The sequence below is a fragment of the Aplidium turbinatum genome, chromosome 15, assembly GCF_918807975.1.
Source record: "Aplidium turbinatum chromosome 15, kaAplTurb1.1, whole genome shotgun sequence".
NCBI classification, from domain to species: domain Eukaryota; kingdom Metazoa; phylum Chordata; class Ascidiacea; order Aplousobranchia; family Polyclinidae; genus Aplidium; species Aplidium turbinatum.
This window is the reverse complement of record NC_137486.1, coordinates 18216958-18360021: the sequence shown is the minus strand read 5'-3', so window position 1 is coordinate 18360021 and position 143064 is coordinate 18216958. Positions and strand designations below refer to the sequence as shown.

Below are 143064 nucleotides of genomic sequence, written 5' to 3'. Positions count from 1 at the left end.
AGAATGTAGCCTAGCCTACTCGACGTCCGTTGTGGTAAATAGAGTTTAAGGTCAATGTACACATTGTAGGCAGCAGCATAGATTTGTTTTAATACATACCGGTACTGTGGCGGTACAGTTTATTCTCGTGGGCTTGAGCTTGACATATTTGCATTTAAAAAGAGAAATGAAAGTAAAAAGATCGCTTTTCATTTTTTTCTTCCAAAAATCATCAAGGTAATCAAGGAACCCCAAATGCTTTGGGGGTCCGCGAACCCCAGGTTGGGAACCACTGCTGTAGAGCATGCTGCATTATTCGGTCAAGACGTTTAATATCAATCATGCCAAAATAATTGTAACAGTAAAACTCGACTATAGGTCCCTTTGTTGTGTGCATTATGTGGTCGCAATGGAAGTAAAAGTTTAATAAAAATGCAATGTATAGGTTGTTTTTAAAATAAAGTGAAAAAATCATTGAAAACACAAAAATTGTTGTCATATTAAGTAGGCTATTGGGCTGGCCCATTGCAGGAATTGATGATAAAAATATCATACCACAAAATCTTCCACTGAATTTCAAAACACACTTTCAATGAGAAAGTTTTGAATTGGTGATGTTTCCCAACAAAAAAATGTTATTTAAAATTTTCTACTTTTTTAGCCAAACTTACTATAGTATATTGGATGCAACCTAGTTCGTACCCTGAATAGTTCGTACCCTGAAAAGATCAAGAGAAGAAATTAAAAAAAGCGGAAGTTGCTGATTGCAGTTTCCGCAAACATTTTTCTGCACTTTTCGCTAATCCTAACCATAGACTAATCTATGCTCTAACCCTAACCCTCGGTGATCGCAGTTTTCACAAACATTTTTCCGTAGTTTCCGCTAACCCTTACCCTAACCTTAGAGTAATCTATGCTCTAACCCTCGCTAATCGCAGTTTCCGCAAACATTTTTCCACAGTTTTCTCTAACCTTTACCCTAACTCTAACCATAGAGTAACCTATGCTCTAACCCTCGCTGATCGCAGTTTCTGCAAACATTTTTCCGCAGTTTCCACTAACCGCAGTTTCCGCTTACCCTAACTCTAACCATCGAGTAATCTATGCTCTCTAACCCTCGCTGATCGCAGTTTCCGCAAATATTTTTCTGCAGTTTCCGCTAACCCTAACCCTCGAGTTGTTTGCGGACACTCCGATCAGCGACTTCGGCTTTGTGCTATTAAACTGCGATCAGCGACTTCAGCTTATTTTAATTTTTTCTCTCGATCTTTTCAGTGTATGAACTGAGGGTACGAACTGTTCAGGGTACCAACTAGGTTGCACCCTAGTATATTTCATATTGTAATACATACATACTTGTCTACTGGCTCGGCCCACCATTAAGTGAGCTTTCTATGTAGAAGTGGTTTAAGTTTACAATGATATAGACATAGATATTTTTTGTTGTTTTAAAAAGGTATGTAGACTAGCGTATACAACTATACATAGGTGTCGAAATAAGGTGGGCCAGGTGATCAGCGCCCATCCTGCCGTGAAACCAGGGTGGGCAAAATATGTTTCACCCACCCTGTTTTCATGACACTTATGAAGAGTTCGTTACGATTATTTCCGTTTTTGTTAAACGCTGAATTATCCAACCAACTGCAGCGCAACTTCTTGTTTTACGCTATGTCTCTCGCTAGGTATTCGACAGAACAAAGCCATTCCGCAACAACACTGTGTTGAAAAAAAGCGGTCAACGCTGCATTGTGTTTCTACGGCAACTGCCACTGCCACCCGCTATCAATTCCTGGTGAGAGAAAGCCACGTTTGATCTTTTCTCTGAATGGTCTCACTTTCGTTACGTCACAATCAAATTTCAGTTCCGGGTTAGCGTAAGGGAATATGAAAATGACATCACAATGAACATGACAATAAAATCGGAATGGCCCGTTTCGGTGAGTCCGATTCGGTGAGTCCGATTCGGTGAGTCCGATTCGGTTAGTCCGATTCGGTGAGTCCGATCCCTTAACGGGGGATTTTTTCAATTTTTTTTTAAAATTATCGGGTACCATAGCCTAATTATCATTGCCGTTTTAGGGTTAGGGGTTAGGGGTTTGGGTTAGGGGTTAGAAGTTAGTAACTCACCGAATCAGACTCACCGAATCGGACTCACCGAATCGGACTCACCGAATAGTAGCAGACCCCAATAAAATAATAGAGCTTCGGTAGAAAGTTTGTCTTGTTGAACCATAGGCATACGAAGCCGAGCAACGTGATCAAGTTTAACATCTTCAAGTTTATTACATTTACATAAACATAAAACTACGCAACAAATTAAGTATCGAACGTTTTCGACATCACAAGATGTCCTCTTTAGGAATAATATACATACAAATTAACTACATCTGAAAAAAATACAATGGTTAACTAAATCTATAAACAGAAAAAGACAAAAACTGCACAGTACTTCTGACTAGCTCAAACTCAACGATATAGGCTCCACGAGAATCAAAGGTAACTGCATCAAAAGGTGTTAAACAGATCACATGATATGGTAGAAAGGCAAGGTGCGAAAAAACTAATTTTAAAATACAGAGAGCAAGAAAAACGAGCCGCAAGCAACAATTGTCTGTTCAAAAGTGGATTGTGACGTTTTATGTACAAGGCTTCCAAGATCTTAGTTTGATACTCAGACCTGCCCTCTAGACATGTAAATGTAATAAACTTGAAGATGTTAAACTTGATCACGTTGCTCGGCTTCGTATGCCTATGGTTCAACAATAAAATAACCGATACAAACTAAACGTACTGAAACAATCGCTTTTTACAAATCTTTCCTTACAAACTTGTTGCTGGGTATAAATTGGGGCACCGCGTGATGTTGTCATTTCATTATTAAAAAGTTAAACATGAAGCAAACTCAAACATCTATTCGCGCATTCTTAAAACCAGTTTCCAAAAGGTGTCGAGATGATAACGCTGAAGAAGCCACGTCTAGCACAAGTCTTTGTGAGAAAGACTAACCATTGTAAATTTGCGAACATACACAATTACACATTCAATGAAATCTGTTTGAAAACTTTCGCCCACCCAGAATTCCTCTCTTCTAAGAAAAAATCGACGCCTATGCAACTATATTATACATGTATTTTGTCGATGTCTATCTTGTCTTTTCAAATTTCAGTAAGACTAAGTCAATATTGCTGGAGCTGGATGATTTTAGAATTGCAGTCTGGGTTTTTTTTCGCTGAGACTTTTCGGTCATTTGTCCGAAATGGCTTGAAAAAATTCGGTCAATTTTGTTTATTTCGGTCATTTTTGGTCATATATATTTTTTTTCAGACATTTTGACCGAATTGACTATATTTTTTTTTGGACATTTTGCTAAAAAATCGGTCAATGACCGAAAAAAAAAACCAGATTGCAGTTAATGATTTCCTGCAATGTGTATTCCACAGCATAAAATTGATCATAAGTTTATTTATAATTATGAATTTTTCTGCTTGATACAACCTGTCAGGGAAACAGGCAGATGTCAAAACTCAAATTACGTACAACTACCGAAGTATGTGCTGACTGCAGTACACCTGGTAAGTTATATACATATTATAGTTTGTGCATTACTTTTTTGAACTGTTATATCTGTGACTACTTTTTAAATTATGGATATATATATAATTATATATGTCAATGTCACACCTGAATTTCTGCTTTTACGGTACATTCCTATATGTGTAGCCTATATATGTGCAATACATTATAGACCCATCATGGACATCTGTGAATCATGGAGTGTACATATGCAATGATTGTGCAGGTGTGCACAGAAACATGGGTCGCCATATATCACAGGTGAGGCAGCAGCGGCCAATAGTTATGTGTTTTCCTATTTATTGGACCATATACATGTTAAAAAAATCTAACTCACTTCAATGTGCCTGAGATAAAGGTATATGTGCCAGCAGCACAAGCTACATGTAATTGGGTATAACAAGATTCCCGATGAAGCGTAACCTTTAATTTGGGTATGTTTTAATAATGCCATGATGCACAGAAGAACTTAACATCTGTCAAATTATTATCACTGCTTAGTGCTTACCTTTAAGAAAGTATTTTTTTTTCGTACTCAGCTTAAAGCTGCTGGTGAATTACAACAAGATTTAAAGCTTAAAATATAAATTAAACCAATCACTTGAGGAAAGGGCAGCTCTGCTCAAATGCAATCATTCAGCACCTGCAAATGAGTTTGGAAAGGTTAAATATATATATTGTTTTTTTTTACTAAATAGATGTGACTTCAAGTATCCAATTGATTTGCATGATCTTTGGTTTATTGTTGTTTATTATATGTGCAAAGGTAGTTTTTGTGCTGTTTGTATGACAGCATGCTTTGATATCCACAGCCAATTTAAAATATTTTACAAAAGAAATAGGCTATTCTTTTGAGTATGTTGCAGAATTGGTGTTGCGCATTTTGCAATAAACATATTAATAATGGGCATTAGTTTTAATATGTTGAAGTTGTTCAGGTCAAGCATTTGCATCGCAGCATGTGGCATCAAAACCAACTGAACATGGTGCATCAGCTTGCTCTGGTTAGTGCTAATTCCATATGGGAGCATTCCCTGCTTGATCCGGCACAAATGAGGGGCGGGAAGAGGAAGCCAAATGCAAGCGATCCAGTCCAGTATGTTTTACATTTCGATTTGTCACCTATTTCAAGTCGCATTGTTAATTGTGTAGATTGTTGCACTCTTATTATTCCTGACATGTTTTTATGATCGTATGTAAGGTTTTAAAAATTGTTTACTATCAATCTTCTCACTAAGACGTAAAACCCAAAATCCCGCTCATCTGTTACATGCAATCAGATATGAAAAAAACACTTTCCTGTACAGAAACTCAACGACTTTGTTCAAGAAATCCAATGTATGCTCTGCACAGGGCTTTTTGGCAGTCTTGGATGGATGTTATAGTAAAGTTCAGTGGTGTCGTGCGGAGAGTATAACTTGTGAGTGCGGTGAGGGCAGATGGCAGGACATCAAAGTTGTTCTCTGTGCAGACCGCCCTATGGTGTGGTCTTCATTGACAATGACTGACACCAGGTAGTAAATAACCGACGATTGCTTTGGTAAGCAACGATACGAGAGAAGAAAAAGAATGTATCAGATTTTTCTGTTCAACTTTCATGTTTGGTCCTGTTGTTCAAACCAAGTGTCCTTCAACTTTTTTCTTATTTTTGCAACACATGTTCTAAAGAGAAAAATTTCCTCTTCAGCCATTTTCGAATAAGAAACTGTGCGTTAATTTGATGATGATACATTGGATTTTTAATATTGCGTTAATTCGGCGTGTAAAAAATTATATTTCCGCCAAAAACCCTGGTTTTAATGAAGCGTATTGCACAGCTCGACGAAGAACGATTTCATTCGCGCGAAGTACGAGCAACTTGTCTTCCTCCATCGTCCTCGTCGTGCTGACGGCGACATCGGCAAGCAGCTTCATTCGAGTGTTCGCACTGCCAACCTTGACACCAGCTTGCGGCTGCTTTCTCTTGGCGCAAATCCAAACTTCTTTCATACGGTAAGAATGTACCTTCTGATTTATGTATGCGTTAAACTATCAACATATTATTACATTTATTTTTACATTTATTCGATCAGTCGTCATTGACTTCGAGGTGTTAGTTCGGGTGATTTACAATACTTCCCATTAGATGCCAGGTGAACGTGGTAATCCCTGAATGGAAAATATTGAGGTTCATCGTGTTGTTATCTAATTACTTCATTATAAAACACCTACATGAAATCACCATAATCACAGTAACTTTATCAGCCTGTTTCTCCTTCAGAAGGCGGAATGGCCCATTTCGGTGAGTCCTATTCGGTGAGTCCGATCCCTTAACGGGGGATTTTTTCAATTTTTTTTTTTAATTATTGAGTACCGTAGCCTAAATATCATTGCCGTTTTAGGGTCAGGGGTTTGGGGTTAGAGGTTAGGAACTCACCGAATCGAACTCACCGAATCGGACTCACCGAATATTAGCAGACCCTTCAGAAGGTGCTTATAAGGTAGGCCATTTTTCTTAAAGGTTTGTCTTTGTGGTCGTGTGTTGGGAGCTTTTGCTTTGAAACGACGACGTGACTACGACGCAATATAGGCAGTAATACAGTCTTTTTTACATTGATTCAACGTCTGCGTACGTTGAATCAATGTAAAAAAGGACTGGTTTGCTGGCTGGGATGTGGCGTCATGAACACGTCAGCAGTTGGTGTTATGACGTCATGTTTGTGTATTGTTCTTACTTCTTTCATTGAAAAGCATAAGGCTCTTCCATGAGTGTTCTGCCCGGCCTCCTTATGTGGTTTCAATATTTCACCGTCATTACTCATAATTTCGATTTCTGACAACGTTTAAATGACATTGAAATGCAACAGTTGCCAACTGTGATGAACGTGATACAAATCGAGATTGTTTGCTTATCATTAAGGTAGCGGTCGGTTGCTACTTTTTGAAGAAAGAAAGAGATACTTTTACGTAGATGCGACGTTGTCAGATGAAACAAACTTGCAAGTTTTTTACAATATTGGACCCGTTTGACTTTCTACTTTGTGCTTGGCAATAAGTCAAACAGATCGTCTCTCTGGAGTTCGCTGTTTCAACAGCGTCTGTGTTTGTTTTCAAGGTGTTAGAAGATCGATCATAGACTTCGACGCCGTCATCTGGGGATGATTCTGGTTTATTGTCTCCAATACTCAAACAGAAAATCATTTATATTTTACATTGATTCAACGTCTGCAGGCGTTGAATCAATGTAAAGCAATGACTGCTTTGCTGTCTAGAAATATGTGCGATTTGTAATGAAAGGGTGCCTACCTGGCCCTTTGGTATGTGATTACAACAAAATTCTTGTTCACCAACAGGAGAAAGGCAACACACCGTTGCATGTCGCTGCCAAGGCTGGTCAGCCACTGCAAGTCGAGCTTCTTGTCACGTACGGGGCCGACCCTGCAGCCCAGGATGCCAACCGGTTAACTCCTGAAGACCTGGCTCGTCGTGAAGGACACAACGATCTTGCAGACAGGCTGGTCGAACTTCAGTACGAGTTGTCGGATAAGCTTTCAAACTTTGTGTGGGGGTTAAAACCAGGTGAAAAGGGTTTGTGCTTTTGATCATTCGAATAATTAGTTACCTTGTAACATATGACATGGACCAAGATTTCGAATGCGAAATGATGCTAGATCAGTAAATTGTTAAGAATTCTTAGAAGCTCGTAAATTGTTGGAAGCACTTTTTTAAAGTATTTCATTATGGTATTTGTCTCGTGGATTTTTGTGCTAATTCACTATTCCTATATCCGCTGTATTGTCCAAGCAGACCATCAATTGTGGTCAAGTTTAGCACAGTCTTCACACTTTCATGACCTATTCGATTTATTTTAAGATCACAAGCAAAACAATCATTACGCGATGCCCAAGTCACGTGACAACGGGGTAGGCTTGGATGGAAGGAAGCGATTGCAGGCGGTGAGTAATAGTACGTATTGTCTAAACTTCCGCAAACAAGCGTTGACTTACCGAAAAATTACGTAGCTAAGATGTAACCTGAACTGATAGAAATAGGGTCTATTTCCAGACAGCAAATCAACCGTTTTTTACATTGATTCAACGTCTGTCAATGTGAAAAACGGTTGATTTGCTGTCTGGGCTGTTGCTATTTTGATTAGACTGACACGGAAGCGTTTTCTTCCAGCTGAGCAACCAGATTTTCGAAGAGTTAGCCATGGACGTTTACGATGAAGTTGATCGACGCGAGAACGAAAAGATTTGGCAGGAGATGAAACACTCGGGGGGCAAGTTACCCCCCACAGCCGATCACGTGGCTGTCCCTTTCCTTACCGTTAACCCTGAATATTCCACCACCAGGTAAGTAAAACGGATGATTTTCATTTTTTAACGTATTTTTAATATGTCTGTTTTGTATATCTGCTTTCAATCCACCACCACCTCCTTAGATACATATGTGTCAAAAAGCAGCAGTAAGTCTGCGTGTCTTGGACGTTGAGATCGAAAAAAACTGCTCTGTCGTAGCCTCCTGGTGTAGTCCGGGAAAATATCGACAACATACGGCAAAAACGTTTTTTCTTATTGTGTGCAATCTCGTTTAAAAATGTATGAGCGTGTTTTACTGTGAGCGAACTTGCACTTTTGTTTAAAACATAACTCACCATTCCAATTTTTCAAAATGAAGCGATGTATGTCTAGTTTTTTTATCATAAATCTGGCCTCCGGTACCAAGGGTGGCCGGATCCACCTCGACATTCCCAAATCGCCTTCCCACCCTGCCTCTTCAGTGAACTGTCCAAAGCGTCTTGTGAGCCGACCTTGCTGCTTTCCTCCTCAACTGACCTTTTCCATGTTTTCTTGGTCTTCCTTGCACCACAATGGCATGTTCACACTGCCAACTTAGTTGATGGATTCTCTTTGTTTTCAACGTCACCAGACATAGAAATGATGCAACTCAACTAGCCGAGAGCTTACTGTTCGACAGCGTTGGCACTTGCAGCGCTTTCGACCATATGGTGACTTCACTAGCATCCATAGACTATTGGAGACTTGGAAAGTCTGTATTTCTCAGACAGCGTTGTTTATTTTTGCAGGAACCAAGGCCGACAGAAGCTAGCGCGGTTCGGCCAGCAGGAGTTCGCCGTCCTCATCACCGATATACTTTACGACATTATAAGAAGGCAAACGCTTGGCAACGGTGCGGTTTGATCAGATGCATCTACTCTGTGTAGCTGTTTACTGTTTCGTTGCATGTAATCCAAGTGCTCCTAAAAATATGATACTGCCTTCTGCAGTTATTTGAACTTGGTGATGTTCTTACTGATTTTACAAGTTACTTTTCACTGATTTTCGAATCACTTTCCGCGGTACGTATGTACGCTACTACAACACAAAATAGTCTATACCTGTCCTGGCTTCTTAGAATACATGAAACAACACAGGCGGTCGCTGTGTTTTGATGATATATGTGCTGTACACTCAATTATTTTGTTTGTTTTCAATACGTTGGTTATGTTTTAATCTTTTGATCAATTTGTAGAAACCCATAAGTTTTCTGTTGTGTCACAGACGAAAGAAACTTCATTTCTTAATGTTATATAGGTTTTACCGGTTTGGTCAATGCTCAGCAAACGAAGGATGAAGAAGATCCTATTTACGACTTGCCGCCAGATGGCAGTCTTGATTATCAATCAATTGAAAATTCTGCAGGTAAGTTAAAGTCTTGTCGAGCTCCAGAAAAGTGTCATCCCCGCATCCTAAACGGTTTTCATTCCTACCTTGTATTGCATCACAGCTCCACCAGTGGCTGCAGGATCCAGCGTCCCTTTTCATGAGTTCATCGCCCTCAAGAAGAAGCTTGTTGAAAGAGACGTAGAGCTGAATAAATTGACCGAAATAAATCGAGATCTTTCCCATAAAGTTAGTCTAGATTCAATTCATTTTCTGTAAGGCGAAATGAACTACAACTAAGTTAATTTGTATACAATTTTGGTAAAAAGAGTTCATAAGGTAATTTAGTTATATCTTTTCTTATTTCAATGCAGTGTAAATTAGCTTTCAGATGGTTGACAAGGGCTAGATTTATAGCCGAAAACGTTTGCAAACATTTTTCTCATGGTGAATGACGTATTGTTGCTGGACTTTGTCTGCGTGTTAGTATAAAAATGTTCCTTCGTTCACACAGTCTAACTACTATAAGCCTGATCTTCAGTTGGAGTTTTAACGACTGTCTCTGTCCCGTCCAGCATGGAGTTACAGCAACGGCATTATTCCAGGTAACGAATCTTGCCAAACACAACCACGAATTGTTGAAGCTGAAACAGCCACCAGCACTTGGGGATCAATCCGCTGTTGGAAGCGCTTCCTCAATACCTCCCCACTCCAACTTGAGCCCCCGCAGCGGCAGCACGAACAGCCTGCTCCAGAACACATCTTCGGTTAACTCAAATAACTCGTGTAAGTCTACGTGCAAATTTTTTCTATCACACGACATTTTGCAAATTTTCTGAGTGTTGGGTGCTGTTTTTTTTTTTCGCTGAGACTTTTCGGTCATTTGTCCAAAATGACTTGAAAAAATTTGGTCATTTTTTATTTATTTCGGTCATTTTTTCTGATGAAAATATTTCCTTTTAAGTAGTTGATACAAACCAAAATTTGCACTTCCTGACTAGCTACAACATTAAGTTTCGCTGAGAAACGTTGACCGAATCGACTATATGTATATTTTTTCGGACATTTTGACCGAATTGACTATATTTTTTTCGGACATTTTGCTAAAAATTCGGTCAATGACCGATAAATGACCAAAAAAAAAACCAGGTTGGGTGGACGTTGTTTTAACATCAGAAAGCGTAAATCGGAATATGAAAACTAACAAAATGCAGTTGAAATATCATGTTCTAAATTTTAGACCAATCAAACTAGAACTGTCTCAATTCGTGTCAGTTTGACTCCGTCTCTTTAATCAGGTGATGCTCCATCTCTCGCATCCGTTGATGTCCAGCTGAGAAGAAGAACAATGCCTGGTGGTGCTGTCCCAAACATTCCCTCCCATGGGTCATTCGGGCACCAGGTAAAGATACGAAGTTGTTTTTAACCCCACGGGATAGGTGTCCATTTCTTCACCTTCACTGGCATGACACCAATTGAATGATGGGCCAGAGATTGGCTTTAGCAGCCTCTCACTGTTGTACGTTAAATATCGACAACCTAAAATGGCAAAACGATAAATTTTCAACTCCACAAGCTTAGACGACGACGAGCGAACACATTGCTCGCAGTTTTACAGTGAGTACTGAGCTTTGTACAGACGCCAGGTCGCCAGGTAGATCGCTTTTTCTCTGCAGCAAACATACCGCTGTTGTCAGTGATGATTGTATTTTTCTCTATATCAAAACTAGTGACGTGTTCATTTCAAAACTAGCGCAAACTTGCTCCTTAGGAGACGAACGCAGTACCGGAAAATTCCCCTCATCCGATCCAGAACGGAAGCTCGCACAACAGCGTGGCGAGTGAGTATGACAACAATGTCGCCTCAGGGCAGGATATTCCACAGAAGCAAAGCTGCGGATCGGTCGATGGTTCAACTGACAAAACGTGAGCATCCTCAATCCTCATAGTTCGTAAGGGTTTGGTTGGTTGTTGTGCGCTTGTGTTCAATGTTTTGGATCCTGTTTTAGATTTGAAACTTGCTGAGGTTCACACCGCGAATCTCCTTATCAAAGTCTGAATGAGGAGATTGATGCTGAATCAGCGGAGGATATTCTCTTTCATTATTTATTGTAAATATTTGATGCAGAGCGCAGAAGTGTATCCATAACATTTCCAACAACAACAATGTAGTGATGGAAAATCTCCAATCTCATCCTTCCTCTCCTCTTCCCCCAACCCTTCCTCCTGATCCCGAAGCTGGTGGGGATGCAGAACATGTCCCAGATAGTACCAAGCAGCTTCCAACAGCAGATGAAGTGATTCGGAAAACGGAAACGGTAAGTTTAAGGATGAATTGCTCTCGAAGACCTAAATTGGGTCACGAAGAACCCAGCCAGCAATTCTGTTCTTTTGAGACGGTTTTATATTCAAAACTCTTCATACGTTGAATCAATGTGAAATAAACTGCTGGATTGCTGTCTGGGAAGTGGTGTAAAGACATCGCGTTTAGTAGAAAATGACTGAAAATGTCATAGACCAGAGATTGTGTGATTAATTTATCGAGCTAGCAAAGCCTTCTATTCCACGTTGGTTCAACGGTTGCAGACGATGAACTTAACGTAAATGTGGGATAGAAAATATAAAAGTTATTGCTCTAGAAACAATCTTTACTATCTTTCATCAAACATAACAAGTTTCGAGTTCTGTAATTTCTTCTTCTTTTTTTTTCAGGTTACAAAAAACATCCAGAATCTCCTTCAAGCTGCTCAAAAAAGTAAAATCGACAGCTATTTAAAGTGCTCGGAGAATATCTTCATCGCTGTGCGGGAAATAGTTGCTCTTTTTCCGGCAGTAAGTTGCTTTTCTTTCCGAAGCTGTTATTTCATGTCGGATTTTAGATTTACATTTGTAGAAGTGACCAATATCGATCTGGTAACTGATCTAAGAACAACTGCATTGCTAAAATCCAATTAATCTTCAGTTGACACTTATAGAAATTGATTTCTTTGCTTGTTGAACCTTGAACTCTTAAAGTGCAAGGTGGGTTTGTTACCTCACAATGCAGCAGGCTTGTTGCAATCCAAGCTCAATAAACTGTCACACTATGGATAGATGTGGAGTTTTTTTGCTTTGAATTGCGAAGAGTGACGCTTTGATTTTCTGCACTGTCTTTAACCGGCGAGCTAGTGACCTGAGGAAACAAATCGATTGAAATCCCGTCGTTCCTCAATCAACAACTGTTTAAGAAAGGCTTGCCTTAAATTCTTGTTTAAGCCTTTCTTTAAGCCTCCTTGTCTTAATGAGCAACACCTAGTCTTGAACCAGAATCAAGATTGTTTTGAAAGCAAAGATAATTTGTTTCTTTCATATCCCGCAGTGCACAAAGGACGAAGAAATGTCAGCAATCATATCCAGGCTAGGTGCCGGCGCCAAACGGCTCCGTGACCGATGCCAGGAAGTTACTGAACTTGGATTGGCTGTCAATTCAAAACAGGTTTGTCTTTTTGTTTATTGCACAAACGCATTTCAAACCTTCTACACTGGTTCCATGAAGCCACTTTAAGACCCTCGTGTAAACTGAATAATGATTAAACTAGCTTAGATGCGTTGTTATGGTATCATAAATAAAATCTCCATACGGTCTGCGACAATTTTGTTTCGTGCCGACATGTTGCATTAATTTACCGCCTGACTTTATAGAAGTTTTTAAGGTGATTTCACGCAGTCACCAAATCTCTCTTTTTTTGCATTAATTCAATGTCAGCAGGCGAAGAATCAATGCAAAGATGGAGTGTTTTGCTGGTAGGCAGTCGTTTGCTACCAAGCAAATCGATTGTGTTTCGTTTGCTATCCAGATGAAAATGGGCCTCTCTGTTATTTCACGTTATAAATTTCCTGTGTACCGGGTCCAGACCTACCACTCCTGGAGCCAAAGACACTTACTACTTGTTCTTTAAGCATCTTATTTAGTGTCGTTTTGCAAAAAGTAATTCTCAGTACGTCGTTTTCAGGTGACGGAAGAAATAATCAAAAATGCCTATGACATTGCCAAAGCTGAGAAAGAGCTGGTTACCTTGACGACAAGGATCCAATCAGAAAACAGAGCGTCGTCTGCAACTTGAACAAGTTGCATGTTTAAAGTTTTATTTCAATCTCTCAACCCTCAAACAGAACTTAAACGGTTTCACGGCGGACCTTTTGCATCACGAATGCCACTCATGAAATGAACAGATCAAACTTTTCATCATTTGCTTTTATTTATTCCTCATCACACAATTCGTCTGTGTCGACAGCACCTCTATGTCTTGTTTTCATAAAACGTATTCTAACTTGCATTCTGCGTCTACAGTCTGACACTGCCCTGCCAAAAAAATCCGTCATTTTTACATTAATTCAGCGTTTGCAGACTTTGAATTAATGTAAAAATGGCGGATTTTGATATCTGGGCACCAACGAATCACTTATAACGTTGTTTGTGGCCTTTACGTTATGGAAAGAGAGGGGAGATTGAATGGGAAGCGAAGCATGTGACATGAAATTATGAAGCTGATTCTTTGCCAAGCCAGAGAAACAGAACACCTTCAAACTTTGTTTAGCAATGCAAGCAACAGATATCATTGGCATCACGCAATACCAGCTTGGAGAGAAGACTTAAACTGGCTCTGAAAACTTTAACAAATCGAAAGATACTGTTTTAAACATAGATCGCGACTGTTTTGCTCAAGCTGAAAATTCTCGACATTTTTATGAATCGATTGAACAAAACTGGCTGTTCACGCAGGGATCTACTCATATCTGCGCTATGGTCGCTTTCAATTGCTTTGCTTTTATGGAAAGGCATCTAGAACTTTACTGCATCAAGTTTCAGTATAATTTAAAATGTACTTAATTCGGTTTCTACTTGGTGTCGGCAGGTGGATTCCGTTTCATTTTTAATCTTTCACTTTCGAATCGTTTTCGATTCAAACTGGAGTTTTCTTTTTACTTGCAATGTTTACGTCTGAGATCTTTGCAATGTTTACGTCTGACGGAACCAATGTTTGTTTTATATAGCGCTGTATCCAGCGCAGGTATAAGTTGCTTCTCAGCGCTTTACAAAGCAGACAGTGTGTAATGCTCAAATTATCGTGATTTTATTTCTTTTGTACGAAACTTTTACTCGAATATGTATTCCGTTACCATTTTGTCATCGCAAGCGTGAATTCACCAACAGCGGGTTTGCTCGCATGACGTAGCAGCGTGACGTCATGGTCTCGCGATGTCGACGTCACAAAGCACTTGTTTTTGTTCGCGAAATTCCCTACCACATTTTATCCAGTTTTTCTAATTGAATGGTTTTCGTTGTGATATCATATTGTTACATCTATCGGTTGATGCCAGATTGATTGAAATTAATCAGAGAAGCTTTATAATATTCCCTTCGCATTCTTTTTTAATCTTTGTTGGGTTAAAATTCAGGGACAAGTTTACCCCAACAGTTTACCCTCGCCAAACGTTTGACTTATACCCGGGGTCACCAAACTATGGCCCTCAGAGAAAATAGTTTGGTGACCCCTGATACGAAGTTAATTCAACATTTTATTACTAAAATTTTTAAATTGTTGGTTTTTTAAAATATCGTCATCTTATCTTCATGGCATGCTGCTCTTTGCGTTGTCACGTGACAGCGTGACGTTGTTGACGTTACGCAAATGACGTTTTTATTTGCTTGGGTTCTCTGTCAGTATTCAGTGACATGATGCTTTTTCTTTTATCACAAACTCGTGAACATTACGTCATGTTATGAAAAGTTTTACACTTTCTTAATCAATGTCGCTTCTTGTGCACTGTCACCTACCTTAGGCAGCAAAATTCGTCGTTTTTACATTGATTCAACATCTGCAGAGATTGAATCAATGTAAAAATGATAGATTTTGCTGTCTGGTACATCACACATTTCAAGATCCACGATCTCTGCTCAGTTGACATCCCCAGTCAGCAAATTAGACTGCAGACGTTGAATTGGCGTAGAAAAGGACTGATTTTCTGACTGGACTAGTGAAAATTATCAAAGTTTACAAGAACAACAAATCAATACAAAGCTTTATGTAATGTTGGCTAGAAGATGAGCGTTGCTTACATCTGCCAACGTTGAGTCAATGTAAAAATGACCACGCTTACCAACTGAGTAAGCATTGCCCATCAACGTTGTTGTGTCTACCACCATCACCTCACAAGCGACATATCGTCTGTTCGTTCGAAGCTGCCAATCACAACTTGCTATGTCCAACAAAGTTGCTATTTTTACATAGTTTCAACATCTAATAATTTTTTAACATTCACGAAGCAGAGTGACAAAAAGCTTTAACTTGAACACTAGTAACCACGTAATGGCATTTCTTTGAATCACTGCAGTCTTTGGTAACGAGGTCGGCCTTAGTTTATGAGCCCAACTGTTTTGAGTGAAAAAGTTTCGCCCTCACTTTGTTTTCGACTATTCCTCAGACAGCAAAACCTTCGTTTTTGCATTCGTCTGCAGACGTTGAATCAATGTAACATAGTCGCTTTAGAATCGGCAGAAAATGGCATTTTTACATCGTTTCAACGTCGCTAGACAATGTAACTTTGTAAAAACGGCTCTTGCTAGCTGGGACGAGGAACCACCCCATACAGTATGAAACGTCAGCGATCTTCAAACTGCTTATCTTTGTTGTTCGAACGAATGTTGCCATTCATTTTCTTATTTGTTTATTATATTTTTTGCAGTAAATTTCGAAATACACATCTTGATTACCAATTGCCTTCTCGGTCTTACACAGCGTTCAAGTGGCTATCCAAAAACCAATCCAATCCTATTTCACGTCCGAACGCGGTCGACTTATATAACTCAGTTTGGTGGTTCTTTCACCTATGACGTAACGTGATATTCAAACATTCTTTCATGTAGAAGGGCAACCCACCACTGCGCTTCCCCAGAGAGCAACGCGGTGGCTGAAACTGATCATATGATATTTAATACGTATCCATAAGAACAATGAGTTCGAAGTGTCAACAATATTTTTAAAACTGATTGATGTATGCAATGCATTGCATATTTTTCAGTGACATAACTGGAAAGAAAATTTTATGGGGAGAAAACAATTGTTTGGGGGGAAAATATTTTAATGTTTGAAAGAGTTTGTTGAAAAATATAGCTGTATGCAGCCAAACATTTGTGAAACGTCATTCAACATGTCAATGCAATGTCTTAAAACGTTGTCATAGTATTAAAATATATTTTTGGGAGGGAGCGCGATTGCCCCTCAACCCCTCTCCCGTGGCTACGTCCTGGTATTTTCTGCCAGGAAATTTAAATCATCGCCAACAAAATTTGAAAATTCTTTTCCGCGTGTGAGATTGTCTCTGCTTTCTTGGCTCTATGAGAGATTGCAGAATCTCCATGACTATTGGAGTCACGTTCCAGTCGTACTTGACTGAGCAGGGAAAATAGTTGCATTTCCAGCACTTTCGAGCAATCTGGGAAGCCTCAGATGCGAGGGTTTCACAATCATAAACTGACTTTTGTAGCTGAATACACGAGTCATGGTTCACTGCCTTTTCACAGCTTGCAGCTTCAGAAAATCCACATAAGTCACATTTATTCCCAACTACGATCATAACAGGTTTCTTGAAAAAGGCTGCCAGGTTCTTGTCAGCCATAACTGGATGTGTTGCAGCTACAGCAGCGGCATGCATGAATGTGGCTGTGCGCAACCCCTGGAGCCCCTTTTTATTTATCGCTGAACTACCTCCTTTGCTTTTACCAAATTTATTGAGGGATGCCAAAGATGTTTCTGCATTGTTTGTCAATCCCAGCGTATTCCTTTCTGAAAAAGTTTTTTTCAAGGAATCTGTACTTGCCATAACTTCAGAAGGTTTCGACTTTGTCCAGGAAAAAGTACATTTTTGACTTGGAGATGCAGTATCACAATGTTGATTGTTGAATGACTGCAAAAAACGAATTATTTAACGCACAAAAAAATCTTTATAGCCTATGCGAGGGGTTCCCAAACTTTCTGTTTATCGGTACCCTTTGGTCAATTTATAGATTCGCTCGTGTACCCCCAAAATTTTTTCATATTTTTGGCTTTAGAAAGTTTAGATATTGCAACAAATTAACAGTAGAGCTGCATTAGAAGACTGCATACATGATATTTTGTACCAATCAAAGCACACGAAGTTATTCATAACAATGTAATCCAAGGTTAAACAAACACTACAATCAATCAAACAAACAACATATCGGCTGAATAAGCCCAGCGATCCTAGCTAATGTGTTGGATGAGCCGGCTTTTTAGCAACAAGCTCATTAATACGAAGTGAAACATTAGCAACAGCACAACGAAGATCATGTTCAGGTGTTTTGAGCTGTGATCTGTTTTTTGATTTGATTCCAAGCAGCACTGAAAATGTTGACTCACACAACCATGTTGATGGAAACAACAACAATGAATAATGAATATCCTTATACTTAATCTAATGTACCCCTTGAAAAGTCTAAATGTACCCCTGGGGGTACATGTACCCCAGTTTGGGAACCCCTGGCCTATGCTGTAGCCTAGTTATAACTTTATGTGATCTGTTAGGGACAAATACAGTAGGTTATTATGTAAAAGCACTGTTTTTCCTAAGCATTTGCTCTTTCAACGTACTAACAACTTTGCCGAATTTCTTTTTATTTCGAAAGAATTTACCTGATAAAAAGTGATAAGTAAGCTTAATTATTCACAGTCAGTAACATGAAATCAAGTGCGTGTCATAATGACAGGGCCACACAAATTATTTCAACTGGGCTTGAGTTTTGCTTACAAATTACTTCAAAGTGTAAATCAAGCATTGGATAGTCCATGTTTTGCTTACCTTCACTATGTCCTGACGAATTTGTTGGACATACTCGAACGACTCTTCACTTGTGACGTCATAGAGAAGGACGAAGGCATCTGCAGATCTTACCCCAATAGCCCCATCTTCTTCCCACTCTTCAAAAGAATTCAGAGGAAATCGAGAAAATGCCGGAACATCCAAAAACGTTATATCAACGAGTTTTTGTTCTGGTCCCCGTTTGCTGGTTGTGGATGGACAAAACATGAAACTGCAGTTTGATGACGGACATAATCTCTTTTGCTTTGACTGCTGACTGCCAATCGAATCGTCATAGAAACCTGACGAATGATGTCGAGGTCTGGAAACTTCGTGTGGTAGTCGACTTGGCTTTTCGTCCTGTCGGCAGGGAAAACGATAGGCCGCAGCACTGCTGACTACTTCGGTCTTAATCGCACTACTTCGCGATTTTTCGGAAACAGTCCTTGTGCTTACGTCTTTGCATTGAAATTGGCTTTTTCTTATGCGGTGAATAAATGACGTCTTTCCAACTCCAGGAGCCCCAATAACTGCTATTTTTACTTGGTACATCTTAGTTTATTTGATAAAATTATATTTGCTTAGTAAAACTGTGTGCTGATGTTAGCTAGTTTAAAAGTTGCCTTTCTAAAATAGACTAGTTTGCAGATGACAAAATGCGAAATACTTGTAAGTTATCACAAGATTTAGCTTACAAATCAACGTGTAATCTATGTTATGGCATACAAAAAAATATTTGTAACCACTCATAAATAGCAAAATTTGCGTTCTTTCCCTTCGAGGCCTGGCTAACTTTTTTAGATCTCTGTCATAGTAGCCTACTGTATGTCACGTAGTGACTTGTTTTTTGGGGGGTAAAAATAACACTCAACAAGTACACTCAACAACCTCACTGGCAGATCACGTGCCTCTCGTCGCCAATGCCCCATTTCAGCAAATGCCATCGCCTCACAACTTGTGAAAAATGGAGTGCACAGAACGAGAGACCGTGAATCAGACAAGTCCGTCCTCAAGGAAATGACGGACCTCTGGAAGGTCCCAACACCTGTCGAGGGCAACATCTCTGGTGAGTTTACCCCAGAAGAATTTGCCTCCGCCCTCCAGCACCTAAAGCCAGGCAAATCCCAGGGCCTTGGCCACCTATGCCCGGAACTAATACTCCAAGCTGCCCCCTCTATGAGGTCCTGGTTAAAAGAATTCCTTTCCTGCTGCTTGCGTCACCTGCGCATCCCAAGAATCTGGAGAAGAGCCCTAGTGGTTGCAGTCCCAAAGCCGAAGAAGCCCCCAGGGGATCCGAAGAGCTATCGTCCCATCTCTCTGCTCTGTATCCCCTTCAAGATACTCGAAAGACTTATCTACGCCCGTGTCGAACCGATAATAGACCCTCAGCTCCCTCGGGAACAAGCCGGCTTTCGCCACGGAAGATCAACTGTAGACCAGGTCACTCTGATGACCCAAGACATCGAGGACAGCTTCTCGGCAAAAAAGAAGGCTGGCGCCGTGTTTGTCGATCTCACGGCTGCCTACGACACTGTATGGCACAGCGGCCTTACCTGCAAACTACTCCGTCTCCTTCCTGACAGGCACATGGTCCATATGATTATGGAACTTGTGCAAAACCGCAGCTTTACCCTTTCCACCGGTAGCGGCCGACGAAGTAGACTACGTCGACTCAGGAACGGCGTCCCACAGGGCTTTGTCCTGGCTCCCCTCCTCTTTAACACTTACATCTATGACCTGCCTGACACCATCTCTAGGAAGTATGCTTATGCAGACGATCTGGCTCTCCTGCATCCAGCCGGAGATTGGCAGTCAATGGAGAGGAACCTAAGCCAGGACATGTCAACTATATCAACATGTCTCCAGAAATGGAAGCTACAGCTCAGCAAGGCAAAGACAGTGTCGGCGGCCTTCCACCTAAACAACAAGGAAGCAAAACGTGAGATCAACATTACCACCGATGACGAACATCTCCCCTACTGCGCCGAACCCACCTACCTCGGCGTAACCCTGGACAGGTCACTCACGTACCGACGACACCTGGAGTCACTGCGCAAAAAACTATCTGCGCGCGTTGCACTTTTGAGGCGGCTGGCGGGTTCCGGTTGGGGAGCTGATGCGAAAACCCTTCGCACAGCTACCTTGGCCCTTGTCCATTCTACCGCTGAGTACTGTGCACCAGTGTAGTGCCGCAGCTCTCACACCCGCCACATTGACACCGCCATCAATGACGCACTACGCACTGTGACTGGATGCCTGCGTCCCACTCCAACGGACTGCCTTCCCATCCTTGCAGGCATCCAACCTGCTGAGCTTCGCCGTAAAGGAGCCATGATTTCCCTTGCTCGTCGCGCACTGGACCCCGACCACCTCCTCCACAGTACATTCCAGCGCCTACCTGGAGGACAGCAGCGACTGAAATCAAGACGCCCATTTGTGCCCGCCGCACGACAGCTTCTGAACAACGTTGAAGATCTTGGAATAAGTGCGGCACACTGGACGAACTACACATGGAACATGGAGTGGCAAAACAACACCTCCCGACTCCGTGATTTCCTACCCGACGTCGATCCCCACCCTCCGGGAATGTCCCTCGCAAGACTTGCGTGGGTCCGGCTTAACCGCCTACGAACCGGCGTCGGTCGCTTTCGTTCAGACATGTGCAAATGGGGCCTGGCTCCCTCACCGGGATGCGAGTGTGGCGCCACAGACCAGACAGTAGATCATGTCGTCCATGACTGCCCAATCCATCAACCACCACATGGAGCGCCTGGACTGAAGGCCCTGGATGACGAGACTGTCGAGTGGCTGATGACATCATGCCCAAACATATAGTCCAGAAGAACAGCTCATACGACGAAGAAGGGGGGTAAAAATAAAACTAAACAAAACCATAAGTTCAAAGCCACATCGATGTAGCCTACATTTCTTCTACAGTAAAATGCTAGTTACAGCATTCTCAGAAATGCACTTTGTAATACCGAGGCCTCCCTGATATCATCCATAGGGTCTTGGAAGTGACTCAAACAATAACGAAAAACTACTAAAGACGTGCAAAGGTCTTTTCTAACATACTGAAAACTTGTTAATTGCTTTTTTTCATTAATCTGCTTTATAGTACCTATAGATGTGGTGTAGCTATTTCATTCACGAAAGAATCGATAAGGAATGGTTACCATTCAGGTATGGGTGTTTGCACTGTCTCACTTTATCCTCTGCAATCACGTGTTTGTTGTTTCACTCAGTAGCGTAGCCAGGAATTTAAAAGGGGGGGGGTTTTGACGACCCAGCGGCGGGGGGTCTGGGGGGCCTCCCCCAGAAAATTTTGAAAAATTACTTTGATTTTGGTGCATTCTGAGAGCATTTTCAACAAAAATGTGGGTATGAATATTCCTGTAAAATGGTGCTGTCCGGTGGCATAGCGAAAGGATAAGATCATGTTTCTTCGGCATTTTTCGCAAATAAAGCTAAGTCTCTATGTTTTTTTGTTGCTAATGCCTGGCTGAGATGTTGGGTATTGGCAAAACTCGCTCTTTTAATGCAGTTTTGTTAAAAATTTGACAATTTTTTTTTAGACTGAAAGCATCATTCTCAAGCATAAAAAGACTGAAAGCATCATTCTCAATATCGTGACGTCACACGTGTGCCAAAGGGGGGGGGTTGTAACCCCCAAACCCCCCCCCCCCCCCTTGGCTACGCCACTGGTTTCACTTTATCTTGAGTAAAATTAGTCATCATTTCTAGTGGGATATCTATTCAAATACAACGATATAACAACTTGGCCTACAACCTTCCACTTTTCCACAATAAATTTCCCTTTACACGACTGTACAGAATTAGTATCATTATTTTCGTTCGGTAATCTAATTGCCATAACCATGGCCGTTGAGAGGATAATTTAATTCCGGTACCAATGAGATTCAAAATCAATCTTAATCAAAACATTTTCCAAAATCAACTATATTCAAATAATATGTTGTGGTTTCTAAGTTCCTGGGCTCCAAATATCATCCCAAGCTTGGTCCTAAAGCACCCACTGTCAACTCTACTGGTCATAACTTTGAGATTTTTATAGCCTACATCTTTCTTTCCTGACGTTGTAGTTTTCGTTATTATTGTAGCCTACTCTTCTTTAACCCAAAAAAGCATATTCGACGTGCTTTTGTACTGAAAATAATGCACGCATCGAAATCTTTGTTTGTAGCCTACTGTCAACGACAGTTGCAACCTCTGTTGGTATTTTTTTCCAATTTTACATCTTACTGTAGGTATTATAATTTTTTTTTATCTCCAACAAGACGCGAGTATCAGGGTTGAAAGTCTATATCCTACATCAAAAAGTTTTTTAAAGCCGTAAGTTTATAGCCGAAGAACAAAATCCATTTACTGATAATAATTTTTACTGTTTTTACTGCCTGTTTCACAAGCAGTTTTATTCTCTCCTCCATTTTCAACTTTATCGTTGATCAAATAAAATTTCACGGTGTGAAGAGAATTTTCCTGCTGACCTTGTTACTGCAAATAATTGAATTATTCAATTTCCATCGCCTTGCACAGTCAAATATTCTTTTTCTGATTTCAAGAAAACCTCCAAAAATCAATTGAGATAAAATCGCTTTGTTTTTAACCGATCATCTGAAAATGTAGAAAATACGTCACATCTTAAATTTTCGTTGTCTTTGTAGAGAAGCTTCCTTTAAAATCCGTTCAATTAGAGCTAGGCTAATTGGTTGCAAAAATCTGCTGCGAAAACCTTCGAGATAAATGTCAAAATCTTTTATCAGTCCTGAAATGATAAAATATACTTGTGGTTTGTAGTTGCGACTAATGCATCTGGCCACTTTGTAATCTCCTTGCTGCTGTATCGTATAAATGTTATTGATTAATTTTTTGAAAGTAGCTAAATGCTTATGTAATGGTTGAGCTTAATACTTCAATCTTTACGGTTTAACCGAGGCGATATTGCAAAGCAGATTCCAAGATGCCTAATGTTTTTGACGAGAGTTTTTCCTTTCACACAGTAGGCTAAGCTTTTCTATTTTTAATTTCCTAAAATAGCTATAATACCTACTGCCGATAGTAAACACTGATATTTAATTGCAGAGTATTTTGCAAAAATTATATGCTTGCAAAGTGCTTGAGACGTGAAATTTTAAAACTATTTTTATGGATTGGATCCGACGAGGCCGGGTGAAAAAATAGTTGCGGACTACTGCTATAGCTTAGGTTAGCCTATTGCTTCATTTTACGTTTTCTCAGGACTTTATCTTTTTATTGCCAACTAGGCTTACACTTCGATTCTTTGCAAATTTTTCTCACGGCACTCATTTTTCATCCGTTTAATCGAAGTCTTCCAACCATCTCAGACGGTCATGGATGCCCAAAGTTTTAATTGCAAATAGCCACCCGATGTTGATATTTGCAAGTCTTTGGTGGGTCACATTAAATTTTTACTCACTTGTCCTTGAAATTCGGTCTAAGCTTTAATTGTTGGCTACATTGTGGCAAAACCAGTTAAGCTATGTGCAACTGCTAACTGCTGAACGAATGATCATGCTCATTACGCAACAGAATGAAAACAAATTATATTCAAGCACGCATGCTTGTCGGCGGTATTTTGACTTGTTGGTCGTGCTGGCTTAAAAAGGCATTGAAAAAAAATTTATATCATAACTTAACTAGCCTAGTTTTAGAATTTATGGTGTTTCAACCAGCTTACGAAAATTCAAAAAAGTTCAGAAAGCCTTATCACAAGTGGACTACCGGTACTATAAGTGTTCTTCATCATAAGCGATACACAAAAACGTTATGAGTCCAGACGGGCAGTAGATATTGCTTTCGCGGCCGCACTTTGGATAAGCTACTCCTGCTTTAGGCTAGGTCAGAGATGTCCAACCTTTTATTATAGTGGGCCGCATTGTCACCAGAAATAAATCAGTGGGCGGCAGGACCTATTAAATTTCAAGAAAAATAGGTAAATAAAGAAACAATTAAAAACCAATGATTTCATCTTTGAAAATAGGAACAAATAACACACACATAGAAAGAAACAAAAATTTATTTCTACAATACAAAGTCAATGAGATTTTTGATATTGTTTTCGGTTTTCCGGCTAAGAGGATATCAACATTTGCATTAAAGGACGTTGTCTTGATTCTTAGGATGTTTGCTAAGTGTTTGTCGGTCAGACTGTTTCTTTCTGCAGTTTTATGTTTTTCATGGATAAAAATAACTGCTCGCAACAATATGTGCTGCCCCACATAAACAATAATTTTCTGGACAAACTAACTAATTTATTAAATTCATTACATGAATGTAATTCTTTATAAAATAAAGGAAGAGTGTGTTCTCTGTGGAAAGTTTGCAAACTTTCTCGACTTTGCAGTTCATGTTGGAATTTGGGTGGCGCTTTATCACACTGAAATGAAAACGGGTCATTGAATAATTTTAATTCAATTTCAATCTTTTTGAAGTCAGAAAATCTGACTGTAAATTCTTCAAGCAAATCTTTACATAACTTAGCATACTTTTCATAGTTTACAGACCTGTCTTGAGCTCTTTCAGATAGACTACAAAAATGTACAATTTCGCCAGCTTTCAATTGTGCTATGAAAAGTTTTAATTTCCTGGTAAAGCTACTTATTCACTCGAACATTGAACTAGGCTACACAACTGGGTAGCCACTTTAACAAGTCGAAATTCTGCCACTAAACTTGACTAGAATGAAACCGCCAACCAATCATAAGCTACGGTTTAAGTGACGTAAAAAATGGCGAAAAGAAGATGATAGAAAGCAAATTAAGTGATGGATTTTTTGTCAGCTGGTTGGCTTAGGGGTTAGAGTTAGGGCTAGAAAGTAGTCATTTCATTGATGCGGGTTCGATTCCCACCACTGCTATTGCTCTTTTTCTTCTGTAATTACTAAATAAAGTTCAAAACAAGCATTAACTCTCTGGATGAGTGCTAGAAGGGTCACAATTGGACAGTAGCCTCTTATAACATGTTCTGATTGGTTGGCGGTTGCATTGTAGTCATTCGCAGTGGCAGAATTTCGACTTGTTAAAGTGGCTACCACACAACTGACCTTTCTCTTGTAAATGCAAATTGAGCTCAGCTAGCACTTCTGTGAGGTCAACTAAGAAAGAAAAATCACTCAACCATTCTTCATTTTCTATAAAGTTCACATTTTGTTTCTTTTTCTCCATAAAGTTCAAAATGCTACTTGGAGTGAAAATGACTAGCGGGCCGCACAAAAATCTCAGGTGGGCCGCAGTGCGGCCCGCGGCCGCAGGTTGGACATCCCTGGGCTAGGTGTTCATCAGTGGACTATTCTCAAAGCCGTTTCATTATCTCAACATAAGCTGTTATTGGATATTTTACAACGAAGAGCAAAATAGTCACAAAATTTGTCTTCCATTGCATTCCATCTTCCATCCCATTCCCTAATCATAAGCGATACAAAAAAACGTTATGAGTCCAGACAGGCAGTAGATATTGCTTTCGCGGCCGCACTTTGGATAAGCCTACCCCTGCTTTAGATGTTCATCAGTGGGCTATTCTCAACGCCGTTCCATTATCTCAACATAAGCTATTATCGGATATTTTACAACGAAGAGCAAAATAGTCACATTTTGTTTATCTTTTTTACGTGTTTGAATTTAAAAAAACGTAGCCTAATTAGCCTACTTTGAAGGTTTTCTCCACAAACTACGTTTTCATTGCCAATGGCGTATAAGCTATAGCAGGGACGTCCACAGTTTTTCTCATGCGGGTCAGATTTGTTAATGTGGAAAAGCTCTCGTGCAAACAGCCTCTAACATCTTGCTTTGCGTAAAGAGAGATGCATATACAGTAATATTGTGTTATTTAATGTCGTTTTCATACAACGAAACAACGTGCATGTTAAACTGTTTTGTTAGATAGGCTAAATAGGCTATCACGGGATATAACAAGTAGGCTAAGGCTTGGTTGGTTGGGTTTGAATCTTTATTCTCGGATTGGCAAAGCCTTGATAGGCTATTCCTGGTTGTTTCGCATACTTGTAGAGACTCTTGACGCAGAGCCGGTTATCGACATTGGCAGAGTGAAGTTTTCCAATTGTTGAAGTGTTCTTGCCAGAGAATTATTCCATTCACTAGGTGCCGCTGAATGGAGAGCAGTCCTGAAATGCGTTGCTCAAGCGCACACCCCGAGAGTCGAACCAGCGCCGCGTGATCTTGAGCCAAGCGCTTAACCACTGAGCTAACGGGGCGGACAAGGCTGTAGGCAAGTTAGGTAGGAGGTTAACAGCGGACAAGCGTGAAATATTACGTAGGTGGTAAGTTAGTCTCCCATCTTTGATCTCCAGCGGTTCTTTGTTCAAGTTCATAACCGAGAACGTTTGCCCACACAAATATATTGAATCGAACAAGCTCAACATTTTCTTTGCAAACGTTTCATTTCCTGAAATTTGTTTATATCCATCTGCTGGTAAAAATGCACGAGAGAAAGATGTTGCTGTCGTCGCAGAGAAGCTCAATTAGCTTCGGGTTAGCTAGAGCCTCATCAGGGTCCAGCAGAAAGGAGGAGTGATCAGCAATATTTTTTTTCAATTGCGGCAAAATTCTGAAAGCGGTTGTTGAATTCACTAGCAAAGGAACCAGGATTGCTGCATATTTTCTGTTTCAATATACCCACAGTGATACAGCCTACCACAAGCTGGAAAATGTGTTGTGCAGGGCTCCGTTTGTGATAAATTTTTCTGCTGTCACTAAGAATGAACCATGGTGCAAAAACAAGCACAGGCCATACAATAATAATAATAAACGTATCGCTGACTGGATTTGGCCCCCTAGCCGGATTTTGGACACCCCTCGCCTATAGCCTAGTCTATATATTGATTACCATGACTATAATTGCAACGAAATATTTATTATAAATTAAAAAGGGATAATTTTTTGCAGAGGAAATTTCATTGATTTTCAATAAACTTTACAACAACAAAAAAAACAATAAATAGTCGTAGCATAAAGATTATTGATTTTTGGGTTCATGTTCTCATATAGCTTACAACTTTGTCAATGTAGCCTACATCTGCGTTAGCAATTGTCCTTGAGTGCGTCACGAGTTTAGAAAAATCTTCCAAATGCGTCGTATCAAAAAAACTTTGAGAACCGCAGACTTATTAAACCATAGATGACTCACTAAGGTTAAACCCTAACATTTATGTGAAATGCTTATAGCCAACAGCTCTACCTTACTGACATCTTTATACAAAGTTTTGTGTCACATGCTGTCGCTCGTGAACTTTAACTCGGCTGTCGCACATCCTTGCAAATTGTGACGTGCATTTTCGCTTTATTTAAATTAAGTTTTTAGTAGAGCAGTTTTTTTGGCTGCGTGTGCAGGTTATATTTTTAGCTTTGTTTGTCGCAATGCTATCTTACAACAGAGTCAGATGTCTTGTGACATGCTACGCTACAAGTCAGCTGTTCTGAACTGAGCTAGCAACATTTCAGCAAGAGGCTAAAGTTGGTAAATGATGAAACTTAGCATGTCACAAGTCAGTAAATTCAGACTCAGTTTAGCAAGCGATGACTAAGCAAGTCCGATGCCACCTGAAAATCTTATTTGCTGACTTGGACAGTAGCTAAAATGTGCCTATTAAATCAAAGCCACCTAGAGGTCATTGATTGAATCCAATTACTACTTCGCCACTACATCAAATGGACAGGTCTTGGTTTGATTCCAAGTGCAGTCGTATTAACAAGTTGTAATAGTGTTCTTTCTAAAAGTATCCTAATCAACATAAGTCAGGGTATTTTGCTATCATGAGAACAATAATAATTTTTTACTAAAATAAAAATTAACAAACACTGCTGGCTTGCTAACTTATGATATCAAGATAAAAACTAACATTGTAGCAACAATAATAGTTACTCTAGACCACAATTTGCATTCTAATGACTTCTGGGCCGGATGTAGCTGGACAATTAGAGTTATCTGGCATACAGTCTTTTAAAAATGGTAGTGTTATTAGCTATTATTTATATGTCTCGTTTAGTAGTATAATACTTACATTATTTTGTAAACCTGATTCCACCAATTACAATGATGGTTTCATGATTTTGTTATAAAGTGTTACTCTGGTCAAAACTTCATCAATTTACACACAAGTATTAACAAGAGATCAAACCTTTAAGGGAATTGTTAGTTGAAAATTACTAAGTCTAAAATTACTAAACCGGCTTAGTGGTTAGTGTGTGGTAACGTTTATATAGGCCTATTTTATTTAGGGTCGAATGTTTGTTTATATTTGAATTGATATTAAGGCTGTCTGACTACCTAATAAATATTCTATCTAACTTATCTAAATATCTAATTTAGCTATCTGACTCCATGAACTAAATTCCACACAATTGTTATTTGAATTGTAATTTCTAGTTATCGGAAGGTGTTTATATTATATTGTAGGTTTATGACAGAAGTTGAAATTAAACATTACGGAATAGTGAAACTTTATAGCGAATTAGTACATTTTAGTTGTCATCCAAATGTTATATAAAAGTACACAGTCGATTTGATATTTTCTAAGTGGAGCTGAACTGGTCTGACTGTGTGTCCAAAAGGCGAGTGTGATGTGTGAACAGTTTTTATTTTCTGTTCTCTTTTTTCTTTTTACAGCAAGTTAGCTTAGATGGAAAAATACAAAATCTTTGGAAGATGACGTGTGAGTTAAAATGGTTCACTTGTTAGGAAGTAAAACTTATCTGACGCAATAATGGATCGCTACAAGTGCGCCCGCCTCTGAATCGGTAGGCATGGGTTCGATACCTTGTCGGCCCTGTCGGGTCATACCAAAGAATTTTTAAAAATAGTATAATACTGAATCTAATTCCTGCTTGGCACTGAGCAATGGAATGGATTCGGGTAATAGTGTAGCCTACTCAGTTGCACCTCGATACAGCTAGAGCTGGGCGATATTACGATATTTCGATACAATACGATATTTTTTCGGCAGCGATATTTATTCACAAAGCTCCGATTTTATCGTTTATAAATGTACTGAAATCATAGCAACATTTTCGCATGCGCAGTGACACAGACATCGCATGCGCAGACAACCCAGTGTGTGTGCATTTAATTATTTACGCATTGCGAGCAGTCTTTGTGATTACGCAATCCTGCTTATTGATTCCCACGTGTTGCGTTGTTGCGAAGGATAAAGTCCGGTAAATACGATAGGAAACTTGCAAGCTGACTGAATTTACGTAGCATAGCGTAGCGGTCGTAGTATAGTGTAGCGGCCGTAGCCTACGGTAGCTACAGCTAGGTAGATACTTTATTTTGTTTTGCTACTCACAGCTGCATCTCTATTTTGCATCAAAAACTATCAACAAGGATAGCTGCATCTGTACATGGTGGCAAACTAATGCACTGACTTTTCCTACACTTGCAAAAGTCGCAAGAAAACTTTTGTGCATTCAAGCCACCAGTATTAGTAGGGAAAGGGTGTTTTCACTTAGTGGCTCAATTGTTTCCAAGAAGAGATTGTGCCTAAAACCTTGCAATGTCAACATGCTGACATTTTTGTCCAAAAATCTTTAGTTTGCGACAGTTAAATCGCAGCATTGTTTGCAATAAATGTTGTTCATTTCAGTACCAGTGCTCAGCATGTTTTTCATGCAGTTATAGAAAGCCGTGCTTTGCGATTCGCCGTAAAATATCGAAACTTAGATAATATCGTTTTATTTTTGGTAATATCGTATCGAAATTATTTTACCAATATCGCCCAGCTCTAGATACAGCTGCATTGACACTGTCTGCTTTGTAAAGCACTGAGGAGCAACACATTCTGCAATCTGCAATGGATACAGCACTATATAAAAACAACCTTTATTACAAGTATGTTGATGTTATGTTGCTGAATATAGTGTTGGCCAGAGGCTGGGAAAAGATTGTCGACCCCTGTTCTAGAGCAACAGCAATAATCATCAGCTATCTTCTACCACAGTGTTGTGTTCTCTTCTGAGGGGTTTATAAATACTGTATATTTAAACATGAAAATCATAGTACATTTTGCAGCATAGGCGCCGACTTTTATTTTTGCACGGGGTGGCGGATAGCACAATATGGCAACCTAAAAACTTTTAAACTGCATGTTTTTGTTTGATTTTTACTAAGCGTGTTTCGTAGATGAAATTGTCTTTTCACAGCTGATTTGTAGCTCGATAATTTACAAAGCAACTTTAAAACAAAGCACAGAAGGTATGTCGTGAATTTTATTGTTACGTTGCTGCTCTGACACTTAACATTTGGACAGAACTGACAGAATCTATCGTTAGTCTGAGCGTAAAATGCGAAAATATGGGGCCGCCTGGAATAAATTGCGACCTTAACAAATTTGGTATCGTTGGAAAGCTTAATTCTTCTAGTTTAGGATTATCACTCTCCTCCAACCAGGGACCCTTGGCAAAAAAAGTTGTGGCTGTTTTTTAAGCAACACCTTGCGCCGCTAGTGGCGCAGCTAATCTATCTATGTTTTCAGCAGAAACAGCAAGCCGTGTAAAATTCTGGCAGTCGAAGTTGCTCCGGTGACCACTGACCAGCTTATTAGCCATGTAGTGGTATCCATCTTGAACTCTGAGCGTTGCGCAAAAAGAAAAAAAAAATAGCCATGAGGTTTGTAAGTAACTAGGCAGTACTGAGTAGGTTTGGGACAGCAAAGATTCTTGATCTACCACTCTGCACTGGCTGCAGTACTAGCCTAAATATCACAGAACTGAGTACCGTACCAGGCAGGCCTACCGTAGTTTAATATGTTTTGGGAACTGTTTGCAAGAACATCATTATCGGTACTGTAAGTTATGTCAGGTTATTCATTTAATTTGGTTTGCAACAGAAGTCAAAACGTTAGATATGGTACCTGGCAGCAGGCGATACACAGATGCACTAGGCCTATAACAGTGTACAGTACGGTATGCTGGGCTATGATGAAAGTTAGAGGAAACAAGTCTAAATGTTCTTTACATGCAGCATGTCTTATCATCTCTAGCTTATGTTAAATTTTTGAGTTTTCTGTTGTTCTTTTAGTTGAGTTCTCTTTCATTTAACATCTTGGATTTTAAATGGCATTGCATGCAGGTGTGAAGTATTTGTACCAATGTATGCAGTATGGTAGTAGTAGTAGTAGGCCACTGTTACCAGTGCACTGGTGCACAAACTGACACAGGAAGGGTGTTTATTGAGACCTGGTAGCTTCTACTGATATCCATGCAACAATACGTTTTCTGGTAATTGCACACACTATCAGTTAAATAAGGAGGCCAGCCTACCAGTAAGAGCTATGGTTCTTGTTACTTCTGAGACCACCTGTAAAGGCTATAACATATTCAGATATAGATTAAGTTTGAAAGAGCAAATGTTCTGTGTGGCCATTTTTTTCCCAGGTCTGATGTTAGTTTTCTCTCTTTACAGCTTTAAAGATTTTTATGAAATACCGGTAATGATTTCTAAGTTGTATAGCTTAGTTTATTAAACAGTTAGAATTGATAGACTAGTTTTCAGATGTTATGGAGATAATTGAATAATGGAAAATCAGAATCAAGCTTTTTATAATGAAAGTTTATGCATCAAATGCCAATCTCATAATTTATCGAAGCTACAAGAAGTGAAACGAGGTGGACTGAAGACATTAATCAGCTATGCACAAAACATTGGTGACAGTCATCTTTATCAATATCTAAAAGAAAAAGAAGAGAGCGAAAGTAGTTGTAAGGTGCATGAGGTGTGTCAAAAATTACTTGATGTTTGCTCATGCTTGGAGTGGATGTGATACAACTTCTGCAATATATCAACAAGGTACCAGTATAATTAATCAGCTTTGGTAGCAGTACATTTTAATCTTGCTTTCAGTGTTTTATATATAGTGTTTGTTACAGTGTTTTATATATTCCTGAACTGCTTACCATGCTTGTCTGAAAGTACATTTTTACCATTTTCTGATCAGCTTTTAAAAGATATGCAAGAATTCAGATGGCAGTCATTACCAAATCCACTCAATATTATTCTAATATTGTAATACTTTTATTTGGAATGCCAATGTATGGAGTGTATGCACACATTATTTGGTGACAATGATTAATTATGTCATCTGTCTTGTTGCTTAGGAAAGCTAAAGATGCTCAATTACCTGAAGAAGGAAGAATTTCAACAATCTGCTGATGTATTTGGGAGATTAGATTCTACACGTGAGCAAATAGCTGATGCTGGAAGAGATTTGTTATTGAAAAGGTTAGTTACTGGGACTGTATTGGTGCACAGTTGATTAAATAAGAAGAAATGAAAATGTTGCTGAGTAGCCTACCAGTCTGAATGAGATTCACCGATAGTAATGCTATATTTTGTTGATCCATCAAGCTTTAGTGCAAAACCTGCCGATTCACTTGGCCAACTACGGTACGTCAATTACATGCATATGGTTGCAACAGCTTCCACTGTTCATCCTGAAAGATTGCCACCCACCGAAGCTGCAATTCGTTTTCATTCCTTCAGAGTACATTTGCAGGTGAAATAATAGTGCGTAGCCTAATGGTATTGTAACACAATACCGGTAATCATTTAGTATAAAAGCGTCTTTGCTCTATAGATTATACTGTACCACTTGAAGATATTTTTCAAGAATTGTTTATTGTCGGTAACTTCAAAATATTACAGCAAATTGCGCTATTAAACTGCTGTAAGGAAAAGATGCAAGTTATAGCAAAACAACTTGCGTTATAATAGGACTAGCATAAACATGTGGTGTACTACAAATCAAAAATTTTATGGCAGCAAGACTTGATTTATCTAAGTTGATATAAAACTGTTGCTTCAGGTATGTCAGTGGAAGCATCTTGACACTGAAATCTTGGATCTCGCACAATGGGGATGGAAAGCTGACGCAGCAGGTGCAGTTATGCCAATAAAGGCCAATTTAGATCCGGCACCAGAATGGCTATTGAACGTTGTACGATGCAAATGCAAAGAAGGAACAAAAAATCAATGTGGTACAATGTCTTGCAGCTGCAGAAAACATGGCTTAAAGTGCGTAACAGCATGTGGAGAGTGTCGTGGGGAAACTTGTTGCAATCTCAGTTGTGTACAAGACGACTGCCCTGAGGATTGCGACATTTTGATCATGTTTCAATAAATGATCTGTTCTGCCAATAAATTAAAATCAAAATTTTACAAGTGCTCCAGTGATATTAAAAATGTTCTATTCCGTTCATATTGTACTCCAATGTATGCATGTCATCTGTGGGAAAATTATCTTCAACGTAACATTAATCGCCTGCGTGTTGCCTTCAATAATGCATTTAGAATTATACACAATTTGCCTAAACATTATAGCGTACGTGAACATCAAGTCTTGTGCAACATTATAACATTTGATGCATTACTTCGGAAATATGTTTTTTCTTTTGTTGGAAGATGCGAAGTATCGTCTAACTCTATTGTTGCCTCCCTGATGAGGTCCGATTGCCATCGTATATCAAATTATCGTCTTCATTATAATAATTCTATGTATGCTGATATCTAGTTTTGATGGCTGCCATGTCATCTGATTATTTTTATCGTTCTGAATACTTTCAGTTCTTCTAACTTGCAACACTACCGTACCATTGTCTGTAAACTTGTAACATTAGATAGCCTATTTAGTGAGATTTTGTGCATTTGCAGTTTGTGTATTATTTCTTTGTTTTGTATATTGACAGCTTTGTCTGATGCAAATAAATATTATTATTTGTGTAGCCTATTGCCCAAATTTGGGCTACCCGAAAGATTCCACTGGATAGTTGAGCTGTAGCCTACTCCTCAGACATGGCATATCCACTAGCAGTGTGAGTCGAATTTTCACCGTCGACAAGAACAATAGTTACACGCCTTGGGCAGTGGCCGAGTGGTTAGCGCGTTGGGCTCGCAGTCGAGAGCCTGCATGTTCGACTCTAGCCACCCGCACTTGCTGTTGTTTCTCTGGGCAAGAAACTTTACGATAATTGCCTCTACCCAGTGATCGATTTCGAGTAATGGGTAGTACCAAATTTAAGTCATAAGTAGAGTAGACAATCGGAAACAGACCTTGCAGCGTGGGTCAGGTGTACGTCGGAAGGCGTACACCGATGCATAGCGCTCAAGTCCGCTTTCCCGCAATGCAGGATAAAGATAATAAAACACTCCACGGCATAATTATTGAAGCAAAGTTTTAAAAAATTTCGCATTTTTTGTATAATGCCCATAATATACTCTCGCCACTTGTAGCGTTTAGTTTCGTCATTAAACCGGACCTGGGGTCAAAATGCCCCCTTGAATCATTATATGAAGCTCCGTTATGTCTAAAAACGATTTTTTAGAACAAATGTATTGGATCTGCAATTATCAATGGGCTGAGAGTAGTAGGTAAGCAATTTTAATTTGATGACGTCAGAGTGACGTCATTTAAATATAAATAATATTTTATCAAATGTGAGTTGTCTCTTTCTTATACACATAGGAAAAAAAGTTAAAAATGAGCCTAAAAACTTGTGTAAAAGGAAAAATACAGTTTCGCCACTAGCGGCGCAAGGTGCTGCTTCAAAAACGGCCATAACTTTTTTTGCCAAGGGTCTCTGATTGGAGGAGAGTGAAAATCTTAATCTAGAGGAGTTAAGCTTTTCAACGATACCTCATTTGTTAGGGTCGCAATTTATTCCAGGTCAATACGTTTTACGCTTAGACTACGTATGCATCTATCGTATTCTAGCCACGGGAATTCGTTCTCCCATGATTTTTGATAGCTTCTCCCTTCAACAGCGATTATCCTGCTCGTGCTGCCTTTTGGCACGGGCACACTTTCGTTTCGTTCAGGCGTTTGGTCACTTTCATGCTGGCTGAAATCCTGACTAGACGCAACAAAAAATTACTCAATGGAGGGCTGCAACTTTGAACGCTTTTTCGGTGGCATCTTTAAGCTGAATAAAACTGGAATGTCGGCAAAAACTGTTACTGGACGACTTTTCGCAATTTTTTCTGTGATGTAACAAGCAACTCCTATGTCAGACCAATAAATTCCCGCCTCAGACTTTTATAGGACGACTTTTCGTAATTTTTTTCTATGATGTAACAAGCAACTCCTACGTAAGACCAATAAATTCCCGCCTCACAGTTTGTCACGCATTGACACGTAATATTACTGCATCATCTGCATGAAGTATATCACAGTACAGTACACTCCAACTGAAATCGGAAAATAATTCAAAATGCAAAATCTTGAGTAATTGAAAAAGGTTGCTTTTATTATTGGGAATTGGCAGGGGGTGTAGCTTTTCTCGAATAGAATCATGTAAACGTGTAGATTTGCAGAACGTTAAAACTGCTACTTTACTAAGTGCACTTTTTAAATAAAACTCAAAAAGTTTCAAAAATTGCATTTTTTTAATGAAACTTGAAAATAGATATTCATTTAGGGGGTGGAGCTATCAATCATCGAGATAATTTTATTTCCAAGTATTTTATAGCTGTCATAATTTATAGCGATATGATGAGCAGTTTAAAATTTTTCAAAAAAGAATTTTGAGGGAGGCAATGGAAAAAGCGTATTTATTCATTAATAAATCCCATTGTAAACCTAACAAATGTAACATGACTTATGACAAGTAACAAATAAAACGATCGCAACAACAACAAGGAAAAAACTCGTAGTCACGTGTTGCGTAATCTTCACGTAGCTTGCTTGATGTTACGCGAGTATCATGCTTGTGACAAAAACAATCATTTTCTTCGCAATGCTGTATTGGTTCACCTCTTGCTTTACGTTGACTTGAAGCGAAAACCAATGACCAAAAAAAGATTTAAACGTCCGTTCAAATTACATTTATTTGCAGTAAGTAATGTAACCTAAACGGGGTGGCTGCCACCCCGCCACAGCCGTTACGGGGTGGCGTGGCCACCCCGTAACCCCGTAAGTCGGCGCCAGTGTTTTGCAGTATATATGTATGATATATATATAGTATATCAACCAACTACAGTTGCCTACTAGGCTATTAGTTATGCTTAATCCATACAAAGTCATTTCACAGACTATCTAAATTTGATCTAACTAGTTGAAACCTGGGTTTTTTTTTTTCGCTGAGACTTTTCGGTCATTTGTCCGAAATGTCTTGAAAAAATTCGGTCAATTTTAATGATTTCGGCCATTTTTAGTCATTTTTGGTCATATATAGTCAATTGACTATATATTTTTTCCGACATTTTGACCGAATTGACTATATTTTTTTTGAACATTTTGCTGAAAAATCGGTCAATGACCGATAAATGACCGAAAAAAAAACCCAGGTTGAAACTGCATTGCTGTAAACTTGAGACATTTTCTTATTTTATATACTTGCTTGCCAGACGCCAGTAAACTGCTGCATATACTGTGCTATGTTGCTAACTATGCCAGGGCATAAAGACCTGAATCATTGATGATTGGTTTAACCTTCATTAACCACTTTTTGTGTAATTTGGATATCACCTATAAAGTTTGAAGAAAAAATTTAATGTATAGATAGTCACACATCCAAAGCTTAAATGGTTTTGAAAGATGAAAATTTTAAAAGTAAAACTCAGGTTTATCATTTGTCATACTTTGGTTATGTAGGAATAAGGCTGTTTTCAAAAACATAAATATATTAGGCTTAGATTAGATATTTTATGGATTCAAAGAAGTGCAAAAAATTATTTGTACATTAAGAGCCTTTTACAGCAAAGACGGCATCTTTTATAATCATTTCACACAATGGCGCAATCCACTGGTTCACTTAATAAAGCATTAACAAGAAATGCATCTTGGCCAGAAAGAGAAGAACTTTTAGATGTTGTTTACTGGAGCCGTCAAGTTTTAGCGGTGTTTTTAGGAGCTTTTTTTGGTACATTTCCATGGTCAGGAGTAATGGCAATTTTTCTGTACTGTTTTGTCACAACTTTTGTTATGAACTACTACGTAAGTGAGTTTCAAAACGAAGATCTTGAAGATTACGGAGGATTTTTTGAAATTGCCAAGGAAGGATTTATGTCTTCTTTTGCTAGTTTTCTTATTGTGTGGATTATGGTTTACTCATCGATGTATGCATCTTAAGTGTAGCACTGATTGCATATCAATGGGGGATTAGCTTTAGAGTAAATGTTTAATGTTATACTGTAAATATTTAGAGAGCAATAAGTATTGTTTCTTATGTGTGGGTGGATAATGGAATCTCTATTTTTATAAGCACGGCATTAACTTATTTATTATAAATATTTCTGTGTTGTCTATAAACTTCTGTGTTATTTTATATGTTATGTGCAATTTTTTAATTTACAAACTTTTTGTTGTGTCTTCTCGCTATTCATGCCCACTAGTGCCAAGTGATGAAAGCAAACCACTTTTACTATGCTTCTGTCGATGTTCATTGTTACTGCTTCCTTGTGTTTGTTTTCACAAAACGTTTGTTGTAGCTGATAGAAAGCAGCCAAAATTTGCCTGCACTTCAAAGAAATATATACTACATATAGTCATATAGATTGAAATATATATAATGCGCACTGCAGTACTTTGTAAAACCAGCAATTCTCTTTATGCAACCAGTAAAATGTAGCATTAGCTGGCAGCATGTTTTCCTTGTAAAAAAATGATAAAATCCCCATGAAATTATTTTTCAAAAAAGTCATACTCCATTTAAAGATACCTTGTTGTTAATTTTGCTTTTTATAGAATGTGCATCTTTTTTCGCCACCTGAAGACTGTTATCTCAGCATTTCAAGTGTATATATGTTTAATTGTAATAGTTTCTGTATAAGACTTTCGCTAACTGTCTTGTGAATTTCAATTTTGACTTTTTGTTTTGCTGCGATATTTATTGCCAACTAATTATATTTACCTCACAATCTAACCTTCAGAACCAAAATGAATTGGTTCAATTAAGCGGGCAGTCTCATTTGCTGCTAAGCTGTGAATCTTTTTCTTGATCAATATGATCACTGCCTTGTTTAGTTTTTTTTTTACAAGTACACTATGTGTTTCAAGTGTGTTGCATTCGTGAGTTATTGATATGTTTGTGTTAAATGTGCATTCTTAAGCACGCAGATTTACTTTTGCTGATTTTTTCATCAGGACAACTAGGAGAATATTAACAATGAAGATTTTTTTGTTGGTATTAAGTTTGTTGGTACAAAATTCTTTTTCACTTTACTTTCATATTGGAGAGAAAGAAAAGAAATGTTTCATTGAAGAGCTTCCGGAAGACACAATGGTTACTGGGAAATACAAGGCTCAACTTTGGGACAAACGATCACATCAATTTTTAGATTCTTCCCCCGGGATGGGAATGCATGTGGAAGTAAAAGAACCAAGGGGTAAAGTTCTGGTGTCAAAAAGTTATGGTGCTGAAGGTACGTTTGCTTTCACTTCCCACTCGCCTGGTGAACACCAGATTTGCATTCTTTCGAACTCAACTAAGTGGACTCTGTTTGCTGGTGGTAAGTTGCGTATTCATCTTGACATCCAGGTAGGTGAGCACGCCAATGACTATAGCGAAATTGCTTCAAAGGAGAAACTGACAGAACTTCAGCTTAGAGTGCGACAGCTCTTGGAACAGGTCCAGCAAATCCAGAAAGATCAAAATTATCAACGATACCGGGAGGAGAAGTTCAGACTGACGAGCGACAACACCAATGCTCGTGTCCTGTGGTGGGCCCTTGCTCAAACGTTTGTTTTTGTGTTAGCTGGAGCTTGGCAAATGCGACATTTAAAGGGATTTTTTGAAGCTAAAAAACTGGTATAAGCGAACCAGCGACCAAACTATTATAGTGCAACAGGTAGGCTTTCGCCGTACTGACTACAGTAGCTACTGTTCGTCTCTCGCTAAATAAATAGAAGCTTTATTGTTTGCAATTTTTTATTTTCCTTATCACGCAATATTACGTTTAAAAACTCTGGGATAAATGACGACTACGTCTTTGGAAATATTTTGATGTACATAGGCTAAATAACAAATGAACAGATTTAACATTTCTGTCATACACCCTCTGCAAATCATATTTTCACACCAACTTGTGGCTTTTCACAACCAAATTGGTACCATAAAATATTTATTAGCAATAGCCTACGGTTTCTCATTTTCAACGCTTAATATTTTATGTTTTGTTCTTGAGTTTTGTGGTTTGACCCTAAACGAAAGATCTTTATCAAATTCGTTGAAAAATTATATCAGTGCTATTGATCCGAGAACTGTTATGATTTTCATTTTGTGCATTATCTCTACTGTAGCTTGTAAAAAGCTGTTGAATTCACTCGCGGAGGTTCGAATCGGATTTCAGTTGATGTTTGAAGAATTCTTAGGTGTGTTTGAGCCTAATTTCTACAAATGTAGATAAGCCAGCTGTCGTGTAGCTTCAGTCGGCGAAATTGCGCAGGTCTCCACAACGTAGTGGTCATTCTGTTGCTACTTGTCAGCATTACAAGAAGCATAACAACAGGAAGTAAAGTTGGTGACTGAATACCAACCAAAACAATAATATTACCACACGCTCTGTCGACTTACGCTGTTCTGTAAGTGATTTACGAAATCAAATCAATTGCATTTTTTAAAAAGAAGTTGCAAGGGCTTAAAAATCCCACAATCAAATCACTTGCTCATGATAAAATAAATATACTTTCCACAAAAATTGCAAGAAGTTTTTACAAACAAGGAAAACATGATGTTTAAAAAAAGGAAAAACTAAATGAAGTAACTAAAAGGCAAAGAAACTATAAGCTACCTATCGCACTGTGTCGACATCAACACTTTCAAAACTATTCCATAAAGTTTGTAGGATTCAATGCAAGAGTAGCCTTCAATCGTGGAATTTTATAAAATAGGTAGGCCTACAATTAAAGAGCTATATCAACCGACGGTCAGGGCCGTTGGGAGGATAATTTGGGCCTGGTACCAATGAGATCCCCAAACCAAGACCCTTCTTAATTGCAGAAGAAGCTGCTTATTTAATTCAACTACAAGATAGCTCACAAAAATTGTGGGACCTTCTCTAAAGTTTAACAACCGAGTTTCTCTTCGAAGATTTATTCTTGCTTGCCGAAACACCTCCTAAGCGTTTTTTCAATTGATTCCAGGTTTTTCCTTTTGGTGATAGCTGCGAAGGTTTAGACAGTCTTTCCAGCCTTTCAGCCAGCTCTGGGTATAGTTTCTCGATATTTCCAAGCAAGGATTCGTACTTGTGTGGCTCCAAATCAACGTTATTTGATTCTGTAAAAAAGATTATTAATTTACAGTATTTTTATGCCAAACTTTACAACAGATCGGCCTGTGCCCAGGGCCACTAAGAGGATAATTTGGGCCCAGTAGGCTGTAGCTAGGCTACCAATGAGACTCTCGGGCTCCACCAGACACTTGTAAGAACAACGAACCATATTCAACGAATAGTCTACGAAGTGTTTTTTTTTTCAAGATGCCAGGTCCTTTGGAATAGTTATATAGCCCCCTGAAATCAAGTATCCTCAATACCTCCCTGTCTGCGCCCAGGGGTGGGTAGCACTGTAGGCTAGGCTATTTGATAAGCGCTTTTGGTAGGCCTATGCTTATTGCGTACGCTACAATTTCAAGTGAGCTTCTGCTGCATAGGCTATTCTATTTACAGTAGACTGCTATATTTTTGTTTTCGTTTTGTTTTTTGTAGTCTAAAAGCGGCTATTTCAGATGAATGTCAATCCATGAAGAAATATTCTCACTATCAAATAAAAATTTGATTAGCCTACTCAACCATTAGTTAAGAGTAACGTGTTTTTAGTTTAAGGGACAAGTAGAGGAGATGGGACAAAAATAATTACTGATAAAATGCTTTTTTAATTCAAATTGTAAAATAAAGGAATTGTGTTGTGAAGTTTAGTCATTGTTTCACAACATGAAGTCAAAACAGTAACAAATTTAAATAGTTTATTGCTTTTTATCTCATTAAAAAATGTCACTCAAGTGTCCCATAGGTTCATCATCATCATGGTTGCATAACTGACCAATGGGACAAGAGGGTAGGCCTATGTCCTTTGGGACACTTAGTTAAATATAACAACGCGGTGTCTGACGTATCGCAAGCCAATGAGAAACAATGTTGTTAAACTTAGTGCTTACGGAATAGCACTACATAAAGGAAGTCACATCACATGTTTATTAGACATTCAAATATTTAGCAAAGCAAAAGATGAAATTTGCTGGACAAACTCTAAAAATTTTACCTCCCGGCTAGCCTACAATAACTTATTATTATTGAAGGTATGGTGGAAAGAAAGAGATGCTTGAGAATTCGGGAAAATAGTGTAAACTGACTCGTCGAGCATAGGATTGGACATGTCCCAAAGGTAATCGACTGTTTGTCCCATTGCTCAACCAACCACCATTTTGTGTTCAACTTGCCTGAAAATCTGTTACAGTTGGACATGTAGTTTTCTGTTGCTATAGTTTTAAATCTAATCATATGACTCAAACTTTATTGCCAGGCCCCAGTTGTTATAACCCTGCTTTAGTATAGAAACGATTAACAACAGTCAACCATTCAAATTTACTCTGACAGCTAAAAAAAACAATTGACTGATCTTGTAGCGATCCATTATTTCAACATATAAGTTTTCCTGCCTTTTACTAAAGTTTCTGTAATTTTCCATGCAACTGCTCCCAAAGAAAATAGAAAAAAGGGCGCACACAATAAAATGGTTTGTTCGTCCTTTGACGAGAGCTCTATCACATCAAACCAGCTCAATTAGACAAAAAGCTCTATCAAATCGGACTAGCTCACATCAAACCAGCTCAATTAGACCAGTTCAGCTCTCAGAAAAACATTAAATTGATTGTTTAATTAAAGTGTAATAACTCGTGATAATGTTTCACTATCCTGTAATTTCATTATTCTGTACTGTTTAAATTCAAATTGATTATTCTGTACTGTTTAAATTCAAATTGTGTTATAGACCTACAACATTATACGAACACCTTCTGATAACTTAAAATTATAATTCGAATAACAATTGTGTGGAAATTATTTCATGGAGTCAGATAGCCAAACTAGATAAATTAGATAGATAGAAATTTCATCAGGCAGTTAGACAGCCTTAATATAAACAAACCATTCTCATACTTAAATAACCTAAATAATATATAACCACAATCTCACCACTTAGGCTAAGTAGCCTACACCAGTAAGTAAACCACGCTGTAGCCCAGGGGTCACCAAATGCTGTATCGCTGCGGCCCGCGGAAGGTATCAGCGTACAAGTATAATCAAAATTACTTTTCTTGAGGAGTTACTTTTCTTAAAGAGCACAAAGGAAAAAATACTTTCCGAGAAGCATATTTTCGCTTTGCATACGATTCCACCGATCGACCAATCAGATTATAGCTCTAGGTGGGGGTTTGTTTGTTTGTTTTATCTTTATCCTGTATTGCGGGAAAGCGGACTTGAGCGCTATGCATCGGTGTACGCCTTCCGACATACACCTGACCCACGCTGCAGCCGACTGCAATGTATGTTTCCGGTTGTCTACTCTACTTATGACTTAAATTTGGTACTACCCATTACTCGAAATCGATCACTATCAATTATCGTAAAGTTTCTTGCCCAGAGAAACAACAGCTAGTGCGGGTGGCTGGAGTCGAACATGCAGGCTCTCGACTGCGAGCCCAACGCGCTAACCACTCGGCCACAGCTGCCGACTCCAGCCACTCCTTGCTTAAAGCTATTCCAATGCGATGTCCAGCCACACTGTTCCAGTGGTTGATTAAAACGTCTGTTTTCGAATTTCGAAAATGTCGAGCATAGGGTTGCTTATTTTAAGTTTGCAAATGTCATGAAAATACTAGTGTGCGTTTCACCGTTATTGTGTTTCACGACCAGTGTTCTCTTTATGCAAGTTTTTGTTGGCAAAATAGGTCTGTGCGCCAACTCAATTGATAATAAATTGGCAAAATATTATATCTAAATTTAAAGACTTTTTCTGATTGTAGCCTATTATGAAAATATTTAGCTTAGAACTGCAAAATGTTTTTTTTTTCTTCTTTTTTTAAAGAAATATGGAACGCTTCACGACTTTGCGTGTCATCCTTGCGCAGGGGCCATGCTAATCTTCTCTGTGTCGTTCCAATTTTAGTATATCTACTGCCGAAGCAAGTTCTGCAAAATGTTTTTAGGCTAACCAACAAATTCTTGCCATGCTGATAGGGTAAGCATCGCAAGTGACAGTTGTCTATAACAAAAGAAAGACGGTTTTATAGACTCTCACAAAAAGGATGAAAAACCTACCTTATTGCTTTTTTAAAGGGAAGACTGTTCATGAACTACGATAGAATTACGATTTTTGAGTGATTTCTACAAGCATTTGTTTCATGGTGCCTGATTTCTTTCTCCTTGTTATTGGAGCCTATTTTTCGCTGATATGTTTGTAGGTCACTATTGTTGCCTGTATTGCGATGTGTCAAACATTTTCTTGTTTACTAAAATTGTTAATTACATGATATCTTTTGTGAAGCGAAGTGACAACACCACTTTTACTTGGCGATGAATATTCTGATGAAACCGCTCGCCTCGCTATAAGTGCGCAAAACAAGTGGCCTCGTTTATTAGGCATTGTTAAAAAAAGTCAAAAGTGTTGTAAAAGGAGCTTGGCCTGGCAGTAGCGTTGTTCGATAATTGTGTTGCTGCGGTATTCTAACATAAATATGAACAACATGTAACGCTGGATACTGGGTACGAAATGCGTTCTTTTTTAGCATAAGAATCAACCTACCTAACATTTTATTAGTGCGGCCGCCACAGCTCTCCTTAGTGCCAAAGTGGCCCGCATGCAAAAAAGGTTGGTGACCCCTGCTGTAGCCTAATGATGTAGTGTTAATCTCGATTCCATGATAAAAATCTCAGTTCTTATGTTCACACATATTCAGAAATAATGAGCTGACCCACAGGTGACAGTGTCCCATCGATAGCACATCTCACCTATTTAAAAATATAACCCCGAAACTCACTGATAACTTTTATAAGGACGTATTTTCTTCTTCCTTCTAAGAACTGGCTTGCATATTCTGATAAATTGCCCTTGTCGGAAATGTTTGAAATTATTCCAGCTTCATCAACTAAGTCCAAAGTAACTAAAAAATAAACAAATGTATTTTTATTCATAATATTTACTCAAATTTAACAGTGCTACTAAATGGCCTATTAGCACCTTGTCAAGGGCCTGCAGTGGGCACAGGGATACCTGGTCACATGTATCTTTTCAAAATAATATTTTTTCTCCGTTTTGGCAAAGTTTTCTTGCTTGCTCATTCCCATTTGATTAACCGGGTGTATCGAACTCGCAAGCTTTTAGCAACAGATTTAAGAGGAAAATTTTTTATGTGCCCCTCACAAACTATTGTGTGCCTTGTAGGCTATTATTAAGTTATGAAAGCTTTGGAAAGAGGGAGACATCAGTGAGAGATTTTTATACTTTGCTGAAAGATTATTTGAGGCCACTATTTTCACAATAGGTGTCACGATTTCTTTCTATCTCTTACCAGGAAAAAGACTTGGAAAGGTTCAATGACGTAGTTTAATGGGTCAAACCGAAAAGCAGTCAATTAAATGTCGAATAATTCTACTAGTGAAATGATAATCTGACTTCTTGAAGAACTTTAACAAACGGCTTCTCAAATAACTCTAATTTCGAACACAATTTATATCAGCACCAATTCTCATCTACTTGTATTCAATTACTTCAAGTCTCAATCACCAATAATTTCTGCATCAACTACCAATCCACAACTCATAGCACAACTCTCATGATCAACTCATAATAATAATAATAATACACAAACTACACCACTATTTATAGTTGGTTGTTCAGTCCAGTAACTTCGAGAAGGCTACGTAAGGTTACATCATAAAGAACCATTGTTCTATCAAGCAGCATTTAAATGTAAACAACAGAAGTCTCTAGAATGTCACGTAGGGAAAATGATTCCAGAAAACACATTTTACATAATACAGATTTCGTAATCAGAGGTTACTTCAGGTCATAACCGATAATAACACATCGCACCAGAATTCTACAACCAAAACAACACGCTCGTTGAAGATACAAAGCAAGCCATCGCGAGGCATTGCACCTTGATTGTGACATACGCCCCCCCTTAGAATATTGTTGCAAACAATATAACAACACAATCAATACAAAGCACACTACAAAACAATTAATTACTCAATAAATCAATTCTCATAAGTCCATCGTTGCATGATCTACCAACGATAGCTTTTCTCAAAACAATAGTCACGTTTTCTGGGAAAGTTTCCATCGACCTCAATGACTTCAGTGCACTGGCGAGCAAGATGACCCATCTTCCTACATCGGAAACACTTCCTCTCCGGACAGTCCTTGGCGAGATGACCTTCTTTATGACAGTTGTAGCAAGCCTTTTCATCAAAAGGGCAGCTCCTGGCTATGTGTCCAATCTCCCCACATCGGTAGCAATGGTTGTTACGGCAACGTCTATTTTCCGAATGTCCGCCGTCAGCAACGCATTCCCTGGCGAAATGTCCGTGTCTACCGCATCTATAGCAAGCTCCAAATGGTCGTCGCTGATTATCTGCAGAACAATCTCGAGCAAAGTGACCATTCTTGCCACAAGAATAACAAGTAACTTCAGAATCTCTCTCAATAACATTTCCGATTATAAGATCAACTAAAGGGTTTTGTAAACATAACGCTTTCACAGTCCCACTACAATACGGAGTTTCGATATATATCCTCGCTAACGGTCCTTGGATTGAAGTGGTATCTATCGACATCACATGGCCAGTTTTTCCCGTTAACTGACTGTCTTTAACCAAATCTCTTCTCACCATTATACCCATAGAACCAGAATCACGTAAAACTTTTACCTTTTTGTTTCCAACTTTTCCATCCACTACTGGCAGGTAATCTTCAGCTATTATTTTTTCGCAAACATCTTCATCCGGCAGTTAACAGCCTTATGACCTAAGCCATTACAATTAAAACAACGTACTTCTCTTGGAACCGCACCTCCTTTAAAATTATTTATTTGCTCCTCGTCGTCATCGCATGACATCATCTCTTCGGTCGACAACTTCTCATCATGGGCAACTAAGTACTGTTCTGCCACACTGGCTATTTCTTCTAGAGTCTTTGGACTTCTCTCCATTAGATAAACAGACAGATCTTTTGAACATGAATCTGTGAATTGTTCCTTAACTATAAGGTTTGCCAATCCGTCCAATGATTGGTCGGCCCCCGAAAGTTCAAACCATTTTAACAAAAGGTTTCTTAAACGTTCAATAAATTGACCTGGGCTTTCGTGTTGTTCAGGCTTTGCCTCACGGAATCTTTGACGGTATCCATGCTCGGTAAAATTGTATCGCTTTAACAGAGCTAACTTCAATCTGTCGTAGTTCATGGCCTCTTCTTCTGAAAGTCTTGAATATACATCAAGAGCTTGTCCCGACAATAGCATGCTTAGCTGGGTAGCTCACGTTGACTTCTCCAATTTGGCTATTGTGGCATATCTTTCAAATCTTAACAAATAGGTCCAACTCATCTTTTTCTTTAACAAATGATGGCAAATCTGGACGTCTAACTTGCGCCACAATAACATCTCGAGCATTATCATTAGTAGAATTAGATCGCTCACCAATGTCCAGCTTTTGTCTTTCTATATCAAGTTTTAACTTTTCCAATTCATATTGCGCTCTTCTTTCTTCTGCTTCGCGTTGCGCCCGATTCTCTTCGGCTTCTGCTTCGCGTTGCGCCCGCTTCTCTTCGGCTTCGCGCTGCGCCCGCTTCTCTTTTGCTTCAGCTTCACGCTGTGCTAGTTTTTCTTCAGCTTCAAGTTGTGCTCGCTTCTCTTCAGCTTCAAGTTGTGCTCGCTTATCTTCAGCTTCAAGTTGTGCTCGCTTTTCTTCAGCTTCAAGTTGTGCTCGCTTTTCTTCAGCTTCAAGTTCTGCTTTCCTTATTTCACGAGCAGCTCTTCTATCTTCTCTTTCGTCAGCTTCTCGCTGAACTTTTTGGGCCAGTATCTTGTGATACTCTTCCATCACAAACTGAGACTTTTCATTGTCACTCAGCCCCATTCGTTCAGCCATGTTCCGTAAGTCTTCAATCATCTCATGTTTGACGGCATCCGCCACTTTGACAGCTTGTTGTTAATTTATTATTCTCTCAATAAATCTTTCGGTATTCTTCGGTTTATTCCTTTTCGGTTATTCCCGGACGAGCCCCCAGAATGTCACGATTTCTTTCTATCTCTTACCAGGAAAAAGACTTGGAAAGGTTCAATGACGTAGTTTAATGGGTCAAACCGAAAAGCAGTCAATTAAATGTCGAATAATTCTACTAGTGAAATGATAATCTGACTTCTTGAAGAACTTTAACAAACGGCTTCTCAAATAACTCTAATTTCGAACACAATTTATATCAGCACCAATTCTCATCTACTTGTATTCAATTACTTCAAGTCTCAATCACCAATAATTTCTGCATCAACTACCAATCCACAACTCATAGCACAACTCTCATGATCAACTCATAATAATAATAATAATACACAAACTACACCACTATTTATAGTTGGTTGTTCAGTCCAGTAACTTTGAGAAGGCTACGTAAGGTTACATCATAAAGAACCATTGTTCTATCAAGCAGCATTTAAATGTAAACAACAGAAGTCTCTAGAATGTCACGTAGGGAAAATGATTCCAGAAAACACATTTTACATAATACAGATTTCGTAATCAGAGGTTACTTCAGGTCATAACCGATAATAACACATCGCACCAGAATTCTACAACCAAAACAACACGCTCGTTGAAGATACAAAGCAAGCCATCGCGAGGCATTGCACCTTGATTGTGACAATAGGCTACATGCAAAAATTTGTCAACAAACGTTTTGTGGTAGTAAAAGCAATATTTGAAACGTAACTTCTATTTTAAAATCAAACCTTCTGGCGCTTTTGTGTGTAGACTAATTAGCCGCAGATTAAAAAGCATTAGACCAACTTAGCGAAATTTCAAAATAAAATCAAAGTTCTAGTTTGCTCACTTTCGTCACTGCACTGACACTTCTCCCGGATACATTCCAGCAATAACAAACTCTTGCAGTGGGGATTAAATATTTCTTCTTTGTTGTCTGTTAAAAACACACTTCATTTACGAATCGTAAGCTAAGCCAGAAGATAGCAAATAGATGCGAACCAACTAATCGGAATAATCATCGTTTTCGGAAAACCATGAAACTCATTGTTGCAGACGGTTAATTGAAATAAATTTGCAGGGTTGCAGAGAAAGTAGCCTCGCTATTTCCTAGGTTATCAGTATTTTTATCACAATTAGGTAGGTTGGTAGGCTGATAGGTCTGCAAATGAATTAACTTTTAATAATAAAATGTATGATGCTATTAACATGAAATAGAGTTTTTTTTTTAAAAAGAACTTCTATCTTAAGTCTCTCAAATATTAATGTAGTCCGAACAAGTTTAAATAAGGGCACACTCACCTCCATATTTGACAGTAATAAATAGTTGATTCGACATTGCTCTGACGTCCGACTTCACAAATTAATTCAAAAAATTAAGCTAATATAGATGTTGACAAAATCTATGTTAATTCAATAAATAGTTTACAATTGTCTAAAAGTTTGACATAAGCCTACTGGTCACGCTGAAGCATAGGCTATACTAGCCTATAGTAAATTAATTAAGGTTAATCAAAATATGCTTTTGCATTGCACCATCTAACTTTTTAGCCTGCATATTTGCGTCCGCCCGATAGCTCAGTTGGTTAGCGTGTAATTTCGTGAAGGAAGAAGCTTCAAGATCAAGCGGCACTGGTTCGACTCTCGGGGTGTGCGCTTGAGCAACGCATTCTAAGGACTGCTCTAAATTCAGCGGCTCCTAATGGATGGAATAATTCCCCGGCAACAAGACTTCAACAATCGGAAACTTCACTCTGTCGATCTCGGTGACCGGGCCTGCGTCAGTGATTCAAAGCCTGTGCAAGTATGCCGTGTGCGAAACTCCCAGAATTGAGTTCTGCAAGAAGCTTTTCCAGTCTGAGGATAAAGGTTCCATCAATAAATCAAATTCCCAAAATCATCTGCCCTGATTTTACCCAACAAGCGCTAATCTTGCTGAACTGCTAACTTGCCTGTTGACAAACCGCCAATTCAATACAGAAAACACTAAACAATTTTTTCAATATTGAAACTTGTTTCCGCCCAAATATTCTTTGCTTTATTTTCAGACTGTTACGAGTGGGTAAGCTACTACACATTCACCTTTTTCATTTCTAATTCCACAGAGTTTTCAGATGATTCAATCAGTAATTAAAGCCAAGACAGAAGGTTTGGCAATTATGCCCAATGGCACGAACCGAGAAATGACTTTTCCATTGAGAAAACAGTGTATTGTCTTACCCCTCGCGGTTATCTTTTTGTTCTTTTGTGACCTCACACGTGATGAGAGACACAAACATAATGTAGAAAGGAAAAGTGATAGCTTTACTTGTTTACAAAATCTCGTTAAATCATGGATAATCGCATTGTTGAAGATAGCTTAAATTACTTCATTGATCTTTCCTGAAACCGAAAGATATTTTTGCAGCCCAGAGATATAATCATTTTAAGGATAGAAATACTTCTCAGTTACCGTACGTAAACAAATGGTTTAAAGAGAAACCTTTAGATTTAAAGCCGGAATGATTTTAGGATCTTAAAATCTATCCAGAAACTGATAAAAACACTGCAGCTACGCTTTGGAGTCAATGGCTACTAAAACATAATTCCTTCTTTTTGATGGAAAATTATCCCTTTTCTTGATGAACTTTCCAGTTATTTCCCCTTCCTTACGTTAATGTTCTGATTTTTAGAAGTGTGTGTTTTGAGGGGGCAAGGCCTCTCGCTGGTAGCGAGCCTAAAGCACTTTCACAACAGCTTTGCTTTTTCTGTTCCTTTTGGATTTATTTTGTGAATCTTTTCATTAAAATCCGTGTCAAGGTGAAAATTTAAAACAAAGAATGTTATAGACTGACTGCAGTTTTTGATTTGTGCTCAAGAGCGAATAAAAATAAATGAAATTATTTTTCTGTCTAGCCATATTTAACAAGAGAATGTCCGCAATTAATCCAAACTTGTAATCTTGTGGCCTAACGTTCTGCTTCTGCATTTGGTAGATCCAGAAGCGAGTAAGTGTTAAAATTTAAAAGGAAAATGATGAGTTTTTTGGAATTTTTTCTATTTTTTTTTGCCCAAAAAGTATCGAAATCGACCAATTGTGAGCGTAATATAAACATGCAAAATGTGTTTTGCGTAGGGTTGCCAGATTTCGTTCGTCTAAATAGTGAACATTTTGAAAGCGCGCGACCGCATCCTCAAAGTTCTCAAAGCAGTGGCGTAGCCAGGAATTGTGAAAGAGGGGGGAAGGGGTTGACGGCCGGTGGGCGAAGCCCGACGGTGTCTTCGCCAAAGACGACACCTAGTGGCGGGGGGTCTGGGGGGCCTCCCCCAAAAAATTTTGAATTTGGTGCATTCTGAGAGCATTTTCAACAAAAATGTGGGTATAAATATTCCTGTAAAATGGTGCTGTCTGGTGGCATAGCAAAAGGATAAGATCATGTTTTCTTGGGCATTTTTCGGTAATAAAGCTATGTTTCTGTGTTTTCTTGTTGCTAATTCCCAGCTGAGATATTTGAATGTTTGGTATTGGTAAAACTCGCTCTTTTAATGCAGTTTTGTTTAAAATAAGGCAAACTTTGTTTTAAAGACATAGAGACTGAAAGCATCATTCTCAATATAGTGACGTCACACGCGTGCCAAAGGGGGGTTGCAACCCCCAAAACCCCCTTCTGGCTAGGCCACTGTCTCAAACACATGCCAAAGCCAAAAATACGCGCAATTGCACCTTCTAACGTATGCCACACGCCTAAATGAGTGCAACCACGCCCAAATATGCAAAGAATTATTGCATAAATAATTTGCAAAAGTTGTTGCAATACAATATGTGATGTTGTCTGACACAACAATTTGGTTCATAATTGATACCACTGATGAAAATTAATAAAATTTTACTTTCTTGATTTTCTTTAGCAAGTATAGTGCTCTACTTATCACAGGTTGAATCCAGGTAATTGGCTAGTTAGTATCTTGCAGTGTACACAGCATACACCTACTGATGCTAAAATGGCAAGAAAAGAGACCCACAATTAGAAGCGCTAATTAGAACACTCCTACTTGCTTATGTAACTTATTTACTTAACATACTTTTCATGCGACTGCTGCCTACAATAAAGGTTTGTTTGCAGAAATTTGTTCTTTAAATTCTAAGCAGCTAAAAGGTATGTTAAAGAATACACACAATTCACTTTTAACAAAATAAACAGCTAAACGGTTTCGCTCAGTGGCGTAGCCAGGAATTTGAAAGGGGAGGGGGGTTTGACGGCTGTCGGGCGAAGGCCGATGGCGTCTTCGCCAAAGGCGACACCGAACGGCGGGGGTCTGGAGGACCTCCCCCAGAAATTTTTGAAAAATCACTTTGAATTTGGTGCATTCTGAGAGCATTTTCAACAAAAAATATGGGTATAAATATTCCTGTAAAATGGTGCTGTCCGGTGGCATATCAAAAAGATAAGATCACGTTTTCTTGGGAATTTTTCGGTAATAAAGCTAAGTCTCTATGTTTTCTTGTTGCTAATTCCCAGCTGAGATATTTGAATGTTTGGTATTGGCAAAACTCGCTCTTTTATTGCAGTTTCGTTAATTAGGTAAACTTTGTTTTGAGGCATAGAGACTGAAAGCATCATTTTCAATATCAGGACGTCACATGCGTGACAAAGGGGGGGGGGTTGTAACCCTCCAAACCCCCCCTTGGCTACGCCACTGCGCTCATCTATCCATATGTTACCCATAACACTGAAAATTCTCTCAACATTGGCATTAGATATAGGGATAGACATTGCATACTGGACAAATTTTAACAATTTAGGTGCAGTTTCTTTCTGAAAGAAGTTAGTCCACTTTTCCAGCGAACATCACACATGATTGAGTAGCTGGCCTACACAGTCTATAAACAAACAGTTAATGGCCAAACTTCTAGGCTGTTAGTTGCTCAGGCTAGTGGCTTTCAGTTTGTCAGCTACCTTGGCTGTACAGTGTACACTCCACTGTTGGACTTCGTGCTGGCCAAGCCTGGCTTTGGCGAAATTACACTGGGGTAGCATATTAGGGGTTTTTACTCAAAGCACCAGACTCATGTGCTTTTACTCTCTAAGCAGCAGAAGTTTATAGTCACTGGTTAATCCATGGCTATTGGCTAAAATATATTGACAGAATTGTAGACAAAAATTAATTGTCAAAATAGTGAACATGTTCACTATCACTATTAGCAAAATAGTTTACAGTGAACATTTTTTTAAAATAGTGATTTGTTCAGTAAAATAGTGAACATCTGGCAACCCTAGTTTTGCGAGATTTATTTCTTCCTTGCAGATACTTTCACAAGCAACAATAGAAACAACTTCACTTCAATTGTGAAACGAATTGTGTCAATGAATATTTGCAAGTAGGCCTACATCGTTTCAAATGGTTTTTATTACGTCCAAGGTTGAATCAAGAAGGTCCGTTTTCACGCTTTTTCCGTATGGTCAGTCGTCATCCAATCAGCCTACAACGTTACCTACAAAGAATGAGTAACTTTATTGTAAGCCGCTGTATGGTCTATCTTTATCTTATTCAAACTTTAGGATTTGAATGTAGAACAAATAACTTAGATCACAAGGTAGATTTAAACGATCTGTCTTAGCCTGATGCTGCGAGTTTGCTGTGGCAATAGTAAGTTGCGCAAGCTTTCGGAACACAGTTCCCTAGTCATGTCATTTTTACATTGATTCAGTTGTAAAAATGTATGATGACTAGTGACCGTATGTATGGGCATGACCGTATGACTAGGGAACTGTGTTCCGAAAGCTTGCGCAACTTACTATTGCCACAGCAAACTCGCAGCATCAGGCTAAGACAGATCGTTTAAATCTACCTTGTGAAGTAAGCTACGATCATGCTGCTAAAAGCGAAACTCAATCAATTAAATAACTTAGAAATTAGCCTAATATCCAGAAAGTTTTTTCTATAGTTTTCTGTGCAGTAATTTTTCCTTTATTTTCCCCGATTTCTGTAAAATAAAGTTTTTGTTATTGTGGAAATTTTTATCATTTTGACACCTGCTTATTAAACTAAAGCATTGTGTTGGATTATTAAAATGAATTGGATATTTTTCATATCAGGTAGGCCAGTGGTTCCCAACTCATGGGTCGCGACCCAAAGTTGGGTCGCCTGATAATTTTTTTGGGTCGCTTGTTTTTCAGGCATATTGTATCCTGGCGAAAAAAATAACAATAAAAAAAATTTAAAACGTGAAGAGATCGATCAGAAAACTGGAAAATATAAACACAAGTCATGAAGCGTTTCATGTCGAGACATCGGAAAGCTTTGTAGCATGATCGTAGTGCAAGAAGTTTTAACAATTTTCGCTTTTATTATTGTTATTATTATTATTAAATGTAAACCCAACAAAAATTTCAGTCTCAAACATAAATTAACTTGACAAAGTTACGGGATATATATTGTAACGTGCACTATATGTCACGAACGCTATGTCAGACAAACCATGACAAAGTTTTCCACACGTTGGACCACGCATAGTCTGGTGCTGTGGTAAAACGCATCAAAGACAAAGCCCCAAGTGCTGTATGGACTTGTTGCTTTCTCCACGGAGAGGCCTTTGCTGCAAAAAAGCTGTCTCAAGAGCTGCACGAAGTGTTGAATGATGTGAAGTGTGTAAACTTCATCAAAACAAGTCCACTAAATCGGCATTTGTTTTCGTCTTTGTGGATTCTGATTATTATCAAGCATCGCTGTTGCACACAGAAGTGCGATAGTTGTCACGAGGTCATGTCCTGAAGCGAGTTTGTAATTTGCGAGAGGAGATTGCTATCTTCCTGAGGCAACAGAACTGTGGGGGATTAGCCGAGGAGATTTTGCAAGAAGCTTTCAAGGCAGAAGTTGCTTACCTTGCCGATATATTTGACTCTCTGAATTCTCTAAATTTATATATGCAAAGCAACGGTTTTACGGTGATTGATCGCGCCGCAAAAGTTTCTGCTTACCACAAAAAACTCATATTCTGGGAAAGTTATGTCACCAGAGATGAGTACGATATATTTCCTCAGCTAACGCAATATATCTGTGGCAATGAAGTTGATATTAAGCAAACGATGATTAGACACCTGGAACAATTTGCCAAAAAGTTTGTGCACTATTATGGAGAATCTCTAACACTAAATAACCAAAATGATTGGATAATTGATCTATTTGTTAGAAAAGATCTGCCTCAACTTTCCATCCATATTGCAGAACAGTTTATGGACATAACGACAGAAGTAGCAAACCGTATTTTTTTGCGTCTTTCAAACACAAATACCCCAAAGATTCTGCAAACATCCACTTTTGGGCTTCCATGTAGGCTACAAAGTGTATCTCACAGTTTCACAATTAGGGATTCAAAAACAGATTCCATTGGCAACAACTTGGCTTTGTAAGATTGGATTTAGCGCCATGTGTGTATTGAAAACTGAACATCGAAACCGGCTGGAAGTTAAAGCCAACATGCGGCTATGCCCAAGCAAAATAGCGCCTCGATTTCAAAAACTCACTGACAGCAAGCCAGCACAGCTATCTCATAAGTGATTTGATAAACATATTATTTTCGCAAAAGTTACTGCTTTTGTAGTGTTGTTCGTTTGCAACGCAATCTTGTATGGCTTTTAAAATATTACGACAATTTGCTTGGGTCGCAAGATTTTACCGAACTGAATTTTTTTTTTAAATGGGTCGCCTTAAAAACGAGTTGGGAACCACTGAGGTAGGCTATGTTGGTAGCCATTGTAGGGTTAATCATAAATAAACAATTTCCGTTACGAAGTTTTCGCTTTGCAGTCTCTTTCTGGCACTGCAACATTTACAAAGCAATGATAAGTTATATACCAGAGCTGGATGAACATACCTTGTTTGTTTGTCATATCTTTATTCTGCATTGCGGGAAAGCGGACTTGAGCGCTATGCATCGGTGTACGCCTTCCGACGTACACCTGACCCACGCTGCAGCCGACGGCAATGTCTGTTTCCGGTTGTCCACTCTGCTTATGACTTAAATTTGGTACTTCCCATTACTCAAAATCGATCACTGGGTAGAAGCAATTATCGTAAAGTTTCTTGCCCAGAGAAACAACAGCAAGTGCGGGTGGCTGGAGTCGAACATGCAGCCTCTCCACTGCGAGCCCACACGCTAACCACTCGGCCGCTGTTGCCGAGTGGTTAGCCACCTTGAAATGGTATAGGCTACCACAACCTGTCTTAAATTTTGAATAATTTGTCTCGTACGAAAAAGGATTTACTCTATCACTTTTGAGGAGCATGCATTATAATCTGGCGTATACCTGATAGAGATTTTGTGCACAATCCATTATTGCAGTTGGGAAATTCACTGCCGCAGTCAGAACAAGGTGCACCTTTTTTGTAAGGCGGAACTCGCACGCGCAATCCACGAGTATTCAGATATCTGAGTAATGCACAATAAACGGTAAAAATAGTAATTAATAACTAAAACTGATTGCGGGTAGCCTTGCCTATATTTATCCTTGGACAGAAAAGCGTTCTTGAAAGGTTAGCGCTGGAAGTCTGTCGTACGTTAGGAAACGTTGAACCACTGACACAGGCCCGGTCACAAATATTGACGGAGTGAAGTTTCTGCTCACATCATGAGTGTTGTTGCGAATGCGACGAATTATACCATACACTCGGTGTCGCTGAATGAACAGCTGTCGAGTTTCTTACGCACACTCGGAGATTTGAACCATCAGTGGGCCTATTAGATCACGCTGTTCGTTCGTTTCCTGGTTTTGGTGTTGGTTTATTTAGTTGCTAAAACGATCAAAAGAACATTTATCTACTGACCGAAAAGGCATTAGGCCATCTAAAGCTTAATTCTAGAAGTTTTTCGATTGTTACAAACCAGGCTGATGTGTCAGACTTCCTTCCACAGACAGATTTGCCATTCATGAAGGTGTTGCCACTTTTGAAAATGGCAGATATCAAAAGTTAAAAGCAAACAAAGAAAAGTTTGCCGGCTACACCCACAGCCAGCTTGCCTATGGGATCTTCGATTTCTCAAAGGTAATCAGGATTTCAAAGCTAGAATTGGACTCATCAGCCATTTAAGAACTCATCATCACGTTTGTGCAAAGACCATCAAGTTCGAGGACGAGGAATGGCCATCTCATTAAATTGTGTGTCTACATAAAATGTAACTTACTGTGTCCTTTGAGTTGGTCCGTAGTTGCACACATACACATACCCAAAATATCCACCTGGGATGATATTTCTGAAAATAATGCGCAAGTTGGTAAAGCAGCGACGCACTTCTTTATAACAGTATCCTAAAGTGTCATTTTAAGGAATTAACCGCGGAACTGTTTGCCTCGCGGAATTAACCGCCATGTGATGTGCCTTTCTCCGCTGGTTTGCCGTTTCATTCTTATGCATTTCGTTTTCAATTTCGTGTGAAGATCAGTTATTTATTTCAATGTAGATGTAAAATCAGTTATTTTTTCGTTGCTTGAAAAGGGCTAACATGTGTATGGCCGAAAACGTTCGTAGATAGTTTATGTTCAGTTTAATATATTATGTTAAATGCCGTGTGGTTGCTTGGTTTCGTCTGTTTATCCTAAAGTAGTTTTCTAGTATTTAAAAAAAAAAAATTGAGACGAGATCAAGACATCTGTAAAATGCAAGACGCTTATTCAAAAGAAAAAAATACAACTTGAAAAACACCACCCAGATGGCAAAATCCGTCATTTACACATTGATTCAACATCTGCCGACGTTGTATCAATGTAAAAATGATGGATATTGCTGTCTGGGCAGTAGCCTAATTGATGAAAAAAAGAAGCAGAAGTAGTCTTGACAAAATATATGCATTGGGTGAAAACACGCTATATCTAGGGAAATGCGTGTTAGTTTATTCAAGTTTCTAGGCCTTCAAGTTTTTGGCCCTTCTGGAAATGTTCATGTTACAGATCGGTCATCACAGTGTCATAATTGTCTGTGCAATCCGCCATCAAATCATTTCACAGCAGACAAAAAAGAATTATAGTTGATGCAGTCACAATTTTGCTTTTAAAAGTATTTTTGTTGATTGATTGATTGATAAAAGTAGGCTATGTTAATTGTGTAGCGATAATTATAATTTCAGTAGTCCTACCTGCAAAAGCTCACTCCGCATCCTATTTTGTACATTTCCCACCATGCAACCTGCGTGTAATGTCCGCATTTTCTTCCTAGTTTACAGGAACCGTCTTGAAAAGTGTAGTCGACATTCTACAAATGAAACCTTGAACTTGATGTTTTAGTTTTTAAATAGCTTAGCAATGCAGTAAAGTTGTTAGACAAATCTTTGTCTTAATTTGTCTTCAAAGTTCAAACGTGAAGTGCTTGCCACAGCATTAGCAATTGTTCACTTTTCGTCTTATCCAGACTTAGGCTATGCGTTTTGGTAAAAAGATTCCATTGAAACGTAAAAAAGGAAACTTATTTTCCTGTTCATTTTAAAACATGCCATTAGAAAGAAAATTTTAGGGAAACAAGACAACTGTTGGAGAGGAAGACATTTTAAAATTTGAAATGAAGAGTTTGTATAAAAATATAGATATGGTCAGAAATAGAAACAAACTGAATTGAATATGTTGGTTTGGTTTTGAATCTTTATCCTTGGACTGGCAAAGCCTTGATAGGTTATTCCTGGTAGTTTAGCATACTTATAGAGGCTTTTGACACAGGGCCGATTACCGAGATTGGCAGAGTGAAGTTTTCCGATTGTTGAAGTGTTGTTGCAGGCGAATTATTCCATTCACTCGGTGCCGCTGAATGGAGAGCAATCCTGAAATGCGTTGCTCAAGCACACACCCCGAGAGTCGAACCAGCGCCGCGTGATCTTGAGCCTAACCCTAACCACAGAGCTATCGGGGCGGACAATGTTGAAGATGACATACTGCATACCTCGTTATACCAAGCGGTAGTGACGTAATGAGCAGCTTTCGAAAGCACAGTTCCTCCAATTGCAATATTTTCTCCAACCTCAGAGAACTGGGTAGTCTTTCGTTGACTTTCGGGCCGATGATGATTAAATATGCACTTTCTAAAAGTAAAAATGTATTGACAATTTAAATTAAGAGTTGCATACAAAATTGTTTTCATTTGATAACTATAAACACAGTTTAATAGTCAATGCAACCATTGCTGCTGCTTTTTCCTCATTTTTATTTCAGCTGTCATTGAAATTGTATTTCAAATGTATTCCAGTTAAAGTATTAAATTTGTAAATCTATGGTACCGGTGCTTTTAATAACACAAACTATAATGTATGACAAACCCAGTGAAAAATGTATTTGCAGTTGACAATTAAGATAAAATTCAACAAAACGATGGATGAAGGCCTGAAATGAAGTAGCCTACTGGCGGTATCATAATTACGTGCAGAAATTAATGTATGAGATTTGTTTACTTGGAATAATCAGTTGCCAGTTTTTCTAGTTCTTTGTCCCATTCAACTTCTCTCATGTTGGCAGCTTGTGGCTGAACTTGTCTTCTATAGAAGTTATGAGCATCGACAAAACTCTGTCTTACATCATCGTTGAGTTTCAACGCAAAGAAGAAATCCGCTGGAGATCGTTTCGATCTTTCAACCAACTGATCTGCAAAACAAAATCGCCATGCTCAAAATTTAGTGTATTTTCAAATGAATCTCCAGTTTTCCCTGTCTATGTAGCACACTTAGGCCAGGATTTAGCGGGGGGGCAGAGGGTGCAGTTGCCCCGGGCCCTCCTTTTGAAGGCTCCCCCCTCTGACGTGGAAAAATGTGATTTTGTGTTATTATTATTTTCTCTCAGCCTTTGCCCCGGCCCCCCATAAGTTAAACTCACCCCTGAGCACGCTTCTCAATAATCGTTTAAATTTTCATGTTCTGAAAAATCTTTTAGGGGACAAGGATAAACTCATGAAAATACTGTTTGCAAAAGGATTATTTTTGCCTGGATGACATGACGCAATGATTTGTTTGTTTTGATGATATAGGTCAAGAGGGCACCAGTCACGGACGACGCAGAAAACTTGTATAATATTTCGTCATTTCGTGTGATGTTTCATATTATCATCATGTAATACGTCATTCAAAATAGAAAAAAACTGTTGATTCTGATTGCGCATATGTTCATGCAGTGTGCAAAGCCGCCACGAAAAACATTGGTATTGTTGTCAATAATAATAATAATACTAGCATGGCCTTCATTTTATACTACAACCGTGAAGAATTTTTCATTGACAGTAGGCCATTTTGTTCAATTTTATTACTATATTTACGATCCGACAACATGAATATCTTTAGGCTACTACCCGAATTTGTGTATTTATACGAGGCTTCATTCCACACTCTACTGTCGCTGTAGTCTATGCGTGATTGACAGCTTCAGAGGTTTCGGCTTGTTCTTTTAGTGAACGATCTACTAAACAAATTGAAGGCTTTGTTTACGTGTCCTTCTCTAAAAAAAAATTAGAAAATATACAAAAAATATGAGAAAGCGCCTCTCCTAAATATTTAAAGCCAGAACTGAACCGCTTTGAAGCGAGATAATTGTCTCTTTGATTTATTCTTGTAATAATTAATTATTAAATAGAAAAAAATTAATTTTAATTATTTTTACAAGAATTTTTTAAAGTAAGCTTACTGCTTTTAACTAATTGTGTCTATGTTTTTAGGATTATTAGATCACAATTACTACTTACCATTCTTCGTTTCAACATTTTTCTTTACATTTTTGCATTCCGTGCAGCTGGCCAAGCAGCAAACAAAAATCAAAAAACAAATCGTAATAGAATTCATTACACAACACTTATAAAGTCCACAAGTGAAAGCATAAAATCTAGCGAAGGTTTTGTTCTGGTACCTTAAGATGTTTTTTTGACTTTCAAAATAGGCTTTTCTTCGGGTCGTAGCCCCTAAACGTCCCAGCAGTGGGACTCCGGATGTTGGTTTCTGAACATCCCACAGTGAAGCAAGTTTGATAAAACACTTAAACCTTTTGTACTTTATGATGTTACAAATACGTTACGGACTATTAGCTTATTCTTGCAGGTTAGGGTTTATGCAAAAAGTCGGTTTCCGATATATAAGATGAGTTATTGTGACAAATACTCACTAAATGTAAAATGTAGGTAGCCTACAACTAAACTTAACTCCTTATTCGCTATGCACATGAACAGCTATTGTGTTGGCATAATGAAACGACCACAGCACACACCATAATCATATTGAGCTCAAATTTGAAATGGCCAAAAGTGATAAAAATTCCTGTTTATATAATGGTAGCAGGAAATGCTAGATGAGTTTAAAAGATGGAAACTTTTTTCGAAGAAGGAGGCAACACCTCATCCGACCTCATAGTGCTGCAAAGTAAGTGCAACCTCACTACTGAAAAGATACTAGCTATTGTGCTGCCTGTTCTGAAACAGACAAAATAGCCTGCTAATTGAGCAAATTGTTCTGATCTTTAAAACGTAATTCAACGTTTGAACTCTTTCAACTGTGAGCAATTTAACGTCTCGCAGTTTTTCTGAACTAGATGAACTCCGTTGATTAGTGATTTATAATAATTAACCAAACATGATAGCAAGCTTGCTATGAAACTTTTTTGTTTTGACAAAAAACGGCACCAACTATGTCAACAAGTTTTTTGCTCTTACTTTGACGAGACCTTTTCTTGCCTTGACATAGAAACGACGTCTTATTTCTTGGTCATGCTTTTCCGTAGCAATAAATTTTAAAGAGTTGCAAGGTATGCTTTGACTATTTGGTTCCATGCAATCTTTGTACAGGTATTGATCATTTAGAAAAGTGGTAACAAAAACGTAACAGACCATGTCCTTCAATGACGGAGCCAGAAGAGAGATTTGCAGTCCTCCACCACCCAGTTTAACCAACGCGTGTGCTCCAGCGATACCGAGAACAACGGGATTGCCGACTTTGCAAATTTCGATAAAGCGATGGACACTAGAAGAGTCAGCGCTGTTAACGCCCGAAAATGAAAAAGGCGAAAGCGCGTGTCAATTACGCTGTTGAGAAGTCGCCTTTTCTAGATATCCCTGCTGTGAAGCTAAAATAAGGTCTTGAAAGTGGGCACTCCTAGGCATCTTCCCTAGCAACGCCCATAGCAACAACTAATGGCTGGCCTTGTCTATAACTTAAGATCATCATTTTAAAGCAAACTTTTGCTGTTAGTCATCCAAGACTATTGAGCATTGAACACAGCTTTAGTTTTCATGTTTAATTGATTATTGCATCACTTTTGGGCAAGTTTTAGTCATCAAAAATAGGAAATAAAAAAAACATGAAAAGAAGTAAGAAAATTCAATTTCGTGGTATCGCTAAACAAAGAAAGTTGGATAAGGTTGGTTGTAAGTCTAAAACAAGAAAAAACAAGAAATGGGTTGTATGTTGAGAAATCCACAGTTTAGTTTGTGCAGTGATGATGCAGTAATGATGCAGTAACCCTCCTATTGTCCACTTCAAAGCAGAGTCAGCAATCCCGTTGTTCTAGATATCCCTGGTGTGATCTCACAATAATTCAATCAAATTATACTATTGATCAATTAATGATAAATCATAATATTATTACAGTATAGCGGATCTAATTGCCATGACGTCACACGCATCTACTTCACAATGTATTTCAGCTTACATTGCTTCAACATTTAAACGTAGAAAAAAGAAGCTGAAAAATCGTCAACACAGGGTGGTAATAAAATAACTCCTCGGCCTCAGAGCCTCCAATAAAGACAACTAGGCGATCATGTTTGGATAATTCCTCTGTTCTTGTGAAAGAACTTTGTTTTCAATTCTTGTGAAGTCTACACTAGTGGAGTTTTAGTGGAATTTGTCATGTAGTGGAATGCGTCATCATATTTCATCTAGATAGACTAGACTACATCAAAGCTAAAGTATTGCGATACAAGAGTTTTCGACTGAAGTTTATCATCGGTTTTACTGCAAGAGTTTATGATCTGGACCAGATTTTCGGCTGTTAATCTAAGGAAGAATAACTAGATTTTTATTCAAGTTGGTCCTTTTCTTAGATTTGGAGGATGATTTTAATTTAGCTTCATCGTAATTTCATGTTTGTTTCAAAGGTGCAAAGGATGAATCAATGAATCCTATTCCTCCCATTCCGGTAAAAATCCATACTTTTGACGCAAAAGAGCTGCAGAATGATGAGGACCTAGTTCTATATTTTCGGCTCTGATAGCTCAATTGGTTAAACTTTGTGCACAAAGAAATTGTAAGATCAAGCAGCATTGGTTTTCCTCTAGGTGTGCCCTTGAGCAATCTACGTAGTCTACTTTACATTTAATCAGCTGAATTGTCATTAGAGCTTGAAATTTTAGGTATGGCAGCCATGTTACGTTTTATTACATTGATTTGTGACATTTAAGCGCATGCTTTGAAAATTAAACTTTTCTTGCATAAATCAATTAAGTTATTATTATTTTTTGGCTTAAGTGTTGTTAGTTGTCACAAAGCAGAATTATTTTACCGATAGGCTTTAACACTAGAAGCCCTGACCGGTCATTTTTGACCGATTTTGAGTTTTGACGATTCATATTTTTGGCGTTCTTGCGATTTGCTTAGTCATACTCCTTGAGTTTTCCTAACTATTGATAAAGTTTTAGTAGCTGTAATAATTTTTCACTAGAACTTTCGCAAACCGAGCATTTCACACATCTACCTATAAGCCCTGACCGGTCAAAAATGACCGGTGCGTGATCTCTAATGTTCGAACCATGTTTGTTTGTATATCTTTGTACAAATATCAATGTTTGAACTAAAATAAAGAAAAAACGGTAAAAAACGCGTTTCATACAACCGGTCAAAAATGACCGCAATCGTCCTTGTACAGTAGGCAGGAAAATATTTTTGGGCTTCTGTAGTGTTAACGCTCAAAGATATAAACGAAAACTTCCATCAGCGATAATATGTGGGATTATTTTTTTTACCAAACACTTTCCATTTGGCCTATTGGACTTTATTCTTGTTAAACTTTTGACTTTATTTTGATCTAAAGGTTTTTCTACAAGGTTTAAACTTTTGATGCACAGAATTCAGTTAAACTGTTCAAGGCAATTTTGAAATTAAAAGAAAATATTTGCACAAGGGATTATTCACCTTAGGTCGTCAGTGATTTTGGCAAATTCTTAATTGGGCGTCATGACGTAAATATGATTGCGTCTATTGCGTAAGTTCACGTTATCATGCACCGCAACACACAATCAATAAAAAATTGTGACATCATGTTTTTAACAAATACGCACTTGCACTTCAGTTGCACATTTTTACTGTGGTAACAATGCAATGTTTTTGCAAAATTTTGATTCAAAAAGTTATCTTGAAAAGCGCATACAAAAAATATTCATAAAATTTGTGATCGCAAATCACATCAATGAATTGGAAAGTGGCTCTTTTGCAAGTAGATTTAACGACACCAAATTTAGACACATTTGATTTCATTATACATTTTGACACTACCTTGACTAAAAGAAATAACTTATTCAAAAGAGTCTTGAGCATTCAAAATAAACTTTTATACTCAGTAAGAAATTTTTGGCATTATAACGGTCACTATAGCAAACAGCTTTGAAAGTCTAGTAGTGTAGCTGCCGGAAAAGAGACACTTTTCTTCACATCGCCAACCATGATAGCCATGATAAATTTCTACCAGTCATTAGAAAACAAGCCAAGAGCACTTAATTAGTTTTCAACAATTCCCACTCGTAGGCTACAACCTTTGAATAGAAACACTTGATCTTGAAGTTGATATTTAGGCTACAAGCTACAAAAAGTGGACTTTGAATAGTAATGTTAAAAATATTTTTGCAGTTGTTTAATAAAAGTTTAGGTAAGGTAAAAGATTTTATAGATAAAGAAAACTCAATCTAAACTAAGTTTAAATTTTGTGGTCGTTTAAATAAGTGCCTAATAAATTATTTAAAAGTGTGCTGGGGCAAACTATGTCAACATTGGATACATCGGCTAAGAGGACAAGCTACATTGTGTAAAAGTGCAAAGCATTTTTCGCTTTGTTTATTCGAGCGTTCGGATAAAGCCCTATTGTGCTGTGCTCTTTTTACAAGTAGGTTAAACATAGAAAGGGAAGTTGCTAATATGGCAACCTTGAAACTTGATATGTTGCAATACCAAGCTATTTAACTTGCTGAGATTGTGTCTCAGACAACACAATGTTTTAAACACAATAGCTGTGAGTATGACTTCTATTCTTTGATTAGTTTTGGCAGCAACACTGAATTAGAATAGTGACAGGTTATAGATCTTATGGAAAAAAAACTGTATTCAGAAGCTTGCTTAGTATAAAAAAAAATCACTGCCGATATTAAATTTAACATCACAAATAAGTTTGTTTTGTTTGGCATGTAAACTATGACCTAAATTTTGGTAAAGAGGTGACTTTCTTCTAAGAGGTGACTTTTATCTGTCTATGACCTAAATTGGCTACTAGGCTAATTATATAAAAATGTAACAGTGATATCCTATGGCGTTAATTAGCAGTAGGGTTACAGCGCAACGTGACAGTAGGTTTGTGACATCAGGCAAGCTAATCTGTGCCCAACAGGTCACCGTTGGTTACCATTTAGAAAGCCTACGTAGGCCTATAGTTATTTTACCAGGGTATTTTGAAGCAAATATTTTCTAAAAGGAGTCCTAGTTTTCATGTTCCATCTTTACCTTCTCCAATTGGCCAAGCTTCTGCTGAATGGAGTGTTTTCCAATTGATTCTGAAGGAATACTGCAGCTCAACAACCAACAGCAATATTTGTTGTTGTCTATGACATTTTACTCTTGTGACGTAGTAGCATGGGTAGTAGCTAAAAAGAACATTTTAGGGAAAAAAACAACTGTTGTTGAGGAGGGGGATAATTGTTACGCTGCCTGTTTCTCCCCAACCCCCCCACAACTATAGTTTTCAACAAAAAGATTGACTATAGGCTACTATGCTGTAGCGTTGGTCATCAAATTTTTTTTTCACAGCAGAGTTATAGCCAAACAACGGAATGGCGTCAGCTTGCTTAGGTACGTTTGGTGACTTTAAATACAGTAGAAAGCCTGCCACCACCGCTCAACCGTCACAAACTGTATGGGTGTCTAGGCCCTACGATCCACTGGACGTAAGAGATTCAGCTCCAGTACCCCGCCACAAGACCATTGACTCGCCAAAGAGTACCAACGAACTTTCGCCAGAATGGGTAAGATAGGAACAAGCAATAGCCTAGGCCTAGCTAAATCGTAGCTGGAATCTAGCCCAGTTAACACTTTGTGTTCACCTCTACTATCTACACATCTACGCAGGCAACGTAGCCTATATCCAATTAATAACATCAAACAAGCTGACACTCTCTGGCAGAAGGGTAAAGCAACAGTTGTCCAAGATCGGCTTAAATTCATACTCACAGACTCAGCGGAAGTGCGCGCTACTTTTGATCCGAGTATGGCGGAGCGTGGCTCATTACTTTTCATCGTCTGGTAGCCAGTAGTGGTGCTCTTTTGGCATTAAGCTTATTGTATAGCGGCAGCGCGCAACTTTCAAACTGGCGGATGTCTATTCCCATCTCTGACAGAAAGTGCTTTGCAATCGAACGTGGGCTAGATTCATGGTTGCTTCGTGACCTAATGCTTGTCCATAAAAGAACTGATTATGTTTGATTCAGCTTCCTCAACGTCAACAATCTCTCCGCGAGATTAATCGAAGAAAGGAGGAACTTCACATCTATCCTTCCATGAGAACGACTCGATGTGAGGAGTGGTCTACTCTTCGGGAAATGCTGCCATCTCGCGGAAGCCCAATGAGATTTGAACATCCAAAATGGGGAACTGGTCTTGGTTCAGGGCCAGAAATGGTGCCCGAAAGACCGAAACGCCATCCCATTATTACCAGCGCCATGTCAAGGTAAGAAGAGCGAATATGTTTTTTTGTCCTAACCAGACTTTGCTTGATGGTGAAAGATGTAAGCGACAGGAAGACAACCTTTGTGGCCACCTTCAGGCATGTTATTATTGTATTGCCAAGACAAAGTCGTGCTTCCAACTAGTCTCAAACTGGCATTCTTCGAGCAGACGCTTTCTCTCTCACGAATCCAAACGAAGCGTCAGCCTATTATAACTAAAGCGCTAGCCTATGTTGATCTATGGAAAACTGGATTTAATTATCACGTTTGGCACTGCACAATTATCATCATTGTAAGGATGTAGGCTACTGAAAACTTTACAAATATGTGTTTACAAGCTCAATTTCATGGTCACAAAAGATTGCCAGTTAGCTAAAATGATCTTGAATTGCGAGTAGAATGTTGCTCATAGCTCGAAGCTGCAAGTTTTCGTCTGACTCTCTTCAGAAGCTATCGCCAGAATAAAACAAACTTAAATGTAAAATTCTGACGGTAGCAGAATAAAATAAACACCACATTTAGGTTATTCTATTCTTACGTTAGCTTCTGAAGACAGTCAGAAGAAAACTTGCAGCTTCGAGCAACATTTTACTGGCAATTTTCAAGTTTTGTACTAATCAACTTTCAAATAGTTGAATGTTATAAATTGTTATTCTTGTCGTTCATGGTCAAAATTGTTTTTCAGATACGTGGATGAAATGAACTCGACTCATCGCCAATTTAAAATGTTTTAAACATGAACTGCAATACTGAACTGCCTGTTTTCAAGCAAGTGGTTGTCTTCTGCTGAGATATACAGTAGAACAATTTCCTCTACTTTGGCATTGATCTTCGCTCATTATTCGAGTGCATTGTTTTCAAACAATCAAATCACCATGTTTCCTCCCCAGTCTACATGCTACAGTATTTCAACAATTCAGTAGCAAAGTTTGGTATATATCCTGGAAACGTTTTGAATTTAGTTGGTTGATTTATTTTGTATCTAATTTAATTGTGTAGCCAAGTTGTTAAAAGTGTATAGAATAAAAAATAGTGAAATTCCCGTTCATTTAAGATACATGATGCAGGTTGAATTTGAGGTGTGGGGGGAAAGGTGTTCTGCAAACTAATGAACTTTCTCTAATAAAACAATAAGATTACTAGAAACAACAATGCATTGTGTTCACAGTATAACATGCACACGAAGATTAAAAACGCTCAGAAATGTATAAGAATTACGAGACAAGAAAAAACTTTAAAACATATCAGGATTTCTGCCCGTTTGCTAACATCCTTTATTACTAAGCTGTAGTCTTCACTCAGATGCTTACAAGTAGATTCACAAATATAACTTTAAAAACCGCAAAAATAAGTTCAGGGTCTTAGGTGCAATTTACAATGAGAAATAAAAAGTTGAAGTGATTGATATTTATATAACAGCAAGAAAATATAGACAAAACTGTTTTACAGTGATCAAATTGGATGTGCTGTTGGTAATAGCTTCTTTGAAGCAAAATGGAGAGAGAAAACGTAGCGACTCAAAACTTATTCATTTGTAGAAGCTGATGTAACCAAACGAAAACGAAATTTGCGAGGTAACAAGAGCACGTAGGAATAAAGTCTTTCGTACAAACAGAACCTTTACTCTAACAGTAGCAAGCACGTAATCCCTGTAAAAGCATCACAACATTTAACAACATTCATAACATGATACAAAAATGGTTTGATTGAAGACTTATAGATATGTTTCACTTCGTGATTGAATTGAGCTTGTTCGGGTTCAGTAACAAAGATACGTCATCGACGATCCTATCAAACTTATTTCGGCCCAGGGCAACTGAAGATAGAAAGTCAACCAATTCATCTTCGTTCGTGTTGTTAAAGATACTTTCCGGTACAAAGAAATGGCCAGATAGCTCACAAGCTCCCACCCCGATGCGAATACCGGTTTTAGGGCTGACATCAACAGTCCGAGGCCACAGAAACAGCTTCACAACACGTCTGTCCGTTTCTTCATTCACTAAAAACAATGTTTTCATCAGGAAATACAAATATCCATTATGAATTTGAACTGTACGAAACGAGTGAAGATCCTCAAATAACTAGTTCAATATCAGGGCCGTAGCCAACACACAATTTCGGGGGGGGGGGGGGAATCAGTATTACTTGCACATGTCAGTGAACCTGGCAATGAATCGGCGAAGGCGAAGCACCCGAAGGGGGTCTGGGGGGCTTCTATCAGAAAATTTTGAAAAAAAAATACACCTCAAAATTGCACAATTCTGGGAGTAGTTTCAGCCTAAATCAATATTAGTAAAACTCTGTCACAAAAGGCTGTAACACAAGTTGAAACGTTTATTTATAATATTTCGAGGAGGCAACTGATTACGTCCATATTGAATATGGTTATGGTACAACAAGACAAAATCTTTATCAAAGCTCGAACTAGTGAAATGTATTCATATATAGCTCATACGTTTCGCCAAGTTTGTCATATTCTCCATCAAAACTGATTGCAAAATATCATATCTGTTTATTATATTAATGATTCCTTGATACTTCTTGATATTTCGTCAAACAACACATTACTAGCAAGTAGCAGCGAATGAATCTAATTACAGCAGTTGTAAGGATACTTGTCGTCCTCAGATAACTTTAAAGGTCGCTTGATGACAACTCGTATTCGAAACCATAAAGTTGGTAACGCAAGCACTGAGCATGTTTGCTGCTGAATTCTGAAATTAGGCTTCAATTTCAAAAATTATATACAAAATAGAGTAATCATAATGCTTAAAAAGTTGAGAGTTCTTGACATGATCAAACTGAGAATGCTGTAATGGCAAAATCGATTTATGATTGAAAAAATGAAGCTTTGGTAAGTGATTAACGAGGCTTATGCTTAAAAAGTAGTTTCAATTCTCACCATGACCGTTGACTTTCACACTAGGACCCCGGACCATGCTGACGTTATGCGCAATGTTGTGTTCAACAAAATAATTAGCTATGACGACCACATCTTCAGCAACAGTTGTTATTTCTGACTGGCTTAGCACCTGAAATAGATCAAATTTAACACATCGGTATAACAAGTAACATGCACATTTCCGAACGAAGACTAACATACTAAGATTATGTAAGGAATTTACTGATTTTCAATAACATGGTTACTAAATACTAATTTATTTCAAGTTTGAGCTTTTCTGAACCAGTTATGAAAAGACGTATGCAGAGCCCGCAGGAACTAAACCTGAAGCAACGTCGGCTATGGATAGAAAAAAAAATTACAAAGACTTGAATGGAGATAAGTATGATGGCACTTGTGACGCTATTTTCAACCAACTGCTCCAAAATAAATTATTGATTTGTTTTAGAATATATATAATTATATACTGTATATATAGTACTTGAAACAGAAAAGCAGGTGCAGGCAACACGTCGCAGACAAAACATTGATCCGACAAGCGCTTGCTAGCAGGAAGATCTTGTTGAATAAGAAGGTTAGAATATCCATCTGAATTTAAAAAAATAAAATCGTATGACAAAAATCTATTGTGATAAAACGAAACGTCTAAATTTACGCTAAACAACCATTTCAATAAGGGATTCACTGGGTTACGGATTCACTTCATTAAATATAATAATAGTCGTATTCAAAGTTGTGATGAACATTGGAGATATTTTTCAGTGAAAATGTGGAGTTCATGGATGTGGAGTTAAAGTATGTAGCCATGCACGCAAATGTAAGATGTACAACATACTGGCCACATACGACACATTCCATCAGAGAAACTAACAAAGAAAGAAAAAATCAATAACAAGAGACGCTCTTCTGGTGTAAATTAAGCTAAACTATGATAATCCGCATTTATGCCGACCTTTCGTCTATCAGACACGACTGACTTTTTCAAGGGGCTACACCTGACATCTAGTGATAGTTTAGCTTGGTTCATACCAGAAAAGCGTCTCACGTTATTGAACTAAACGCTTGATAAACACTAAACAGCCTTACTCAATTTTTAAGAAAGCAAAGATATTACACAACTAAGTACACACATGAAAATTTGACAAATCCATGTGTACAAATTAATAATTTTAACTCAAAGCAAATCGGTGCCAGTCATTTCTAAATACAGTAACACACACCTTTGTAACTTTCATTAACGTTTAGGAAATAAGAATGGAAATGCAGATGATTGACTGATGCACGGGCACACATGCTGTTAAATACAGTGATGAAGTTATGGCTCCAACTGGCATGCTGAACTGCTAATGCAAGTTCCACAGCATCCACAGTTAAAATCTGAGGCCTGAAGAGTGATAAAGAGTTTGCTATGAGTGTAGGGTATGTTTATATAATAGGTGATAAAAAAAAAAAATGTAACAAACTTAGAAAAAAGCAGGTTTATCATAAAATAATTTTAAACAGATAATGATAATTCTTTATATACATTAGTCAAAGTTACTGCAACTTAAAAAAAGTCTGAGCTTGCAAATTAGCAAAGAGATTTTTTATGCATGAAAAACTGCCTTAAATCTGTAATCAAATTCATGTTGTAAATACAATTACTGACCTACAATAGGATAATTCAGGTACTAAAAGTACATGCCCAACTGCAAATGGGGAAACATTTATCACGGCAACATCCTTCCATCCATCATTTTGATTACAATTTACATTTGTAGGTAAAGTTGACAATTTTCCATGGGATTCTTTATGTATCTGTATTTGTCAGAACAATATCATTGAAGCATTCTTCTGTTTATCGAGATGCAAGTGTTAAATAAATTAAAAGATTGATTCATCTTTTTCAAGATTATATATAATTTAATTAGTAATTTCCCAACTGGAGTACCAGATAAAAAATTCTACTTTTTGTGATTCTTTATGTATCTGTATTTGTCAGAACAATATCATTGAAGCATTCTTCTGTTTATCGAGATGCAAGTGTTAAATAAATTAAAAGATTGATCCATCTTTTTCAACATTATATATAATTTAATTAGTAATTTCCCAACTGGAGTACCAGATAAAAAATTCTACTTTTTGTTGCAGTAAAGGACAATGAATTATTTTTTAAATAACAAGATATTGCAAGATGTTAACATGTATGAGCTGGGCTAATACTCAAGCTAAAGTGCTAAGGAGGCACATCTCTTTTACTTAGCTAAGTAAAAACAGAGCCATTGCCACCTATATGTATGTATTTTCAGTTTAAGCACTAAGAAAGGTCATCTGAGAGAACACTAAGTAGTTCCAAACAACACGTGACAGCATATTAATTATTAAGTTCTTTTATTTGCATGTGTCGCTGCATAGTCGAGTGGTGAGAGCAGTGGTTCAGCTTCTGAAAGGGTGCTGGTTTGACACCGCTCAAGAGCATGTGGCTGTGTCTTTGACAAGACACTTAAAGGCATGCCTCTAAAGGTAAACACAAAGATTGGCTTTCTTGCCTTCCAAAATTCCTTTCCTATCTAGATCTTCAGGGTAAGTCTAGAAAAAAAAAATCATTGAACCTCAGTCATCTGGAAGTCAGAAAAACCAATGTATATAATGGATTGTATAGTATAATACATAGCGCATGCCTAGACAGCAAAATTCCACTTGTTTGTAACATTAATTTGATTTCATGTGTGAAGAAATTAATGTTGAGTCAATGTTAAAAGGGGAGATTTGGTTGATTGGGTATAAAACAAGTACCTGAAACAAAACTTCTCGAGAATCCACTTTAGTAAAGTTAAATTTGTTTTTGTCAACTGGCATGCTAACACTTGTAAACTTTTGAGGAGGGCGACGATTTTCTGCACGTTGTGTGTTGCATTGAATGATAAATCCTTTACTGCCAGCAACCAACTTACAGTTTATCTGCAACAATATTTACATTCAATAACTTATAACAAACAACTTATGTTAGAATGCAAAACTTTAAACAATTTTGGAATTGTACTCTGCATTGTGCAATCATGTTAGACATGTATACACTAAAGATAATTTCTAAACGTCATTAAGTACAGTAGGCCTATAGTAGTACCTTTAGTTTGTATTTGCATATCCCTTGTTCTTCAGCTTTTTTCCAAGCACTTAACAAAAGCTCTTCAAATGCTGTTTTAGCTTCTTTTCCCATAAGGAAATTACAGATATCAGATAATTATAAATAATTACAGAAAATTATAGATATCCTGTCAAAATAGGCACAAAGGTTCTAAGTTGAAAAACAAACTAAGTGCAGCACATAGTGAACAGCAACATTCAATCATAACATTGTTACAATCATAGAGATATTATTATTGTGAAAATGCATACGGTAGCTTGCTGGTATGACACAACAAAAATTTACTCAACACTTTTCTTGAGGGTAGTCCAAAACCATTTAACAAACTAAAGTTGACAACAAGGCTACAGTGAAAAGTGCAGCCAAAACCTAGGCTTACAGCGTACAGCACTTACAGCTTCACACATACGTACTAGCACTTACAGCTTACGTTCATCATTTGCCTATGTCATGCCCCGATACCGGTAGTTGGGGGTTGCGGCTCCCAAAATAATTATTTGATTAGAGTAAGAATACGCTGCAATAGTCAGCAAATAATGCAAATGCGATAAATAGAAAAAGCTTTCATTACATTGTGATTTTTTGTGAAGGAAACTTGTTCAAACAGCTGATTTTATGCTTCATTGATTTTTAAAACATTGCGGGCTCTCTTTGAAAAAAGCTCTTGTGAAGTCAGACTTCGATTCCATGAGCCGAGTCGAACAATAGACTGCTATTGTTATTGTACGGTAGGCGTAGTAACAAACAAAAGGCCATCACAAAAGAAGGTCATCGATAAAGCGTGAAGTTTTACTTTTAAATGCCCGAAAGTGCGTAATTGCTCTAAAACTAGCCTATATTGTTGTTACCGTTTATGCATACTGAGTCAACGTTTTTTCGTTTAGGTTGTGCATCAACAGTGTTTTAACTGAAGTGGTGCTCTATTTTTACTGACTTGAGGGTGTGTTGTTGTTGGTAACAGTATCAACCGCTGAGATTTTTAATTTTGATGTGTCATTAGAGCCTTAGAGGTATAGTAGGTGTATTACCAGTGTTACTTAGTGTTGGCTTATGTACCGTATGTAGCCTACCAGTTGTGAGTGCCGTACCTATGTTGGTCTTCAATTATACTGGTTTGGTTTTGAATCTTTATACTCGGACTGACAAAGCCTTGATAGGTTATTCCTGGTAGTTTCGCATAGCCTAGGCTACTTGTAGACTTGTAGAGGCTCCTCACACAGGGCCGGTTACCGAGTGATTGGCAGAGTGAAGTTTTCCAATTTTTTTTTAAGTGTTGTTGCGGGAGAATTATTCCATCCATTAGGTGCCGCTGAATGGAGAGCAGTCCTTAGAATGCGTTGCTCAAGCGCACACCCCAAGAGTCGAACCAGCGCCGCGTGATCTTGAGCCGGGCACTGACATTGTAAACAAACTTTAAAACATACAAAATGTCACACGAAATGCATTAAAGCTGTTAACTTTGTGGCTGACTGAAAGGTTTGCTGAATGATTGAGTGTGCTCTTACTAAACTGCTCAACAATGTATTGTAAATAAGTATGTGCTAATAACAATTAATTGAGATGAATGTTTCATTCTTATCTGAAGAGAAATCATCGTGTGCTTAAGTTGTCCTAAACTAGTATCTATTATATAAAGTCAAATTAGTTTTTCATAAAGTTTTGAGAAAAGGGTTGTAGACTAATAATAACAGTTAAACTGCAATATATTAACAAGTTCAATCAAATTTTTACTACCAATTTTTACTACCTGTTTTTACTACCAAGTTCAATCAAATGTCAGTAATACACAAAATACAGTACGGTATACATATATATGAGATTGTAGCAAAGAGTTTAACTAGGCTACTCTGAGATATTTTTCACGCATGAAAAAGGCACAATTTACTCCATACCTCTATCAAAACCAAAATAGGTTAATTCAATTGTTAACCACTTAAGTGAGTGATGTAATTATTTTGGAATATGGCATTATTTTCTTAGTTTTCAAGACACTCTACACTACATGCAAAAAGGTCTACTTGTTAAATAGTCCTGCTGAAAACATGCATGTCTAATGCTATCATAAGTTATTTTAATGAAATGTGATTGAGCAAGCAAGAAAATTTTGCAAAAACAGAGAAATTTCATGTTTTGTTCTCATTTTTGTTTTTGGGTGGACACGTAGTCTAGTTTTCGAAATATTTTTGCTGACCATGACATTACTTTTTACATTTTGGGCTTTATAGTTTTTTATTAGATTGACTGGGAACCCCAACCATTTTTCTCCTACATAATTATTGTTTTATCTTATTAGTTTTTTTATTGCATGCTTTCCAGATTTATCTTGATCTTATATAGCCTACTTTAAATTAACAGGGTGGCATAACTATTTTAACTAATTTATAAAAATGCCTTCTCATCTTGGTTATGGTATGCATGTTCCATATTTGGATCGAGGTCCGAAAGCTTTATCAGACTATCACACAATAACCAACTTAAAGTTTGAAGTTCAGCCTAAATTAAGTATGAGATATGACCTGATGAAAAGACCTTCAAGTGTCAATCTGCCGTTTTTATCTAAAGGAGAAAAAGAAATCTCTAGTCCCAGAATTTCTATGGTAGACTTTGCAGCTAGTGATGTTCCTCAAGAAGAATTTAAATTGAGTGGCGTTGATTATGCAAAGTTTCTCAGAGAGCATGAGCGGACTCTTGGCCCAGTTGGATTTTTGGATTCCCAAAGGTACACTCATACTTTTAATGTCCGAACACCCAATGCTTCTTCACAATCAGGAACTGGCCATAAAGCTGAAAAAGAACCAACTACAGTTGTTGCTCTTACTAATAGAATTGCAGCAGATCAGAAAGAATTTGACAAAAGGATGAAGATTATTGAAGATCACATGTGGCAGCATAAACAAGAAGAAAGAGAACTAAAAAGGGTCGAAGGTGACGTAAATAAGAAGAAACGAGCAGTGCAGAGGTCCATAAGGGAACTTGAAAACACAATGAGCAAGAAGATGCTTGAGGAAGAAAAATGGCTGAACGACTCGATTAAGAAGACAGAAAAACTTCGTGCTGAAGCGGTCCGAGCAAAGGAAGAACGAACAAAGCAAAGGATCACAAAAGCTCATTCTGATTTGCAACAAAACAAAGACAAAATGCGAAAAAACGTTTTAGTTGTCACTGAAGCGGAACAACAGTATAGGAATAAGTTGACTGAACTTGAGTTACGAAAAAGTCAAATTCAAAATCTTACTGCTCAATTTGAAGACCAACTGAAGCGAAAGGAAACCGAAACCCGCAATTTAGCCGCAGAGCTGTCTAACCTTGCCATAGAAATGAATTTAGAAGCAATGAAGGGTCGTATTGGCGACGCCGAGTTTAAACGCCAAGAGAGGGTCCAAGCAGAGAAATACATCAACGAAAATAAATCACAAAAAACAGATTTAGATAAAAAGTTAAGCAAGTCTGAAGGAATAAATCGGGCATCTGAAAATCGACGGCGTCAGACAAGTGCGACACTATCCAACGCTAAAGCTCATATGTCTGAACGAAGCAGAGAAGGCGACAGACGAATTACTGACAACAGAAACTTAGTGGAAGGTAACATTGCTGCTCAGAAAAAGCTTCAGGAAGCGGCTGAAGCTGCCGAGCTTGACAAACAGAGAAAAGAATATCAAAGAAACGTCCAATCTCATGCAGTCAGGAAAAAAATTGCTCTCAGAAAATCGAACACAGCTCGCCAACAGACCGCACAGGATCGTCAGGTGAATTGGGAAAAAGCTTTCGATCAGAACCATCGGGATTTCGTGCGACGACGAAATGATGACTTGCTCCGTACATTTACACGAATCGTTCAGCGAGATAACGAAACGGAACACCAGCTATTCCAAAAGTGCCGCCAGCACGAATACGGGAGGAAGAGCGAGGAGCAAACTGTGAGAAAAGTGGAAGAACAACTTGTCAAATCTCGTGCTAAAAATGCAGACAAGGTAAGAGAGATTGTCGCGGAAGTTGACAGAAAAGAAAAGGAATTGAAAAAGCGCGTCGTTGTTGCCCAAGCCAAGTTATTGCAAGCAGCGAACCAGCGGACAACATCTGAATGGATGCTAAGGAAATACAGAGGAGCGTCGAAAGAAACGGAGCTTGTGCTCAACGATATTCAGAAAGAGAACAAGCGCTTGATGAAAGTTGGAGCACGAACGGATTCTTATCTTGAGCAACAAGCTATTCCGTCTATTTGAGAAATGGAAGTTACCATGGTACAATAGATGTAGCCTACTTATAAATTATAAGTCTGTCGACAATTTGAAATTGCATCTTTACAACCTGCGATGTATTACAACAGAAAATCAACTTTCAACATAGTGTAATTGTTGAACAGACAAATCTATTGCACTTTTTCTCCAACTTTTTCATGTTTTTAGTTGAACTTACAATCGTAACAGCCATGTATGTTTTGCCAGCGTGCCAGTCATATTTTTACTTTGATTTAGCATATGCAGATGTTAAATCAATGAAAAAATAAGTGATTTGCTGGCTGGGTTTATTTCCAAGAACTTACTCGCACATTAATCTTGTTACAGCATTTTGCGGTTGTGTTGGTTCAACAACTGAATTTGCTCTACTCCGATGTGTAATATTTCTATTTATACCCAGAAAGCAAAATCTGCATTTGTACTTTGATGTCTGCATACGTTGAATCAACGTAAACCTGACGGATTTTGCTGTCTGGGTAACATCATTGCTCTGTAACAAATGTTGTTTTATTTCCACTCAAAAGTTTGTTTTATTGTTTCCCTCGTTTTGAGAAGTAAAAATTGTCATTTCTGCATCGTTTCTACGAACGATGGCGTAAATCCAATGTAAAAATACCAACTTTTTGTTGCTGAACATTTCCCTGGCTTTATCTTTGCGCTAATTGTATTGTGATGTACAAGAGTGGTATTCATTTTGCTTTATTTCTAACATATTTTTGTAACCTCGCCTTATCGGATTTCATCATGTTCTATTGTCTGCCTGTGTAATTTTTAGCCCTGGTGAAGAAGCTATAACTTCTGTATTTTTATACACGTCACGTGAATATTTCCAGAGCGGCTTTACTGTGTTTTCATCGGTCGCTCTTGTGAGTTTGAACTTCTTTTTACGTTGATAAAGCATTTTCATAGGTAAGTTCTTGTATGTATTTATAAATTTAGTTTGCTTTAAAACATCTTGTTTTCAATTGAATGAGATTAAATCATTGTGACAATTCCAAGAATATTTGCTTTGTATGTGCCTATATGCCTATGTGCCTGTCTACTTGCATTTCGCACATGATTTCGCATTATTTCATTTGAATAAGGTTCTGCTTTTTTGCTTAGTTACTAGAGTGTCCTATATTTGTTGAAATGCATTGCCGTAAATCCTCCCCTGTGAACTTGCTCCAGTAGGCTATGCGTGTAGCCAGTATACAATTTACCTTCTATTGATAGTGCTTAATGTGTATTTTTCGTTTCATACTAACATTTCTTTGTTAATTATTTTAGTCAATTTGTGGATACGTTGCATAACAAGTTATTATCAACTGCATTGGATTTGTTTTCTTTTACATGAGTTGCATCGCAGTGCTTTTGTGGGTTGTTAAAACAAAAACATGTCGTGGTTAAAATTCTCGATTAAAGTTTCACTTTTGAAAAAGAAAGTTTCGTTGTAAATTTTAAAAGAAACGTAATAATTTACCAATCATTCAGTGTAGGGTATTCGTATTCACCACTGTAATACTTCAAAACTGTGGGCTACGTTTTGACACGGAATTTGCTGTCTTGTTTTAGTGTTCAATTAAACTCTTTGCAAAGAATATTGTTTCGACCCAAAGCAGTTCATTTCGAACACCCTTGGAGTCCTGGACTATTCAGTCGCCAAAATATCCGTTCAAGATGAAAGATCCAGTTTGGTAGTTTCATGTATGATGTAACGTTTTTTTTATAATGTGATGGCTTGTAGCCACGAACATAGGTAGTCCAAGCCAATTGTAAAGCTACAGAGAAAGAGCGAAATTTTTTTATTTGTTTTTCTATTGGCAGGGTATGGAGTGGACTGGAAGACTTTTTTTTTTTTCTTCCATCCTGAGTTTTTCTTCTGTTCCATCATAGAAATCTTGTATTTCATCTCAAAAATTTCTTCCATTCCATGTGCGAGTTTTGCAATTTCTGCATTTGTAGGCCACGCTATAGGCTATGCCACAATATGCTATTCTGTTGTTTCTGGCTTACGTTCTAATCGAAAAAATAACGAAAACATTTCTTTGCTCCATCAACTCTCTTAGCCGAAATTAAGAATAACGTAGCCTACCGTAATCAAAGTTAAGACGATTCACACCGAACATACAAAACTGTTTCAGCATACAAAAACGTCGCACGAAAAATAATTGTTTCCTTTTGCCATTCACACCAGGAATAGAATTTCTGGTATGAATGGTAGCCTAAAAAGAAACAAACATGAGCCATTTTTGGTGCGATGTTTTTGTCTGCTGAAGACAGTTTTGTATGTTCGGTGTGAATCTCACCTTACTTGATTTATTCTGCAAATAGGCTAATGTAGGCTAGGCTATGTCTTGAAACGTTGTTAGAAGTTCATGGTGAAATCAGGATAGAACATAGAAGGCTATCTCCTATTTCTTAAAGGGGCCTCCCCTCAGGGGCGCCGGAAGCGAGGGGGCAGATGCCCCCCCTGCCCTCAATTTTTCTGCAGATGGAGGGGCAGAGGGGGCAATGGTGCCCTTTTAAAGTCATGTAAGCTACTGCACATTTGGCAATATAACAATTTCTGCTATTTGCTTTTAGCCTAAAATCTTTCATTTTTGCCTCAAAATAATATTTACGGCGCAAAATTTTGCAACACACTACAGGCCTTAAAACTCGTTTTTTTTTTCGGCAGTCATCGTGGCCTACCGGGAGCTCCTTCTCGGCGGCCAAATCTGCGTGCTTGGAGGCCAAAATAACGATAGCACAAGTAAATAGAATTAAACTTGCAACAATGCTAAAATGATCACTTAGCGTTGTTGAAGTCTGGGCCTTGGCGACGTCCTACAATAGAATCGTTGCACCACGCAATAACTGCTTTATCGGGATTGTAATCCAGTACTGCGGGACCATCTAACGACACTCGCACGAGTGTCTCCAATGTGGCTGATTTTAAAGAAGTTAGCCACTCCCCTAGAATTCTGTTTAGCAACGAAAAACAACGTTCGACATGTGTTGACGATGACGGCAAGGTAATAAAATAAGTATTTCAATGATGTGAAAGACATTACTAAAAGAAGCATAATTTTTGCAAAATATGATCAAAAAATGTTTTCCCCAAGGATGTCAACTAACCTAGTTCTCCTTTTCAACAACGATTGAATGTCCGACAACATCGAATCGACATAAAAACGACAATATTGCCAGCCGATGTGAATTAGCACTTCGGATTAACACTTTGTTAAAATAAACGCCTGGAATTACAAACAAGACTTACAGCGCTGGTGATCTCAGATGGATATATTCCATCAATAACAAATATTCCCGCACAATGCAACAGTGGCGATTTTGACGCGCTGACCAAATTCTGCGTCACTCTTTGATCCTACATATTTTCGACAGTTGATCCACGATCATTCTAATTGCGAAAATAATTGGCTAGAAGCAGTGCCGGTCTTAGGGCATTTCGGGCCCTGTGCAGAATATGATTTGCGGGCCCCAATGACAATGATCCAATTCAGTAGCGTAGCTAGGTATTTTGAAAGGGGAAGGGGGGTTTCACGGTCGGCGGCGAAGCTTGACGGTGTGATCGCCGAAGGCGACACCCAGCGGCGGGGGGTCTGGGGGGCCTCCCACAAAAAATTTTGAAAAATTACTTTGAATTTGGGGCATTCTGAGAGCATGTTCAAAATTTGGGTATGAATATTACTGTAAAATGGTGCTGTCAGGTGGCATGGCAAAAGGATAAGATCATACATTCTTGGGCATTTTTCGGAAATAAAGCTATGTTATGTCTAGATGCAACCTATTTCGTCCCCTGAAAAATTCGTATCCCGATTTCGTACCCTGAAATCGGAGTAACAAAATCAAATTTCGTCCCCTTAAAAGATCGAGAAAAATTTGAAATGTTTGCGGCAACTCCGATTAGCAACTTCGGCTATGTTGTTTTTTTCTCTCGATCTTTTCAGGAGACGAAATAGGTTGCACCCGTTGAGTCTTTCTTGTTGCTAATTCCTTTGTTGAATTCACTTGTTGAATTTTTCTATTGGAAATGACAAAACTACTGCTTTTTCTGAGTAAATTGCGGGCCCCCTAATTTGCGGGCCCTGTGCGATCGCACGATTTGCACACCCCAAAGACCGGCACTGCTAGAAGAGACCGGCGGCCAAACTTAGCCGATTGAGGAGGTAGCACTGGCGGTCATTCAAGCACTACTTAGCGGCCATGGCCGCAGGCTGCTTTAAGGCTTGACAGTAGGTTACATCATTATAACATAGCATGATGTCCTTCTTTGTATACCGGACACTTGTAGGCTATCATTAGGCTACTCAATACATAGTGAGCTGATAGATTAGCATTGTCGCTATATCTTATCTTAAAACTTGAAAAAAAATTGGCTTTTTAGTAAACAAAAGTGCCCTTTTTTATAATTTTGCCCCCCCCCCCCCAGTCAAAAATCGTTCCGGCGCCCCTTCCTCCCATACCCTGGTAACAACACTCAGTTCAATTTGTTTTTATTTTTGACCATCACAACATAAAACGATACATAAACATAGCAGAGGTCTAGATTGCTCTAGAAAAAAGTAGAAGCAACAAAACGTGGACGTTGTAACGTGCATGATATCAAGGTAGGACAATCAGTAAAAAGTTCAAAAAATAGACAATCAAAATAAAAGGTTTCTCTCTCTCTCTCTCTCTCTCTTTCTCTCTCTCTCTCAGTTTAACATATTGCGTGGTCAATTATGAATATTAACTTAAGCATGGTTAAATATCAAAATATGGCACTGTTCAATCCAAACAATTTGCGAACTAGCCATCAATGTTAAGCCAATAATTATTGGCAAACTTCATTCATATGCTATACCAGGGTCAGTGATGGGCATTATCGGCGATAATTTATCGGCGATAATTATCGGTGATAAATTTTTATCGCTTATCGTTATCGCTTAATTATTTTTTCAGTTATCGTTTATCGTTATCGCCAAAGGCAATATTTGATTATCGCCGATAATTAATCGCCGATAAATTTTATTTCGGATCAACACACAAGTGGAAAGACAATGAAAAGTAATATTTTTACTAGCCACCTAGTTCATGAAACTAAAATTAAAACCAGTTCTTCTTCAGTGCCTGAAGTGTGTGTGCACAGGTCGTTGTCATGGGAGGGGCACGCCTCCTGCAGCGACGGCCCTGACAACACAATAATTTTTAGAGTTGCAAATCCATGCAACAAGCCTCTTGTTGTTTTGCTGCAATCGGCAATCGCGAGTGAATTTTACAATTAAAATGTAAGCGCACAGGCGGTACAGATTCCTTTGAAGCGAAGCGAAAAAAATTGGCAAGTGGTTTATGAAAGTGTCGCAATACGAGGCCGCTTTTACATCGGAAACATGGTCTTTCGCGCCACCATCACTGAAACAAGTCATTGCAGAATATGATATTGCTTGAAGCATTTGACATGCAGACCGACATCACACTTTTTGCATCTTGTAGTAGTTTTTGCATGACAATAGGCGCATCGAGTTCGAGTTGCGTGGTAAAATTATGCTAAATACAGTATAACCTTTCTCATTTACCTATGCTGCATAGACGAGTGGTGAGAGCGCTGGAACGGCAATCGAAAGGGTGCCGGTTCGACACCGCTCATGAGCAAACAGTAGCGTATCGAGTATCGAGCAAACAGTTGCGTATCATCAGCAAACAGTGGTAAAATTATGCTAAATACAGTATTTTCATTTACCTATGCTGCATAGCCGAGTGGTGAGAGCGCTGGAAGGCAATCGAAAGGGCAGGACACTTAGGGTCGAATGCAGAAAGGTAGCTCAAAACAAACCTAACTTAACGCTAAGCTCTTCTCAGGCAAGCGGAGTTTCAGTCAAGCTCGGTTTAAAACTTGAGCGCGCTGCAGAAACTAATTTGCAAGGTCGCTTGGCCAAGCCACCCTTTGAGCTGCGCTTCATAATAAAACTGGTTTTAAGCCACGTTTTTGACGCAAAGTGTGACGTCACTCGACTTGCAATGGTGATTTTTGAAACCTACCCGACAAATAAAGTAATTGTAAGTTTAAAAGTTGTTCGTGTAATTAGGGATGCTTTATTAATGACATCATAATACCTTTTGTTACATCACAATTGAATTTGAAACGCAGTTTCCAGTTGGTGGTAGCAAGTTAGTAGCCTGTTGTAAGACAAAGCATGTTGACAGCAACTAGCAAACATGTAGTAGACAACAATTTGTAGGCTACAAATAGCCAGGGGCGACAGAAGCGGGGGGGCAGGGGGGCAAATGCCCCCCCTGCCCTCAATTTTTGTGTGGATGGCGGGGCAATGGTGCCCTTTTAAGGTCATGTAAGCTACTGCAAATTTTGCAATATAGCAATTTCTGCTATTTCCTTTCAGCCTAATTATAATCTTTTATTTTTGTCTCAACATAATATTCACGACACAACATTCTGTATCACAGGAGGTTACATCATTATAACATAGCATGATGCCCTTCCGTTCCATTGTTCTTTGTATACCTGACACTTGTATCATTACCCGATAATGAGCTGAAAGATGAGCATTATCGCTATATGTTGTTTTAAAACTATAAAAAAAATGGGCCTTTCAGCAACAAAAATGCCCTTTTTTCATAATCCCGCCCCCCCCCCCCCCCCCCCCAGGTGAAAACTCGTTCCGGCGCCCCTGCAAGTAGCAGTCGTTTTTTAACAACTTTATAACTGTAAAATAGCAGTAAACCAAAAATATCTGGAGGTTTGTCAAGGGGCTAAATAGGGACATTCCACCTGTAACTCAAATAAATCTGGTCAGAATTTTCTCTTTAACCTGGTCGTATAAAATGCTGCTAGTAAGCTTCAGCATTTCCAGAAAGGCCTACAGTGTTCTACAGACGGAGAATGCACATTTTAGCAAGCTTCAAAAAGTGCCCTGCACGATGGACTGATTACACAACTTCACCGCAATCCTTTCAAATCCAGTTTGCAAAAATGCTTAAGTCAAGACCCGCCGCTGTTAAGTCGCCTTTTTTGGCGACTTAAATTGGTGGCTCAAAACCTGGAATGAAACGAGTTTTAAGCTAGGCTTAAAGTAAGAATAGTTTCTGCAGCGTAAAACTCGGCTCAAGCCACTATCTAAGCCCGGCTTGCTTAAAACTAGTTTTGAGCTACCTTTCTGCATTCGACCCTTAAAGGCATGCCTGAAGGTGGACATGAAGATTGGCTTCCTTGCCTTCCCGTCCACTTAATCTAAATCTTCAACCACCGGGCGTAAGCCTGAATACGACGATGATTTACCTATGCGACATAGCCAACGCTCAATCAAATATTTTTATTCCCACTAATAATGCAGTGCCTATATTGTAATTCTTATTGCAACAACTCAGCGTTCTGCCATTGCTTGATGGTGTTCGCAAAGAAAACAGAAAAATTTATCTGAAATTATCAGTAAATTACGATAATTATGTTATTGTTCTTGAACAAACACGACTAATTTGACAAGCTTGATGGATTTCACAGTATGCATATTTTTACTACGGTACCAATAACGCTTAATTAAGATTACTGATAAATTTTTAAGCATTTTGCGTTTTTTAGAATTTTTTCAATTATTGCTGACTTTGCTGTAAACAGCCCGTAGAAAGCAAAATACAAAGCTTTGAATTTTTTATGGTATTTTCATTTGATTTAATTATTTTGCCTACTGCACGTAAGCGGCAGTGTAACTCAATTGATAAAAGCATCCAACTGGTATCTGAAGGTATAATTATAAGCACGGCGGTTACCTCAGTGGTTTGATTCTGGATCAAGAGGTTGAAGATTGATACCTACTGCCGCTGTTGCGATTCTATTCATGCATAACTTACAAAAAGTTTTGTCCCTTTACAGTATATTATGTTCGATTTTTCGTCATGTTAATGGAAACAGTTCGTGCTGCATGGGATGGGGCAGCGCTAATCGAGAAAAAAAAATTATCGTTATCGGACATTATCGGCGATAATTTATCGTTTATCGTTATCGCTTAACTTTTTTTTGATTTATCGTTCATCGTTATCGCTTTAGGCATTTTTCGTTTATCGATTATCGTTATCGCTTAACTGAAAAATGAGTTATCGCCCCCAACACTGACCAGGGTGGTCCAAGACTGCGAACATGAAGGGCCACATTAGGGTCTGAGAAAAACTTCACGGGCCGCATAGTGAGAAATCATAACGCGTTGCTGAAAGTAGAAACGTTGTTTTAATAAAAACTTAACTAAGTTGCGATTTTGAACTTCTTTTCTATAGATTTCGATCTGTTTTAGCTACATTCTTACTGTTCGCAGGCTATGAACATTAACAAATCTTGTCGCTGACAAAATACAGTTGCAATGAAAAGACTGAGTTTGCTGTTCTGATCGACCTAATGTTTTGCTGCACGCCTAACTCACTTTTTAATCTCTGCTTTCGATTCAAAAAGTGATTTTCAGCTAGTAAAAAAGATACGATACATAACACGTCAACAAAATAGCAAACCAAAACAATTGATTGTTTTTTGCTTTTGCATATAGTGTCGATCTCTGGTTTAAATTCAGTGGTCGACAGACGTAAGCAGGCATCCAGGGTTTCATCAGCCATTCTGTTCCGCGTGTCGTTTTTTTTATTCGCTTCATAACGGAGAAAGTGCCTTCATAACGGAGAAAGTGCTAGCAACAAAAGCAAAATATCAACGCACGTTTGTGTCGTCACAAACCGACATTGTTCTCTCATAGTTACCTATATTGACCCGATTATGCGCGAATTATTTAAGGTTGTGCCGAATGTAATATATTTAGCCTATAAAACGTAGGTGTATTTTTAAACCTTGGATGTAGCACTGATAATTCCGGCATGTACAAAGTGTTCGCGGGCCGCACAAAAGCTTCACGCGGGCCGCATGCGGCCCGCGTGCCAGGGTTTGGACCACCCTGTGCTATACAATAAATTTTAAAGTTTTTTGTGAGAAGTTAAGTTTTAAGAACCTCCACTGGCCACGATAGCAATGTAGAATGCATTAATAATAATGTTCGAAAAACAAGCTAACAACTTCATATGGTAAGCTCAAGGGTAACCTACCAGATAGCATATCCCTGTGTTATTGTTTAAATATCCAGAGTAGGCTGACCATTCAAGCCACTCCGGCTGGAGAAAAGCCAACCAAAGTAAAATCGATATTATAACAATGTCCAAGCTGGGGATGCTCAGAATAAAAAAAAAAATGTTTTTTTTTCAAATTTGCTGCTGCCTTCAGAGCAGGGCCGTTGAGAGGATAATTTGGGCCAGATAGGCTATATACAGCAACCCACAAATGAAGTCCTTATTGGGCCACAAATTAAAAAACACACTTTATCTATAGAATACGCAAGGTTTTTTTAGTTCTTAGACCTTTAAAAGCATCCCACGTCTTATAGCAGGCTAGCGTATCCTGTTAGCTCAGCGGTTACGCTCCCGGCTCAAGATCACGCGGCGCAAGTTCGACTCTCGGGTGTGCATAGGTGTGCACTTGAGCAACGCATTTCAGGACTCCTCCCCATTCAGCGGCACCTATTGAATGGAATAATTCCCGGGCAACAGTATTTCAACAATCGGAAAACTTCCCTTTGCCAATCTCGGTAACCGGCCCTGCGTCAAGAGCCTATTCAAGTCAGGGGATTCAAGTAAGCGAAACTACCAGGAATAACCAATCACGGCTTTGTCAGTCCGAGGATAAATATTCAAAACCACCAAACCATTTGAAAACTTGAAAAAATGTATGGCAACATCATTTTTATCCACCATGGTTATTTGTTTCCTTTTTTCAAGTTTTTCTGCTCTTATTTTCATTCAAGTCAATTTATTTGTTTTGCTATTACCAAAGGCTGTGGCTATTCTTACAACATATTGTAAAAATAGCCTCAGAGGCTATTCTTACAAGCACCACTCAAGCATTACGTTTGACATCAATATGCGCTCATGCGTGATCTGGAACTGGTATACAAGTCGCGACCCTGGTTAAAAAGGCGATGACGTCACACAGGAGGAATCCACCATAAAATGGTGGAAAAGTGGGGTGAAATTAGTCAACCATGACAAAAAAAAGCGTGCAAGTGTCCGCTTTTACCTAATAGCTATGTAACACAAGCCCGAAAAACACCACATATCTCCTTAGAAAAGAATTAAACTTGACCAAGTTTAACTATTTATCCGAAGAATAGCCTACTTCTAAAGATACCAGCATTTAATCAATAATATATCTTTGTCGTTTCTGCTTCGATTTTTACAATTGAACCATTGCTGGAAAGCGCAAGCTATCGTTTATCCAAATGAAGGTCAGCCAGACTCTAAAAGTTAAAAATATTTCTTAGGTAAAGAGTTGAACTTGACCGACTTTAACCATTTATCCCAAAAATACTTGTAAAGATACCAGCATTTAATAAACGCTAATCTAAAGAACATATCTCTGTCTATTGACAAGCAAAAGTTGAGGTTGATAGCTTTTTCACAAAGCGAGCAACCGGGCTTCAAACACAAGCAAATAGCGCCCGATGACTCGTTGCATTTCCGAATCGAAGCAAGTATACAAGTCTCCCCGGTCTGCGATCATTATATGTCTTTATTAAATTAGTTGTAAGTTGCTTGTTTCTGCTTCGATTTTAACAATTGAACCATTGCTGGAAAGCACAAGCTATCGTCTATCCAAATTAAGGTCAGCCAGACTCTAAAAGTTAAAAATATTTCTTAGGTAAAGAGTTGAACTTGACCGACTTTAACCATTTATCCCACAAATATTTTTAAAGATAACAGCATTTAATAAACGCTAATCTAAACAACATATCTCTGTCTATTGACAAGCAAAAGTTGAGGTTGATAGCTTTTTCACAAAGCGAGCAACCGGGCTTCAAACACAAGCAAATAGCGCCAGATGACTCGTTGCATTTCCGAAAAGCTAGGCTATTTACAAAAAGTGAATACCGCACATGTTAAACAAAAACTGTACATATTTTGAGCACAGCACAGTAACTGTTAGGCCAGATCATCACCCATGTGTCCCTCCTCTCCTTGCCTAGATGAGACCTGCCATTTGTCCTCGCAACCCTTTTTGTTTCCCGACCAAACTGAGAAGTTTAGAGTTTCGTTATTTGTTGGATGCAAATAGACGCATGCTTACATTTTTGACCACCTTAAAACACTAAACCAGTTTCTGCTCGACATAGCCTACAGTGTTCAATTTTTGTCCCAGGAATCAACTCTTCAAGCAATACTTTCCCTACTTTGTGTGCACTAACATCCTAATTTATATGCCATTGCTAACAATTGCGATATTCGTGAATTCATTTGAGGCTTTAGGTACCGGAATTAATATACTTATTTGAACTAGCAAATTCAATCCACAACACTTTCCACTAGGCTGTTACTTAATACTAAGCACGCATATGCGCTGCGATTTGTGGCCGTGTTAGCAACTGAAAAAAAGCCTTGGTGTGAAGATCACTGAATTGTTCAAAATGTGAGCTCAGTAGCCTATTACTGTGCTTGCAACTGCATGGTGCTATCAACGTGCAAAACAACTCGGCTCCAGGTCCCCTGCGGTCACAGACACGCATATTATCCCTGAATAGGGGGGTATCGCGTTTGCCATTCGCTCATTGTCGCCTGGTTTGATTGCAAACAAGTCTGTTCTATGTAGTTGCTTTCCTCATTGCGTCTAGTATGTCAGCACAATTGCTTTATCATCGCGAACGCCGTCACTTTTCCTCATCCACCTTTCCCAGGCTTGTTCGCGATGAAAGGCACAGAGTAACACGTAGCAATCTGCGGAACAAGAAGTCGTGGGCACTGAGTGGTAAAGTACAGTAGCAACTTAACAGTGACGACACAAATGCATGAGCAATGGAGACAGCACACAAGCAACGAAAATGTTAATGCACTAACTTGAAAAAACGCTTTCGATGGCCTTGATTTCCGCCTCACATTTATCGGTCATGAAAAACGAAGGGTTCCAGTTTTCTGACCACCCTTTTACAACAGAAAGTGCTTCTGCTATGTCCGAAGCTTGTTCATTTTGGATAATAAAAGTAGCAACAACCTGGTAACCAACATTCGTTCTGACGCAAAGAAAAAATAGAGGAAGGGAATACTTGGACGTCTTGTAAGTTGCATCCAAGAGGCAAATACCTTGGCCGCAACGATGCAACAATCGTGTTATCTTCATCTACGATGAGTTACAATCAACTAAATTTTCATCTTATGATAGTAGCCTACAGAAATAATATACGGTACTGTACGTAACATTGAAAACCACCAAGCCTACTACGTGAATATGGTAAAAAATAAATTGTCTCAAAAAGATTGGTTGTGACCCAAACCCTGCCTTTGGTTACCGCTGGACATGTCACTTGGTCCAATCAATAACACCACATAGGCGTATGGATTTGGCACACTAGATGGAAAAAATACAAAAGAGGTCAGTGAAGTAGGCTAGGCTACTTTGAATCAACAAAGCTTTTACACCTGAAAACTGAGTGTCTTTAAGAAACGAGATGAAAAGTTGATGAAACAGAACACATTTACATATGTTTATAGCATTTTTTGCAGTTAGTAAACCGTTTCCTCTTTTATGATGCCTATCCTCCACTTTGGTGAAAACACTGTGCTTTGCAGAAACCTTTTCAGAATCTTTGTCAACAAAGAAAAGGCTTATTATTGTAGTATGAATATCAACACTTAGTACACTAGTGAATTACAATGACAGGATGTTAAAAATCAACATTAACATGGCACCGTATGCTCGTTTCTGAACAACAACAAGCTTCGTTCCTGCTTTTGCTTCGTACTCTTCAATGGATCTCATGGCATCTTCAACTGAAGCCAACCACTTTCAACAATAAACAATTGATTTTTTACTGTTATAAACTTATGGATCTTCATCACCCATTTTTTGCCATAAGAAATCAAAGCATTTATGCCATAGCCTAAGATTACAGTGAAGAAATGTAAATACTACACACATGCAACAAATCTGGATTAAGCGAGTATAAGGTAGCTGATAGTTTGAAGCTCCAGTTTTTCTTCTTTCCTTCTACTATAAGTACTTCACCACATTTAGGTTTGTTTTATTCTGATGACAGCTCCTGATGAGTCAGTCAAAAAAAAAACTGCAGCTTCGAGCTACCTTTTACTTGCTATTTTCAAGTTCTGTACCACCATTTGCTATGAAAGAGTTCAACATACGTATACTAATTGTGTTAAGTTGGAAACAGTAAAATAGTTGAATATTAATGAACTGTTGAAGGTCTTGTTGGACCGTAGTATATTGCAGCAACTACATTACAAACCTGTACTAGTCCATGACTTTCAGCCAGCTCTCCCAAAGAATGTTAAATGTCCTAAATGCATCAGAACTTTTAATGCCAGGATTGGACTCATTAGTCATTCAAGAACACATCGTTAGCGTTTTATGTGAGGACCATTGAAGAAACGATTTTTATCAAATGTTACAAGTTTCAAGCATAACGCGTCAAGGCCAATAAGTCTTTTCGTAGTTCACGGTTTACATAACCTTGGTTTAATTGACAAAGCGAGATTGCAGTATCACCTGAACATTCACTGTCACTTCTCCATAAGGTTGCATTTCCTGCAGAACCAAGACTTCGTTTTTGGCGGCATTGTTCTACCAAGACATCTCAGATGGTGCCAATCCAGACACGAGTCGCACATGATGCTGTCGCCTGCATCAAGATCTAAATAACAGGAGATGCACAACCAGCGGCCTTTATTTCGCAAAGTGGTCAGTAGGTTCTCCATCAACGTCCAACCGTCAAAAGAAAAATGTCTTCGCACAGAAGCAATGGCAATGTTTTCATCTAAACACTTCATTGGAATTCTTTCGGGCAACGTTTCAATTTCATTTTCTTCGATCAGTCGATCGCTGAATGGACGCAAGACCTCTTCTACTACCTCAGAATCGACAAACCAACTGAGTATTGCTGAAAAATATGACCATGGGTGACTTTGTTTGATGTAGCCTACGTACGCTTTGACGTAGCCTATCGGCTAGGCAGACCCACAGAAGTCAAAGTGTAGTTTTTTAAACTAACGTAGGCTATAACAAAAATGAAGTCACACAAACATAAATGCAACAAACCTGCTTCTTTCTGAAAAGACGACTTCAGTCTGAATGGAATTGGTCCGCTCTTTTTTTGTCTCTTGCGTGGTAACCCAATGACTGTCAATCCAGCTCCTTTTGGCCTGCCACGTTTCATCATCTTCGGTGGAAATTTAATTGATCCTGCATCATCTGTTAATAAACACAACGAGAATCGAATATAGGCTACAACGTAGAAAACATCACTATTTCAACGTTTTTATTAAAAAATTAATAAACATAATGCATTATGCAATGCAAGAAAAAACAACTAATCAGAAATGAATGTTTCAGAAACAGCACATACTTGTAAAAGACTGAATAGAACTGGACGGTGTCTGCATCATAATCGCACTGGTATCAACGGTCGACAAGACGTCACCGGGTGTGTGCTGTGAACTACTACTTGAGACTGTAGGAAGTGCAATTCCAGGATCATTGCTGGAAGATGTTGCAGCAGCACTTCCAGTATCAGTGCCTGAAAAGGATCACCTCTGAGCAATGAAGAAACAATAGAAGCGTCGCACGAGTCTTTACTGGACAATTATTGGATGTGTTGCACTGGGGGCCAAACTGACGAGGTTACGGTCCTGGGCGGAACATAATGTCGTATAATCGTAAATACGTGCACTGGCAGTAGATATTGTGATATACCGTATTTTGAGTTGGAAGCGAGCACTTGAGGTGTCAACAAATCTACATTAACCTTTTGAAAACAAGATTTTGTTGCAGCCAAAACATGCTTCTGGCGTGGTTACCGAATGCCAACCAATCCAGTATCTATCAAAATCTGCTAGGTGTTTCTCGATGATTATTTGCACAATGCTGCATCACCTGCCAATAAACTCATTACTTATCAAATAATGCAGACCGTGCTATAATCTTAAGAAACATGAAACGTAGTGTAAGCGCAGCATGCAATGCAAGAAAAAAAAAACAACTAATCAGAAATGAAGCTTTCAGAAACAGCATACTTCTAAAAGACTGAACAGAACTGGACGGAGTCTGCATCATAATCGCACTGGTATCAACGGTCGACAAGACGTCACAGGGTGTGTGCTGTAAAGTACTGTTTGAGACCGTAGGAAATACAATTCCAGGATCATTGCTGGAAGATGTTGCAGCAGCACTTCCAGTATCAGTGCCTGAAAAGGATCATGCAGTTGTTCACAAAAGCAGAATTACTGAGCATCTGCAACCTTGTATAATCGTAAATTAGTGCGCAACTGCGCATGCAGTACATATTAGCCCACATATTGGATAGCTCAACGCCATAAAAATCATTGCTCAAAAAAAAATTGACTGCAAAATCACGACGCAAGTTGCAGTAACTAACCCATATCTCTTCAGATATTTGAAAAAATAGGCTAGTTTTTCTGATTTAGTAAATAGTGCTAGCATATAGGCCTACCTTTCTGAGTTTGACCCAAAAAGTTCACAACTTGGAATTTCTTTCCTTCCTGCAAGAACTCTGCAATTTGTCGTAAATTATCCAGGTTGTATTGGAATTCATCCATTCCTTGTTCAGATATCATTAACGCAATCTTCTGGGAAATATCTTGAACACGGCGATACTTTTGCTGTTCTGATAAAACACATCTTCTTTGAGGCTTGTTAAGAATCTCAACAGCTGGTAATGTGGATGCAGGACCGTTGTCCAGTGAGTTTCTTGTCAGGCGATGGGATTTAAGAAAATATTGCATTGTCCACCGTTCTGAACAAAGATTGGGATTGTACTCTGACATATGGAGCTGCCTTCTAACTGCCAAGACATGCCTACAAGGTAGCAGCATTGATGATGTGAATCCACAAGGACATGCTGTTGTTGTGACTGCCAATTCCCCATGGACACGAGATTTTACTATGGCAGAATCATTCAAAATCTCTGACATGACAACCTTTTCCGCTAACTTGAATTGTTGTTGCACATGAATATATGCAAATGGTGTCAGTAGCTGTTGGTATTGTCTCTCCGCCACACTTGAAATCGCATCAATTGGAACCTTAAGGAAAGCATTTGACGCTTTGTGGTCACGTTCGGTGGAAAGAGATTGGATACATGCCATCAGATCTTTAAAAAACATGGTCATTCCTGAGTATCTTGTTATGACACTTTTCAACTTTCCATTGATGGATTCCAGTCGATTATTAGTTCTGTTCAAAAAATTAGCTTTCAAGTTGCTCAGTCCATCCACCCATTGATGTCGAATAGCATGCCAGTTATCGTTATAATATGTTGTGACAGCAATTGGGACTGTGTCAACGAATTGGTTATACAGTAAATTATAAGCTGACTCATTTTTGGCATTTGCCAGTTTTCCTAAAATTTCCAGTGATACCTGCCTTTGGGCTGAAGAAATGCCTAATTTTTCCATGGAAACTTCTCTACGAAAAGTGCGAAGGGTATGAAAATAGCAAATTAAAATTTCTGCAGTAGGCAGCATTTTCATCATGGCATCCCGCTCTGTCATGTCTTTGTCAGCCATTACAACCTCCACTTTATCCCAAGCTGGATTGTGGAGTTTAAACTGAGTTAACAGCTTGCTGATGGTCAGTTTGTCTTCAGTGGCTACAAGCCACAGACACACAATTTCACTCTGACCTAAGCCATCAACATTCAGCATCACATATAATGGCATTCTCAAGTCATTAAGTTTGTAGGTTGCATCAATCAGCAGCATTTCGGGATATGCCGCAAAGGTTTCCCGCATGTCTTTCGTTTGAAAGTATATCGCCTGCAATTGTTTGTCATCATCTGCAAACACATCTACTGCAGCACCTAAAATGAAAATAAACTGAGGATTAGTATACCCTACAAAGCAAGAATCTTGACAATCCTGGGCCAGACTAAAATAGCGCAAAACAATTAGGCCTATTAGGCACTCCATCAGATTTAAAAGCAAAAACATCAACTTTTAGTGAAATTTGTTTTCTATTCTATGTTATTTTAATTATTGGCCAGAGGAAGGATGTTTAGGCCTTTGGTAATATTTACATCATATAATCAATGTTCCAACTGAGCGGTTGTATACCACTCTCACCCCATTCTCTAAAAGATGCCACATTGCAATGCTTAGGGTCCGTTAAAAGGATCCATTAGGAGTAAACTTTTACGTAGATTTCAAATTTAGCAATGTTTTCTATTTCTATCCACTCAAAGTAGAATTGTTTCAAGATATTGAAGACCTTTGATTGAATTCCTTGATCCCGCTTTCAATCTTACAATCCCCATAGCGCCTTATGTTGCAACAAAAATCTTTGGAGCATGAGTTTGGGAAAGTAGAATGAATTCTTATGAAGAAAATGAAGCAAAAAATACTCTCAATTGACCCTTTATAGCTCAATGTTGCAAATTTTCCACACGTTGTAGGGTACTGCTAATATTCTGTGTTGGTTATACTAGACAAACGTTTTCTGAATAGAAAAACGTCTGAAAATTAGATATTTTTCTTGTGTAGCCTACTATGATGTGCGTACTGGTAATCCGCAGTTTGCTGCAGTAGACAGAGTCTATTGACCGGTAAACCAGGCGGTCAACACTTTAAATTGAACTGGCAATGGTGAGATTGAACCCACGTCATCGAAATAATTCATCTGCAGTCTAAACCATTACGGCAAGAGGTCAATCGCGAATTGCTTAATTGACATTATATCTGAAATGGTTCAAGAAGAATGCTCACAATATCATGTGACACTCAATCTGCAGCAGCGACCTGTAGATTGCAAATACGCCTACGGTGTTGACCAATGTTACAGGCAACCTGGTAGCCTATTCTTGCATTGCTGCAGTACTACAATGATGCAAAAAATTAGATTTTTCCAAGGTCATGACCCTGACCACAGCTTGCACACACACATCCGGCTCTAGGCCGGAGTCACATCACCTCCAGTACGGAGCCAGAATTTGACCGGAACCGGAGCTCATTCTATCTCTACTTATCATACTGCACATAGAAATTAGAAAGTCATCTCTACTATTTAGCATGAACATATCTTGTACTGCATAACAGACAAAAAAGTTTTGTCTGTCGACTAACCTTTTTCTTTGTTCATTTCATTAATAAGTTCATCATAGGTGTTTTCATACAAAGGTCTCTGTTTTGCGGCAATATTATGCAGATCTTTAAGAATAACTGTTTTTCCTGTAGAAGCTGCAATGTGCTTTTGTACCAACTTTTTATTTGCTTTGGTGGCAAGCATTTCTCCGATCACACTGCTTTCTGTTTCATTTAATCTTCGTTGTTTAGGCATCAAATTAAATGCATTCTGAAAAATAATTTATATGCACATAGTCAAGAAAATGACATATCTTTTGACAGGTGTCCAACCCACAGAGATGGGCAAGATCACCAGGTTTGGTGAATCGGCGGCTTGAATATGACCAGTTTCGCACAAACTGGTCATATTCAGCATGTGCGTAGTCATGCGCGCAAAGTGAAATGACCACTTTACCGTGTCTTACGATGAAGTCAAGATCAGAAAAACTGTCTTGCAACATTCTTAACGTGTTTTAGTACAGTAGCAAACAATATTTGAACTTCAAGTGTCATAATCAAAATGCAATTATACACGAAAAGTAATTTTTTGGATAAAGGGGGTTTTGGACGGAAATTTCAATTTTTTTTACTAGTGGTCTTAGAATGTACTGTTGTATCCTAAAACCTGGGTTAAAATTGAATTTGAAAAAAAAGCCGATTAACCCCCCCCCCTAATGTTATTGCTCTTTTTTATCCTTCACATAATTTCTGATAAAAGCCTCCTTATCATATACAGGGCTAGTGTGACCATAGCTCAAAGGCTATGACTACTACAAAGGGTTATTTCCACTTACTTCATTGAAATCATGATTATGATCATTGACATTACTAATCTCAGTGATGCATAGCGCTTTTCCATCTGACGTTGCATTTACTTTGATTCCAAATGGACAACCTTTGATAAAAGTACTGAAAAACAACAAAGATGAGGTGACATAGGCCGTGTTGAATCACCCATAAGTACACCTAAATTAGCCATAACTCACGTTAAAGTAGCCTACCTGCAAGTCATGTCAAATTGCCCATAAGTTGCATCCAATTACCTATAAGCCCACCTGAATTACCCATAAAGTCACGTTGAATTACCACAAGTTCAGCCGAGCATTCTCATAAATCTAGTCGATTTACCCATAAGTGACGTCAAATTGCCAAAAAGCTGCGTTGAAGTACCCATAAGGCATGTCTTTATGGATAATTTCATGAGACTTACGGGTAATTCGACGAATTGTGCTGATGAGCAATTCGACGTAACATATGGGTAAATTGACAAAACTAATGGGTAATTCAATGCAACTTAGGAATAATTCTGGGCATGACAATTCAATGGAAATTACAATAGACAGCATGCGGGAATGGTTCAGCAGAATATATGCATTTTGCTAAGTTCTAAGCATTCATAAGGAATGTAGGCAATTTGCACTTATGCAAAACTCAATCTATTAGCAAAACTTATTACAATAGACAGCATGCGGGAATGGTTCAGCAGAATATATGCATTTTGCTAAGTTCTTAGCATTCATAAGGAATGTAGGCAATTTGCACTTATGCAAAACTCAATCTATTAGCAAAACTTATGCATATAGGCTACATGAGTAGCTCAACCTATGGGCACCAAGGACAAAACCATCATTACTTACCTTTGATTTGGTCTTTTTCCTTGACTACATGATTTGGGTGTTCTTCCTCCATGCACACAAGCATACTGTATTGTACGATACTTCAACTGTTCATTCCAGGTTTTTGTGGATGTAAGTGCTAGACGTCGTTTTGCGCGTTCAATTGTTATGGAATTTCTCACATAAACATTGACAAAGTTTTCTTTTTCCCATTGCTTAATAGCCGAAGAAAGTGTCTCAAAACTGTAATATAATGCTCCCTTCGTAATCATGATGACGATGGATTCATTGACGTGTAGTTTCGATCAGCAAAATCAGCAACTACCGCGGTTCACTCTACGATCAAGTGTGCAGCACAAGCCAATACGCATGCGCGCGAAATTACGTATGAGCGTCGTCGGATGAAACGCCTGAGCGCATTAAGGTCTTGCTCGAGTAAACAACGTCTTGCTTGAGTGGTGCTTGTAAGAATAGCTTCAGAGGCTAGTTTTACAATATGTTGTAAGAATAGCCACTTCGATTACCAAATAACAAACCAAACTGAAATTCAATTTACGATTGATAAGCTAGGCTACTTTATCTTAGTTGTGACCAAAAATGCCAGTACGTTTGGATTTTGGTGCGATGTTTTAAAAACAGGAATTATTAGGCCAGTGCCTGTCATACCGGTAGGTTGTTTAAATTTGAAGTCATTTACCCACTTTTTAGCCACTTTTTGAAAGAAGTAATTAGGATCCAAGTCTCAGTGTATTTTTTGTTAAATAAAACTTTAATAATTACAATTGTTCACTATTTCATTTAGCTGAAGATGTTGTCCTTCTTCAGCAAATTTTTTTCTTCTGATTGTATTCCCACTTCAAGTGGAGTCACTGGTGCAGATTGCAGTAGCCTACTCAAGTCTACATTACTCTATCAACTGCATCTTAAACATTGCCACAACAAAACTGATTTTTGAAAAAAAAAACTGTGAAAACGTGCTTGTGTAAAATGCCAAGCCAAACCAATAGCCCCAAAATTAATCATGCAATTTTTAAAAGTTGATCAGCTGAGAAGAACTATATACTGTACCGTACCTGTTTTATTTTCCATTAAGTACGGTAGGTACGGTAACCGCCCTACGGTTCCAGTCCATTCCATAGCTTATGGAAGCAGAGAGTAGGCTACGGTATTACTCTAGGCTAGACTATATTAATTAGATAATTTAATTTTAATATAAAAGAAGGTTTTAAGTTTAGTGTGACGCGTTTTGTTATTGTAAACCTGTAATTTATAATAGCTTATATCAGCTAGCCTATGTTACCGTACAAGGGTTGTTGATAAATTCAAGAGGAATTATTGTATATAAATTTCTGTAGGCCTACCTGCTGACTTTGGATCATGAAATAGGCTTAGGTGAAATCAATGCGACTTACACCATAATTTTTTGCTCAAGTGGACAAAGTGTTTGCAAGTGTCGATCTGTGATATAGGCTATCAACCAAATTTAGATGACTCAAAAATATTAAATATCATGGCAATAAACACTAAACAGGGCAATGCAATATGTAGCAAATATATACTTGAAAAGTCATTGATGTAACTTGCATGTATATGTATTGTGTATCAAATTCTGGAATCAGAGCTTTCAAGAAGAACTTTACATTTGTCTTAGAATTTTTACATTATGAACAACATCTTAACCACTTGCAAATGGGAGCTATTTTTATTTCGCTTAGCCTAAGGGACAGGATTTATTTTAGTGAAAATTAACATTTTAACTGTAATTTTGTTTCTGAATTGGTGTTTTGTTCTGTGATTTCCCTAGTGCACAACATCATGATATTGCCAATATTAAAACAAAGACATGTTAAAAGTTTTGAGTGTATAAAAGTCATTTGTCTTTATGTCAAAAGTCAAAATGTGTGTATATACATCACCCGTCCGCAAGGTGTTAATGAATTAACAATAAACAATTGCGTTTTGATTAAGTTATTAGTCTTTAAATCATAAGTGCAGTGAAAGTACGAGCATTAATATTGTTGTTTGACCTTCCACAATGGAGGATGCTTATTCTAAAACAAGTGATGATGTTTTGAAGAAATTTGGTGTTTCAGAAAGTCTTGGTTTAAGCCAAGAAGAAGTCAAACGAAATCGTGAAAAATATGGGCCTAATGGTAAGTGGTTGAAGTGTGTTATCTTAAAAACATCTTTTAGAATTTTTTGGATTGACCTCTTTGATCATTATACGTTTTAAACAGTTTAAATGTATATAAGTCTTATCATGTCTCATAAGGTTTGTCTGCATTTGTGTTTTGTGCACAATAACTCATGTGTTTATTTTTATTTTTGTAGAACTCCCTGCAGAGGAAGGTGAGCTTGTTAAGTATACAATACATGTTCGTGTTTGATTTCAATTGAATTTTTGTATTGAAAGCTATTTGCTTTTCATTCTCAAATGTTTTTTGAAAACAGTGTAGTTTCCCAGCCTTTTCGACAGGGTGACTTTGAAGAAAGCAGCTTTTCTCAAAAGAAAAGTGCTAATTAGGCTGTGCCAAAAAAATGACGAGGTTCATGGATTTTTCCTTAACTTTCTGAAAATTTGTAGTGGACTTTTACAAACACAAACGTGAAAAAAAAAATTGAAAATAATGACGTCACGCTGGGCGTTTCTATGGCCCATTTTCATAAAAATTGTCATATTTTGAAAACCACTGGAGATAAAAAGATGAACGTTACATCAAAAGCTGCAGAAGTGGCATGTTTATATCTGCTCTAAGAACACTTTTTATTCTACGACTACTTGAAAAATATTTATATACAGTATTATATAAGCAAAAAACTCAATTTTACTATTTTTTTTTAGAAGGGGAGATGCAGGATCTATTAGACATGTTTTTCTTTTTTGCTCTCATTTCTTCAGTTTATATCAAAATAAGACAAAATTTTTTTGTGAGGTTAAAGCTTATACAAACTTTTTTGAATAGTGTATATCATATACACTATTCAAAAATATATCATATAAAAATATATCATATACTTTTTTGAATAGTGTATATTAGAGATGTACCGATACCAATATTTTGGCCGATACCGATACCGATACCGATATCACTTTTTTAGGCCGATACCGATATTTTGGCCGATACTTTAGTTTAGTGTTACAAATAGAAGCAATTTTGGTATTTGCAAGGAATTGTATCAAATGCTAAGTTTGACCTTTTTTTTAAAGGTCCCATACTCAGATACTGAGCTTTGGGGAATGAGAAGATATAAGGTTCTCATTATACTAAGCCTTCGACACTAAGGAGAGTAGGGTGGCCAGTTCCTCTCTCTCGGCCGCCTTTACTTCAGCAACTATGCCCATCCAATTTATTACACCCTGGGTATAGGTGAGCGGTGTTTATCAACAACCAGCTGAAGCCGGGAGTCGAACCAGGTTTGCATAATTGGAAAGCCAACGCCTTATCCGTTGCACCATCCCACCGCCAAGTTTGACCTTATTTGCATATAGAACTATTAAAAAAAGCTTTGAATTGGCATAGTTTATTAAAGATTCAAAAATTCAATCTCAACCGCATTGTTGTGTCATAATAGTAGGTTTTGGTAATGAAAGGCCACCGTAATTGAGAACTGGGGTATAAGGGAAGAAACATTACATCATAATTGGGGTTTCTGAAAAATTAATATTTTAGGGTTTGCGTAAACTCTCCAAATAGGCTATCATAATTCATAATAAGATGTAAACCAAGTCATTTGTGTAGTCGAGCAAAAACTATTAGACAAGTAATGTGCAATGTTGTTTGGTTGAGAAGCTTTTGCCGGGCCAAGACTACCCAGATAGCAAAAACGTATAATTTTGCAACTTTTTTATGTTACTAAACGTTTAAAAAACCCATGTAACTTGGTTGTTTTTATAGTAAGCTGTTTCAGCAAAATGGAAATTTTCCGAAGCTGTGAGGGAGCTGAAGGAATAGTTTAAAACTTTAAATGACTCCAATTTTTTTTCTTAGGTTAATTAGCTATATCTAAAGTCTAAACAATATTGTGTCTACCCAAACTAAAAACATTTTTGGAAAAATTGCGTTTTTGACCTCATTTTTTGATTTTTGAGCCCCAGGAGGAGGCTGAAGACAATTTGTTACGAATCTCAAATTTTGTCATGAGTTTTTTCTCACTCATTGGCACCATTTCCCCACTACACCGAGAGATTTAAAAGAAAAGTTCAAAAACGAGCCACCTTACTAGCCAACCTGACATCATTGTTTTATGCGGCCGCTAATCGACTTTAACGATCATGGAATGTTACGTAATAAGAACGATTATATCCTACACGCAAAAATAAAAAATATCGATTGCTTAAATCAGCTCTTTTTGCTGTTTTGTCTCGTGAGCTTTGCGTATTGTTCAACAAGTGTATAAAGTTTAGAATTGACAAAAACTCATTACATTTGAAAATGAAGTTTGAATCACGGCAAATAAACGTATTCAAAACTTTTACTTCGGCCGACGCTGTTTCACACTCAGTTTTCTAGGTCAGCAACAGTTTTGTCACAGCAAAAATGCGTTAATTTTGAAGGCTGCCGAGCTGGAAACAGCTTGTCCAATGTATAAGTCGAACCTGGCTTTTTGCGGTGAAAATCACTTGTGAAAATCTCGAACTATACTCGAGTAGGCTATAATAAATAGCGTAATAAGTAAAATTTTGAATGTTAGGCTACAGAACAAAAATCGCCCGAGGCTAAATTTTCATGTCAAGTTAAATATTTTTGCTTCTGGAGTGCCCCATAATTAAATAAGTCACGCCATAGTTACGCTACACCACTGTCTGTACAGTATAACTCCTGTTGCAAGCAGGCTAACCACAGTTGATCTAAACTGCTTAGTGGATGAACAACGGAGAATGACTGGTATTTAAAGCGCAGATGAACAAGAAAAAAAAACAGTTCCCGAACTTTATTGAAATGCTGCATGTTGCGCCATAACATTGTTCTTTGTAATACCGCTTTGAAAGAGGATTACGACTATGAATAAACTTCATTTTGAATTGAAAAGACATGACGTAATGTCTTCCATTTTTAGTTATCACATATTTTTTCATTACGTAATGTCTTGTAGGAAGAAATTGAAAATCAGTATAATCATTCAAAATGAAAGCAATGGGACTACGAATCCTCACTAAACCAATCAATCAATGGTGTTGTTGCATCAAAGAGAACAACCTTAGGCCTATTTTATGTTACTGATCTCCGGAGCTGACGTAAACTTTAAAAGTCATGTCGACATATTCTTGATGCCCCCCATAATGAAAATTGTTCTTTGTAATACCGCTTTGAAGGTGGACGACTATGAACAAAAGAATAAATGTTAAACTTCAATTTGTATTGAAAAGACATGACGTAATGTCTTCCAACCTTATCACATATTTTTTCATTACGTAATGTCTTATAAGAATGAATTGAAAACGAGTCTATTCACTAAAAAGGAGAGCAATGGGACCACGAATCCTCACTGAACCAATCAGTAAAAGGTCTTGTTGTGCCTACTGATCTCTGGAGCTGACGTAAACCTTAAAAATATGGACTTATTCTTGATATGGAATTTGACTACCGTACATAGCCTATATTACATATCGATTACCGGTAATGGATATTTTGTTTCAATGCACTTCAAAGTTAAAACGTATTTGTTTACCACAACCAAACCACTTGTGACAATCGAATTTGTTAATTTATTATTCGATAAAATATTTAGATGATGTCACGTCATTACGCCGATTTGAGATATAATTTCATTCATGACGTCGTGTGGATGAAAAACTTTTACAAGTTTTACACTCTGCTGAGAGTAAAAAAGAAACACATATTGGAGAAATTGAGTCTCTTTCACAACTTAAGAATCGAACAACGCAAAACTGCTGAAACAAAACGTTTTGTTTGAGTGAAAAAATCACTGCAAGCAACCAATGCCAAAAGGCACGCGCAAGAAGTCATGGGAGTGTGAGATATCAGCAATTTGAACAGGTTGTTATTTTTCTATATCAATGTGACGTTAGTTACAACTTTAAAAAATCTGTATCTTTACTCTGTGGAAAATCCGCAGCAAGCGCCTTTTTTACATGTTTAGTATCGGCCACAGTATCGGCCAAATTTTGCCGATACCGATACCGATACTCAAAAAGTGGCCGATATCACCGATACCGATACCGATATATCGGTACATCTCTAGTGTATATCATACACTCTTCAAAAAAGTTTGTATAAGCTTTAACCTCTTAAAAATAAATAAATTCGATTGTCAAGATATTTACACAGTCAATAAACATTGACCTTGGCCGTATTCTCTAAAAATTTTGTCTTATTTTCATATAAACTAAAGAAATGAGAGCAAAAACAAAAAATGTCTAATAGGTCCTGCATCTCCCCTTCTAAAAAAAAATAGTAAATTTGAGTTTTTTGCTTATAAATATTTTTCAAGTAGTCCTAGAATAAAAAGTGTTCTTAGAGCAGATATAAACATGCCACTTCTGCAGCTTTTGATGTAACGTTCATCTTTTTATCTCCAGTGGTTTTCAAAATATGACAATTTTTATGAAAATGGGCCATAGAAACGCGACCGACGACCGTGTGACGTCATTATTTTCACTTTTTTTTTTCACGTTTGTGTTTGTAAAAGTCCACTACAAATTTTCAGAAAGTTAAGGAAAAATCCATAAACCTCGCCATTTTTTGGCACAGCCTAGTGCTAATACTCTGACAATACCATAGAATTCCAAATAAACAGTTGGCCTACTTTGTCACTAAGTCAGTATTTTCAAAAGGACATCACTGATGTTCTATTCATGGTTCATCAAAGTAAACTCTCTTCCAAAGCTATGATATTTAAATAGTGTTCACCCAGTTTTGGGTCGGAATGGCCCGTTTTGGCTAGTCTGATTGGGCTAGTCCGATTCGGCTAGTCCGATTCGGCTAGTTCTCTATTCGGGTACAGTCTTTCTCGGCTAGTTCCCTATTCGGCAAATTTTTGAAAATCCAACCATAATCCTTCTGTAATCCAACAAAATCCTTAAGTAAATCCAACAAAACAGCCGAAAAAGACTGCAGCCTAATTGGACTAGCCAAATCGGACTAGTCGAATCGGACCAGCCGAATCGGACTAGCCAAACAGTAGCAGACTCGTTTTGGGTCACCCTGCCCCAGGGTTGTTGGTATTCTACCCGACCCAAAAAAACCCGGGTGGGTTTTTTTAATAAAACCCACTTAAAAAAACCCCAAAAAAAACATAAAAAAACCCAGAGCATCATATTTGTCCAGTTTTTATTGGAAAATTAAAAAATTTTACAAAAACACAACAAGGCACTTACAACAAACTTTAAATTAGGACTTAAGGATGTGATTGTGAATGTGAAGTAATTTCCAAGAATAAACTGAAAACGTAGTGGATATTGCACAGTACACAAAAATCAAGTAATGTCACTTTGTGTATACTACACTAAAACTCATTTATGCAAGAAGGCCTTATAGTTAAATTGGTGAAAGTACTACTCTACTGTAGTCTGTATATATGATGTGAAATGCAATTTAGGAGGCTATTTACCAATTACAGATTCTGGATTCTAACGCATGGCTGTTTCAGAGCATTTGCCTAATTGGCCACGCAATCGCTCAATTGCTCATCCATTACTATATATAATATATATATAAATGATAAAAAATATTTAAACATGATGGCATAAATGCTCCTTGCCTTCAAATCTAAACAAATGATGCAATAATGTGATTTCTACCACAGTAGCATCAACTTGGTATAGAAATCAGTGGATGATGCAACATCCAACTTGATCTTGAAACTAATGGATGATGCAACATTCAAGAAACAACAGCCCTAGTGCATTATTTTATTGAGTTATGCAAGCATGTACTGTGAGTGAAAGGCACTTCACTCGTAAAAAGTAGTTTTGAGGTGAAATAAGCATGAATCTACTTTTTTTGCATCTTTTTTAAAAAAAACCAATAAAACCCAAAAAAACCCGGGTTTTTTTAAAAAAACCCGGGCGGGTTGGGCTTTTTTAAAAAAACCCGGGTTTTTCTCAACCCTGCCCTGCCCAGTCCAATGCTTTAGATCTAGGCTATAAATTGTCTTTATGAACTAGTTGGTATATTAATTTGTTAAGAATTGTTTAAATATAACCAAACTACTGCATTTAATATTAATCTTATATGTATATAATCTTATATTTCATGTTTTGATTTAAAGATTTATTAATTCCAAAAAAATAAACATTTACTAGTTCTCATTGTCTCTGTGGGCGTGGCACACAGTCAGTATTTCCTAATATTGATAAGATAGAAAGCATTTTGTTTTCCCTACTTATCTCTACAATTTACCATCTCCTGTTCCCCATATAAGGAAGGTTAATCAATTAAGTGATATATTATAGTTTTCATAGCACAACAAAAACAATTGAACGTTATTTGTGCCGTAATCAGGAAAAAATAAATAACTCCATGTGAAGAAAGAAAACTGTAAAATTATGAGACATACCGATTGAGTGAAATTAAAAGATAGAATTTGTGCTGTTTTGTTGGTTATTTATTGTTTGAATAGCGTTTTTCGACACATTAACTTTGTTTGTAATCTTCTGTTGCTGGTTTGTTAAAAGTACCCTCTCCTCCTAAAGTTATAAATATGATATAGTTTCGGAAGAGAGTTTGCTTTCTTATATATACCAAAGATAGGCAAGACACGAGAATACAACAGGGTTGAGCTTTATTACAACATATTTTACATATTTACAAATAGTTTTGACATTCGAACGTTTTCGGCTTAACAAGCCCTCATCAGGAATCTGAAAATATTTATAAAATGCAATAAATTTCAACTACTTGAAGGTAGCCTAACTAGCTAACTGACTTAGCATCAAGAAATATGCAGCAATTAAAATCAATAGTGTGGAAAACAGACAGACGAAAAACAAAATATATACATTGGGAAAAGGCACTACGTAACTATATATATACAAAAGAGTTTGCACCACAAGGTACGTGCTACATCTAGTAAATGTTGAGGAGAATGGAGGCACCTCCCGGTTGTAGCGTATAAAGTAAATTTGGGTTGTAAGCGTATAAAGTACTTCAAAACAAAAATTAAAATTTTGATGTTCTACTTTTCTTCAAAACAAACACCGAATGAAAACACTTGGGTTGGGAGCACTTGTAATGAAAACTGTGCCCATGGATGAAATTTTGTTAGTGTTTGGATTCATTATATAATATGAGATATAAGTTGAAGTTTCATCTTTAGTAGCAGTATATTCTTTTTCTTTGTACATTGCAATGTATATACTAACCATTATAGCTTGTTGTGCTTGGCAGTCTGTTAAATCACCAAACACTTTTAATATCGATGAGATATTAATTAAAGTTCCTGACACAGGAACTTTAATTTCCCCAAGGTTTTGAAGGATAGAGAAAAGTTGATGATGTTTTTGATAATATCGTGCCTTTGTATATATATACATTGTATTTTGTAGCTGGCATCCCTTGATATGAATATGAATATTGATAGGGTGCTTTCTTATGAGCACCAACCCATCATATTCAATATTAAAACTGTAGCTCGTTTGCAGGCAAGTCGTTGTGGCAATTGGTTATGGAACAATTTGAGGATCTGATGGTTCGCATTTTGCTTCTTGCAGCAGTTATATCTTTTGTGAGTAACTCCTCTTATTGTACTTTCATCATCATCCATTTTGCTTCAAAGAAGCCTGGTTTTCATCTCGAAACATTAGGGTCGACCGGTTGTCTGCAACAACTCTTCCATCTCTATTGTTGGCATCTTCAAGTGTATCATACTTTCATTTAGTTGTTTATTTCAGATCACATTTACTTTGCAATAAACTGGCACATTATGTTCAAGAGAACATCACTTTCCAATGTTTTATTTGATTCAGACTCTTGCACTTTTTGAGGACGGAGACGGATCAATCAGTGCTTTTGTAGAACCATTTGTCATCATTTCAATTTTAATTGCTAATGCAATCGTAGGAATATGGCAGGTATGTTGTGAATAGAAGCAACTCATTTTTAATTGACTAACCTGGTAGCCTAAATACATTCTTGTTTTCAGAAGTAGTTTGATATGATTAACATTTTGTTGATGAACTCAGTTTATTTAAGCAATTTGAAAAAGTAGACTAGTTAAATAGACTGTGTTGTGTACACTCTCACCACTAACATTAATTTCTTGTGTTCATGCTAAAAGCCCATCAAGATACAAAGTATCTCCAGCTCAGCAGTTTTTGCTGCTTTCATGGCAGTCATATCACGCATGCTGCAACCCGAAACGTTGCTGTGCCTGTAACTGCCCAGATTGCAAACCAACCGTTTTTTTACATTGATTTAACTTCTGCAGACGTTGAATCAATGTAAAAAAACGGTTGGTTTGCTGCCTGTAACTAAATCTGCGTGCGCAGGAACGAAACGCGGAGAGCGCAATCGAAGCTTTGAAAGAGTACGAGCCAGAGATGGGGAAAGTCTTGCGGCAGGACAAAGCGTCCATCCAACGTGTACAAGCAAAAGACATTGTTCCAGGCGATATTGTGCAAGTGTCGGGTAAGGATTTGCAGTATCATTTAACGCCCCAGACAGCAAAACAAGCGTTTTTTTTACATTGATTCAACGTTTGCAGACGTTAAAAAATATATAAAGATTGATTTGCTGTCTGGATTCATGGCTGTCATTGCACCCACCAATTACATCGCTATAAAAAGACATAATAAAACGTCAGGTGGCAAATTGACCCTTTTGTTATCTGCGCAGACTCAATCAGGCGTGATCGCTATTCGTGGACTTTACTTGAAAAAACATCCACAGATGGTTTCTGATTTTCTACGCGGCGCAAATATTAGAGTTTTGTTCAGTCTTGCTTGCAGACGGTCATTGCAATAAAGATTTACGAGACATTTTTAACTGAAATTGTTACCGTTTTAAAGTTTTTATAGTTCAACCAATTAAAAATATGTTTGACTTGTGGAAGTCGTTAATTCAAAACAGTTTTCAGGTTTTCTTGTTTCCAAACGAAAACGCCAAATTGTGTCACTGCATGGATCTTGCACTTCATAGCATTATGAGGTGTATAGCAGTGCTAATACTTCGTGTATCAACAAGTAGTATTATTTAGCGTGGTCCATTGGCTAAACTTCGTAAGACTATGTAGTTGCTCAATTTCACATTACCCGCAGGTGTTTACTGTAAGTTGCCAGATCGTTATTGTACAACGTTTCTTTTGTGCTTAATCTATGAGATTTGATTCATCTATAAAAAGCGATTGCGCAGCTTTAGCCGTGCAGTTGTTTGCTTTTTCTGTTGCTTTTTTGCAAATCGTTTTTGCTTTTTCATGCAAAGCAATGAGCGATCACTCACGTACGTGCAAACGTTGAGCGCACGTTCTTTCGCGTTGAGTGTTTTGGCTCAGACCAATTTCCCGTTTCTTGAATAGACTCTCTTACGTTGGCTCCACTTCCTGACGCATTTAACGTGTATTCAGACGTTTCTTAATTTTGACAACTTAGGGTTAGATGTTCCAACCGTTACTGTTGGGACATCTACTGTCGTTCCTTTAAAGCCGCCGATCAAGCTGAGTTAATTAAAAATCACCAGTGGATGATCTACTGTCTGTACATACAAAGCTAAGGGTTGGATCATCGATCTATGGGTTGGATACACCAATTGTAGGTCTTATAAGCAGCTGATTCAGCGAGCCATTTCATTAGAAAATCGAGGGTCAATTTGCTCTAGTAATCGGCGATTTTAAACAGTGAATTACGATTAGTGCATACGAAAATATGTTAGTCCGCGAAACAAGTTGTTTGATCAGCAGATTTCCTTAATCAGTGACTAATCCACTGTTGGTATTGCCTTTAGCGGTATGCTTTTTGCAAAGTAGCTGTCTATTTTGCCAGACTAAGTTTGTAGCCTACTGTGGCAATAGCCTTGCGTTCTTAGGGCTTTAAAACCCACTCACTTCACAATTGTTTTTAAATTCACTTGGTTTTTTAGGTTTGGCGTTTTTGTGGTTTTATTTTGCTGGTGACACGAGTTTTTGTCCCTGTTGTTCTCAGCAAGCAAAAGCATTTTTATGATTTTACATTAACAGCATTGCGCACGGCAGAAACTTAACTATAAATCATTCTTCTGTCAGCTATGGTCGGCTAACCTGCAGAAGCATAACTAATGTTATGAGTATTATGTTCTTTATTTCTAGTTGTCACAAGATGTAAGTAAAAATTACCACTGCGTTGATGAGGGTAATTTGTGACAGGTCATGCACAATTAGCAACCGCTTAACGGCTGTTTGCCAATGCATTATGCATGAACTCTAAACGTCCCCAGAATTGGTTTTGTCAGCAGCTTCATTCCTCGTTATATGTATATTTTGCTTTTAAGGCTTCACCTATCGGCTTTGTTAATCTCACTAAATGCATCTTGTTATTACGCAATGAACAATTATCACTTTATGGTTGGTTTAATATTTAGTAACGTTTATTCTACATGGACTCGCTTCCTTGTCTTTCCATCCGCGTAATCTAAATCTTCAACCACCTGGCGTAAGCATGGACACGACAATTTTTTTTAAACGTACTCCAGGTTGTTAAGTTGCTTGTCACAGGGTTATGATGTTGGCGACTTCCTAACTAGAAAATGGTTTGCCCAGTAGTTGGTTGCGGTCAATCAGCCTGATAACGTATATTCATTAGGGAGGGCCGTCAATGCACTTTTTTTGTCAAATCACTTAGCAACTCCACTCAGGTAGGAGGCTTAGGTCACAAACAAATAATCTGAAAACCTTTTTTAGATCGGGCCGCGGGAAAACGCCGCACAAAAAAGTCAATATTACTCCAATAAAATAAAAAAACATTATTTTTCTAAAAAAGAATTAAATAATTAAAAAATAGAAAATAGACTAAACGACGAAAACAATCACCGAACGTAATCTTTCTTTAACTCAAAACGTGAACGCTGTGAGCGAGCAGCAGTTCGCGTCAGCAAGTTCATGTCTGCTGTCATGGCCGATGGCTTTATCGCTCACTTCGGTGACGAGTTTGATTGCAGGCTCAACTGCTTGTGTGCAGTACGGAAAACTGTCAATCGATGTAGGAACATCAGTCTTGACGAAAAGCTCTGTGAGCTGTTGAATGCTGAAATCGCGTATAATTGGTGGCTCAGTGAGTTTCCGCTCGTTCCACCGGAGCAACGAGTTTGTTGTCAAATCTGTGTACTCGAAGTTTAGTTTAGGAATTTCGAAACGACATATCCCACCCGTGTACTCGTCCCTTGCTTTCTGGATCCGATGAACTGCGAGCTTACGCATTGGTTTAGACTCGTCATGCAGAAGGGCCAACACTACATTCTCCGAATGCACAGCGAAGGCGTTTGATTGTAGGCAACTGTCGACGCCTTTTTTTAATTGGCCTGTCAGATAGCGAGTCAGCTTAACCAACCGAAGGAAGGACCGAGCAGCGAAGTGAATCTTCTTGTTTTGCGTGGTAGTAAACCACATGGGAGCGTAAACTTTAACGATGTACGTCGTCATTTCTATCAGCGCCTCTGTTGGTTCTGGCTCCGAGATATAAAGTGGGCATATCCTTGAAGCGAGAGTAAGCCATAGTGCATGACCCTGTTTTCCTGGATCACGGAATCAAATGCTTTATGGAGGCAGACTTCCCTCGATGACCAACACGATATCGAGCAGATACTTTTGATCGCCGCTAACTTCTGTCAGATTGGATTTTATCTTCTCAAACTCGACGACTGCAAATTCTCCGATTTTGCACATCATTAGCGACGACACGGCCGATAAATGCTTTGAAGGTTTGTGGTCCTAATGATTTCCCGTCCAGCTCGCCGAAGGGATGTCGAAGCAGAAATTCGTTGAGGTGAAACTGGCAAATCGATCATTGCACCGTACTCCCTATGTTGCTCAATGGTAGTGATGGCCCTGTGTGCATACCTGTATTGACGGCAGTTTAGTCGCAGCCAACGACCTGAATGCCTTTCACGTCAGTTCCCTTGACTTCAAGAGCAGCCAACATCGTTTTGGCAATATTGTTCCCAGTTGAACGCCCGTGAATGGAAACGTGGTCGATATTTCAGATCCTGGGTATTTCAGCATCACGTAATGGGCTTCGATTGATTTTTGACGATAGCCAGTTATGCCATTCAATGTAAGGGTTTTATCCTTTCTATCGTCAAAGTAAAGGCCTTCAACTATTGTGCCGAGCGAAATTGAAGCAAAGTGATTCATCTCTAAACGAAGCCGTTTTCGTGCACGAACGAGCTTGATTTGGTCGACTACCATTGTGGGATTGAAATCATCTTTTGTGTCCAGTAATGTTGCGGTTGCGAGGGCAGCTGCTGCTCGACTTGTAATTCCATACCTTTCCGCCTCACGCGCAACTGTACGAAGATCGAAAGTACATCGCTCCTGCTCTTCTTTGAGCTAATCTCTGCCCATCGGACACTCTGAAGGGAAGCGCCTTCTGGGAGTTTCTTCTGTATTGTAATCACCCGAGTCGTGAGTACGTTCTTTGCGTTCTTCCACTCGTTTTCTTGCTTTTCTCTCGAAAGCAGTTGCTTCTTCCGCTCGTCCCTCTTCTTTTCAGATTTCACCACCTCCCAATCGACGTTTCTAATGAAACCAATTCGTGCTCCGCGTTGGTCCTCAACGAAATCAACCTCGCGTGAGTGCAGCAATTTGTCGTCAACGACGTCGAAAAGACTGTGGAGGCAAAGACTGGCCTTCAATGAAGTTTTCCATTCAGCCTTCTTTCTCGCCGTGGGGATTTTTTTTTCTTCGTTTTAACTATGGCCCATTCCTTCAGAATCTTCTTGATCACTCCCTCATGAGTAATGATCGCCACTGTGGCGAAATCGTAGATACTTATTTAGTCGCCACTGCTTCCGCCAATTCGTGCAGCTCCATTATTATTGTAACTGTCTCCGCCGCCAGTGTAGCCAAATCGTTTGACAGCCGCTGGCTTCGATTAGTCTTTCAACAAGGTTCATAGGATTTCCATTCTGTTTTGTCCTTTGCGATGCTTTGCAATCGGTAGAGATGTGATTTGCTGAGCAGGGATCCCAGGCCAGCTTTTCTGATGTCAGATCTCAGCAGTTGTAATAAGTTGGTACGGTGACGTCCGGTTCGGCCTTGGTACTTTTTGCTGCCAATTATCGCAAATTCAAGGGCTTTCTGGGGAGGTGAGTCCTGGTGAAGTCTCAGAAGATGTCCAAACATGTTCCATCTCATGGTGGAGATCTTGCAAGATAATGGTTCACTGTTGCATTGGTAGGTTGACTTCTTGGTGGTCCTTGATTTTGGCTTTTTGAATGCATAAGAGGTCAATATTGTAGCTTTGGCAGTCTTTGCCTAGAGTTTGATTTTTGGATTCAGCATTAAGGCGTCGTACATTCCATGTGCCGATGGTGATTTCCCATGGTATAGTGCTGGGATTTGAGAGTGCTTGTTGAAAGTTAGACATCTTTCCGAAGGTGGGCCGAGGGTTTATCCTTTTACCACCCACTCGGTGTTTTTATGCGGCTGTCAGCCCGCAAGCGTAGACGATGATTAGCTTCCTGAAAAATCAGTACTGACAGGGTGAACCGCGAGAAGGTTATCGTCTTTCCCACCCCCACCCCATTAACAGCTCCATTAGCTTCTTGTAATCTCCGGTGTCCTTATTTTTCATAATTTTCTTTTTTTACTAGGTCGCAGTTGCGGAGAACGTCACCACTGGTGGAGGGTAATATCCATGAAATGTGGTGATTTACGGATTAGTTGGACCGTGTTGTGCGCAGGCTCGGATTTAGGGGGGCACTGGGTGCAGTTGCCCCGGGCCCCTATTTTGAAGGGCCTCCCGACGTGGAAAAATGTGACTTTGTGTTATTATAATTATTATCTCTCAGCTTTTGAAGTTCCTGCAAAATGCCTCCTTTTTCTCTCAAGGTTAATTTTAGTCACAAGGTGGCGACTGAGCTTGGCGTAAAGGCATTAGCGGTGTGGGTGACTTTCAAGTTACCTTGTAAAATTTTTTGCACGCCCCCCCCCCGATCTAAGAGTGCCCCGAGCCCCCACCAGTTAAACTCGCCCCTGGTTGTACACCGTCTTCCTGGCGTTCAATTAAAAAATGGTTTTTGATTTCGCCATTTACTCGACGAACCTCCTAAGAAACTCGAGTTGCTAAGCGATCTGTTTCCGACGGCCCTCCCTAAATTACTCATGGGCCTGACCAACGTTTTATACCGTTCGTTTATTTTTTGTCTTTTCCTTCCATTGTTCCAGTACGGCTTGCGTATTTCCAGGTATAGCTTGATGTGTTGTGCTATGGAGTTTGAATATTTGTGTTCTTAGTTTTCCTCCCAATTGAACTTTGACCCCGAGGCGTAAACCTGAACTCGATTGAAAGTTTTAAGGCAAAGGTTTTAAATTGAATTGTAAATGTGATCGAAAACAACGTATATATTGCAGTTTGTGCAAGACAACAAACCTGTTACTGCTATGCGAATCATAGGTAATTAAACAGCAGAAAGACGCACTGTAAAGTTTAATATTGATCTGGAAATTGAGTAAAGGACAGACGTTGTAACTTCGCGTCAGATGCCGCATGTACATTTATCTTCAATTAGTTTAAATTTATTCGGAAATTTATGAGCACAATGTGTTGTAGCCCCGGAAGAACACGGCGATGTCCGGTTCTATTGGGGCTCGGCTGCTGCACGTCATATAAACAACACAACTTACGCATTGTTGGTTGTCATAATGCTTAGCACAGCTTCATTTTGTAGGTGCTTGATGTTATTTTTGTGGCCGTTTGAATTGACTTTTCTTATCCCCAGAAAGCCAAATCCATCATTTTTACATTGATTCAACCTCTGCAATCGTTGAATCAATGTGAATATGATGGCTTTTGCTATCTAAGTCGGTCATGATTAGTTTATGTGATTTTGAAGTGAAATCAACGTAAAAATCAAACCAGCAATCCTTTGTATTCAGTTAGATGAGTACACAAATAGCAAAACTGCTCTTTTTACATTGATTCTACGATCGCGAACGTCGAACCAATGTTTGCTAGCTGAATATCGTACCATGAAACGGATCAGCTTTTGTGCTTTCTTGCATCACGCTAAAACGGTGTGCACATGAAAAAGCACTGCAATAATATAATTGATTGAGATATTGCTAAACTCCTTAAACATATTCAGTCGTTACAACCACCTTGAGAATTCGATGTTTAAATTGTTGATGATTGCATTTAAAATCTAATGCTAACGTTAACCAATCATTCGTCTTTTTGCTTGACTCCAGAGCACCTTTAAACCATGTTAACTTGTTGACCTTAAGCTCAAATGTTGCTCAGGTTGGTGTATCATCGTCAACTGCTTACATGCATAAAATTGCGTTATGCAACTGTAAAGCAAACAAAATTTGTCTTCTGATGAATTTGAAGCTTTAGTTGACACAGCCATGTTGCAACTTCAACAAATGAGTACTCGAATGACAACGTATGAAAACGTTGAATCAACGTTAAAACAAGAACAAAATTGTGATTGGAACGGTCTGCTTGAATATTAATGCTACAGTTATTGTCTAATCGATAGCTTCCCAGCATTCACACTGATATATATTCAGCAACACAGCAGTTACTTTATCGTAAAGTTGATGTCTATTTTTGCGGCATTAAGCGATTGCTATTTTGCAACAGTTTCCATGTCTCTGCTTGCTGGCATGTATATTGGCAGCAGAGGCTGTGTTTCGTTGCTCGATCCTACCCCGGCCAGCTAAGTTGTTTTTTACATCGCCTAAACGTTGCCGAACGTTGAAAGGATATGTAAGGATAAGTTTGTTGGCTGGGTTTCACATATCATATAGTTACGTGCAGTTTAACATCGAATCACGTTTCTCGTTTGAAATCTTTAAAAACTCTGGCTTTGTTTGTTCGATCCTGGGTTTCCTCATGATACCAGACTCTTACGCAAGTTGCTGTATTGACAATACTGTGTTACATTTTACTTTCTCTTTGATTTAAACATTTCCTTGTGCGTAACTTGAAATAGGATTGTGGTCAGAAGATAACTTTTTAAAAAATGAAATATGATGTTTTGTAATATGGTGGTTTGAGAAATTTGCGATTTCAGAAGGCCACTGTTTGAAATTTAAATCAAGTAAGACTTTGTGAGGTTTCAAAACAAGTCCACTCGCATTTTGGTCACATCAAGCGTTTACTCTTTTTTTGCAAACAAATTGCTTGATTATGTGCAAATATTTAGTACCGTATATTTGAGCAAAGTGTTGACACCAGTTAAGAAGCTTTTAGTCGGCGCCTTGCACTCATTTGCACTCCAAAATACAAAACCTTTTTTTTCTACCCAAAAAATTCCCAAGATTGTTGTCGCTTTCCTTTTTTAAGCCTCATCACACAAACGAGTTTTAAAACTGATAACTCCAATTTTACATGCAATGAGCGTTGTTCTCGAAATTAGGCAGACATCTGCAGTATAGCTTAACGCCGCGGCCCGAATGACACGAACACGAATGACGCCATCCATAGGCCTATTGAAAATTGAAGGATATTAACCGGTACGTAGACGGTAGTTTAAGGTTGGACTTAAAGTCAGCAAAAAAGGACGTGGCTTATCTGCTAAGAAATACATTTTTTACATTTTTAATTGACGTATATTATACAGTACAACTTACAAGGATTGTAGCATGCGAAATGGTGGTGTAAAGAAAACATTTTGCGCTTGCACTGATATCTGAAAATGCTGCACGGGACGAGAGGGTTAATTTTGGTTCGCGAGATATGTTATCGATTCGACGCATGAAGACCATATGTTGGACTTGCACCTTTGAGGAAGTTATCAAAACCTTAGGAAAGTATTACTAAGTAAGATGAAAAGTTGTTTACAGTTTACATTCGCTTTTGTTGCCTACTGCAAGGCATATCACTTTCCAAAAATGCTGATTCTTTTGAACCCCCTGTAACCATTGTAATAAATTGCAATTCAAATTATATGTTATGTAACACATATACCAAAATATTAACTTGATTACAACCCAGCCAATATAACGAGACCAACTGATGTATCCCCGACGAATCCGAGATTTGCAATGATATATTTGCAAGCAAACTAATTGTGAAGCTTGCAGCTTAGAACCGTGCATAGATATCAAGCATGCCATTACACATTGCATATCATCGGCGGTTTGCTGCAGATTTTATACGACTGATGCTAAAAACTGCTGAGTGATATGACCTGCGCTGAGTTTGTTTCTCAGCATGAAATTAATATCCACTGTTATTGAGTAAGAATTTTATTTATTGCTGCTAAGAAGCGTATGACAACAAAGAAGAAATGAAAATAGCAAAACACCAGTCACAGCAACACATTGATGCAAACTGGTCCTTTTTAAATTGATTCAACGTCTGCTTGCATTGATTCAATATAAAAACAATCAATTTTGCCAGCTGGTTGAAGTCCACGATACTCATGCCTGACTTCAACGTTTTTACGATTCTCTCAAACGCTTGTGTGTTTACTGTGTGTTATGACGTCAGAGGAAAGGTAAAAGCAAAGTTTTAAGAAAGCAGAACTTGTGAAATTGATGGAAAACCGGCACCAAGCAAACAAAGACAAACTTATCTGAAATAATTCTACGACAGACAGAAACAATCATCCACAAATCACACAAAAAGAAAAACTGAACTAAACATTCATCTTATTTAGTTCAAACAAGTTAATTGACAAAGAAACATCATTACCTAAAAGTTTTTTGATTTGTGATGAACAAACTTTCGTGCAAAAGATTGAATCTGTCAACAACCCTCGTAATTCAGTAAAATCAAAATTTTTATTTTTTTATTAAAGAATTATTGTTTAAGTTTTTGGCAGCCGATTGTAGCATCGAATAGACAGCGATAGACACGTGTTTCGCCCATGAGGCTGGGCTCATCAGTATCGCACCGTATTCTTGCCACTTGAGTAATCGACCGCCGGTGCGGTGCGATACGAATACGGTGCGATACTGATGAGCCCAGCCTCATGGGCGAAACACGTGTCTATCGCTGTCTATTCGATGCTACAATCGGCTGCCAAAAACTTAAACGTTTATTGGAGGTCTCAATGGCTAGCGTGGAAGCTACACCGTTCTGGTTAGCGAAGCGTTACTGCTGCTCGCTGTGCTAGTGAGTAATCAGACTTGTGCTGATAGCCGGGAAGAACGCCTTTCCTCACAAAGAATTATTGGTTAGCATTTTCGGTTTGTAAGAATTCTTGTAGTTAATTGTTGACATGCTTGACGTTTTCGTAGCTTCCTTAGCCGCCCATGGTCAATAAAAGTGGCGTTGTACAAATATATCAGTGGCATTCCCGTTTGCGTTTGTATAGCTGACGCGAATTTTTATTTAGTGCTACAACGCCCTTTCTACTTAGCACTCTGCTGCCGAACCAGATTTCTTTAATTCTACTTCACTTCATGTAAACTTAATTAGGAAAGTATTGATGGTACAAAGAGCAGGGTCCAGTGATCCTTCCAGAGTTGCCTTTCGTTTTTAATACCGTGTAATAAAGCGACTAAGTAGTGCAGCGGATAAGGTACTTGCTTTCCAACCATGCGATCCTGGTTCGACGCCCGGTCTACGCTGATTTAACAAAAATGCTGCTGATTTGCTGTCTGGGATCCGGGGTATCGGCCCGTTTGATGCATGGCGTGTTGTGTCAACCACTTCTCGCCACCTTGGCAGCAACAGCCAAACAAAAGTTTATTAAAGCTTGGTATCACTAACCATTGAACCACGCCTGGTAACTCTTTGTATACAATTTTCTCATTGCTGATATGGTTGTATTCGGTGGTGCATATACAGAAAATTCATTTTCAGAAAGTTACAATACTAGTTTTTCATAGTTGCGGCATTATCATATACTTTTTTCGGACTTTTCGCAAACAAAAGGCCGTCAAATGTTATGAATTATACATGGGCACCAAATCTTTTTTTCTGTGTGTAATTCTTATGAAAGCCACATTTTAAACTTGTGGTTTGATTCAATATATAATGCATATCGCTTATGTGTGGTGTAGCTTCATAAAATCTATAGCTCTTTGGTTTGCTTTTGTCTTTAGAAATTCAGCAATGTTGAATCTACTACAACTGCTGCTGTGTGGTATGAGGTGAATCTTGTATTTAATTTTAAAGTTTGGTAGTCTTGAGATACGCACGAGCGAAGTCGATGGACTCAACCGATTATGTTTTATGGTACATTTTTATCACCTTTGGATTAGGTGCAGACGAAGTTATTTTTTAACGCACTGTCGCACTGTTTGTTTATAACTTGAGGTCAAAAGCGACAAAATTTATACAAAACATGAAGATGGTAACAAATTTTAAGTCTCTGCTCAGTTTCTTATTATTCCGTTTATACTTTACTCAACAGTTGGTGACAAAGTTCCAGCCGACATGCGATTGGTCGCTATCCACTCTACCACTTTGCGTGTTGATCAGGCCATCCTCACTGGTATGTACTTCATGTGTACGACAATCTCGAAACCAAGGCCTTTTCTTGTATGGCACAACATGTCACAATTGAGTTACAAAATTTAACTTTAGGAAGTATATACTGTATAATTATGATCATCAATTCTTTGTTGTGTTCTGCGAAGTTTGTGGATGTGTGTCAAGATGATTCACTTTAGTTGCCTCTCATTGTAATTCGTGAAAACATTGCCGACCTGGGATCGTAAAACGACAAAACCCTCGCGTAAAAACTTCATACGATACAAATGCGCAATGCGCATTTGTCATAGCAATCAAAAGTCAAGCATTAAAAACAGTTTACGTACTTTTGTATTTAGTTTTAATTCAAGGGATGAACACTACAGCCACTGTTAGTTAGCAATGTTCTCATTTGAGGAAATGCAGTGATGAAATGCAGTGATAAAGTAAAGAGATTTACTGATGTACTCGTTCAAACAGCATTTTAAAACGTTAAAATGTTGTGTAAAGCAATGAAACTAACATAAACATTACTACTAAATAATACAGGAGAGAGCGTAAGCGTGATAAAGCACACAGATCCCGTACCTGACCCCCGAGCTGTCAATCAAGACAAAAAGAACATGTTATTCTCGGTGAGTGGTGGACTAGCAGGTTACTACCCAGATGGCAAATCAGCCGTTCTTTATATTGATTCAATGTCTGTAGACGTTGAATTAATGTAAGAAAAACAGTTCATTTGCTATTTGGGTAAGTTTGTTTCGTATTTTTGCAGTTGTTTGGTCACGTTGAATCAATGAATCTATCCCATGGATTGCTACTCAACCAGTGATGATGCTCATCATGCGTTTATATCTTTCAGTTCTCATTCCTTTGCAACCATGCTAGCTGCAGCATATACCACACTAGTTACCACTTAAACCAGTGTTTTTCAACCATGAGCCACGGAAACACTTTCTGCATTAAAATAATCTTGTTGAACATCAAGCAAAATATTATAAAGATGCAATAAAATAAGTATATAACACAACAATTTCCTCACTTCCGTTTTTCTCGGTGCGATATCTGGACTTGTTTGGATGAGCACAACGTTTATATTTGGACAAGAATTGCAGAAAGGCAAATGCGTAGCTCTTGTGATTTTGATTTTCTGCCGGTGTTCTATGGAACACTAGTCAAAGTAATAAGTTTCTTGGGGAGTACCTGGCGATCTTTCACGGATCACCGGTTGAAAATCACTGACCTAAGCTACTGTTATATTTACGTTTTAAACATTTAAAGTTTTTCATTGGTATACTCGTACAACGCGTATTGTGACTGACTTCATTAATCTAAACGCGAGTCATGGACGAGCAAGAAAATGTTGATTCTTTTGCTCGACATGGACAAAATATATGCTCATTGCTAATGATTCTTAAAAATTGATCTTGAACAGTTAGCTGCAGTTTGTCATATTGTAAAAGCTATTTTACGTGTTGTGTTTGTGTTCCCTTCATTATCTCTCCTACTCGGTGTTTACAGTTCATCATTTCTACTCAACTCACAGCAATGTGCGAGCTTAGTAACTTATATACTTGAAATTATTTTTTAAATGCACTGCCCGTGTTTTACGGCGAGGACAACTTTTGTGCTAAAATTCGACATGTTTCAACTTTGATGCTACGCGGTTAGAAATGGTAAGTTTCCTGCGTCGAAGCCTTGTGCTTGGCAGCCCGACTGATCTTGCATGTTATGAATAATTCTTTGTCGATTTCAAAAGAGAAACACAGCAAACTGTGATTTCTCTTTTCAGGCGGAAATGGGTGACTTCTAACAAAACGTCACTGTCTTTATTTAGCTGGCGTGGCGCTGTCACCTTTAGCAAGCTTTTTGTCTATCGCGTCACAATCACAACACAAACCTGTCTGTTGTAGCTTCCATGGTCACTGGTCAGCCTGATCTGCTTCAAAAATAGCTTCGAAACTTGCTCTTTGACGCAAGGGTTGTCAATTGTGTCATAACATTTTTGCTATCCGCTGCTTTGTGTGTTTGCAATTGGATAAGTGCACCCGAGATATGATATACGGTTTGCAGCAGGTCATCATGTCACAAAATTTGATGCGACTGGTAAACAAGCTGTTGGTAAGCAATTAAACATGTTTACAGTGGAATCTTCAGTTCACCTGCACCATTTTCCTTCTAAAAACGTTGTTCGAGTATTTTCAGAGTTCAGACCATGATCCCGCTGTGAATACACAAGAATAGAGCCATTTTACTGTTGCTCAGACATTGAATCAGTGTAAAAATGACGGATTTTGCTGTCTAGATGATAAGTTTGTCTGTTTCGTAGGGCACCAACATTGCTTCTGGCAAAGCGATTGGCGTCGTGGTGTGCACAGGCTGCTTCACCGAGATCGGGAAAATCCGTGACCAAATGGCCGAGACAGAGTCCGACAAGACCCCGCTGCAGCAGAAACTCGATGAGTTCAACCAACAACTTTCAAAGGTTTGTTGAGCAAACAGAGTTTTTTTATACTTCGTAAACGAATTTCTAGTAAGAAGTGACGTTGTTACTAATTTTTGATAACATCGTCCTACTGTACCTCTCGGCCTACTGACGTTCTGCGTAAAGAGGCTTTGAACGACGACAAAGTTTTGTTTAAAAAAGTTAAACATCATAAAAGTTTTACGGAGCGAGTTTACTTTGTTTGTTGTAAATCAAATTGATTACCGTTACACTAACTTTCATGGAATTGAAGTTCGCTTTAAACACTTCACTTGTCAACTGGGATCAGAGCTTTCCATCCTTGGGACCTCTTTGTGTGTTTATTTTTTCAACTGGAGCCCTTGAGAAAGTGACACAAACGTACCGGGTCTCTCAGTGGACACTGGACAATGGACATACGTACCAGACAGCAAATTCCGTCATTTTTACATTGATTCAACGTCTGGAGATATTGAATCAATGCAAAAATGACGGATTTTGCTGTGTGGGACCTTGTTGGCATCGTTTCTTTTCGTTGTAGCTCATCTCGCTGGTCTGCATCGCTGTTTGGGCGATCAATATCGGCCACTTCAACGATCCGATCCATGGTGGTTCGTGGTTGAGAGGAGCGATTTATTATTTCAAGGTGAATTTGTACCATTTGTATAAATTTGTTTATTTTCTTGGTTAGATTACCGTCAATTCAAGTTGGTGTTTTCAATGTTTGCAATTCTATCGGTATTAATAAGCCATGCATGACAAGACGAAATCTTACGTCACATTTAATATTAGCATACTCAATATTTCAGTTCTTTATCAAGCTTATGTACTTTTCCAGTGGTGCTCATCCCATGAATCGAAAGTGCTTTGATGCCTCCTTGTCGTTAATGAGCGGCAGTGGAAATTTTGTATTTCTCTGTGTTTACTTTCTGTAGCCTTAATGTAATATTACAAATAACTGGAGAGTGCAGGTCATTTGTTAACTGCGCCATACCAAACCCTAGAGGGCATGCTTCTCATTTGTCAAGTCCATATGCAATGTAGATGTTTACAATTTCAGATTGCAGTTGCGTTAGCAGTAGCCGCTATACCTGAGGGACTTCCCACTGTCATCACGACATGCTTAGCTCTTGGTACACGCCGAATGGCAAAGAAGAATTCGATCGTACGCACGCTGCCCTCTGTTGAAACATTGGGTTGCACATCCGTGATTTGTTCAGATAAGACTGGAACTCTGACGACGAATCAAATGTCCGTTTGCCGGGTGAGGGTTGAATCCTGTGTGAGGTTGTATGTTAGAATCAAACTTTTCAGTAGAGATCTGACTTAACATTGTAGGGATCTTCTGCAAATCCGTTTGCCGGTGAAGTTTGGAATGAAGGCACCAAATAAAGAAATTTGTGCAACCACCCACCCTCGTTGCGACCTACAGCATATTTAAATCACAAACTGGCTGATGACCTAATGAAAGCGTCATATCTGAGCAACACTGATGAATGATTAATAACGGTTTGAAATTTGCAAGCAATTATATAATTTAACGTTGATGCAACATCGAGTAACTAAATTTTGAGAACTATTTGATGTTTTGAAGTTGGGGCGTCCAAACCGTACGCAGCAGATCGCATTTCATTTTGCTGAATACGATTACGTAGTCATATATATCATAGCCGATGCAGTCTTTGATAAACTAGATGCTAAGCTCATAAAATTTGCCACCGTTCAGTTGATTGGTTGCTTCAGATCACAACAGAGCTCGCCACAAATTTTGACTTTCTCTTCAAGATCGTAGGTTCATTCATAGCAGCCTCAGTTTGAGACTAGCTGAGGATCGAAAAATCCTAGCGCAGTCCACCATTGCGCAACCCGCCATTGCGCAGCCGGCCATTGCGCAGTCCGCCGTTGCGTATCCCACCATTGCGCAGCGTTCCGTTGCGCAGCCCACCGTTGCGCATCCCGCCGTTGTGTATCCTTATTTCATGCAATATCTTCCTTTACCCAAAATATTTCGCAATTATAACACCCCTTAACATCTTCTGTATAGATGTTCGTCTTAGATCAACTGATGTCTGGAGGTGCTGAGTTCAATCAATTCCACATCTCCGGATCCACATACGATCCAGTCGGTGATGTGACTCTGGATAAGAAGAAGGTTAACTGTTCCGACTTTGACGCTTTGGTCGAGCTAGCGACGATCTGTGCGCAATGTAACGATGCATCGCTGGATTACAACGAGGTCCATATTTTTACTTTGCGTTTCTTCAACAATCAATCATTCGTTATCAGGGACACATATGTATTAAAAAAGTTAAAGGTGGTCCCATACTTGATTCAAGCGTCGGGTATGAGAAGATAAGGTTCTCATTGTACTAAGACACTAAGAAGATTAGGGTGGCCACTGGCCAGTTCCTTTCTCTCGGCCGCCCTTCCTTCAGCAATTACGCCCACCCAATTTATTACACCCTATGTAGAGGTGAGCGGTGTTTTCAACAACCAGCTGAAGCCGGGGGTCCAACCAGGTTTACATAATTGAAAAGCCAACGCCTTATGCGTTGCGCCATCCCACCGATATTATTGTCAGTATTATTTCCATGTGTGAATTGGCCTGGGTCGGTTCTAAACCAAACTTACCTCCCACACTAGGTGCGAATTAGGCCTTTTATTCCTTTTTTTTACCTTGATGAGACTTACCGGTATCCCAAACCAAAAATTCACACTTCGAACGCTATGGACTTGTTAAAGTTGCAAATCACTCGGCATTCCACCAATTTTAAAGGCTACCAAAGTGCTGTATGACGCAGTCTATTTTAACTGTTGCAAATGTAACAGATATTAATAATATAATCAAACGTAACGTTTACGCAGTCAAAAGGAGTTTATGAAAAAGTTGGAGAAGCAACAGAAACTGCCCTGACAGTTCTCTGCGAGAAGATGAATGTCTTCAACACTGACCTGTGCAAGATGAACAAGTCTGAGCGATCCCATCCTTGCAATAGTGTAAGGGAGTCAACATACTATGCTCTGGTCAAAATATTGCTTATTGTTTCTGTGAAATCTTTTCACTACTTTCTATTTTTATCTTCATACACTGCGTCAGTGACCGATGAAGTCTGATGTTACAGGTATTTTCTGAAAATGTATTACCCAGCTAGCAAATTGGTACAATTTAAATTGTTTTAATGTCTGCAGACGTTAAATCAATGTAAACAGAGACTGATTTGCTGTCTGGGCGAGTTCGCCATAACACATTTTGTGTCTTCCCAGTTGATCAAGACGAAGATGAACAAGAAGTTCACTCTGGAGTTCTCCCGGGATCGAAAATCAATGAGCGCGTACTGTGTTCCACCTGGATCAGACACTGGAGCAAAGATGTTCGTGAAAGGAGCACCTGAAGGTACGACATCGTGTTGTTTGTGTTTTGCTATTGTGAAGAAGTTTTAACAATGTTTTGGTGCCGGCACTGAACGTTTAGGTCGGTTGCATATAGTAACGGAATGGTCAGAGCCTTGGCACACTACCAGAAAGGGCGCCGGTACGACACTGCTCAAGAGCATGCGCCTGTGTCTTTGGAAAGAGATTTAAAAGGCATGCCTGAAGATGGACACGAACGGAAGATTATCTTGCTGCCCAATTAACCCAAATCTTCAACCACCGGGCAAAAGTCTGAATAGGACAAAAACGTTTTATCATTTTGCAAAGCAATGCTTCTCAAGCCTACGTTTCTATTGTGTGGCCCGTGCACGTTTTATGCTTGTTGTCTATGAAAGGCACACTATGTTCTTGTACGCCCGTGCAGTGAGTGTCTTTAAAAATATATTATTTGTAATGTGCTATGTCGAATTGTACATGTTTGCAATCATGGAAACTTTGTTAAAAAAAACAGCGGAAGCGAGGTTTAAATTCACCTTTTCTAATTCTCAGGAATTTTGGAACGTTGTAGCCATGTTCGCGTTGGAAAGGACAGGGTTCCTTTGACAGCTGAAGTGAAGCGTGACATTTTGCAATTGGTCAAAGAATACGGAACCGGACGTGATACGCTTCGTTGCCTCGCTCTGGGGACTATTGATAACCCCCCCAAAGTTGAAGAAATGGACCTCAGCGATTCGTCCAAATTTGCTTCATATGAGGTTATTCGATTGTTTTGCCGTAGTTTTACTCTTCTTCATGTTACTTAGATGCCGTTTAACCATACTGTATTACCGGCTATTTTAAATCCAGCTTGAAAAGTTGTTCTTAAAAAATTTATTCCTCCAAGCTTTTCTGCATATGAGATCAGCTGTTTGATTTTATTTGCATGGTTTTACACTTCTTTTCGTTGGTTAGATCAGTAGCACAGTCAGATGGGTTGTAGGCTAGGATGTTTCATTTTTTCACCATTTTTGAAATTCAAAATGCCTGGGGTCCCATCTGGTGGTATTTGGGGTAAAAAGTTTACAACCCAAATTTTTTCAATTATGACGTCATATTGAGGTGGTCCACGAGGTTTGAAATTTTTGGGCCTCAAAATCTCGAAATTTGGCCGTATCTCTGGAACCGCTCATCATAGATCGACAAAATTAGTATCAAAATGCGCAGAAGGGTCGATTTCCTATATCTGATATAAAGAATATTAAGGTCTATCTTCTTCAGAAAAAAAGTTATTTCAAAAAAGCTGATTTTCGTTCTATTTTCCCCTGATGAACAGAGATCAGGTGATCAAGATAATAAGTTTTTCTGTATTTTTCCATCTTGGAAGCTGCTATTGCGTAGTAATAGTCCTTGTTCGTTTTGCAAGAGATGAAATGGTAATTTGAAAGTATTACTATTATAGTATTAATATAACCGTTGAGGAAGAGTTACCGTAGGCTATGCTGCTCACCTGCTTTAGATTAAGTGTCATTATGGCATTAAGGTCAGGTATTAGTAAGTCGATGCAAAACTTCAAGTAATTGGAGAGAAATGTACTTCCCCTTAATTCAGATATAGTCAGTCACTATTTTTACTTGAGGAAGAAAGTAGCCGAAACTAATCCTAAATTTTGAAAGAAAATACCCCATTTTATAGATGGACTGCTGAAAGATGTTATTGGCATAAGGAACAAAGCTGGTCTTCCAGTGCTTAGCAAACAGAGAAACCTAGCACTTCTAGCGTACAATCTGCCAAAGCATCGGCACTACTATGTTTGAAACAGAGAAAAAGAAATGAAATAGTTAGATGTATACACAGTAGCGAAAACGACTCTGATGGTGATATGAATTGGCAAGATGATAAGGAATACGAGCCTCTGAAACCAGCTGTTTGGGAAAAAGTATACAAGAAAGTGCATTCTTTTTCCATAAATGATAGAAGTTGTGTAGCCTACTTGCTGATCGTAGGATGACTTCGGTACGCCAGCAGTCAGATCTTATGAGGTCGGTTCTTGGAAAAGATCAAGTAGCTGCAATGCTGCATCACCTTCGACAGTATACCGCAAACGACAAAAATGAGAGAAAAATCTCTGATGGAAAGTGAGAACCTTCTCAACTCAGCTTCTGCCATGCAGTTATGTTATGATGGGCGCATTGTCGATGAAATAGATCGATACGTTTTCTTGGGTCAACTTGTTGATGATAATGGCATGAAGCACGAAAGTGTGCTTGCTGTTAAATCTTTTCCCAAAAGTGTGTTGGTCACTGCAGAACTGATTTTTGGCACCATCATCCAGGAGGCTTGCAAAGTTCACCTATCCTAAGTATACAGTGTTCAGTCATGGCTTATACGACTGTTTTCAACACAGGAAAAAAGTCCGGAGTCAATACTCGACTGGTCAATTATTTCAATGATGAAGTTGGTCATGATATTCATACGCTTAAATGCATGCTCCACATAAACGAATATATCTTTCCCATGTCATTTCTTTTGTGGACGGCGCCAAGAAGGGTCCCGGAGCAATGCAAGATGGGGCTTTGCTTAACCAGATAGCAAGACTAGACAAGCCCAGTACTAAAACCTTAACACCAACTATTATTACGCAATAACAGCTTTCAAGAGTGGAAAAATACAGAAAAACTTTTATCTTAATCACCTGATCTCTGTTTACCAGGAGAAAATAGACCGAAAATCAGATTTTTTGAAATAACTTTTTTTCTGAAGCAGATAGACCTTAATATTCTCTACATCAGGTATAGGAAACCGACCCTTCTGCACATTTTGATTCTAATTTTGTCGATTTATGATGAGTGGTTCCGGAGATACGGCCAAATTTCGAGATGTTGAGGCCCAAAAATTTCAAACCGCGTGGACCACCTCAATATGCCGTCATAATTGAAAAAATTTGGGTTGCAAACTTTTTCCCCAAATACCACCAGATGGGACCTCAGGCATTTTGAATTTCAAAAATGGTGAAAAAATGAAACACCCTATTGTAAGCTCTAAAACTACCACTTTATTGCGTAGCATTGTGGTAATAGAATCATATTAACATTAATAATAATATTGTAAAAAAAATATTTGAATCAATTTTAAGATATTAACGTCTACCCTTTAAAGTACGTGTTAATTTGAAGAGAAGGAGACGTTATTTATGGTCTCTGTTAAAGAAGGACCTTTAGTGCAAACTAGCACACGTTAAAATTATTTGGATTTGAACAGTCAATTCATAGAACTCACGACGTGATACATCTTCTTTTCCACCATACTACACTTCCAAGTTTGATCAGCTAATGAATTGATAGATTTAGAAGTCTTTTTAGTATTATTTACTTGTTTCTGTTTCTTGCTTTAGCCATCATAAAGTAACACACTGTTCACTTCAAACTCTGTTATTTATAATGAATACAAAGGACACAGCTTGATTAAACAAGGGCGAAGCATGAAAGCAAAAAAAATTTTTTAATAATATTGTCTGTTAAATTGAAATTTTGCCTAACTATAACATGGTACACTAGCACCACCATTCCAAAAATGTGCCATGCGGGAACATCTATCACTACTGTTCATATTCTTGATTGACGTTGTAATAACAACAATGCTTTTAAGTGATTTGTCATATGCGATAAAAACGCACCTCGTTTAGTTCGTGCACGGACATTTTGCCGAAAGACATTTTGCCGAAAGACATGTTGCCGAAAGACATTTTGCCGATGGACAAATTGCCGAAAGGACTAAGGTTGTGAACAATAGACCAAAACACACTGTGGAGAATATCGATACATATAACACAAAAAGGAGTTTCGGCAAAATGTCCATTCAGCAAAATGTCTTTCGGCAAAATGTCCGGGTACCGTTTAGTTGCAGCATGTCGATTTCATTTAATAACGACAGCAGTATAAACTTTTGTGCTGTATTTTTAATGGAAGACGAAAATACAACTTCCTTGTTGAACACCATTTTGAAGATTGGTTACAGATACAGTAACTGATAATTTTCCCAGTGATCAAAATTGGTGCGTTTTACATTGATTTAGCGGTTAAATTACATTGATTTAACAGCTAAAGATGTTCAAAAAAAGGGCAATTTTGAGCCAAAGATCTATTTGAAAAGAGGCCTATTTTGCTAACTGGGTTGTACCGATGCCAAATCTTGTTTCTACTCAGACAGCAAATAAACCGTTTTTACATCGATTCAACCTCTTTAGTCGTTGAATCAATGTAAAAAAACGGTCGATTTGTTGTCTTAGTATTTATAATCGACTTTCCGGACTTGAAGTTACTTGTAATTCCCACAATTCCCAGCATTCGTTGGCAAAGTTTTCATCTGTAGTTTTGTATGATCACGCATGCGACATACAAGAGATTTTTAATCATTCATGTGATCTCATGATCATGATTGCATCATTAATTCATGAAGTGAAGATATGAACAACCCAATTTGCTACTGTAGTTTATGTTAGGTCACACAAATACATTTTATATATACAACTATATCGTAGAAACGCAGATATTAAAGTGGATGGCTATGGACAATAAGCCAACCGTAGTTTTTTTTTTACTCCCTGATAATGACAACCGGAAATCTGGCTTTTTTACATCATTTCAATGTCTATAGACGTTAAATGTAAAAAGACAGACACGTCAACGTTGAAGCAAAGTAAAATGGAACTTTTGTTGAAGTCAAACTTCATCAACCAACCACTAGCTTGTTGTCACAGACTGATATCACATTTGTCGGAGTGGTTGGAATGCTTGATCCTCCACGGATGGAAGTCTTCCAGGCCATCCAGGACTGTGGGAGCGCTGGCATCCGTGTGATCGTCATCACTGGAGACAACAAAGCCACGGCGGAAGCTATTGGTCGCCGCATCGGAGTTTTTGGTGAAGATGAAGATACAACCGGTAGGCGAGATTTTGTTGTCGGTCGATACTTTTCATCGTTGTCGAGTTCTCGGCTGACATTAAAAGCTGAGAAGTTTTTTTTTATTGTTGAACAAACGTGGTCAGATAAATGTTATAATAATTATGTTATAATTATCATATTATTATTTTTTAGTTATTATTACGTTATAATTATTGTAATAATATATCATATATAATATATTGATAGTAATATATTATATATATATATAATGTAACTGCAGACAGTGCACACCGTTTCGACTTTCCGGCCTCCTCAGTGCAGTAGGTACACTGGTATGACCACGGAGATATATCCCTCCGAGTGACGTTTTCCCATTTGTGGAACCCAAGCTCCAAAAATGGTACTACCCCCAACCTTGCCAAAGTGCTCAAACTGCAAGCATATGTATATTGTAATAATTATAACATAATTATTACAAGTATTGTAGTTTGTCCCCACAGAAAACAACCCTTACAAACGTGAATGTTTCTATTTGTTGTCCTTGTATCTTCGCAGGCCTCTCGTACACCGGCCGAGAATTCGACGACCTGACCTCAGCAGAGCAAGCCCAAGCCTGCCTACGCGCCCGGTTGTTCGCCCGGGTCGAACCGGCCCACAAGAGCAAGATTGTTGAATACCTCCAAGCTAACGGTGACATCACAGCCATGGTGAGATGGAAGCTAAGAACACCACGTCAACAACATATCTTTTGTCATTGTCTCGTCTGTCACACCAAACTCAATTCAAAACATTGAATACTGATATGCATATATTTCACTTTTAAACTACATTATATTACACATAAATTTTAGTTTAAATTTTAAACGAATGTTGTTACACAAACATTTGGAAAAAAGCTTAAGGCAGACGTTGAAGCATCGAATGGTAAGCAAATGTGGTACTTGTAGTGATCTCCAGTTGATATATACTCACCTCGTATCTCTATCTAGATTCTAGAAGAACAATAATGATAGTCTACTGAATGTTCTGTATTGTCAATTTAATCTATAGTTAATTTGAAATTAACCGGCAGTCTGTTCCAAAAGTGCCTGGACACCTTCTGTAACATTCTTTCGTGCTATAGCGAAAACTTGTATTGGAAAGTTAGCTCACTTTGGATGTATGATTCTCAGACAGGCGACGGTGTAAACGACGCTCCTGCGCTGAAGAAAGCCGAGATTGGGATCGCCATGGGAAGCGGTACAGCTGTAGCGAAGAGCGCGTCAGACATGGTGCTGGCAGACGATAACTTCACATCGATAGTTGCAGCTGTTGAAGAAGGACGAGCCATCTATAACAACATGAAGCAGTTCATTCGATATCTCATCTCTTCCAACATCGGGGAAGTTGTATGGTGAGTGTGATGCTGTCGAGTTTCATATTTCCATTGTGCTTTTGTTTCATGATCTTTAATTTGTGATACCAATGTCTATTAATAAGTTGAAAATACGTCATTACTGGCGTAATTAGCTCTTCATGTCGTATTAGATCTAGGGTTGTGGAGTTGGAGTCGACTCCGGCTTGATACAAAACAATGAACAATAAAATTTTCGTTTGCAAACTTTTTTGAAAATAGTGTTTCTTGTTTTCCGTATTGTGTTCAAAAACTACACCAGAAAATAGAAATGTTTGTTGTCAGGTTTTGTAAAAGCTGCTGTTTCAATAATTACGATGGCAAATTAAGGGAAATTAAATTTTAAAACATACAAAAAGACAAAAATTTGAAAAAAAATTGGCAACACTGAGTCGGCCGGTTATAAATCGAGGAGTCGGATATTTTTTGCTTGACTCCACTGCCCTGCTTAGATCAACCTTTAGCGTAAGAAATTTAGATATTGACATTCAAATTCCATTAGATCATTTACTTTTGAGACTGACTGTTAGCAGAAGACATGCAATTCCTTCAGAAACCAAAACTATCAATCACTTCTTTCTCTTTCAGCATCTTTTTGGCTGCTGCTCTTGGAGTTCCGGAGGCTTTGATTCCCGTTCAACTTCTTTGGGTGAATCTTGTCACTGATGGTCTTCCTGCTACTGCTCTCAGTTTCAATCCTGCTGATCTTGACATCATGAAGAAGAGCCCAAGATCCACCAAGGACACTCTCATCAATGGATGGTTAATGTTCAGATACTGTGTTGTCGGAGGTGAGTGTTCCGATGAAGAGTTATCTGTTTCTCATGGAGAGCACACGTTTCTTGTGCAATGTTTTCAGACCGAGATACCAAGTCAAGTCACTTTTACATTCGTTCTACATCTGCAGACGCTAAATACATTTAAAAAACACTGATTTGCTGCAAGTTATTCAGTCTAAGTCTTGAACAAATTGTTCATTGAAATTGACGTTGCACCTCCGAGGAGTGTTTTACGGTGGTTGATTTTAGGTAAAGTCAATCAAAATTTCAATTCATTTCATTGTTTTCGCCCAGCTTGGTGCGGAATTGTTGCTTTACAATTTATTAAGAAAATTTGAGTTAAATGCAAAATCTAATTTATCTTCGATCGCCACTTATTCTTGAAGATCTGGTCTATGCCAGAGCACAGAGTTTGTCGGGCGACGCATAAAACTAACCTTTACTCTTTTGCGTTTAATTGTAAATTATACCCATGTGAAGGTTCTGCTTGCATTTCTCACCTCAGCAAATTAAGCGTTTTTAACGTGTAAATGGTGAAGAGTGCAACCATCGGTTCTACACAAAGTTCCGTTTAATGCAACAGTAACTTTTAACATCTATGTCATTCACATAACTCTACTAACCTTGCGTGCAGGCTGTCTGATAGCTTAGTCTGCAGCAATCCTTGCTATTACCTTGTTGAAATATCCGATCACTGGTTGGATTTTTTGTTATTTTCAAAATCCTTTCCAGACAGCAAATCATTCGCTTTTTACAGTTTTGTTTGTCGTATCCAGGCTTACACGGTGGTTGAAGATTTAGATTAAGTTGACGGGAAGGCAAGGAAGCCAATCTTCGTGTCCACCTTCAGGCATGCCTTTAAGTGTCCTGCCAAAGACACAGCCGCATGCTCTTGAGCGGTGTCGAACCGTCGCCCTTTCAATTGCCATTCTAAGGCTTTCACCACTCGGCTATGTAGCCGACTCGCTTTTTACAGTCTGCAAACGTTGAATCAATGCAAAAAACGACTGATTTGCTGTCTGGGTTGTTTGTTAAATTCAAGTGCTTAGTTTTTTATCGTAAAATTGGAAGTGCATTTAGTTAAAACCGTGATGTAAGTGAATTTATTTGTAAACATGATTAAATAAATGGAAAGGTGACATTAACTAATGTTATTGGCTTGCGACAGCCTTCGTCGGCTCGGCCACAGTTGGAGCATCATTGTGGTGGCTATTGCTCAACCCAGCCGGTCCCAAGGTCTCCTGGTGGCAAGTGGTTAGTCTGTGTCTCCTCGCTCGATTTTCTTTTGCTTGCTGTCGCTGTGGCCACTGCTGCAGTGCCTTGCCGGAAAAAGGAAACTTTTTCTGACGGGGTTCTATACCTTTTTGCTACAGTCTAATTTCCACGCTTTTGCGTTGAATTTTGCACGTTTTTGCAACATTCGTTTAACGCTAATGCGATGGAATAGATTTCCGTGAGCTTGCGGTAATTCTGGCCAGTGCTCGTGGTCAATGCCTTGTAATTCAGTTTTCATTTTGTATTCGTCTCGATCGACTCGCATGAAAAAGATCAGATCTCATCGTTTAAAAAAAGTCTTATAACTTTTCCTGGTGCAATTTTGTTCAGTATGCTCGAATTTATTTATTTGTTTTGTTGAATTCATTTTTCCATTTTATTTTAGCATGAAAATCTAATCTCTTGAATTCCCAGTAGCACGTTGTTAATTTCTGTTTGAAAATTATGTCAACTTTTCGTCTTTTGCATTTCCCTTCATGCTTGTGCGATGTTTGAAGCACGACCTACCCAGACAGCAAATCAATCGTTTTTTACATTTGTTCAACGTCTGCAGACGTTGAATTAAAGTAAAAAAGGTTGCTTTGCTGTTTTTAAGATACAACAGTATATTATAAGACCTCTGATATGTATTTTTTTTAATTTTTGTCCAAACGTGTGAATCTGCAGACATTGAATCAATGTAGGAAACGGTTGATTTGTTGCCTGGGATACGAGTGATCGTACGTGTTATGTTTTGTTTTATCGGAGACACATCTGAACCTTTCATGTATAACCCAAACATGATGAGTTTGTATGTCAAGTCAGACTTCCGAATATCCAACTTGAGACTAGCGTCAACTCTTCGTCTGTTTTTTATCTTTTGACGTTAAATAAACGTGTAAAGAGATACGTTTAATTTATTTTCTAAATTCCTCGTGCTGTGGCTTCACTTCCCACTGAATTGCTCACTTCTGTTGCATTATGATGATAATTACTCCACATTGCAAATTATCACGTCATACCCGACACTTAAACGGCGGTACACGACTTTATGCCGCGGTCCGAATGACGCGGACACGAATGACGCGATTCCTTGGCCGCAAGGCATTAATGACGCAAGACCTGAATGACTCGTGACCTAAGCGGCCGCAATGCATGAATGACGCGAGATTGGATAATTTCGTACTAAAATTATTGTTCTTTTGAACAGGGTTTTTTTTAAGGTTTGGTTTGGGTTACCGCTAAGTAGTTTTAAGAGACTGCAAGTGTTTCATTTAAATACCAAAAAATAGCCATAACCACATACAATCAACGCAACATAAAATGAATTATTCAACAAGGCACAGCTTAAATGATTGTGACAGCGACCAAACAGCCTGCCCAACACGGCCGCCAAACAAGTTTGTTGCACAATCAAACAAAGTGTGCTTGTTGGCTTCTGCTTGTTATGTTTCCACACGTAAAAACTGATCATTATGCGCCATAAATCAAATAAACATTGACGAGTATCGAAGGTGCACTTCTTTTGTGAATAACTCTTTGATTCAGCTGTTAGCTGTACCTCCACTTATTCTTTTTTATGGACGTGAACTATTGATCGCAGGCTATATTCGTATTATCGACAAGACATAGCGAGAAACAACCATTACTTTTCTACTGTAGTTGCAAGTCCAAATTTTGGGAAACCGCTGGAGAAATTTGGGGGACCGTTTTGGTCCCCCAAAACACCTTTAAAAAAACACTGCTTTTGAATACGGTAGTAATTTCATTTGTCACGGTAGCAATTTTCATTTTCGGTACAAGCAACTTAAAAGTTTAACAAACTTAAATTAACAAATTAATAACAACTTAACAAACTAAAGATGAAATTTGGTTATTCTTCACTACGACTAGTTTTTTTTTTCATATGTCTTCATTTTTGTCTATTATGAATTTTTTTCGTGTTGCACACAAAATGAAAATGCCAGGTTTCATTACAAATGCGTTTATTGAATAATGGGTAAAACTTCACTTATTTGTTCTCATGTTTTGTTCAATTACTTCGGCAATTGCCGACGCCAGATTCGAAGACTGGCTACGTCACTGCAATCCCGGAATAATTCTCTAAATAAACAGATGCCATCATTGGCTTTCGATACTGTCGTCACCCAGACAGCTATATTTTATTCATGACACGCCGTTTGACAGCGAGTCCAAACCTAATCGGTCGTCTGTGATAAAGAAAATTTGGAACTGATCTTATGTGTTGCTCTTGAAGCAACGAGGAACGAGATTAACTGCGACAAATCAGACTTACACTTCGAGTTTGCCAGATGTTCTGATCAGTAAGAGTTCCCTGCAGACATGTCCATTTAGTTTTGAGAGCAACAAATACATTGATAGCTCCTTTATTTCATTTCTTCATTTTTATTTTGTCAAGTGCAAAAAAACAATTCTATATTTTTTGTTTGGAGAAAATTGAAATTGTTACCGCGGCAAATGAAATTACTAGCGTATTAAAAAAAACAATTAGTTTTAGTGAGAAATAGCCTAGTCTCATCTTTATTTTGTTAGTGGAAAAAACAAATTTTATATTTTTGTTTGTATGAAAACTGAAAATTGAATTTGCTACCGTATTCAAAACAAAAATTAATTTAAGGCTAAATCATCCAGTCTCGCGTCATTCATGTCTTGCGTCATTCATGCATTGCGTCGTTCAGACATTGCGGCATTCGTGTCTTGCGTCATTCGTGCTTTGAGTCATTCATGTCTTGCGTCATTCGTGCTTTGCGGCCTAGGGATCTCGTCATTCGGACCGCGGCATTTCGTCGTGTTTTCCTCAAACGGAGACGTTTTTACGTTTGGCCAATCTGAGTTTTTACAAAACGCAAATTTTACTAGATAGACGCCACGTATTTTATGTCATCAATTTATTTGATTAACTTTGTTAAATCATAAGCAGATAAAACCAACCCACCACACGACATTCAACATAATATAATGAAATAAACTAGAAATTGCAAAGGGTTTCGGCTATTCGAAGTTTAACGGCTGTATCGCCGAAAACGTTCGCAATTTCTAGTGTATTTCCTTATACAGTATTATGTTAGATGCTGTGTCGTCGCTTGGTTTTACCTGCCAATGTCATGTGGGCCACAAGCTGCTGTCGTTCGTTAAATTGTCGACCCTGATAAAAATCAGACGCTCGATGTTCGTCGTTTTAAGCTGAAGCTTTACGTGATCTAATTTGCGTTACTGTAGATTTAAAAATGAGTTGTGTGGTAAGGTTATGAGTTTATGCCACATGCACCAGCACCATAGTCTTCATATAAATCAATGCACTGGATAATTATTCACATTCGCTTGTATCTTCAACCAGATTGTATGTTTGCTGTGCGCAGTAAAACACTGCATGGTTGCGCACTCATCTGCTTTCTATGTGCTCTCTTGGCATGGTACCAATTTAGTGGCACTGCAAGGCACATTTGGCACAAAGTATTTGCTCTGTAGAAAGTAAGAAAACTTGCTTTTGTTATATATTTGATTGAACATATCACCCCAGTGCACCAGTTGACATTGAAACAACGTTGCTTATTGCACCCGGTCTTTGCACGAGTTATCACGTTCTGTTATGGAATGTCTCATTTTAGATTGGTCACAATAATCAGGCATTTTACTGATGCACATTGCACAGTGACGGATTTTTTCACCTATTTCTATGTTGATACGACTTCAAGCTTTTTCATTGTTTCAACGTTATGATTGGTTGAATCAATGTTTGCAAAGTATTTTCATTGAGGTCACGTTGTCTTGTGAGGTATTTTAACGTTTGCTCCACTGCTTATATTTTAGTCACTGACCTCACAACACAAACCATCAATTAGATGCCATGACGCATTGTAGCAAGACATGCAATGGAATCTATCCGAGATATCATTATTTTCGTCATCGTTCCCGTAACGACTCGCTAATATTTTTCACAAGCAAAGCTGTTAGTTTCATGTTATTATTAAGAATCACATGAAAGCAAAACCCAAAGCAAAGCTGTTAGTTTCATGTTATTATTAAGAATCACATGAAAGCAAAACCCAAAGCAAAGCTGTTAGTTTCATGTTATTATTAAGAATCACATGAAAGCAAAACCCAAAGCAAAGCTGTTAGTTTCATGTTATTATTAAGAATCACATGAAAGCAAAACCCAAAGCAAAGCTGTTAGTTTCATGTTATTATTAAGAATCACATGAAAGCAAAACCCAAAGCAAAGCTGTTAGTTTCATGTTATTATTAAGAATCACATGAAAGCAAAACCCAAAGCAAAGCTGTTAGTTTCATGTTATTATTAAGAATCACATGAAAGCAAAACCCATAGGTTGCGCAATTAGTTTCACATTGACGACAGCACAAGTCATTGAACTAGGTTTTGTCGCAGATGAGCATCGCATTTTGTTTGGCTTACATTTTGTGTCAACTGTTCAAACTTCAATGGCTCATGAATAGTAGTTTGCTTCCTCATACGTTGTCGCCATTCCTGCTCGTACAAACCTGCCTTGCCTTGCAGACCCATTACATGTCGTGCTCTACCCAACCGGAAAAGTTTGAAGGGATAAATTGTAACGTGTTTGAAGACCCTCATCCAATGACCATGGCTCTCTCTGTGTTAGTCACCATTGAGATGTTCAATGCTCTCAACAGGTAAAAACGAGGAAAACCGGTTGTGCTGGTTAATCAAGATGGAATCAGTGTTAATGTATTGATTTTAGTTCTGTGTGTACTGTTTACCTACTTACCGATATTTCTAGATTTTCAGCATGCAACAAATATACGTCTTTGCTGTAAATCTGCCTTTGTTAACAATGAAACGTCGCACGAAAAGCATGACGTAATTATTAACGGAATCTTATAAAAAATCTACAAGCTGTGCAACGCTGCCAAAATAAACCAATAAATGAATGAACGCAACAAACAAATGCACAAGGCAAGGTATTCGACAAGGTCCTCACTGTGCTGTCAGCAAGAATGAATGTGTATGATCACTAGCCCCGTATCAAGATCATTTTTTACTTCTTTGATTTTTTGACACGTATTTCGTATCCGATGGTATCTTCCTATGTCTTGACCTCCTTCTTTTTCTTCCAGCGTCTCAGAGAATCAATCCTTGCTTCGGATGCCTCCCTGGAAGAACATGTGGTTGATAGGCGCTATTGTGCTCTCCATGGCTCTGCATTTCATGGTCCTTTACGTCGATCCACTTCCGGTAAGATTTCCCACGGTTAACAACCGCTTGGTGTCGACCCTTTTTAATCAGTTCTAGGTTTGTGCGCCGAATGGAAGAACATAGAACAACAAACACTTTTAAACAAAATTAGTTCTCTTGACTTTATTTCACCCCAATTTTCGATACTAAATTCGTATATTCCCGGTTGATATTCTTTGCTTAAAATTAAGTTCGCTTGAGACCAAAATGTTGTGCGAAGTTGAACACAAACTTCAAGACAGCAATAGCAGTTGTTGTTTTTTCCCAGTTGGTGTTCCAAGTCTGCCCCTTAAACTGCGAGGAGTGGGCGATGGTGTTGAAGATGTCCCTCCCTGTTATCTTTATTGATGAGGGTCTAAAGTTCATTGCCAGGAACTTCATTGAAGGTGACAAGAAATGTCTTTTTGCAACATTTTTCATACTCTATGGCACGTATCGTTTTGTCCAACAAAGCGATATTTTACCTTTGATTACTCTAAACTTAATTTATGATTTTTTAATTTCCACTTTGCTTACCAGGTGGCGATGTACGCGCCACAGAGAAGAAGGAGCAGTGATTGTGACGTCATAACGGTGGCTCTTTGCAAGTCGTGTAGAAAACAATTGGCTTGCTTCACTCTATCGATCATTGTGGGCACAGTGTCATCATTTGCGAGGCGTGTTCTTTTAGCTTGTCAAATGCGAAACCTTGGCCTGCTTTGCCGACGCCGCATAGGCCTTGGTCGGATTCAGTATATCACCTATTTATTTTTGAAAACGTATTGTCCTTTTTAACGTCTGGCGACGTTGAATCAATGCAGAAAGGACAGATTTTGCTGTACTGTGTTGAGACTGACATCCCAGCTATTGAAAGTTGTTTTACCAACGTTTAGTGACATTGAAACTATGTTAAAACAACGTTTTCGTTTCCCAACTAGCAAAGTTGTTTACTTTTACATTGATTTAAAGTCTGCATATGTTAGATCGATATAAAAAAGACCAATTTTACTAGTTGGGTTATTAGCTGGGAATCTTGCTGGAGCATTGTGCATACAGAAAGAATAATGTTGGTTCTGCGTATAGTTTCGCTGGTAAAATGTATTATACAGAGATTTTCTTCGTTTGTCTTGAGATTTTGTGTGATCTTGTTTTCAGTTTGAACTGTGCGATTTATTTCATTGCGCAGAATGCTTATGCGCATGTTAAGCGCAAAGTTAGATATTTATGTCTCCTTGACTTTGAAATTGCACAAAAGTGTATCTTCCTAAACAAACGTCTATTTCTAACGAACTGCAATGAGGGTACATTCCCCTTTGTGTCTGCTGCCGTTGTTTTTGTCTTTACAAGTACGGTAAGTTGGTAAAGTTCCATCATTTTTGCGTTGTCACAACGTCTAATGACGTTGCACCAATGAAAAATGTTAGACTTTGCAACTACCTGTGACCGATTTGGGTCAAACTGATATTTTTTAGAGATTATTATTTTTTTTACTGTTCAGATTGATCAAGAGTTTTCTTTTTTTTGAAGCCAATGAATCAGTTCTTTGTCACGTTGATGCAACGTTGGCAAACGTGAAATCAACGTAAAAAGACTGATTTGCTGGCTGGGATGCGCTGAACACCAGCACTTGAAAATGCAGTAATTGTGTGTCTGAAATCTTATTACTCTTGTGCGTGTCCAATGAAATCTTTTTATTGTGTAATCGTGTTGTATGCTGCTTTCGGCTCAACAAACCGATCCGATCTCACTCAAGCATCCGTCCAGACGTTCTGGGAAGATTCCCTTTCTGTGTTCCGATTCTTATTCCATAATTCAGTTGCAAACTTTATCAAAATCATCTGAAGTTTACCCGAAAAAAACAACATCTAATTGCGCCTGAAGCCAAACTTAAGAAGGGTTTTTGCGACACAAGTTTTTAAACTGAAAAATGTCTTAAACTTTTTACATGAAATTTCAAATTTAACGACATTTATTTCACCTCAATATTTTGTATTCTATTTAAACTGTGTTTGACTGAACAAATTACCAGCTCTTCTGCTACCGTTGCTAAGTGGTTGTTTTGCAGTAATATTTGTGCTATTATATCTTTATTGTCTGTTCCAGCTTTAGATTATATCCTAAAAATAATTGATCTGTCTCTGAAATAGACATGGATTTTAACAAATATATTGAAAATAATAACTTGCGTTTTAAATGCAGTATTTGGTATCACAAAAGTGGTCTTCAAATTATACCATTGAAATATATATAAACTTACTGTCAGTTGGTTGTTTTTGCGTCAAATACTTTTTGATGGTTTGGTTTTAAATCTTTATCCTCGGACTGGCAGAGCCTCTGATAGGTTATTCCTGGCAGTTCCGCATACTTGTAGAGGCTTTGCACCACTGACGCAGGGCTGATTACCGAGATTGGCAGAGTGAAGTTTCCGATTGTGAAAGCCCTGTGTAGAAGCGTTGTTGCTGGAGAATTAGCCTATTCTACCCAACAGATACCGCTGAATGGAGAGCAGTCCTTAAGATGTGCCGCTCAAGCGCACACCCCAAGAGCCGAACCAGCGTCGCTTGACCTAAAGTCGGGTGCTTAACCACTTAGCTAACCGGGTGGGCCTGAAAAGGCTTATTGATAGTTTCGTGTATCTGGAAACAGCACGAAATTTCCTTGTTCGGCCAGTTCGTGTGTCAGATCAGATTTTTTCGTCGCTCGATTATAGCCAGTGTGTATGTTTGCTGCAGTATTTTGACGGGAAAGTTAACAGAGAATTGCCACGTCTGAATGGAGCTCACTATATCCCCGGTCTGAATAAATGTGGAAAAGATCGATTGTATTAGCTCCGAGCCAGATTTCACTTACGGAAGGCAACGAAGTTCTTTTTCCCCTATGGAAGTGTGACTGGGCAGCGAAGGTTGTGCGCCATCAAGTAGCCTAGTTAACGCTGATGAAAAATTTTTCTTCAGGCATTTAGCGATTTTTTTAAATCATAGGATGAATATTTTGTCGCTCCACTCCTTGTATACAACGCAGAATGACAGCGATTCACCGGAAGAGTCTGAATGCTAGGTTATTTGAACACTCCCTCGCACGTTTGCGATTGCTTGACACCCGTTGGACACGATTTTCGCCGTTTACTGTAGGCTAATTGCATATGGAAGTCATGTTTGTTTTACTTCACGGATAACAGCAAAACAGATAGTCGTCTTTGCCTTGTCTTGGCAGGGGTGCACGCATCACTAAATGTTGTGAGACAGGCCTGCTCCTAAGGTGGGTGTAGATGCAGCATCTTTCCAGGTAAGTTAAAGAATAATGTATAAAACCATGCTTGTTCACTAGACTTTCAACTCAAAGATTAGGTGACTTTTATCTTTCAACCAATTTAGGAAAGGAAGCCAAAACTGGTTGGTGAGTTTAAGCAGGTAGACAAAGAAAACAATCTAGGGGTTGTTCTTATACTGTATGACATCCTCAAGAGTAAGGTCGTTGTCATAATCACAATATTGAGAAAAGGATAGAGAGAAGATGGAGGCAAAGAACATAAAAACATGATTTTTACTAGGTTAAAAAAACACAATTTTTAAGAATTTGTTTTTTAGGCTGGCTCCAGCCTCAAGAAAATGGCACCCCTCCCTTTTTGAACAGCTCCGACCTATTGAGTAGCCTAGGCTTTAGGCTAACTCGATTATTACGGAGTTTTCGCTTTCTAAGCTGAACAGAAAACAAATGCATTCATCGTGTTTTATTAGCAATATTTTTCACAGATAATCAGTACTATTAGGCTACAGTAGTTTCAATAAAATTTAAAAACGGTGTTCATGCTTTGTTTTCTAACAGTCTACGAATTTTATTGATAATCTTTTGTTTTTTTATGAAACATGGTGACACAGAAAAAAAAGTGAATTTTACAAGTAGAAAAATTAGCATAGGCTTATAGCATAGCCTACGTTTTATCTGTTCATCGCTTTAGGCCTACAGCAACAGGGTTAGGGTACTTACAACTGTAAGCTTACATTAAGTTTTTACGATAATCCACGTTACTTTTAGGTCACGTGAGCAGTTCATGATTCATACAGGCTACCTTTAATCTATCAGTGTATTTATTGTGTAAAATTTCAAAGTTAAAACACTTTCAACAAATAAATATGACAAAAAAGTAAAATAATTTAAATATATTTTTTTGATAAATAAAATTAAATGACATTCAACGCAATCTAAATAAAAAATATATATACTATTTCTTGTCTAGTTTCTGTTTGTCAGGACAATATGAGCTTAAAAAATTAATTATTAATGTTTCAGCATTGTGTTCTATATACTATCTCATCTCTTAGCTATTGTTTTATTAAATACGTATTTTGATTAGAAGATTTTCTTATTGTTTTTGTTTGGACATTTTCTCCCGATGAGTGCTCCGATGTAGATATGTTCCGATATTATGTTATATAAAAGTTCCGATTTATTATTGCATCTTCAGCTTAACGTCGCCACCTAGTGAATGTAAATAAAGCATTTAATTTTGGTTAACTCAAATCTTATTTTGAATCATAACCTTATCAGTAGAATCCTTCTTTACAGTAGCCTAAATAGACGTAATCGTAAAATATATATATAGTACAATACTCCACAATATTTAAATAGTTTTAATAAAATAAGCGATAAACTAAAGAATCAAGGCAAAATACTGAGGCAACTGTAGCAAAAAAAAGTGTTTTGTTATTGAAAAAATAACTTATTAGAATGTAATTAATAAGAAAAACGTAGCTACAATAAATGATCCTGTTTTTTTTGTTTTTTTATTAAAATAATCCATTTTATCTTTATCAAGCCAAACATTTCGGTGAAAATAAAGGTGTGTTGACGTACACTCAATATAATTCCGAGCTATCCATTTCAAGCCTTCGTCAGCTGCTATCACTGGAAGGGAAATTTTCAAAACCATCAACCACTCGGTGAAGTCAAGCGGACAGATTTGGAAAACCATCTTGAAATATTGAAGAAAGTTACTTTTTTGCATGATTCGGACGTAGCCTATAATTATAAACAGGTGGGAAATTGCCCCTTTGCTCCCCTTCCTTGACTACGTCCCTGGCCTCACACACAAGGATAAAGAAACAAGAAAATGGCGTCATAGTAGGCTACATTTGTACACAATTGTCCAGTAAATGTATAATCAAGTCAAGTCAATTTATTTTGTTTTAATAGCGTCACATATAAACCAACAAGCAGAGTAAATAAAAAGTAAAAACAATGCATTATGAGCTGGTTGGTTAGTTGGTTTTGTATCTTTATTCTCGAACTGACAAAGCCTTGATTGGATATTCCTGATAGTTTCGCATACTTGTAGGGGCTCTTGGCGCAGCGCCGGTTACCGAGATTGGCAGAGTAAGATTTCCGATTGTTGAAGTGTTGTTGGCGGGGAATTATTCAATTCATTAGGTGCCGCTGAATGGAGAGCAGTTCTGAAATGCGTTGCTCAAGGGCACGCCCCGAGAGACGAACCAGCGCCACGTGATCTTGAGCCGGGCGCGTAACCACTGAGCTATCGGGGCGGACTAAAGCTGTTGGTTAGATAAAGGCGCGATCAGTATGGTAGCAAAAGACCCTAAGCGGTCATTGTAGCGCGTACATCGCAGACTATCTTCGTAACAACAAATGAGATTAAGCAGGAAGTCTTACCGGCATTGGATCAACGTAGAGAATGACAAAGTGAAGAGCAAGCGATAGAACTATAGATGCCACCAACCACATGTTCTTCCATGGAGGCATTCGGACGATTGATTGGTTTTCAGAGACACTGTGGAAAGGAAGACAAGATATACAGTAGTTTACTAAAGATTGCAATCCTGGGAGTAGGCAACTGAAATGCTGAGTTTTGTAGCTCACTTTTGTTTTTGTTTTCACATAGGTTTTTATTTTTACCTCCTGAAACTGGAAATAGATAAGGTCACTTTTAGATAGGTTTTTTAATGGA

General features: G+C 38.3%; 10 protein-coding genes and 1 non-coding gene across 15 annotated transcripts in view; 5 read left to right on the top strand and 6 right to left on the bottom strand.

Annotated features, from left to right (window-relative positions):
• The first annotated feature begins 3431 nt into the window (after window positions 1-3431).
• On the top strand, window positions 3432-15948 carry LOC145784118 (ARF GTPase-activating protein GIT2-like). The gene is made up of 17 exons (XM_082595874.1): window positions 3432-3551; window positions 3725-3813; window positions 4491-4648; window positions 5370-5544; window positions 6885-7110; window positions 7405-7487; window positions 7714-7886; window positions 8621-8724; window positions 9129-9236; window positions 9322-9446; window positions 9803-9983; window positions 10496-10599; window positions 10969-11123; window positions 11326-11515; window positions 11910-12029; window positions 12556-12672; window positions 13190-15948. The coding sequence occupies exons 1-17, from the start codon at window positions 3494-3496 to the stop codon at window positions 13298-13300; spliced, it is 2277 nt and encodes a 758-aa protein (XP_082452000.1). The 5' UTR covers window positions 3432-3493; the 3' UTR covers window positions 13301-15948.
• Window positions 15949-38257: 22309 nt separating this feature from the next.
• LOC145784205 (transmembrane emp24 domain-containing protein 4-like) lies at window positions 38258-39541 on the top strand. Its single transcript, XM_082595980.1, has one exon. The coding sequence runs from the start codon at window positions 38321-38323 to the stop codon at window positions 38852-38854; it is 534 nt and encodes a 177-aa protein (XP_082452106.1). The 5' UTR covers window positions 38258-38320; the 3' UTR covers window positions 38855-39541.
• Window positions 39542-39604: 63 nt separating this feature from the next.
• On the bottom strand, window positions 39605-48697 carry LOC145784204 (uncharacterized protein C22orf15-like). The gene is made up of 4 exons (XM_082595979.1): window positions 48597-48697; window positions 48145-48231; window positions 44075-44197; window positions 39605-40315 (listed from the first exon to the last, which is right to left on the bottom strand). Exons 1-4 carry the CDS (start codon window positions 48631-48633, stop codon window positions 40098-40100), a joined length of 465 nt encoding a protein of 154 aa, XP_082452105.1. The 5' UTR covers window positions 48634-48697; the 3' UTR covers window positions 39605-40097.
• Window positions 43121-43223, bottom strand: LOC145784912 (U6 spliceosomal RNA). Its single transcript, XR_014291080.1, has one exon. It is a non-coding gene; the product is annotated as a U6 spliceosomal RNA (small nuclear RNA).
• Window positions 48698-52410: 3713 nt separating the features above from the next.
• Window positions 52411-60112, bottom strand: LOC145783900 (cysteine-rich venom protein TEL1-like). The gene is made up of 7 exons (XM_082595661.1): window positions 59982-60112; window positions 58705-58894; window positions 58200-58338; window positions 57406-57521; window positions 56458-56526; window positions 55583-55704; window positions 52411-52767 (listed from the first exon to the last, which is right to left on the bottom strand). Exons 1-7 carry the CDS (start codon window positions 60076-60078, stop codon window positions 52751-52753), a joined length of 750 nt encoding a protein of 249 aa, XP_082451787.1. The 5' UTR covers window positions 60079-60112; the 3' UTR covers window positions 52411-52750.
• Window positions 60113-65296: 5184 nt separating this feature from the next.
• On the top strand, window positions 65297-67254 carry LOC145784467 (uncharacterized). The gene is made up of 3 exons (XM_082596287.1): window positions 65297-65507; window positions 65970-66208; window positions 66892-67254. Exons 1-3 carry the CDS (start codon window positions 65316-65318, stop codon window positions 66938-66940), a joined length of 480 nt encoding a protein of 159 aa, XP_082452413.1. The 5' UTR covers window positions 65297-65315; the 3' UTR covers window positions 66941-67254.
• An 88-nt stretch (window positions 67255-67342) lies between these two features.
• LOC145784466 (GDP-D-glucose phosphorylase 1-like) lies at window positions 67343-72356 on the bottom strand. Of its 2 annotated transcripts, none has more exons than XM_082596285.1 (7): window positions 72215-72356; window positions 71884-72048; window positions 70757-70905; window positions 70329-70492; window positions 69590-69696; window positions 69109-69238; window positions 67343-68205 (listed from the first exon to the last, which is right to left on the bottom strand). In XM_082596285.1, the coding sequence occupies exons 1-7, from the start codon at window positions 72305-72307 to the stop codon at window positions 67934-67936; spliced, it is 1080 nt and encodes a 359-aa protein (XP_082452411.1). In that variant the 5' UTR covers window positions 72308-72356; the 3' UTR covers window positions 67343-67933. The 2 variants fall into 2 exon arrangements, with proteins under 2 accessions (XP_082452411.1, XP_082452412.1); XM_082596286.1 differs by lacking the exon at window positions 67343-68205 and adding an exon at window positions 68783-68920.
• Window positions 72357-74622: 2266 nt separating this feature from the next.
• Window positions 74623-78047, top strand: LOC145784363 (uncharacterized). The gene has a single exon (XM_082596168.1). The coding sequence runs from the start codon at window positions 74623-74625 to the stop codon at window positions 76456-76458; it is 1836 nt and encodes a 611-aa protein (XP_082452294.1). The 3' UTR covers window positions 76459-78047.
• A 10347-nt stretch (window positions 78048-88394) lies between these two features.
• Window positions 88395-96625, bottom strand: LOC145784401 (uncharacterized). Of its 3 annotated transcripts, XR_014291002.1 has the most exons (10): window positions 96249-96625; window positions 95406-95520; window positions 94612-94840; window positions 91986-93353; window positions 91549-91719; window positions 90882-91052; window positions 90575-90727; window positions 90026-90416; window positions 89766-89816; window positions 88395-89305 (listed from the first exon to the last, which is right to left on the bottom strand). XR_014291002.1 is itself a non-coding variant. In XM_082596213.1 (8 exons), the coding sequence occupies exons 1-8, from the start codon at window positions 96497-96499 to the stop codon at window positions 90040-90042; spliced, it is 2835 nt and encodes a 944-aa protein (XP_082452339.1). In that variant the 5' UTR covers window positions 96500-96625; the 3' UTR covers window positions 88395-90039. The 3 variants fall into 3 exon arrangements, 1 of the variants encoding a protein (XP_082452339.1); XR_014291001.1 differs by having other exon boundaries at window positions 89766-90416; XM_082596213.1 differs by having other exon boundaries at window positions 88395-90416.
• A 1564-nt stretch (window positions 96626-98189) lies between these two features.
• Window positions 98190-139358, top strand: LOC145784538 (sarcoplasmic/endoplasmic reticulum calcium ATPase 1-like). 2 transcript variants are annotated; one of them, XM_082596381.1, is made up of 23 exons: window positions 98190-98380; window positions 98559-98576; window positions 105832-105914; window positions 106156-106260; window positions 106678-106816; window positions 117689-117769; window positions 118297-118382; window positions 120077-120232; window positions 120753-120857; window positions 121272-121475; window positions 122256-122447; window positions 123077-123208; window positions 123476-123605; window positions 124133-124338; window positions 128319-128502; window positions 129020-129171; window positions 129637-129857; window positions 130446-130648; window positions 131805-131890; window positions 136428-136561; window positions 137006-137123; window positions 137392-137509; window positions 137643-139358. In XM_082596381.1, exons 1-23 carry the CDS (start codon window positions 98263-98265, stop codon window positions 137678-137680), a joined length of 3009 nt encoding a protein of 1002 aa, XP_082452507.1. In that variant the 5' UTR covers window positions 98190-98262; the 3' UTR covers window positions 137681-139358. The 2 variants fall into 2 exon arrangements, 1 of the variants encoding a protein (XP_082452507.1); XR_014291017.1 differs by lacking the exons at window positions 131805-131890; window positions 137392-137509; window positions 137643-139358.
• Window positions 139359-140918: 1560 nt separating this feature from the next.
• LOC145784351 (sarcoplasmic/endoplasmic reticulum calcium ATPase 1-like) overlaps window positions 140919-143064 on the bottom strand; it is a 13613-nt gene continuing 11467 nt past the window's right edge. The window contains exons 21-23 of the mRNA XM_082596154.1: window positions 142770-142887; window positions 141957-142074; window positions 140919-141581 (exon numbers count right to left, since the gene is read on the bottom strand). Of these exons, the coding sequence (XP_082452280.1) occupies window positions 141553-141581; window positions 141957-142074; window positions 142770-142887 (265 nt within the window). The 3' untranslated portion in view covers window positions 140919-141552. The remainder of the gene's footprint in view (window positions 141582-141956; window positions 142075-142769; window positions 142888-143064) is intronic.

Bases quoted from the DNA above. Each gene is read 5' to 3' on its own strand.
- LOC145784118 (XM_082595874.1), top strand. From the start codon at position 3,494: ATGTCAAAACTCAAATTACGTACAACTACCGAAGTATGTGCTGACTGC. The intron at 3,552-3,724 runs GTAAGTTATATA...AATACATTATAG, and splicing joins TGCTGACTGCAGTACACCTG to ACCCATCATGGACATCTGTG. The intron at 9,984-10,495 runs GTAAGTCTACGT...CTCTTTAATCAG, and splicing joins GGTTAACTCAAATAACTCGT to GTGATGCTCCATCTCTCGCA.
- LOC145784363 (XM_082596168.1), top strand. From the start codon at position 74,623: ATGCCTTCTCATCTTGGTTATGGTATGCATGTTCCATATTTGGATCGA.
- LOC145784538 (XM_082596381.1), top strand. From the start codon at position 98,263: ATGGAGGATGCTTATTCTAAAACAAGTGATGATGTTTTGAAGAAATTT. The intron at 123,209-123,475 runs GTAAGGGAGTCA...GTGTCTTCCCAG, and splicing joins GATCCCATCCTTGCAATAGT to TTGATCAAGACGAAGATGAA. The intron at 123,606-124,132 runs GTACGACATCGT...TCTAATTCTCAG, and splicing joins CGTGAAAGGAGCACCTGAAG to GAATTTTGGAACGTTGTAGC.
- LOC145784466 (XM_082596285.1), bottom strand. From the start codon at position 72,307: ATGGGAAAAGAAGCTAAAACAGCATTTGAAGAGCTTTTGTTAAGTGCT. The intron at 70,493-70,756 runs GTCAGTAATTGT...ATCACTCTTCAG, and splicing joins CCTGAATTATCCTATTGTAG to GCCTCAGATTTTAACTGTGG. The intron at 69,239-69,589 runs GTACTATATATA...GATCTATTTCAG, and splicing joins CACCTGCTTTTCTGTTTCAA to GTGCTAAGCCAGTCAGAAAT.
- LOC145784205 (XM_082595980.1), top strand. From the start codon at position 38,321: ATGGTTACTGGGAAATACAAGGCTCAACTTTGGGACAAACGATCACAT.
- LOC145784401 (XM_082596213.1), bottom strand. From the start codon at position 96,499: ATGATTACGAAGGGAGCATTATATTACAGTTTTGAGACACTTTCTTCG. The intron at 95,521-96,248 runs GTAAGTAATGAT...GTTGTTTTTCAG, and splicing joins GGAAAAAGACCAAATCAAAG to TACTTTTATCAAAGGTTGTC. The intron at 90,728-90,881 runs GTATGTGCTGTT...GTTTATTAACAG, and splicing joins TTCTATTCAGTCTTTTACAA to ATGATGCAGGATCAATTAAA.
- LOC145784204 (XM_082595979.1), bottom strand. From the start codon at position 48,633: ATGTCGAATCAACTATTTATTACTGTCAAATATGGAG. The intron at 48,232-48,596 runs GTGAGTGTGCCC...TGTTTTTAACAG, and splicing joins TATTACTGTCAAATATGGAG to ACAACAAAGAAGAAATATTT. The intron at 40,316-44,074 runs GTGAGTTTCGGG...TCTTTTTTACAG, and splicing joins CGTCCTTATAAAAGTTATCA to AATCAAATAACGTTGATTTG.
- LOC145783900 (XM_082595661.1), bottom strand. From the start codon at position 60,078: ATGAATTCTATTACGATTTGTTTTTTGATTTTTGTTTGCTGCTTGGCC. The intron at 58,895-59,981 runs GTAAGTAGTAAT...TTTGTTTTGCAG, and splicing joins AAATGTTGAAACGAAGAATG to ATCAGTTGGTTGAAAGATCG. The intron at 57,522-58,199 runs GTATGCAGTATG...TTTCATTTGTAG, and splicing joins CTACCGCTTGGTATAACGAG to AATGTCGACTACACTTTTCA.
- LOC145784467 (XM_082596287.1), top strand. From the start codon at position 65,316: ATGGCGTCAGCTTGCTTAGGTACGTTTGGTGACTTTAAATACAGTAGA. The intron at 65,508-65,969 runs GTAAGATAGGAA...TGTTTGATTCAG, and splicing joins ACGAACTTTCGCCAGAATGG to CTTCCTCAACGTCAACAATC. The intron at 66,209-66,891 runs GTAAGAAGAGCG...ATTGTTTTTCAG, and splicing joins ATTACCAGCGCCATGTCAAG to ATACGTGGATGAAATGAACT.